Source organism: Culex pipiens, unplaced genomic scaffold (assembly GCF_016801865.2).
Source record: "Culex pipiens pallens isolate TS unplaced genomic scaffold, TS_CPP_V2 Cpp_Un0009, whole genome shotgun sequence".
Lineage (NCBI taxonomy): Eukaryota > Metazoa > Arthropoda > Insecta > Diptera > Culicidae > Culex > Culex pipiens.
Window position 1 is genome coordinate 2,765 of NW_026292826.1, and position 144,179 is coordinate 146,943.

Sequence of the window (144,179 nt, forward strand, 5' to 3'; positions counted from 1 at the left end):
GAAAAATGAAATTTTTAATTTGAGTACCTAGACCCACCTTCACGTATACATATCGATTTGAAGATATTTTGGCGTACTCAAAATTTACGTACATTGCTGCCAAATATAAAAATGTGCTTTAAGTTTAAAAATGCACTTTTAACCCTTTGGACGAGCACTTACGGGAAAACTGACAATTGCATTCGATTGCTGAGAGTTTTGCCTTCCTCACCTCAATGAGAAAAGGCTATAAAATCACTCGAAAAATGAAATTTTTAATTTGAGTACCTAGACCCACCTTCACGTATACATATCGACTCAGAATCAAATTCTGAGCAAATGTCTGTGTGTGTGGTGGGATGTTGATCAAACTTTTTTGCACTGGATTATTTCGGCACTGGCTCAACCAATGTTGACTGTTTTGGTCTCATTCGATCCGTCTTGGGGTTCCATAAGTCGCTATTGAAAGTTATAAAGTTAAGTTAATTACTTCAAAAGTTATGCTAAAAAAACGATTTTAACAAAAGTCCGGAAGATTGTAAAAGGGTGGTTTTCGTAAGGAAACCTGTCATAATAGATATGTTTAGAAAGGTATTTAGAAGACCTTTCTAACGAGTCCTAAACATCGAAGATCTGACAACCCTATCAAAAGTTATTAACACTTAAGTGTTATTTATACACTTTTTTGAGGCCGGATCTCAGATATTTCGATAGAAATGATGATTGGATCCATCATGCGACCCGTCGTTAGTTGGATTATTGTAAGACCTTTCCAATGAGCCTAAAACATCGAATATCTGATAACCCTATCAAAAGTTATGAGCACTTAAGTGTTAACTAAACACTTCTTGAAGCCGGATCTCAGATATTTTAATGACAATTATGTGACCCAACGTTAGATGCGTATTCAAAAGACCTATCCAACGCGTCCAAAAGATTGATCTGACAACCCTATGGATAGTTATGAGTATATGAAGTTTATTAAGAGATCATTTCCAGAGTATTTTTTTTGAAAAGTACCTATAAACTATTGTCTTTCATATGTTTATAGGACCTATTCAGAAAAAACTCTAGATTTGTAGGCTGAAAAAAAAACTTTATTAATGTGAGGAAGGCATCAACCACCTTACGGTGGATTAAGTAACGTTTTTTACATTAAATCCAATTAAAACCTCAGGGTAAATTGAATATATCTTGAGATATCACATTTTTAAGTTGGAAAGCTCTGTATTGCATAGCAAATACCATAAATTTTCAACAGTACATTGCGTGAGAGCATAGTAGGCCTTAAAATTTGAATATTTTGCTTCAATTTCTTAACGGAAGCAAGTGAATGTCCCAACATTGAATTTATGTATGTATGTATTGTATGTATTGTATGTATGTATGTATGTATGTATGTATGTATGTATAAATGTTATTTTTTCGTTTTCTAAAAAGTTGTTGGGCTTGCCAATTCAAGTTACTTTTTCGAAGACACCAAAATTATATCGTGGTCTACGCCTTCTATGACCGAATTTATAGAAAGCATCTGAGCAAACCTTCAAAAATCAGTTTTTTGAACTTGGCAATTCAGGGTTAAGTTTTAGAGAAAAGTGATATCGCGAGCACTTTTAGAGCTCTAAAAAGCGAACTTTTTTTTTGACATGTCAATTTGGACCTAAGGTTCAAATGTTACAGCCATTTTAAGGTAAGCGTTTGTAATGCTGGATCTTCTATTTCAAATGCAACCTAGTGCTTTAAATTTGGCTTGCGCCTTTTCGAGATATTTATGTTTTTAATTTGCATCTTTGTTACCTTCAAATGGCCGTAACATTTGACCCTTAAGTCCAAATTGACATGTCAAAAAAGAAAAATGTTCGTTTTTCAGAGCTCTAAAAGTGCTCCGAAAATCACTTTTCTCTTAAACTTAGCCCTGAATTGCCACGTTAAAAAAAACTGTTTTTTGAAGGTTTGCTGAGATGCTTTCTATAAATTTGGTCATAGGAGGCGTAGATTACAAGATATAATTTTGGTGTCTTCGACAAAATTATTTGAATTGGCAAGCCCAACAACTTACTAGAAGACAAAAAATCCCAAAAATATTCATGTAAAGTTTGATTTTCAAAATCACCCTAATCGTGAACCACCCTAATTTTCAACCAAACCAAAAGTTGCCCCTTTCCATTTGCAACAATTCTTCTGAAGACATCACAGCTCCAAAACTTCACCATTTTTCAGAAAATCCATTTTCCACTTAATTTTGCGATCTGGACCACTGTGCATTGGATTCTACGTAAAAAAAAAAAACATCAAATTTGCTTACCCAAAACTTGACTTTTTTGTTAAGTTTTCTCTTTGGAAAATGCATTTTGATAATAAGGTTTTCCAAATTCCCCCATGCCAAATATGAGCATGTTTGGAAAAAATCGATGTCAAACGCGTGGACACATAGGATGTAATGAACCGCCTGTTATGACAGAGCATCTTTTGTTTAAAAAATTAAGCTAAATCCAAAATAATCTCTTAACTATGCACGTATATTTCGTTTACCTTATGGATCTGCATTAAACTCACAGACTTTTTTTTTCAGCATAAGAATCCGCTCACTTTCGTTACTAAAAAAAACACCAAATTCTCCCTTATTCATCCCGCAGTAAACCGCAATTATCTCCCAAAACTACCTGTGTCCCACCCTCACAATCCCTCGCCACGGGATTTCGAGCCAAAATTTTAAGTCCCGACCGCCCTCATAACCTGGTGTGACAGTGCGAAAAACTCATTTCTTTACGGTCCCACTGAGAGATTTAACCACAATGCCACCTGGAGCAGCCTCCTGAAACTGGCATCAGCTGCCCTCCCCTACTAGGATGGGAGATTTTTCTGGCAAAGCACAAAACTTTACCGACAACTGGGGACCAGCGGCCGTCGCCGTCGGTGAACTTAAATATAAACTTTTTAATTGACAAAAATGTACAAAAGACCTACAACGGTTGGTTGGGAGGGGGACCTTTTTTGCAGAGATTTCTTTGCTTTTTTCTTTCTTTCTCGTCGACGTCGTTTGTTGCCAAGAAATGGCAGAAAATTCATAATATGCTCTGCAGGAGGCAAAACGACACGGCTCGGTTGAGTCGTCAGTTGTCCTGGCCAGAAGTCCCCCAGCTGGGGTCCCCTCCCGAATGCGCTGTTGCTGCTGCTGCAGAAGTTGTCAATTTTTAAAGGAGAGCGGGTAGGGGTTCTCGAACTGCAAAATGAAACTGAGAATTTCAGCAATAGAACCGAAATAAAATGACAGAAAAAAAAGAACCACAGAATAACAGAACAACAGAACAACAGAACAACAGAAAAAACAGAACAACAGAACAACAGAACAACAGAACAACAGAACAACAGAACAACAGAACAACAGAACAACAGAACAACAGAACAACAGAACAACAGAACAACAGAACAACAGAACAACAGAACAACAGAACAACAGAACAACAGAACAACAGAACAACAGAACAACAGAACAACAGAACAACAGAACAACAGAACAACAGAACAACAGAACAACAGAACAACAGAACAACAGAACAACAGAACAACAGAACAACAGAACAACAGAACAACAGAACAACAGAACAACAGAACAACAGAACAACAGAACAACAGAACAACAGAACAACAGAACAACAGAACAACAGAACAACAGAACAACAGAACAACAGAACAACAGAACAACAGAACAACAGAACAACAGAACAACAGAACAACAGAACAACAGAACAACAGAACAACAGAACAACAGAACAACAGAACAACAGAACAACAGAACAACAGAACAACAGAACAACAGAACAACAGAACAACAGAACAACAGAACAACAGAACAACAGAACAACAGAACAACAGAACAACAGGACAGCACAACAACAGATCAACAGAACAGCAGAACTTCTGTCAATGTCTCCTTGTCTTCATGGCTTCTTGTCTTCTTGTCTTCTTGTCTTCTTGTCTTCTTGTCTTCTTGTCTTCATGGCTTCTTGTCTTCTTGTCTTCTTGTCTTCTTGTCTTCTTGTCTTCTTGTCTTCTTGTCTTCTTGTCTTCTTGTCTTCTTGTCTTCTTGTCTTCTTGTCTTCTTGTCTTCTTGTCTTCTTGTCTTCTTGTCTTCTTGTCTTCTTGTCTTCTTGTCTTCTTGTCTTCTTGTCTTCTTGTCTTCTTGTCTTCTTGTCTTCTTGTCTTCTTGTCTTCTTGTCTTCTTGTCTTCTTGTCTTCTTGTCTTCTTGTCTTCTTGTCTTCTTGTCTTCTTGTCTTCTTGTCTTCTTGTCTTCTTGTCTTCTTGTCTTCTTGTCTTCTTGTCTTCTTGTCTTCTTGTCTTCTTGTCTTCTTGTCTTCTTGTCTTCTTGTCTTCTTGTCTTCTTGTCTTCTTGTCTTCTTGTCTTCTTGTCTTCTTGTCTTCTTGTCTTCTTGTCTTCTTGTCTTCTTGTCTTCTTGTCTTCTTGTCTTCTTGTCTTCTTGTCTTCTTGTCTTCTTGTCTTCTTGTCTTCTTGTCTTCTTGTCTTCTTGTCTTCTTGTCTTCTTATCTTCTTGTCTTCTTGTCTTCTTGTCTTCTTGTCTTCTTGTCTTCTTGTCTTCTTGTCTTCTTGTCTTCTTGTCTTCTTGTCTTCTTGTCTTCTTGTCTTCTTGTCTTCTTGTCTTCTTGTCTTCTTGTCTTCTTGTCTTGTTGTCTTGTTGTCTTCTTGTCTTGTTGTCACCTTGTCTTCTTGTCTTCTTGTCTTCTTGTCTTCTTGTCTTCTTGTCTTCTTGTCTTCTTGTCTTCTTGTCTTCTTGTCTTCTTGTCTTCTTGTCTTCTTGTCTTCTTGTCTTCTTGTCTTCTTGTCTTCTTGTCTTCTTGTCTTCTTGTCTTCTTGTCTTCTTGTCTTCTTGTCTTCTTGTCTTCTTGTCTTCTTGTCTTCTTGTCTTCTTGTCTTCTTGTCTTCTTGTCTTCTTGTCTTCTTGTCTTCTTGTCTTCTTGTCTTCTTGTCTTCTTGTCTTCTTGTCTTCTTGTCTTCTTGTCTTCTTGTCTTCTTGTCTTCTTGTATTCTTGTCTTCTTGTCTTTTTGTCTTCTTGTCTTCTTGTCTTCTTGTCTTCTTGTCTTTTTGTCTTCTTGTCTTCTTGTCTTCTTGTCAGCAAGTTTCCCTCTTTATACTCAATTTTGTTCTTCATTTTTTAAGTTTTGTTAGAACCTTTTTCATTTCTCTATCAATTTATTGATGAGCAATAAAACTAACTTTCTTGAGAAACCAATTTTTTTTGCCTCAACAAATAGAAACAAACTTTTCCCAAAACACAAAAGAGAGAACCCCTGCCCATCAGTTCCGACTAGCTCAAACAGTGCCTTCTGCTTTTGAGCTGGTGTCTACCGTAGCGTCAAAGCTCCAACAAAACTTTCTTCTCCATCGTCCCGGTGTGGTACTTTTTTGTACAGGAGTTTTTCTTGTTCATCATCATCATCCGAATCGCTCGGAAAGCTCCGGGATTCGGTCAGCAGCATCCCCCTACTGCGAATTGCGAAAAGTTTTCATTTTGCCCCCCCCCTCACTAACATTCCCTCCCCAACCACCACTTCCGGCCGGAAAGTTGCTTCCACCGGGCAAAAAAGCAGTTTCCCCAAACAACCACTTGAATATTCATGCTTGACCACTTGATGTGTAAGCAGTTGTCGGAACGACTTTCGTTGGGCAGAAAAGTGTGTCAGCAAACAAAACTGACTAGCTCTTCTTGCCTTACCCATCCCTCTGAACCTTGGAATGTCAGTGGAAATTGGTTCTGGCCCTGTAAGTGGGAAAAAACGCAAAGAAAAAAAAAATCCCGGCGTGTAAAACTATCCCCAGGGATTCATTCCGCAAATTGAACATTTATGATGTTGCCTTAGCACCTTCCGGATGCTTCCGGAACAAGGGGAGAGGAATAAATTTGGATGAGATTGAGGAAAGCGAAATTATTATAGGTTGTTTGAAATTACTGTTATCCTGGGCAGACGGTAATAACAAAATTCATGCCATTTCAATAACAAATACTGTTAAAATAACAGAAAAGGTTATGGAATCTTCTTAAATTATCCATTTTTGCATAAGAGCAATTCTCTACCATAACCGGAAATGGATTTTATTTGTATATTTTGATTTGGCTCAAACTTTGTGGGGGCCTTCTTTATGACCAAATAAGCTATTTTGTGTCATTGGTTCACCCATAGAAGTCTCCATACAATTTTGGCTGCTGTCCATACAAAAATGGTACGTAAATATTAAAACAGCTGTAACTTTTGAGAGAATTTTATGATCAACTTGGTGTCTTCTGCAAAGTTGTAGGTATTGTTAAGGACTTTTAAGAAACAAATAGGTACACGGAAAAAAAAATTTTCAGATTTTTTTATCAACTTTTTTTTACTTAAACTCAATTTCCCAAAATAAATATTTTTTGATTTTCGAGATTTTTTTATATGTTTTAGGGGACAAAAAGCCGCAACTTTTGAGCCATAGAGAAACATGGTCAAAAAATCTGCCGCCGAGTTATGAATTTTTGAAAAAATAGTGATTTTTGGAAAAATCGAAGTTTCATGCAAAAACAAGTTTGACATAATTTTTTAATGCAAAATTGAATTTTCAATCGAAAAGTACTGAACAGATTTTTTGATAAAGGGCTCCGTTTTCAAATGTAGCCACCAAAAGTTTGATTTTAGCGAAATATTTGCAGTTTTTCAATTTATAAAAATAGTGACCATGAGTGACCATTTCCAAAAAATATTTTTTTTGAGAATTTCAGAAAATTTGCTATAAAATTGTCTAAGAAACATTGAAGATTGGACCGCTGGTTGCTGAGATACAGCGACTTTAAGAAAAAGAAACACGAAAATTGAAGTTTTCTAAGTCTCACCCAAACAGCCCACCATTTTCTAATGACGATATCTCAGCAATGAATGGTCTGATTTTCAATGTTAATACATGAAACATTCGTGAAATTTTCCGATCTTTTCGAAAATAATATTTTAAAAATTCTTTAATCAAGACTAGCTTTTTAAATGGGCGTAATATTCAATGTTTGGCCCTTTTAAAATGTTAGTCTTGATTTAAAAAATTTCATAATATTTTTTTCAAATAGATCAGAAAATTTCAAGAATGTTTCATGCATTAATATTGAAAATCGGACTCTTAGTTGCTGAGATATCGTCATTAGAAAATGGTGTGTTTTTTTGGTGATACATATTAAGAAAACTTTAATTTTCGTGTTTCTTTTTCTTAAAGTGGCTCTATCTCATTAACTTGCGGTCCAATCTTCAATGTCTCTTAGAGAAATTCAATGTGTTTGTAATACAATCACATTATACCTTTGTTTTAATAGTAATCTCTTTAAAAAAACACGGTTTTCGCTTCAGTAAGTAAAGTATTTTTTTCCCATGACCTATGAAGAGTATCGGGACCGCATTTACAAAGCGGATTCAGTGGTTATTTCTTAACTTAATATTAACCAATTGTAGAAATATCGCTTTGTTTTTTTAGAACAAATACATCAATGACTTTGCCTCTAAAAAACCAAGATAATGATAATGAACCACTTTTCAAGATATTTCATAAAACCATCAACTAAAATTACACCATTCCGTTCTAAGTGCTTCTTTTTGCTCCATCCTATTATCACACCCTCGAACTATTATAGTGAAAAGTTTAGTTTTCCACCCCCCTCAATCCCCCCCTCGCATGCCCTACTTACCCGTGGTACGCCAGCAGTGACACTAGAAAAAATATACACGCCAAAACATCCGCTCGCCCCACGATTCCGGTCACCTGTGGAAGAAAAGTTGAGAGAGAAAAAAATGAGCACATTAGAAAAAAGTGTCACTTGTCGTTGGGAAAAAGCGCTCGATATAATTTGAGCTTCGTCCTGGGAAGCATTTTTTTTTTCTTTCCTCTTCAGATTCTGTCAAGTGGTACAGGAAACCGACCCTCAAGCAGTGCTGAAAAACAATTTTCCCTCCCACCATTCTCTCTCTCTCTCGTTTTTAGCACCAAGCTTCGATTAACGAAAATGGGTAAAAGTTTTGGACGACAACTCCGAGAGCTCATTTGTTGTTTGGGGTAAATTTTTAATGATTGCTTCAAGTGGAGATTCACGTGAGTGTGTGTATTTGGACCTTCCTTTTTTAATCACACCTGCCTGCCCGTAGAAAGAGACGAACGGCTGGAAAATGGGCTGCAGACCAAAAATTGTGTGTTCCGGGTGCCACTTTGTGGTTTGTTTTTCACACCAATTTGGAACAGATGAAGAGCTGTGGCAAAAAAGTTTCAAGTGTAAAAGAAAAGTTTTGTTAGGATTTGTGGAATGTAACCTCAGATATCCTGGTACTAAAATGTCTATGTTTTGAATGCTCTTTTTTGGCACATAGGCTACAATAAGGGTGGGTTCTCTTTCTCCTTAAGGAGAAAAAATAGTCAACATTATTACTAATGAGTCTTAAAGAAAATTTTCTCAGCTTTCCAATGCTTCAAAGAGCGAAATGTTTCATCGAGAAATTTCTTAGATATCTTTTTTTAAGTTTTATTGTTTTAAATTCCTTCATTATTTATTGGAAACTTTTTAATAACAGTTCAGGAAAATTGTCAAATGATGTGTTCTATCTGTCATTTACTCATCAAAATGTGCAAAATAAGACAAGAAACAACATTGTAGAAGGTTGCAAATCGCTAAACATTTTAAAAATTTAATTTTTACTGAGTTTTGAATATGTGGGATTTAATCAGAAAATAAAAGCATAAAATCGTATTAAGATATACTTTAACAAGAATTAATTGATTTTCACCTAATTTGTGAACACAAATATCAGCCTTTTATCCTGATTTAGATTATATAACCGATTTTTTTGCGTAATGGGATGGTTAACGGTATTAAATAAAACATAAGTAAATAGATTTTTATGAATAAATATGATATTTCCTTAAACCTAACATTAACCAGTTGCATGGATAAAAAAACATGTTAAATACTCGAAATTGAAATTGAATGGAAAATTTTAGTAGAAATACTTTTCATAAGTTTTTTGTTTTTAATTCCTTCATATGACAATTTTCCTGAACTGTTATTAAAAAGTTTCCAATAAATGATAAAGGAATTAAAAACAAAAAATAGATATCTCAGAGATTTCTCGGTGGAGCATTTGAAGAGGAGGGGGGCAAAAACAAATATAAATATAGAAATAACAAGCCAAAGCTTCAACATTTGCAAGGAAAAGGTGTTTTAAAAAGCATTTTCCACTAGTACTGTTGTTTTGCAATCATTAGTTCTCAAAAAATTGGAACTGACGAAAACAAAAATTTTGGAAAAAAAAAACATTTTGCGTTAAACATCGAAAATTTTCAAAAATTACTAAGATTTTTAAATTTACTCAAATTTGCTTAAAATGATTCTAAACACAGGGGAATCTATTTAAAATTAAACTCAGCTGATTTCACTTAAATTTCCATTGAAATTTTGAAGTTTTTTGAAAATCCCTGATTTTTCGGGCCAACTTTGAAGGGAGGGGGGGGGGCACGGTGTGTTTCCTAGAACAAACTTAAGAAAAAAAATTCGGCTAGTCTGATATTCGGCACCATGAAAGAAGGGCTCTTTCCCCACATTTTGCGGGGTCCGGCGTTATATTTTGTCGGGGGGTCTAGAGCAACTATTTACTTCTAACTTACGCAAATTTTTCCGAGGATTCCGAATATGACAAAATTGAGACCAAAAAGTGCCACTATGGAAGCCTGCAAGGCAAAAAGTAACCTTGTAAAGAGTTTGTTATAGAAAAATCGAAAAACTATGAGAAAAACTGCGATTGGCCAAAAAGTTAATACCGTAGGCTTATAGTCCATGAAATTCCTTAACTTTTGACCTAAGGGAGTATGGGTGTTGGAGGCTGTTGCAAAAAGATATTAAGGTTTTAAAAAAAATCCATTTTTAAAAGTAATTTGCAAAAGCTTTGAGAAAACGTCAAACCAATCCTGGATGTCTATGGCTCATTTTGAAATGCTTCAAAAGACCTTTCAAATGCATCTGAGAGAGTTGGAATTGATGAAGTTTTATGGAAAGCGAGCAATTTTAAGATTTTTTATGTTTTTTGGACCTCAAACTTCGAAGCCCGTTTAACCGTTTTTTAAAAAAAAACTGCCTCCTAATATAAGCAGAGATATACCCAAATTCGTAAAATAAAAAGTGACTTTCTCCAAAATTTCAGAATTTATTTCCCATTCAAACGATGAACACCGCCTACTTAGTTTTTTTTTATAATTTTAATAAAATAATTTCCATAAATTTCATCAAAATTTTACATAAGTTTTATGTTTCAGCCAAATGTTTTCATCCTTAACAATGTTAGTAGGCGGTGTTCATCGTTTGAATGGGAAATAAATTCTGAAATTTTGGAGAAAGTCACTTTTTATTTTACGAATTTGGGTATATCTGTGCTTATATCAAAATAGATATTTTTTTATGGAAATTATTCAAAAACTGTTCTCTACAATTTGATTGATTCGAAAATGTTTTAAAATGTCATGGTGTAATATGGCAAAAGATTGAAAAAATAATGTTGGGAACCTTTTGGGTAATAAATAGCTTTTAAATGAAATACTCTAAGTTTAGCAATGTTTTAAGCTCGAATTTGTATCCGGGCAATCTGTTGCTGTATTTTCATGACAAATTGTACAAAGAAACGATTCTTATTCGGTCGTTTTGAGGTTCTTAGCTTGGATTTTGGGGTTATTTCAAAGATAGCTAGAAATCTGGTAAATTTGGGTTGGAAACTTTTTATTTGAAGTCAAATATGTAATTTAGAGTCTCTTGAGGCTCATTCATAAGAAATTTGATGAATATGAACATGAACCCATCAATTTCCATCGACTTTTCTGAAAAAAATCCTAAGAAATCGAAAAAAAAAAAATCTTCAAAAAAAAAGTTGCTCTAGACCCCCCGACGAAATATTTCGCCGGACCCCGCAAAATGTCGGGAAAGAGCCCTTTCTTCATGGTGCCAAATATCAGACTTGCCGATTTTTTTTTCTCAATGTTCTCGGAAAAATAGATTTTTTTTTTTATTAAATGGACACTTTTTCTTTTGGTAATTTTTTTGGCTGTAAATTTTTGCTCGGGGAACCTCTTAGATCAAATTTTCCGTTGATAATTTCATTATATTCGTGTTCCTGAGACAATTTCAGAATAGAAACATACATAAAAATCTTAATTTTCATCCATTTTAACCATTAAAAAGATGAAAGTTACTAAAAATTAAGAAACTGCTTTTTTCTAGTATCATCTAGCTCCTTGGAAACGAACTTGATTTTTTTAAATGTTAATCGAAGATTTTTTTTACTTTCATTTTTAAAGGGTTAAAATGGATGAAAATAAACATTTTTATGTATGTTTTTTTAAATTGTAAAATTGTCTCAGGAATACGAATATAATGAAATTATCAACGGAAAATTTGATCCGAGCAAAAATTTACAACCAAAATAATCACTGAAAGAAAAAGTGTCTATTCAATATGTTAAACTGCCTCACCCAAAGCGTTCTCAGTCTCAGATGGTTGTCCCAGATTTCCTCTAAAAGCTGCAGGTCAAACCGAGTTGTTATCTAGATGGAACACTTTTTTATTTGAGTTTAGAAATTATGCTATTTTTTCACTAAAATGCCAATAACTTTTAACCAAATGGGATGCTTCTCTCTGCATTTTGTTGCATTTTTTAAAGCCCTTTTAGGTGCATTTTGAATTTTGAAATTAGTCAAGGTTTGCCCAAGATAAAGCCTTTTAAAAAGAATGACGTTTTTAAACCATAAAACTTTGTGTCCCGATTTGCCCCACTTCCCGTTGGCCTAGAGTGCTCATATTTTGGCCAGATGCTTGTTTTATATGTACAAACAAACCCTGAAAATTTCTGGCAGATTGGTGAGGTGAAAAAGAGGTCCCATACAAAGGGGTATGCCCTGTTCGTGGACTCGCTCTTAAGGAATAGGCGTAGGTGAATTTTGATGGCATGTAAAAAAAGCCGATCTGCCCACCATTGAAAAAACGGCTAATATCCACTTTTGGAAAAAAACGAGATATTAGCACCAGGTGGTAGAGGATGTTCCAACGCATCTTCTGGAACTTGAATTTTACTGAAACAGTGCTTAGACTTGGCTGCCGATGCGAAAAACCAAACGGCTAATATGCCACTATTATGGGAAATTGCCTTGACGGAGATTTCGTCACAAACACTAAAACGCGTTTTTCTCGGAATACTTGATTTGGCATAATAGCCGAATTTTCAATTATGGGCAGCGATGTAGTTTTTATTTGATAAGGACATTATACTCAGTAAAAAAATATCTTTTTGTCCTCTTTCCACTATTTTTCGTCCATTTAACTTTTTTCTTTGACTTAAATTCTCAATATATGTAACAGAATCAAAACTGTAAATATTTTTAAATTTAAAATATTTGATAACTGACAACAACCTTTTAAATTATGTCGAAAATTATTTCTTAAAAAAAGAGCAAAAAAAAATAAGGGAAATGAAATAATCATCAGTTATTCGAATTTTATTTTTTATTTTTGGCAAGCTTTTTCAAATTAAGTTTTAATATTATGTTGAGTCAAATCAACCTTATGATTTAACCCATTTATGTACAATTTATTTTTGAACATTTTTCTTGCTTATAGAATTAAGACAAGATTTTGATATGAAATTATAATATTTCAGTGTCTTGATGTGCATTGTGCGATCTATTTACAATCCTTAATTGCACATGGATAATCGATAGAACTGCGGTCCCAGCGTGGTGTCCAAATTCACACCAAATTGCCCTCTGAAATGGCCAGGGACTTCAATTTGGCTCGATATTTAGTCTGTCAATTGCAGCTATCGATTTCTGAAAGGTCCTACCACCTCCCATGGAGAAGCTAAAAAAATATCCCATGACCAAACCAGGGGCGCAAAGGTTCAGAAGAGCGCTCGATCTTTGTCGACGACGTTATGGCCGGATGTGAGGATCCCCGCCGGTAGAGTTCATGGAACAGACAAGTTGTAAAATTTTAAAACCCCACACGAAACGTGTCACGAATTGGTTGGTGGCGCAAAATTGAACCACCGGGAAAGTTCACTCACAGCTGTGTGATGGAAAATTTCCTTCGCCGAAGAGTTTTCCACGCGCTCGAGGAGGGGCATTATTATTGGGAAAGTAATTTGTCAGTTTGTGCGGTTGATTGAACCACGTGTCTGTAATAAACGGTACGAGGAAGTTACTTTATTTGCGCGGAATGTGGCGATGGAGTGTGAAAATTGAACCACTAATGGAGTGTGACGGACGGAAGCTGACGGATGACGTTTGGAACTCAATTGAATATTTAATGGACTTTTGCACAATTTTGGCTTGATTGTTTGTGGTCTTTTTAAGTTTATCTTGAACTTATCTAAAGTTATTTCGAGCTTGATGATGTTTTTTTTTTCAACTCAATTATCTACTCGCTTCACCTCACTAAAAAAAAGCATCCAAAGCCCCCGAAAGCAAACAACCAACAATTTAAACAGTATTAAAATTCAACAATCCTCTCACAGCATTTGATGAATGGTCGTCATAGCTCATCAAACCCTGGTACAGAGAAGGGGGGACGAAAAGTGGCTCGAACCCATCATCACCGGAAGTAAATAGAAAAAAAAAAAACAAAAAATGAATGAAAAAAAGAAGAAACTGAAAATTTTCACCATTTTCTCTCCGCTGGAAGATGAAATGTAAAGATTGGGAAAGGTGTACCCGGGATGGGGTTCAGTGGACTGGAACACGAAAAAAGATGAAAATTTATTACTGGGCGCTGGCGTGCGGCAGCAGCCGGACTGTTCCGCAGGATGGTTGATGGGATGCTGGAGGGAAGGGAGGAAGGAAGCAGCAGGAAGGAACCAGCCGGAAATAATTTGCATTAAAATTGATGATAGCCAGTCTGGCTGGACTGGAAAGGAGTTTTATTTTTTGTTATCATTCTTAAGCAGGAAAGTTATTGTAACCCTAATTTGGCATTTGAAATCAATGCTGAAAGTACCGAATTTTACAGACAAATTAAAATTTATTTCTCATGAAATGAACGAATGTTATCGTTTTGTTCCACAAACTCGAGTTAATTTCCATGACCATTACCGACCACATTTCGTGAGATTTGGCAATGTTTTTAGCTCAAAAAGCGCCAACAACGATTTATTTGAGTAAACAATATTGCCAAATTTCCATCAATTTCTCTGATATGTTTGCGAAAGTCTTTTGAGAGTATAAATCTCGCAAACTTATAAGAGAAATTGGTGGAAATTTGGTAACTTTCAAAAAATTGTGGTTTAAAGCGTTAAGATCCAAGCATGGGAATCGTTTCTATTTTAGTTATTGATATATTTTATGTCTTGAAAATTGGCAATTGTTTAGTTTGCACTACCTCAGATAGCCGCCAATTTAAATATTTTATGAAGTAACGTGTTGTAAAATGTGTGTTTGATGTCAAATAAGTAATCGAACTAATGATTTAAACACGGCCGATAATTATTATCTTAAATTTAGACTGTAGTATTTAGTTTTATTCTAATAATAAAGATAATCTTGATATGTTTTTGAGGTTTGAAACGAACAATTATGAGCTGTGGGCAATACATATTTAGCAATGGTGTATTTATTTACGAACTGCAAATGTAATTAATATGCAAAATTTGCTGATTTTCAAAACCACACGATTGAGTTTCAAGGGCTAAAACATCTAAAAAATTGGTAAAAATAATCACTTTTCCAAAAAAAAAACCTTAAAATCTGAAACATAGTAAAAAAATGTAAATTTAAAAGCTGTAATTTTGAGAGGTTGAATATTACCTCTTTTATGATGTAATTTTACCTCAATTTAGACTGAAAAAGTGACATTACACCAGAAAAGTGGTAAAATTACACATTTCCAGAGGTAAAATTACACAATTTTTCTGACATAAAAGATGAACCCCTTCCCAGATGTAATATTACCATGATTTTTTTTTCTGAGTATCTTATGAAGAATACAGACTCATTTTGTTTGTCCATTTTTTGTTTCCTTTTTGGAGAACATTGGTACATTTAAAAAATAATCCTGCAAACATAGCGAGCGTTCTTTTTTTACGTAACGCAAAAAAAGATTTTTGGACCTCGTTCCCCCCCCCCCCTCTCCCCTTTGACCAACCCCCCCCCAAACTGCGTTACGTAATAAAAGAACGCTCCCTTACTAAAAACACAAAATTGAAAAATAAAAAAATAGTTTTATATGAAAAAATGACCTCTCCCAGTAATTGCAGATTCGGGAAGTACTTTAAATTTCCTATAAAATTACATGTCTCATAACATTTGACAATTAGGTATCGGAAATGGAAGTGATTTTAAATTATTTTTTAAACTATTTTGTTAATATATCCAGGCTCAACGTTTTTGAGGTTAATCCACTTTAAAAGTGATTTTTGCGCTTATTTTGAATTCTAGAGTTTTTTTTATGCAGAAGTTCCTATCGTGACATAACATTTTTTTTTTTCAAAAGTTCACAAAATGTCCTTTCAATTCATTTGAGAAACATGTACAGTTGGACCTCTGGGTTCTTTGTTTATCATCCAAAAAGCACTCAATTTTCAAATGTCAATTATTGCATCGGCAAATTTTGAATCGACACGATATAAAATTTTGCCCTTTTTTAATGTTAGTCTTGACTTTAATTTTTTAATAATATTTCTATCTGGAAGACATTGAAACTCAGATCAATAGTTGCTGAGATATCAGCATATGAATGTTCAGTACAATTTGAGTGATTTGAGCAATCAAAAAAACTATTTATTTTCTATTTATTTATCAATTTGTACTTGTACCTCATTCTTCTAAAAAACCTTATCACGCTCATAATGGGAGCGTTCTTGTTTAACGTAGTGCATCAAATTGGAATTTTAGACCCCCCCTCGTAACAAAATTACCATCTCAAAATTGATGCTTAATGCTTCCTAAAAAATCGAACCATGGGGTTTCACTTGGAATTTGACAAAAAATCAAATTTTTCTTGGCATTACTGTCAACTTTTGTTAGCTAGTGTTGTTCATGGTCAAAAATTGCCAAAAAAAAACACTAATTCTCTAGTTTTTCGTGCAGTGGTGCCTTTATTTAACATATTTAACAAACATTAATACATTTATTAACTAACAATACATCGTTTACATTTCCTCGGATAAACCAGTTTGGATAGCATTATTTAAGAATAGCAACAACTCTGATGAACGCATTTCAGACAAAATTTCGCAAAAATGTATAAAAATTGTAAGCCATATTCAGCAGCTCCCAGAACCGATCCTGGGTGAACTCGAAAAACCCGAAACAATTCAGCCCCAGCGGCTGCTGTGCAACTTCCAGCACGGTCAAAACTGCCTGGCGCACCGATCGGTAGTCCTGACGGAACTGTTTATCGCACTCCAGTGTCTCTGGCCAATCCAGGTTGTACAGTTCCCAGCCGATGGATTCGTTCTGCAAAGGAGAAGAGTTGGGTGGCACTGGGGTAATCGCGTTTCGGGTCCAACACTTACCGCTTCCGTCATCAGGTTCACCATTCGCGTTAGGGTGGCACATTCGAAGGCAACGTAGAGCACGTGTCCCAGGATTTGCAGCGAATACAGCGTTACCGTTTGCATCTGTGACATGTGGGCGACTCCGCTGGCCAAAATTACCGCGGTTGAGTAGTAGATGATCAAGAAGTTTGCGTTCAGCAAGGGCTTGATTGTGTTTTTCTTCGCCAGGAACTCAATGTGCAGTTTGATGCATTTTCCTAGCTCTTCCTGAACGTACATCCAAAAGTAGTATTTTCTGTTGAAACTTTGGCGCTGAATTGGTCCTGGTTCTGAGTCCATCTTTCGTTGAACTCGCTGCTCGACGGTGGTAAAAATGGCTGCAAATGTCTGTGCAATTACCTTACATTCGGCAGCCAGTCCAGTCAAAACAATGTAGTCAACCAAATAAACAAGGGACATCAATGAGATCACGCCAAAGGTTAAAAAACCTAACAATTTTTCACTAAAGTCTTGCACGTAAGGCATAGTTGACCTTACATCGAACGGTAGCTTCAAATGAGGATGTTGAGCCACACCGACATGAACAACCGTTGCAACCAGGAAATATATCAGCACAATCACTCCAGTCACAATTTTCCGAATGTGGTCAAAAGCTCTGCTGCGAACTCTAAGCGACGGACCAAGATTCCGTCCAAAGCAGCGCCGGTTCACGTAATTTTTAACTTCCTCAAACGATTTGTAGTTCCAACGCAGGAAAAACATGCGTGAAACCGTTACGACGATGGTCATGGTTGCCTCCAGTGTGATCAGCACAACTTCCAGTTGTTCGTGGCGTTTGACGAAGACGATCGCGTTCCAGCAAATCACAACCCCGGGTAGATGGATGAGCCAACGGTACACGTTCCAGCAGCGTCGAAGTGTAATGTTTTGGGAGTTGAGCCGGACGCCGGCCACCGCCATCAGAAAGTCGAGTCCGAAGAAGAGATCCGTTGAGTAGTTCAGCTCCCGCGTGAGGGTGCCACGCAAGGTGACGATCCAAAGTTTGAGGCTTTCCCAGAGCCTAGTTGCCGAATGTAGCCAAGCCATCGTTCCAGAGTGAACTAAAAGCTACGATCGAATTATTGGACATTGAATGCGAAGATTTCACACGGCCTCGGTCAAAACGTCACCAGATTTAATTACAGTCATTAGCTATGAAACTTTGCGAAAAGTTCCGTTGCAGCTTGGTTGTTTCATAAAGGAAAGAGAATTTTCTTTTTGCAATGTCTTAAAAGCGTTTGAAAATTTAATGATTTAATACTTTGACAAAGTAATTATTTTTTGCTTCACCGCTGTACCGGTTATCGATCTGTAATCATACACAGAAAAAAAAAGTTGAATTTTGGAATGTTGAAAATTTGGTAGGTTGAATATTACCTCTTTTTTTGAGTAATATTACATAAAAAATGTGTGAAATGTGAACCTGATGAATATTCATCAAAAACTGATGAAAATTCATCATTTTCTGGGGTAAAATTAATCATTTTTTTAACCACAAAATCTGTCACCATTTCCTGATGAATATTACCATCATTTTTTTTTTCTGTGTAAAGCGATTAATAAGTACTTTGTTAAATTACAAGACCAAGCGTAACACTTTCGAGAAGAAAGAAACATCTTTTTGAAGACGTGTTCCTTACTATGTCGTACAATTTTAAGGATACATCAGGGCAAATCTCTATCAAATCGGAAATGGATTTTATTTGTATTTTCTGATTTGGCTCAAGCTTTGTGGAGCCTTCCGTATGACCAAAGAAGCTATTTTGTGTCATTGGTTCACCCATACAAGCCTCCATACAGTTTTGACAGCTGTCCATTAGGGTGCCCAGAATATGGGACTTTTTCTCAAAACCTCGCTCCACAAGCTGATTATTGGTCCTTGAGTTATTTTAGGACTTTGAGCCAAATATGAGAAAAATCGGTCAACATTTACCCATTGATACTCAAAGGTGAAGTTTGTATGGGAAAAATCGAAAAATGTATGAAAAACTCAAATTTCTTGCGGTTTGGTCTGCACGATGCGCTTCTTTCATCAAAATATTACCAAAAGTGAGATTTTCGATGGAAATTTAATGCTCTACAACTTTGTAGAACACACCAAAGCTGTAAAACTCGACCCTGAAAAGTTATTAGCGATTTAAAAAAGTAATTTTTGTATGAAATTTTTTTTTTCGTCAACTTTAGGCTCGGGTATCAATGGGTTAATCTCAACCAATTTCGCTCAAAATTTACACAGATGTTTAAAATAACCCAAAAACCCGTTTTCCGCTTGTGGAGCAGGGGGTCATTTTTTCTGGGCACCCTACTGTCCATACAAAAATGGTAGGTAATTATTCAAACAGCTGTAACTTTTTAGTGAATTTTCTGATCAATTTGGTGTCTTCAGCAAAGTTGTAGGTATTGTTGAGGACTATTAAGAAAAAAATAGGTTAACGAAAAAAAAAATGCATAGTTTTTTATTTACTTTTTTCACAGAAACTCAATTTCCCAAAATACGTATTTTTTTTTTGATTTTCGAGATTGTTTGATATCACCTCCGTGTAAGCACGAGAGCAAGCAGCAGTCTAGTGCTCAGTGCTCCATCGTTTTTTCGATTTTTTCCACCGTAATTTACCGTGATTACCCGCGAGTTTGCTCCTGCAGCATGCCAAAGGCCGGCCGTGGCCGTGGCAGTTCGAGTGTGGCCTCAAAAAACCCGCGAAGTTCGTCTACCGGCCGTGTGCAAAAAGGTAAACAAACCAACGCCGTGTCGACCGCCATCGCGCAAGGGATTATGAGCGCAGAAGGCATCGACAAAAAGTATCTTCATCCCGGATAAGTTCCGAGATCACCAGTGCGAACCCGTTCAGGTACTTCCGGTGCCACGACCAACACGTCAACATCCGCCAACATTTCCATCAGGAACGAGTTCCAGATGCTGAGCGACGACGAAGAAAACAACAACAACAACACCGACGGTAGCAGCACTACCGACGACGACGACGATGATCGTTGTGCACGGAAAAAAGTGCCGACGCCAAAAACGAACAATTCTCCAAAGGAACGTAGACCACATCCAATTTTTGTTTTGGACACGTTTGTGGACGTAGTTGACGAGTTGCTGAAAGGCCTCCACAGCAAAAAAATGTTGAATTTTGGAATGTTGAAAATTTGGTTGGTTGAATATTACTCATTTTTTGAGTAATATTACTCAAAAAATGTTTAAAAATGTGAACCTGATGAATATTCATCAGAAACTGATGAAAATTCATCATTTTCTAAGGTAAAATTTATCATTTATTTTGCCACAAAATCTGTCACCATTTCCTGATGAATATTACCATCATTTTTTTTTTTCTGTGTCGGATATTGTCTGAAAATCGGTAAGTCGTCAGTGCAAGTCTACACATTTGACAACAAGAACTTCGACCTGGTTGTGGAGAAATTGAAGTGTAAAAACTTCAAGTTCTACACATTCGACCCCGTGCAGAAGACAGGCGTTAAGGTCGTCTTGCAGGGGTACCAAGACCGCCCGATCTCCGACCTCAAGAAGGACCTCTCGGGTGCTGGAATAACGCCGCGTGACATAAAAGTCCTTTCGCGGAAATCAACAGTCACAGGTACACACACACTGTACCTGTTGTACTTCGACCGTGGCACCGCCAAAATTCAAGACCTTTGGCGAACTAAGGCGTTGGACGGTTTTTGGGTAAACTGGCGGTTCTACTCAAAGAACCCGTCGGACGCAGCACAATGCCACCGTTGCCAGAAATTCGGCCACGGCTCGCGGAACTGCAACCTCCAGCCCCGCTGCGTGAAGTGCGGTGAATCACACCTCTCTGAGGCGTGTGCACTGCCGTGCAAAGCGGACTTGGGGGACAAGGCAGAGCAAACCAAGGCGCGCATCAAGTGCGCCAACTGTGGAGGTAACCATACCAGCAACTGCCGTGGATGCAGTGCACGAAAAGATTACCTCGAGGAGCAGGAAAAGAGGAAGAAGAAAGCAGCAGCGTCCCACCCTCCTCAGCGAAGTACGAGCGTAACCGTGCCGGCTGCTGGGCAGCGTACGGTTCCCGCGGACAACCCAGCGTTTCCTCCTGGCTGGGGGCGATCGTTTGCCAGCGTGGTTGCTGCCGGTAGCGGCAATGCGGCCCAGCAAGAAGTCACCGGGGAAGATCTCTTCACCCTGCCAGAGTTCTTTGCCCTTGCGGGGGAGATGATGTCGAGGTTTCGGGCCTGCCGTAACAAGGCGGAGCAATTTCTAGCCCTTGGGGAGTTGATGATCAAGCACATCTACAAAGGATAAAATACTGTGATTTAGTTATAAGCTTTTTCTCTTTCTTTCCCCTTTCCTTTGCAAATTTAGCAAGTATATTTTTTTAAATTTTTCTTGCTCTTGTTAGTGCCTTAGTTATAGACATAATTATTCCAAAATGGATTATGATGCAACACACAGCTGAAAGGAACTCCAAAACTCTTTTATTGATTGCAAAAGAACTGATTGTATCTTGATTATTCACCAATAAAACCGAATTGAATTGAATTGAGATTTTTTGATATGTTTCAAGGGACAAAAATCCGCAACTTTTGAGCCATAGAGAAGTATGATCAAAAAATCTGCCGCCAAGTTATGAATTTTTGAAAAAATAGCGATTTTTGAAAAAAAAAAAATGTATTTTCATACAAAAAAAATAATTGACTTCATTTTTTAATATAAAATTGGATTTGCAACCGAAAAGTACTTAACAGGGTCATAGGAGAGGCCCCCACAAAGTTTGAGCCAAATAAAAAAATACAAAAAATAAAAATGATCGAAATCATCAGAGAATTCTTAGATTTTACGTCAAACCAGCCTATCAAAAGTGCTCCGATTTGGCTGAAATTTGACATGACTCGTATTTCGAATAGAATATCAAACTTGGTAGCGTTAATCGGGGTGACATTGATAGGAATTTATTTTTGGAATATTTTCCAACTGGTTAGGATTTTCTCAAGACTATTATTTTTAAAACATGTACTAGGGTAGGCCACACAAGGTTCATGCACTATTTTGAAGAAAAAGTTTTTTCAATAGTGTTAAAAAAAATTGCGTTGAAAATTCTTATTTTGAATACCGGGGTGACTTTAATAGTCATAGTTTTTCTTGTTAAAATCAGGTTAAAGGTGTTTAAATTTTATTTTTACGTCGAATGTACCATCGCTGAGGTTGCTGATTTTTTTTAACTAAAAAACATCAATGTTTATATTTAGTTAACTAAGATTATAAGCTTTTTAACAAAATACATTTAAATTTTAAATAAATTTGTTAAAAAGTCAGAATTATGCCTGAAATTTGTTAAAAATAGTTTTGTTTATAATAAGTTTGATTAATATTGCATTTTAAACTAAATTCGAAGCCCGAATCAAAAGTTTTCACATTTTGTATGAAATTTGTTCTTCTGAAAATGCCTTCAAATTTGGAAATTTTATTTAATTATGTTTAAAAAATACAACATTTTTATTATTTACCAACTTCATTTACCCTCTCCTAGTGGAAAATTGTCCGAAGAATCCGAAAATGCATTCCGTTTTCCGATTTGAAATCATGTTCATTGAGAATATCATGACACTTTGAGAATATGAAAATAATGTTATTTATAAACGTTTGCTTAATTTTAGTTAACCAACTTTTGAAACTTTTCAAAATTTGATGAAAACTTCTTCTAGAAGTAACTTGAACTATTATCTACCCCGGTCAGTATGATTCCATACAATTCCGAGCGTATTTTATTTGTACTCTTCATTTTGCGGAAAAATCAAAGTCACCCCGTTTCACGGTACCATAATTTTTCGTGAGTTAGGACTACTATTTCAATTAAATAAAAAAGATAAAAAACTAAATATTATTTACAAATATTATTGGCCTCCTGTTTAAAAAATACAGAGAGAGGGGGAAGACGAACACGAAATTAAAATTTACATTTGGCTAATTACTTAATAATTATACCAAGGACTTTAATGAAGTATTTCAAGGACTTTACTTAAGTATTTACTTTAAGTATTTCTTTTATTAACATTAACATAAAACCAACATGTTTTTTATGTAAAAAAATACAAAAAGAAAAAAAAATATAGCAAAATAAATAAAAATGAAAATTTATTTTAATTCAATATTTTCAATCCAATTGATCAAATCTGTGATGTTTTATGAGCATACAACTGAAACATTGCTCTGGGAAAATTTGTCACTTTAAAGTGAATTAATTCCTTTGAATTTTACACCATCTTTCCTTCCTGGTTCTTCTCATTTTCTCTTCCACAGTCCAAAATCCCCTTCGAGGGAGGAGATTTTCCGGTTCTGCTGATGAAAATAGGAAAAAAATGGGCACAAACCAGGAAATGAAAAAAGGAAAGATTCAGACCGAGAGTGCTCGCTCGCCAATTACCATCCAGTTGATTTAATCGACAGGAACCGGTTCTGGGGTTGATTTATGGGATTTTACCTCCCTCCCTTCATTCCTCCCACGTTTGAGTTGGCCACTAATGCCTCGGGGGATGAAGCTTTTGCCGGTCCAGAGAGGGCTCCTCACGCTTTGCCTCCCTCATCAAGGGACAATTAATGGCTGGGAAAATGTGAAAATTGTGTGCTTGCCGAGCTTGCGCCCGCTGAAAGTGTCATCCAAATTTATTTCAATCATGAGATAATTTTGAGTAATGACACACGCTTTCTCTCTTAGTGGAAAACAGATTTGGCATTTATTTTCGAAAGCATAGTGCACAACTAATAATTTGTCGATAGTGCATTTCCTCATTGCATCGTTTGACGAATTGTATTGAAAATCGCGCGGGAATTCCTCTCCTGCGCAATTAAGGCCAAACAGTACGCCGACATCGGAGTGCTTTCCCCGGAAAAGCAGTCAAAAAGCTAATTTCTGTTCAGCAAACCTCCCCGAGTGGCAAGTCCCGAAAAGCAAAGTCCATGTTTGAATTAAATATTAAAATACTCGGGAAAAGCTCGCCCCCCTCCGGAAAAGCACGGTCTCGGAAAACGCTTTTCCATGTTCTGGCCAAGTGTGCAGCAGCAGCAGTAGAATCAATTTTCGACCTAGTTGATGCAGGTTTTGTGGTGCTGCAAATTCTATTGAATTACCCCCCTGCCGCTCCAAACCAGCAGCTCCAAATTTGGCCAGTTTGGACCTCGCCCGGCAAAATGACTCTCCGGGACTGCTGCTTTGGGGTGGCCACCGCAGTCTTTATTTGTCGGTGGCCAAGCTTAATGACGTGGCCATTCGTTGTTCACCCCCTTTGGGAGTGGCCAGCCGAATGAGAAGCAGCAGAAACCAGAACGACGACACTTGTGAATTCTTGGAAATTCCCGCAGGGTGAAATTTGAAAGGGTGCAATTTTTTGACATTTAACGTTTTTAGGTTAAAAAAATGCAAAAATTTCAAAAATTGCTAAAAATTTCAAGAAAACTTGGGTAATTCTATACCAACTCACACGAATTTGGGAAAAGTTGCCCCGACCCCTCTTCGATTTGCGTGAAACTTTGTCCTAAGGGGTAACTTTCGTCCCTATCACGAATCCAAGGTCCGTTTTTTGATATCTCGAGACGGGGGGCGGTACGACCCCTCCCATTTTTGAACATGCGAAAAAAGAGGTGTTTTTCAATAATTTGCAGCCTGAAGCGGTGATGAGATAGAAATTTGGTGTCAAAGAGACTTTAATGTAAAATTAGACGCCCGATTTGATGGTGTCCTCAGAATTCCGAAAAAACGTATTTTTCATCGAAAAAATACTAAAAAAGTTTTAAAAATTTTCCCATTTTCCGTTACCCGACTGTAAAAATTTTTGGAACATGTAATTTTAAGGGAACCTTAATGTTCTTTTCTAATCTACAAAAAAAAATCATTTTAAAATTTCGTGTTTTTTCTAACTTTGCAGAGTTATTTTTTAAAGTGTGATAATAATCTACAAAATTGTAGAGCAGACAATTACAAAAATTTAGATATATAAACATAAGGGGTTCACTTATAATCATCATGAGTTATCGCGATTTTTACGAAAAAAAGTTTTGAAAAAGTTACTTTTTAACTTTTTGCTTTGTTTCCTCGTCCGTGTCTGTCGCGGGTGACGATGAACGGCCATGATCGACGGCGACCAACTTTTTCAAAACTTATTTTCGTAAAATTTATTTTTGAAAAGGATCAATAAACAAAATTTTCATTTTTGTTTCATAACTATAGATTTTGCACGAAAGAATTGTAGTGTAGAATTCAAATTTAAGTGATTAAAAGTCCAATAAAAATAAGGATTTTTTTTCCACGCAACTATTTTGTTAAGAGTCCCAATCATAACATACAACTGTGCTGAAAACATATAATCGATAAGAATTTCGCTTCTCTACATACAGATTTTTGAATATTTACATACCCATTTTTTGAGGAAAAATGCTTGGGCAAAATGTCCTCTTTTGACAAAGTTTTATTCGAAAAATAAATAGGGTAATTCTCCGCCAACTCACACAGCAGTTGCCCCGACCCCTCTTCGATTTGCGTGAAACTTTGTCCTAAGGGGTAACTTTTGTCCCTGATCACGAATCCGAGGTCCGTTTTTTGATATCTCGTGACGGAGGGGCGGTACGACCCCTTCCATTTTTGAACATGCGAAAAAAGAGGTGTTTTTCAATAATTTGCAGTCTAAAACGGTGATGAGATAGAAATTTGGTGTCAAAGGGACGTTTATGTAAAATTAGACGCCCGATTTGATGGCGTACTCAGAATTTCGAAAAAACGTATTTTTCATCGAAAAAAACACTAAAAAAGTTTTAAAAATTCTCCCATTTTCCGTTACTCGACTGTAAAAAAATTTGGAACATGTCATTTGATGGGAAATTTAATGTTCTTTTTGAATCTACATTGACCCAGAAGGGTCATTTTTTCATTTAGAACAAAATTTTTCATTTTAAAATTTCGTGTTTTTTCTAACTTTGTAGGGTTATTTTTTAGAGTGTAATAATGTTCTACAAAGTTGTAGAGCAGACAATTACAAAAATTTTGATATATAGACATAAGGGGTTTGCTAATAAACATCACGAGTTATCGCGATATTACGAAAAAAAGTTTTGAAAAAGTTGGTCGTCATCGATCATGGCCGTTCATGGTCACCCGCGACAGACACGGACGACGAAACAAAGAGAAACGCAAAAATTAACTTTTTCAAAACTTTTTTTCGTAAAATCGCAATAACTCGTGATGTTTATAAGCAAACCCCTTATGTCTATATATCAAAATTTTTATAATTGTCTGCTCTACAACTTTGTAGAACATTGTTACACTCTAAAAAACAACCCTGCAAAGTTAGAAAAAACACGAAATTTTAAAATGAAAAATTTTGTTCTAAATGAAAAAATGACCCTTCTGGGTCAATGTAGATTCGAAAAGTACATTAAATTTCCCATTAAATGACATGTTCCAAAATTTTTTACAGTAAAGTAACGGAAAATGGGAGAATTTTTAAAACTTTTTTTGTGTTTTTTTCGATGAAAAATATGTTTTTTCGGAATTCTGAGTACGCCATCAAATTGGGCGTCTAATTTTACATAAAAGTCCCTTTGACACCAAATTTCTATCTCATCACCGTTCAGGCTGCAAATTATTGAAAAACACCTCTTTTTTCGCATGTTCAAAAATGGAAGGGGTCGTACCGCCCCTCCGTCACGAGATATCAAAAAACGGACCTCGGATTCGTGATCAGGGACAAAAGTTACCCCTTAGGACAAAGTTTCACGCAAATCGAAGAGGGGTCGGGGCAACTTTTCCCGATTTCGTGTAAGTTGGTAGAGAATTACCCAATACAAAATTTAAATCTCCAAAAATACTTAAAATTTTAGACCATAACTCAACTACCATATTTCCTTTGAACCAAACCAATATGTTTTGAAATTATTTTGGAATTTAATTTAAGTTTTGCTGAAAATTACAATATGTATTATAAATAATAGACCAATGAGTTTTTTCACGACCGTTCAAGGTCGTTGCAAAAATTGTTAAAAATTATCTTGCCATGGCTTTAACATTTTCATGAAAAATGCTTTGCTTAATGCATTATTAGTCATCAGTACAGATGTTTTCAGTTTCCAAAAAATATGTTTTGACGAAAAAGTTTTTTTTTTGTTTTTGCGAAAAAAAGACCATTTTAATCATGCTCAAAGTGATTAACAACGCAAAAAATGCATTCAAAATAATTATTAGTTATTTGCACGTCTAATTTTTAAGATACTTTTAAAGTTTTTTTTTTATTTGAAAAGTATTTGCATTGGCCTAAGAGTGTTATGATATTATGATGAATTTATTTTTATTATTCAAATAAATTAATGAAATCAAGTACTATGTGTGCCTATTTTTTTAAGATTAATGAAATGTTTCTGAGAAACTTCTAAATTCCAATACCAAAATAATGATTTGGAAAAACAACCGAGCAACATTTTTGCTCCCATCAACCAAGCGAATTGAGACTACAGTATGAAAAGAGACAGCAGCTTCAAATTTGGGAATCCATCTACTAATGTTGTTGTTGGCCTCAATTTTATTCCCAAAACAAAAACAATAATTAAAAATGCGTTAATGGCGCACTTTTTGTAAAAAAAAAAGGAAAAGAGATCTAAAGTAAATTTTAATAGAGTTGAATTTTTTGAGTAATGGCTTAAATTTTTGATTAATATAAAAATAGAGTTTTTACAAGTTCATTCCAGAAATTAAATTGATTTGTGTTTTGACCTGTTATCGTCATTTTGAAAGTAGTATTTCTAAATTGAGTGCAAAATTTCAAAAATGCTTCATAATTTGAAATTTAAAATAAAAAACACCGGGATATTTTTTTCAAAAAAGGTATCTTGAAGCTCTAACGTGGTGAGAATACGCCAGGAGAACTCTGTAAATGTCCGTATGTGACGAATTTCTATATGACCAAGTGGACTCGAGGGTTAGGGTTCGAGAATTGTAGTGCCCACTATGTGACAAGAGCAAGACATGGTGTTGCTTCAAACGCAATTTGAATTAAGAATATATTTTTTCTAAATTTGAAATTTTTACTCAAATTTTATACAACAATTACGAAATTGTATTGCTTATTGCGAGATAAAATCAGGTTTCTCCTTCGCTGTGAGTGACAGAAGATTATTGCCGCCTAACTACCGCAGTGTAAAAATCAGCAAGTTGAACTGAAATTTGCGTTAATTTGGCTGTCAACTTGGTTTGTTTTGAAAATTTTCCAAAAAGTCAGTTGGAAACTCAAGGCAACCTTTGACAACAGCCAAAAATTTGTTCTGCGGTTGTCATGCGGCTGTCATGCGACCATTATCTTGCGGTCTTATCACCGCGCGAGAACTCTAATTATTGACGCCCGCAGTAATATATAAATTATCTTCTATATATATAAAAAATTTCGACGGTTTTGTTCGAACGCGAATCAATTCAATACGGAGCGTCGGATCGAGGTGCTCTTTGTTGCGTTGGGTTCGTATAAGTCCAAGGAAGGTTCTTACGCCAAAAGTTACAACTTTGACCACTCTGGAATCGATTCCGGAAAATCTGCAGATTGTATGGGAAAAGTTACGTAAAATCCAAATTTGATCACAGGAGGCTGAATAAGCAAAACACCCAAAAAACGTCAACAAACGAAAAGAGCAGAACGAAGTTTGTAGGGAAAGGCTTGTCTATATATACAGCAATTCCACTTGAAAAGAGCCTAAACCCAAAAAAAAGTTCTCCGATCGGGCTCAAATTTTTTCTGGGGGTTCCTTGGCCAAAATAATTAGACCCGTATCTTTTTGTTTGGCCATTAGGGTGACCTACATCGTGCTAGGGTGGTTCGAAAAATGGCAATTTTCGTCATTTTTCGCAAAAAACACTTTTTTCGAAAAATCATATCTCCGCGCCATTTCATCCGATTTTAGCTGTCTTAGACGCAAAGGAAAGGTGATAAGTTTGGCTATTTGAGAAAAATAGTAAGAAGTTCCAAAAATCTAGCTTAACTATTGAAAAAGTCGTATGAAAACTTAAAATGGCGTTTTGACCGTGTCTGGACCAAAGAGCCTATGTCTGAAAATATTTTTATCGGATTCCTCGGAAAATTTCACGTAACATATCAATAAATTGGCGATGTCGAACCGTACGTTTTCAAGATATGATTTTTTGAAAATAAAAACTGAGTTTTTCGACGCGCCACGCGCAAAAACGGGAAAATGAGGAAATCGGCAAAAAATTAACTTTTTTCACTAAAACTGCGATAACTTTAAAATTTCAGCGATGACCTATAGATGTTATGGTACCAAAAGTTGCGTTTTTTAATTACGAAAATTTTGATACCCAGACATGTATAGGTCATCGCTGAAATTTTTAAGTTATCGAAGTTTTAGTGAAAAAAGCTGATTTTTTGCCGATTTCGTCATTTTCCCGTTTTTGCGCGTGGCGCGTCGAAAAACTCAGTTTTTATTTTCAAAAAATCATATCTTGAAAACGTACGATTCGACATCGCCAATTTTTTGATATGTTACGTGAAATTTTCCGAGGAATCCGATAAAAATATTTTCAGACATAGGCTCTTCGGTCCAGACACGGTCAAAACGCCATTTTAAGTTTTCATACGACTTTTTCAATAGTTAAGCTAGATTTTTGGAACTTCTTACTATTTTTCTCAAATAGCCAAACTTATCACCTTTCCTTTGCGTCTAAGACAGCTAAAATCGGATGAAATGGCGCGGAGATATGATTTTTCGAAAAAAGTGTTTTTTGCGAAAAATGACGAAAATTGCCATTTTTCGAACAACCCTAGCACGATGTAGGTCACCCTAATGGCCAAACAAAAAAATACGGGTCTAATTATTTTGGCCAAGGAACCCCCAGAAAAAATTTGAGCCCGATCTTTTTTTTTTGGTTTAGGCTCTTTTCAAATGGAATTGCTGTATATATATATAAAATTTCGATGGTTTTGTTCGAACGCGAATCAGTTCAATCCCGAGCATGGGTAAATAACAAGGGAAATGCGTAATAATACCTTTCTCTGGTATTAATACCAAATTTTGGTATTCCTGGACCCTTTAAAAATTTTCTTAAGGATTATGCAAGAGCAAAATGTGGTATCATACCAATTTAAGGTATTGTTTTGATATTGCAAAATTGCAGAATTTGCCAATGATCGAACACCACATTTTGGTATTCTTTTGGTATTACAGTATTTTATCAAATTCCTCTGAAACTATGGGAAAATTTTGACCAATTTTGGCAAAATAATTAATTTTACGCCAAAATTATGTCTCAAAGCGAATGCTTTCATTGAAAACCGGAAATTTAAAACTTGATTTTAAACATTTTTGATATACCCCCTACAGAAATGACTTGAAATTGTGGAAAATTTTCTAAGTCAGGATGGCACATTTTGGTATTATTTTGGTATAAAAGTGTTTTATCAAATTCCTCTACAACTATGGGAAAATTTTGACCAATTTTGACAAAATAATTAATTTTGCGCTAAAATGATGTCTCAAAACGAATGCCTTCATTGAAAACCGGAAATTTTAAACTTGATTTTAAACATTTTTGATAAACCCCTTACAGAAATGACTTGAAATTGTGGAAAATTTTCTAAGTCAGGATGCCACATTTTGGTATTATTTTGGTATTGAAAGGTTTCATCAATTTTCTCTGAAACTATGGGATTTTTTTTTAATTTTGACGAGATAATTAATTTTACGCTAAAATGACTTGGAACCCAAAAAAAAGATGATTTAAAACATTTGTGTGATATACCCACCAATATTTTTTTCAAAAACGTTGAAATTTATCTAAGTCGGGAGAACCAAATATTTTGAAAAACGAGTTAATCGACAGATTATTGAATTTTGGTGAATTTCAATTCAGTTTCATTTTAATAATAATTATTTTTCAATCTTGTTATTTTTCAGAAGCTTCAAGAACTTCAAGCACAGGCCGTTCATCAATGACAAATGCACTCGGTGTGGTGAAGAATATCACTAAGAGCAACATGGAATCATCAGGTGAGTAGATTTGGCTGTTGCATATGGACCATTTCTGTTTTTTTACTAACTGCAACTGTTGCACTAAAAATGGTATGAAAATACCAAATTTTGATATTATTTGTGCAAATACCAGCGACCATAATGTGCCCTTGGTTGCCCAGTAATAGATGGTAAAATACCATGAAATCATACCAAAATCATGTATGTGGAAGACCACAGAAATACCAAAATATGATTTTTCAAGGGCGCGGGAATACCTAAAAATAAAACCATGGTAATACCAAGTTTTGGTATTCAAGCAATGTTCAAAAATCCAGAAGACCTCAACTTGGTATTGAAATGGTTTTATTTTGAGGTATTATTTTACCCTTTACATGGTTTGGTATTGTTGTGCCCTTCCACATACAAGACTTTGGTATGATTTCATGGTATTTTACCATCTATTACTGGGCAACCAAGAGCACATTTTGGTCGCTGTTATTTGCCCAAGTAATACCAAAATTTGGTATTCCCGTGTTATTTACCCCTGCTCGGGATACGGAGCCTCGGATCGAGGTGCTCTTTGTTGCGTTGGGTTCGTATAAGCCCAAGGAAGGTTCTTATGCCAAAAAGTTACAACTTTGGCCACTCTGGAACCGATTCCGGAAAATCTGCAGATTGTATGGGAAAAGCTGCGTAAAATCAAATTTTGATCACAGGAGGCTGAATTAGTAAACAAGCAAGAAACGTCAGGAAACAAAAAAAAGGCAGGACGAAGTTTGTCGGGTAAGGCTTGTAATTAATAAATAATATTTAAGAAGATACACCCCAATAACAGCACACTTACCGCTTCGGTGTGGATCGGGTGGACGGCGAACAGGACGCCGGCAAACACGGCAAAGTTCTTCCGCAGGCCGGCGATCGTCGAGCAGACGCGGGTGAAGAGGACGCAGGCGGCCGCGTGTAGGACCACGTTGGTCGCGTGAAACCAGAGCGAGCGAAGGCCAAATGTTATGTAGTTTAGTCTGGAATTGAGAAATGGAATGAGAGAGAGGGGAATTTTAGTCAATTATGTCATGTGAATAAGGTTTAACAGGGAAACACAATTTTATTGCTTTAATATAAAATGTTGATATTTCTTTAAATTCGGTTGGCCAGAGTCAATAATCTTTTGTAACATTGGAATTTCAGTATTTTAGTTTTTAAGTTGAACTTAAAATTGTTTTCCTTCTATAAGGCAGCTGCATTTTTTTAGGATTATGTCGTTTGACTGTTGACGAAGAAATTGGAAGAGAGAGCACTAAATTTCACAAAAAGTTCACGTGTTAACACTGGAAATCGAACCAGCAGTCTTCGAGATATCACGAGTTGAAAAATGAGGGCTTTTGATATGACACTGAGAAGAAGTTACTTTTCAAAAATTTTAACTCTGAGAGGCTGTATCTCACAACTATCGGACTGCGATCAACAAAGACGGAAAGAGAAAATTGTAGGATTTTTATAATTATTTTTGCAAGAGTTCTTCTCCTTTATAAAATGTTATTAAAGCCGTTGCAATTATTTTTAAAGTTTATGTCGCCTTCCCCTTCAAAATCAGCACAAAAAATCAGGGTACAATTTTTATTTCAAAAAACTTCACAATTTTAATGAAAATAGGAGTCTAATCGACTGAAAACAACTTCAAATGCACTTTCTTGCGTTTAAAATCATATTACGCATGTGTGGGAGCAATTGAAAAACGAAGTTGACTTTATAACTGTCGGCCACCATTCCCCAGCAGACGGAAATAACTTAGGGATAACATTTTTTGATATTTGAAAATACTAGGCCAATAACATTTTATGTTATTTATATCAAGATTTGTTATTCGTCGTTATGAATTTTTTGTTATTGGATTGTTATTGTAATAACAGACTAATAACATTTTTAGTTATTCTTCGAACAAATCTTTGTTATTATTTTTTGTTATTTTAACAACTAATCCGATCATATCAATAACGGTTGGAGTTGTTCTTCCATAACAAAAAATGTTATTCGAATGTTGTTTTGGCTTTCAAACAATATCATACCAATAACAAATTTTGTTATGATAACATAAACTGTTATTAAACCCTTATGCAAAAATGGATTTTCAAGAAGATTCCATAACACTTTCTGTTATTTTAACAGTATTTGTTATTGAAATGGCATGAATTTCGTTATTACCGTCTGCCCGGGTTGCTAGTACCAACCACTAGTGTCTTCCTTTTTATCTACAAGGACTTCGCCGCCCTGGGCTCCTAAGTGTATGAAAGTATGGCACGGAGCGACGGCGCCAAATACCCATATTTACACAAAGAATTTTAGAGCGCCCGCCGCGGGATTCGAACCAGCGACCTCTGGATTGTGAATCCAGTGTGCGGTCCGATTGATCCACACGGGCGGGAAGACAATATACCAATCTATAAATCTATAATCAAGATTTTTTGAATTATAAAAAAAAAACAAAAAAGGGGATTGTCATTGTTACATTCTATCAACAATTGAATTTGAGTTATGTTTTCTTTTTCTTGCAACAAATTTTAACTGAAATTAAACAAAACTTAGGGACTGCTTAAAGAAATTCCAAAGCTGAATCGAACCAATTTCCAATTAACTACATCGAAATTTTTGATTTTTATTTTTTCGTATCTTAATTTTTTTTAATAAAGCTGTTTTATAAAAAAATAAATGATGCATTATTTGTTATTAAAAAAAATGAATTATTTTGATTTTTTTTTGCTATCTTTAATGAATATATTCAAATATTCAAATACATCAAACTAAAATTAATGAAATAAAATCGTTCCCATTTTTTGCAAAACCATTAAAATTCTGCTTAAAAAATAGAATGAAATATTGAAAATTTAACGTACATAAAATTTCAACTAACTCCTTAATATCAAAACCAACTTAAATGATATTGAAAAACTTTCAATATAGAGCTGAGATACACAGTTAAAAAAAATGTTAATGTTACATGTGTAGGTGTTAGACTGGCTCGTCGTTATATATGGAAAAAATAAAAAACAGGCAAATCAAACCAGAACAAAGTTTTTTTTTAATGCCTTTTGGTTGAGGCCCAACAACCTCCTAATATTTGGGAGCGATTACACATTTTTTCTGACATTAAAGATGTATCCCTACTAGGATAGCTCGAGAGGGTCGATTTTTCAGAACATGTTTTTTCGGTTGCTTTTAGGCCCCTAAACAACTCCCCGAAATTTGGGAGCGATTGGTTGCGTCCACACTTTGCGCATTGCATTTCAATTTTGTATGGGAATTAGTATGGGAAAACCATCTTTTTTACATTTCGATTTTTATCATTTTTATTTTTCACTAAAGTTTTCAAACCAACACAATAGTGTTGAAATTGAGAAAATTCTCTAAAACTTTCCTCAAGAAAGAATTGTGCTATCTTGCTCCTGTCAAAAGATACAGCGTCCTTAAAACTGGTCTAAAACATGTTTTTGGCTCGGAAATCACGTTTTAGACCAGTTTTGAGCTCGCTGTATCTTTGGACAGGAGCAAGATAGCACCAAGGGTTTCCAGAAGCGTTTATTACTTGCCAGTCTGCCAATTAATTACTTAAATTACTTGTCCAAAATGGTTAATTACACAAATTACTTAGTTACTTTTCACTACGATAAAAAACATTTAATTTAAATTCAAGTATTCATTTCTACGGTTCTAAACTAAATTATTTATAAATAGCTCATTCGATAGCTCTTTCAAAAATTATGCTGCTTACTTTTTTTTTGTACCAATCTGGATATTGTGAATTTCGCGTATAATGTTTATTGAAAAAATCAAACGACAAGAAGCCCCCCCTTTAGAGGGCGCTGAAACTTTGAGTGATGTTTACATGATATCCTATTGGTTTGAAATTTGGAATTTATTTCATTATAAAATTGACATTAGTATTTAATTATTCTATTTTTCGGTAAAAAAATAAGTAGCTCAATTGATATATGGAGTTTTTTTTAATATGTCCTATAAACATATAAAACACAATAGCTTAGAGGACCTTTAAAAAAACTCTGGATATGAACAAGAATAATTGTTTCATGGCCAATATAACCTGTTCATTATCTGATTCGAAATTGCATTATGTTTCACGTTTCAATCAACCAAACCCTTATCAATCAATTGCAAAACAAGATTATTTAAGTTGACTTACGTTTTTTGAAGTCATGTTTGTCATGAAAGCAAAAAAAAAAAATACTGTACTGTTTTACTTCAATATATGAATTTTAATGATATTTTCAGCTTCCAAAGTCGAATGCCATTAAAATATAGAAGTTGTTTGAAAAAAGGCCCCCTGATTATTCGAGCCAAACATAAACTTTGACAAATATTTGCAGCGGCTCTTCTTGAAAATTGTGAAATTCATCAAAATAACGTTAAGTTTTAAAACGTTTTTCAAACATTGGTTTGACATTACTTTGCATGTTTTTTTTTCTCAAGCAAATTAAAAAAAAATCTGTTACTGAAAATACGGATGATGTGGAACGTGACATTTACATTGGATTTAATTTCTGCATCTGAATATTAGTCGATTTTAATTTCACTGAGTTTGATTTTTAGCTTAGCTCTTAATAGAGAGATATTATAGGACTGTCAATTTCTGCAGATCGTCGCCATCGTGCTAACTTGTCGTACGTGCATTTAGGGCCAAATTGAGTTAAGAACGCCATTTTGTGCAGCTCACAATGCCTCACCTTTTGACCTTCACAGATCCCCAAAATTCGATTTCAATCCTGAGATATTCAACAAAAACCGAAAAAACTCCGTGCATTTTTGTCACTTTACATATGAAAGTAGTTTCAATCTTGTCGTGCTATCTTGTCACTCCATGAAAATTGATGTAAGTGCGACAAAAGGCCAAAAGGATTTCAGGCCAGGAAAGTCAGGATGCGTTTGTCGCACGTACAAGCTAGACTACCGTAAACATTTGTAATTATAACTCGGGACTCTAGCAACCAACTTCAACCAAACTTTGGGACAATGCACAGAATGGTCAGCCAAACAAAACGTGTTTGTTATTGTTTACATTGCGTGCTCTCGTTTTTGTATATTCAAGGTCAAACATTAAAACGCGTTTTTCTCGGAACGTCAAAATGGCGGGTGCGACAAGATAGCACGACGACGTCGAGATGATGAAAAAAAAAAGAAAAAAACATATTTTTATTTTTATTGATTTTGCCTTCCTCACTGAGGTAAGGCAATAATCCTGCTCTAAAAATGAACTTTGTATAAAAACGTCGTAGACCCACCTTCATGTATACATATCGACTCAGAATCGAAAACTGAACAAATGTCTGTGTGTATGTGTGTGTGTATGTGTGTGTATGTGTGTGTATGTGTGTGTGTGTATGTGTGTGTGTATGTATGTATGTGACCAACAAACTAGCTCATGTTTCTCGGCACTGGCTGAACCGATTTGGCCCAAACCTGTTGCATTCGACTTGGTTTAGGGTCCCATAGATCGAGTTTTATACAGACTGAAGATTCGATAAGTAGTTCAAAAGTTATGTATAAAAATGACATAAATTCGGATCTCACTTAAATGTATGTAAACTATGTCCGCATCCACCATTCGACCCATCGTTGGTTAGGTTATCAAAAGACCTTTCCAACGAGTTCATAACATTGAAGATCTGGCAGTCCTGTCTCGAGATATGTGCACTTAAGTGATATTGATGTACTTTTTTGAAGCCGGATCTCACTTAAATGTATGTAAACTATGTCCGGATCCACCATTCGACCCATCGTTGGTTAGGTTATCAAAAGACCTTTCCAACGAGTCCATAACATTGAAGATCTGGCAACCCTGTCTCGAGATATTGCCACTTAAGTGATATTGATGTTATTTTTGGAAACCGGATCTCACTTAATTGTATGTAAACCACGTCCGGATCCACCATCCGACCCATCGTTGGTTAGGTTATCAAAAGACATTTCCAACGAGTCCAAAACATTGAATATCTGGCAACCCTGCCTGAAATATGGCCAATTAAGTGATATTTATGTACTTTTTTAATCCGGATCTAAAAAATAGATGAAATTTGTGTACAGCCATTGTTGGTAATGAGTGAGGAAGGCTCCAACCACATAGGTGGATTAAGTTAGTTTTTTCAATGATAATTAAGTACATTTTGGTTTTAAATATTTGATCCACATAAACTTCAAATAATTTTGACTGCCTATTAGAAGGAAAAGCATAAAAAAATTAATCAATTCTAATGTAGTTCTTGCAAAAAAAAAAACATATTTTTATAATTGCTTAATAAAAAATAATAGATTTCGGATTCACAAAACATTTTTCACTGGGTAATAAATATATCATGGCCTTTTGTTGTTAATCAGCTTCGATAAACAACATGATAAAAATAAATTTTAGGAGAATTTTAGGAGAGAACTATGGTGAATAAGGCCTTCTACATACAGAATCAGTTTTTTTAATCTTTGTGTTTTGTTCTTATTTGAAATTAATAAAAAACTGTTATAATAGATTATATATAAAAAGTAAATAGTTTCGTTGAAAAAGTACAATTTAAAAAAATCAATTACTTTAAATACTCAAAAATTACTTTAATTACCAATTAATTACTTGAAATTACTCTGAATTACTAAGTCATTAAAGAGTTACTAATTAATTAAAGAATTACCTAATTACCAGCTAAAAATCAAAGTAATTATTAATAACTTGCCAGTCGGAGGCCTTGCTGGAAACCCTTGGATAGCACAATGCGCAAAGTGTGGACGCAACCAAAAAAGCAAAGCAATCCACTTTAACGACCCCGGGTCTTTTGTGGGCTCTGTTGCAAGTTTCTGCTCATTTCTAGGCGTCCGAAGGTTATGTGTGGTGAGTCACTCAAAACCTCTTTAACGCTGGACGCAACCAATCGCTCCCAAATTTCGGGGAGTTGTTTAGGGGCCTAAAAGCAACCGAAAAAAACATGTTCCGAAAAATCGACCAACTCGAGCCATCCTAGTAGGGGTACATCTTTAATGTCAGAAAAAATGGTGTAATGTCACTTTTCTAGTCTAAATCGAGGAAAAATTACATCAATAAAATAGGTAATATTCAACATTCCAAAACTACACCTTCCAAATTTACATTTTTTTGCTGTGTAATTTACCAACATTTTCCCAAAAAAAAATGGAATTTGACGTAATGTACCTTTAACCCTCTTCAACCCAACCCCGCCTTTAGACGATCCAAAAGAATGCAGTACTATGCCTGTACGCGTTTTTTTAGAATTAAAATGATAATTGTGCAATTCTAAAGAAGAAAATGTGAAAAATAAGCTAAAAATGGAATAAGTGACTTTAAAAACATGAAAAATTAGATAGGCAAAATGTAATGATGGTGGTAGAATAGGCCAAATACTACCAAAAACAAAGATAAACTAAACATGATAAATGCAAATTATAATAAAACAAGAAAATCATAAAATAAGAGAAGTTAAGTTTTAAGTAGAATAAAAGTTGCTCAAAATGACCTCCTGAACTCGGGAAAAATAAAAATATTCGAAAAAAATATTTGGGTAGTAGAGGGTTAATTGCCAATTGTTTTGACCCAATATCACATCTTGGAGGGGGTGACATTGGGTCAAATAAAATTAAATTATTCTCAAATACAAAGATAAGTTCAAAACAAGTCATTCAAGAGAGTTACTTGTTCAAGGAAGTCGTATTGACATGCTACAATGTTGGAAGTGGAGATTTTCTAAATATTTACGTTTCGAGCAGTTTCATAAAATTTAATAAAAGATCAATCTTTTGAATGGTAATTTTTGGCCAAAAGAACAAGATTATTGTTATCGAAGTTTTCTTAAGATTTTCCTTATACAATACTTTAAACTGAGTTGAGATTCATTTAGAAAATCACTTTTACCCAATCTCATCCCCATTAATGGCAATCAATTATTTTAAATATATTTGTTTTATTCAGAAATTTCATTTAGATAAAAATATTTCAGTAAATTTTATGTGTATGATTATTCGCAACTATCGAAGTTCACACAACCATTTGTTAAAAACCAACAAAATTAACGGAACTTTATCATCAATATTCAACTCTCAACCAAAATTAACCCAACAGGAACTCGCGTCTGCCCTTTGCCACTCTGTACGCTTGCGTGCGTGTGTGCGTAACTGCGTGGCCGCCCCGACATTATCGAATAATAATGATGTTAATGCTCAAAACATAAATTTTCGTTTATTTTCCGCTCAGTTTATCAATAACCCATTTTTCGGCTGTCGGTCCCGGCCAGGGGCCGCGCACCGCGGTGTGGAAACTGACCAAAACCACCACACTTTTTCACACTTACTCTCACAAAAACTCACAAAATGGAGCGGAAAGGGGATTTTGGTGGGGGAGGGCAGTGAACTCAACACACTTTTCGCGGGCTGGTCGCGTGACCCTTTTTGTCTGTGGTTGTGCCAGTGCGTGCTTGCAGTGCAATGTGTTTGTGCAGATGATGATGGTGTGGCGTTTAATGAAAGCACGCGGAAAATGAATAACGCCCTAGTGCTTAACCCGGGCATGGTCTTCGGGTCTATAGGACCCAGTAGCACTATAAAAGTAATTGTAACTTTTGACCAAAAACACCTCGAGATCTGAAATTTTGTGACTTTGTGTATCTTACTAAGACACACATTCTGGCCAAAAATGAACTTCCGGTGGCCACCGGAAGTGCCCACCAAAAAAAAACTGACACCAATGGTATTCCGGGTCTATAGGACCCAGAAATGATTTCAGCTGCCAAAATTCGAGATTGTAACCGATTTTGGATGTCTTGACCGCAAATGAAAGGCTAGGATGTCTACTTTCTGAATCCGACTGGCAGAACCGGTTTTGGACACCGTGGCCACCGGGAACCTGCTATAACCGAAAAAAGTCCTTTTTGAGGCCCCTACTTTGGGGACCTGTATCTCCGAAACGATTGCACATAACAGGTTGCTTCCGGTTGCATTCGACAGATAATAACCTGAATTTTAAGCCCCAGAAAAAAAAATTTGTCAATAGTGGCCACCGGTTCCGGTAACCCGGAACTTCCGGAAAACTTGATTTTTGCAGTTTTTGACATAAAACCGTCACACAGACCAGTATTTTGAAACGGATTATTTTGCAAATCATTGCAGAAGGATACTACATACTACCCCTGACTATTTGGTATCGGTTCTGGCCAACTCTGGCCAATCCGGAACCGGTTCCAGGGTACCACTAAAACGGTTCCAATAATTGTCACGCTAGAAACCCGTCATGTTGCATATCAAACTTCATGAAATTGCATGTTATGACCATCTGAGGTCATGCCAATGTCCTCTGACCCATCCTGGTCACTCCGGAACCGGTTACCGGTGGCCACCGGGGGACACTATCGGAATATGCAATGAACCCTATCATCCGACGTATCAAACTTCATGAAATTGCATGTTATGACCATCTGAGGTCATGCCGATGTCCCCTGACCCAACCTGGTCACTCTGGAACCGGTTACCGGTGGCCACTGAGGGACACTATCGGAATATGCAATGAACCCTATCATCCGACGTATCAAACTTCATGAAATTGAAAGTTATGACCATCTGAGGTCATGCCGGTGTCCCCTGACCCATCCTGGTCACTCCGGAACCGGTTACCGGTGGCCACTGAGGGACACTATCGTAATATGCAATGAACCCTATCATCCGACGTATCAAACTTCATGAAATTGAAAGTTATGACCATCTGTGGTCATGCCGATGTCCTCTGACCCAACCTGGTCACTCCGGAACCGGTTACCGGTGGCCACTGAGGGACACTATCGGAATATGCAATGAAACCTATCATCCGACGTATCAAACTTCATGAAATTGAAAGTTATGACCATCTGTGGTTATGCCGATGTCCTCTAACCCAACCTGGTCACTCCGGAACCGGTTACCGGTGGCCACCGGGGGACACTATCGGAATATGCAATGAACCCTATCATCCGACATATCAAACTTCATGAAATTGAAAGTTATGACCATCTGTGGTTATGCCGATGTCCTCTGATCCAACCTGGTCACTCCAGAACCAGTTACCGGTGGCCACTGAGGGACACTATCGGAATATGCAATGAACCCTATCATCCGACATATCAAACTTCATGAAATTGAAAGTTATGACCATCTGAGGTCATGCCAATGTCCTCTGACCCATCCTGGTCCTTCCGGAACCGGTTACCGGTGGCCACCGGGGGACACTATCGGAATATGCAATGAACCCTATCATCCGACGTATCAAACTTCATGAAATTGAAAGTTATGACCATCTGAGGTCATGCCGATGTCCCCTGACCCAACCTGGTCACTCCGGAACCGGTTACCGGTGGCCACTGAGGGACACTATCGGAATATGCAATGAACCCTATCATCCGACGTATCAAACTTCATGAAATTGAAAGTTATGACCATCTGTGGTTATGCCGATGTCCTCTGACCCAACCTGGTCACTCCGGAACCTGTTACCGGTGGCCACTGGGGGACACTATCGGAATATGCATAAACCCTATCATCCGACGTATCAAACTTCATGAAATTGAAAGTTATGACCATCTGAGGTCATGCCGATGTCCTCTGAACCATCCTGGTCACTCCAGAACCGGTTACCGGTGGCCACTGGGGGACACTATCGGAATATGCATAAACCCTATCATCCGACGTATCAAACTTCATGAAATTGAAAGTTATGACCATCTGAGGTCATGCCGATGTCCTCTGACCCAACCTGGTCACTCCGGAACCAGTTACCGGTGGCCACTGAGGGACACTATCGGAATATGCAATGAACCCTATCATCCGACGTATCAAACTTCATGAAATTGAAAGTTATGACCATCTGAGGTCATGCCGATGTCCTCTGACCCAACCTGGTCACTCCGGAACCAGTTACCGGTGGCCACTGAGGGACACTATCGGAATATGCAATGAACCCTATCATCCGACATATCAAACCTCATGAAATTGAAAGTTATGACCATCTGAGGTCATGCCGATGTCCTCTGACCCATCCTGGTCACTCCGGAACCGGTTACCGGTGGCCACTGGAGGACACTATCACACTATCACACTATGTCTATAATTTCTAAAATATCAAAATCAAAGGTTAGATGAAAGAGTTTCTGCACCCAAATCTCGGCAACACTCGGTTTGAGAGAAAGACGGCCTCATGAAGATTGATATGTCGGACGATAGGGTTTCTATTCAAGTTTGATATTTCGGATGATAGGGTTTCTAGCATATTCCACAAATGTCCCCAAGTGGCCATCGGAAATTGATTCCGAAGTGACCAGATAAGTTCAAAGAACGTTAGCATGACCTCAGATGGTCATGACTTTCAATTTCATGAAGTTTGATACGTCGGATGATAGGGTTTACTACATACTCAGAGAGTGTAACCAAGTTGCCAACGGTAACCGATTCTGGAGTGACCAGATAAGTTCAAAGGACGTTAGCATGACCTCAGATGGTAAGAATGTTCAATTTCATGAAGTTTGATACGTCGGATGATAGGGTTCATTGCTTATTTCGATAGTGTCCCTCAGTGGCCACTGGTAACCGGTTCCGGAGTGACCAGGTTGGGTCAGAGGACATCGGCATGACCTCAGATGGTCATAACTTTCAATTTCATGAAGTTTGATACGTCGGATGATAGGGTTCATTGCATATTCCGATAGTGTCCCCAAGTGGCCACCGGTAACTGGTTCCGAAGTGACCAGGTTGGGTCAGAGGACATCGACATGACCTCAGATGGTCATAACTTTCAATTTCATGAAGTTTGATATGTCGGATGATAGGGTTCATTGCATATTCCGATAGTGTCCCTCAGTGGCCACCGGTAACTGGTTCCGGAGTGACCAGGTTGGGTCAGAGGACATCGGCATAACCACAGATGGTCATAACTTTCAATTTCATGAAGTTTGATACGTCGGATGATAGGGTTCATTGCATATTTCGATAGTGTCCCTCAGTGGCCACCGGTAACCGGTTCCGGAGTGACCAGGTTGGGTCAGAGGACATCGGCATAGCCTCAGATGGTCATAACTTTCAATTTCATGAGGTTTGATATGTCGGATGATAGGGTTCATTGCATATTCCGATAGTGTCCCTCAGTGGCCACCGGTAACCGGTTCTGGAGTGACCAGGATGGGTCAGAGGACATCGGCATTACCTCAGATGGTCATAACTTTCAATTTCATGAAGTTTGATACGTCGGATGATAGGGTTCATTGCATATTCCGATAGTGTCCTCCAGTGGCCACCGGTAACCGGTTCCGGAGTGACCAGGATGGGTCAGAGGACATCGACATGATCTCAGATGGTCATAACTTTCAATTTCATGAAGTTTGATACGTCGGATGATAGGGTTCATTGCATATTCCGATAGTGTCCCCCAGTGGCCACCGGTAACCGGTTCCGGAGTGACCAGGATGGGTCAGAGGACATCGGCGTGACCTCAGATGGTCATAACTTTCAATTTCATGAAGTTTGATACGTCGGATGATAGGGTTCATTGCATATTCCGATAGTGTCCCCCGGTGGCCACCGGTAACCGGTTCCGGAGTGACCAGGATGGGTCAAAGGACATCGGCATGACCTCAGATGGTCATAACATGCAAATTCATGAAGTTTGATATGCAACATGACGGGTTTCCGATAGTGTCCCCCGGTGGCCACCGGTAACCGGTTCCGGAGTGACCAGGATGGGTCAGAGGACATTGGCATGACCTCAGATGGTCATAACATGCAAATTCATGAAGTTTGATATGCAACATGACGGGTTTCTAGCGTGACAATTATTGGAACCGTTTTAGTGGTACCCTGGAACCGGTTCCGGATTGGCCAGAGTTGGCCAGAACCGATACCAAATAGTCAGGGGTAGTATGTAGTATCATTCTGCAATGATTTGCAAAATAATCCGTTTCAAAATACTGGTCTGTGTGACGGTTTTATGTCAAAAACTGCAAAAATCAAGTTTTCCGGAAGTTCCGGGTTACCGGAACCGGTGGCCACTATGGACCAATTATTTTTTCTGGGGCTTAAAATTCAGGTTATTATCTGTCGAATGCAACCGGAAGCAACCTGCTATGTGCAATCGTTTCGGAGATACAGGTCCCCAAAGTAGGGGCCTCAAAAAGGACTTTTTTCGGTTATAGCAGGTTCCCGGTGGCCACGGTGTCCAAAACCGGTTCTGCCAGTCGGATTCAGAAAGTAGACATCCTAGCCTTTCATTTGCGGTCAAGACATCCAAAATCGGTTACAATCTCGAATTTTGGCAGCTGAAAACATTTCTGGGTCCTATAGACCCGGAATACCATTCGTGTATGTAGAAAACGAAGACCATGGCCAGGTTAAAGGCCCCTTCTTGCTTTGGTGACAAAGGACTTTATCGCATGCGGGCTGAGCGCTGCACTTTTTGGGAAAGTGACTGACCCGTCGGTGAGGGTGAAACGGTGAAAGTGGTGGACAGCCTGCATTCAACAAGGCAGGTCAGCCATAAAACGCCATAAAACTGTCACTGCAACCGGCCACATTAAAGGGCGCATTCCGATAGCCGTCTTGCCGTGGTTCACGGTGGGTCTTTGACAGAAAAAAAACTGTTAAAAATAAAATTGAGCAAAAGCAAAAATTAAACAAACAAAAAAAAAATCGAGTCAAATGAGCAAGGAACAATCAACCATCAACTTCAAACTCATAATTTAGTAAGAGTCAAAAAAGCCCCGTTCTACACCACGGTCACCGCCACGCCGTGGAGCGACTGAATGAACAATGATGCGGTGACACAGAAATGCAAATTTTCGCCCCGAAACCGACCGACCGACGACCAGATGTTGCCACCTCGACCTAACAAACTCCGGTCGACCACCACCGCCACCCGGGACCAGAGGAGAATGGTGGTGGGTCCATGTCCGCGTTCAACCGTTTGCCCCTGGGTGCGGACGTTGGACGGGTGGCGCTGGTATCCAACCAACTGCGAATGCCTGTCAAAGTTGTAGCTATCTCTGGGTTCGTAGTACGTTTTTTTTTTGGTTTTTGAACCGGCTCGGAGAGCATTGGTGGAGGGTAGTTGAGGAATATTTAGTGAAAAAATATGCTTTTTGAATTTTACAATCAGTGTCGATGATTTTGTGGCAATTAATATCAATGAGACATAGTGAAAAACAAGCTTGATAAAGAAAGATGAGAAATATGTTTGATATTTTTAAATTTATTTATTTTAATTTGTTTTTAATAACTTAAGTTTTAATTTTCTCCAAACTGATCAATGCTGTGCAACTGATACCTACTGAAAATTAAAAAAAAAACTTTTTCATCAAACAGTAAAAAAAGTATTATTTTTTAAAGAAACTCTTCATAACCCCTCATAAAAATTCTGAATATAAATTAAATAAAATCATTGAATGAACATTTGAACATGAAATATTCGTTTCAAAAACAAGTCCATTTTATTTTTATAAAGAAATGAGAAAGAATTTTAAGAGCCTTTTTTAATCAATTTATTGTAAATCTATAACGAGGGTGCCCAACCTTTTGATCCTTCGGGCCAGATCCGGTTTTTTTTAAGCAGTAACGGACTGGAACTAATGTTCGATAACATTAAATAAGCAATCAATTCTTTTCATAAAATTATTTTTATTTATCTTTTAAACAAATAATTCAAATTGTGTTACAAAAAATAGCAAAATTATTTAATTTATCTTTTAAAATAAATTAAAACATAAACTAGTATTGCAAACAAAGTTCAGGTATCTTCATTTTATGGAAATAAAAACTAAGATAACATTCAAACAGTATTTATCAGATTTTTTTAATGTTAAGTATTGTAATGTGATTATTTTTGTAGATTGCAATTTCATTAACTTAAAAAATATTAAAATTTCATTGGTCGTTGCAAGTTTTTTTAAGTATAATTTCCTCAACACAACAATAACCAATAACCAACAACCTCAAGTTAATTCAAATATTTTACAAAATATTTTCAAATGAAAATGAAAACTAACAAAACATTAAAAAAAATAAACAACTAAATATTATCAAAGCAAAGTTGTTATATAGCAAAACAATATTTTTCCTACTCGCTTCTTTATCAAACAAATCAATTTTTATCAATTTCCTCATGAAAGAATATCTTCAGCTTGAAGAAAACACAGTAAAAACTGTAAAAAAAATCAATTTAGCACATTTTTTGACAACATTCCTTGTTTTTTATTTGTTTATTTCTCAATTTTACGAAATTGTATTTTTTCTTGCACCATTTTTCAGTTTACAAATTTTTTTTTTTTTTCAGTTTAAGGCCGTTGCAAATATTTTTTGATGTTTATGTCCCTCGACTCTGACCAAAGTCGTGGGGGGAGGGCAAAAAAATAAAAAAGTATGAAAATTGAAATTACGAGCCATGGTTTCAACATATAAATGAAAAAGTGTTTTAAAATGCATTATACACAGACCCAATTTGAAGGGGGGAGGGGGGGGGGGCGACATAAACTTTGAAAAATATTTGCAAAGGCCTAACTGATTTTGAAAATATAAATATAAAAATGAAAAATATTAAATTCAACCATTTAAAATGTTAGAACTTGAAACAGAAAATTTGAAAAAAATTAACAAAATATCATCAAAATAATTACGTTGAATTTACAACGTTTTATTGCAAAAGCAGAAAAAAAACAACCCAATTTTTAAAATCAAATTTTTGTTATGATGTGTGAAAATTGATCTCAAACTTTTTTTTTAAATTTACACACTGAATTTTTATATTTAATATTTCATGAATTGCTTTATGGACCGGTCATAGAACTACTTTGGCCTTATCAATAATAACAAACAATAGCAACAACAAAAAAATTTACTAAAAGAACGCAATGATTTTTTTTTTAAATTTAAAATCATGTTTACCTTAAAAAAGTTCCTATTTTTTCACACATTGCCTTTTAACCTATAAAAAGTAACTAATTTCTTCACACTTTAAGATTAATGGTTTTATTCGCTTCACGAACTGTGAATTTCGGTATTTAGGCAAGTACAAATTTTATTTAAAGTTTTTGTCCAACCTAATCATAACTGAACGTATTTTATTATACGATTCGCAAAATTGAGTGAAAAATATAAAAAGTTTCTGTAAAACAATAGCAGCAACACAAAAACATTTAGCAAAAAATCATGAACAACTAAAGTTCTCATAATGTTTGTTTTTGACACATTTTTTTTTTATCTTCAAAGCTAAAGAAACTATCGATATGATTTTTGATTCAACCCAGAAATGTTGTTTTTGAGGAGCGGCCGTGGCTGAAATGCTTTTTTCGAAAACTATTTTTTTTTACAATTGAACTATAATTTATAAAGGAAAAGCACTCGCCAAAAAATATGTTTGAAATGCTGAATAAAATTGTCATCCTTTTTCTCACTTTGTTGATCGGATCCTCTTGGAAATTAAATTTTATGAAAAATGGATTTTTTTTGAATAATGTAACCTAAAAATTCATGAACATTTAGAATGATACACTTCATAAAAAAATGAGTAATTTTAGATCGCAAATCTGAACATGATCTTTATTTCATATCTTCAGTACTAGATTTTACACCATCTTTTACTCCAGCGCAAAACAAGCTTACAAAGTCCCCTAAAAATCTTTAAAAAACTGAAATTTAAAACAATATTTATTTTGGGGAAAAAATCGTCATAATCAAAACCAATTATTTTGCCGAACACACCAAATCGATCAAAAAATCCCTTCTCAAGAGTTTTGAATATATTACACATTATGTATGACCAGCCCGCAAAATTGTTTGGAGCCTTGGGTGAAACAATTTGGCAGAAATACTTGAAATATTTGGGAATTTGCCTTCTTTTGTCAAAGGGAATAGAGTCTATTCAATAGACAAATGGATAAATTTCAGTGGAATAAAAAAAATTAAAATAAAATATTTTTTTTTGCGATATTCCAATTGTCATTCAAATTTCAAAAGGGCACACAAGTTTTGTAAACAAAAGAGTGTATCCATTTCACTAAAATGACAGTTTTCATAAGGTGTAAGAGGAATACCCTCTTAGTATAAAGCTTAAGCGCTCTTAGAAAATGTTAAGCGATTTTTAACCATTTTTATCCTTGAACTACATTTTTATAATGAGCTTTGATTTTCGTTAATAAAAAAAATTGTTGTTGGTTGTGTTATTAACTCTTATAGAACTTTTGATGTTCTTCTAATATTTATGATTTTCTTTTTATTTTATCGCACCTACGCCCATGCTCGCGCCATGTTTTCCTCATTTCAGCTACAAGTTTGCATTAAAAGTTGATGCGTCCATCCAAAAACCCCGGTTCAGCCCAGTTTTCGCACTCGTGGTGCGTTACGTCGACATTTTTCCGGTATCAGATGTTCCGGCCCACCCCTCGATGGTTGTTGGAAGCTTTTGTAAGCGCCAAACATCCGGTGCGCCTGGCGGACAGCGAAAAAAAAGCTTAATTCCACCCCAAAAAGGGCCACGATGCAACATGGACAGGACACAACCGAACAGAAGCACGACAGTGATAGTTTTCTGCTGATATCACGATGATTTACGGTGGCAACAGAAAGCTGTGAAAATTCACAGCTAACTTTCTGAACTGAACTGCGCTCACACGGGTCCCCCACAGACCGTTATTATGAAAAAAAAATTTCCACCCAAACCAATGATTGGACATGGTTCCTGGGACCATTCTGCACCTCTGGGCCGAGTTTCAAAATATTTGCCGGCAGAAATTTCGAATACGGTCAGTTTTAGTGTTTTCAGTAGAAATTAAGGAGAAACCACATGTGAAATGCGTAGGAAATGATCAAAATTTCAATGTTTCAACACCAAAACATTACTAGTCATGGTTTTAAATTGTATTAACATGTAGCAGAATGATATAAAAACGATTTACAGCTCTGACTTAGCCGGATTAAGCCTAAGTCATGTAACTTAAGTACATTATTTACAAGTTTATACCTTAATATTTAAAAACACTCCTGCATCAGAGAATTTCAAGTCAAGTAAAACTAAATTCCACAAAAATAACTTAAAATGGGGTGACTTTGAGCCAAGGGGTGACATTGTACCAAATTTTACGATTTTATAATAGCCAGATAGCTTAACAACAAGCTCGATAAGCTTGAATTGCAAAGTATAATCGTTGCAAATATTGTTCGTAGATTATGTTGTCCTCTGCCATAAAAAGTTCAATAAGTACGCAACACTAAAAAATAGATAAAGCTTTAGTTTCATAAGCCTTACAGTTTGACCCCGACAAGAGTTTTAGGACACAAGTCACATTGAAAACTTACATCGCCTGTACATATATCATACATCAAAAAACACGCTTTCGATATGTGCACCATAATTGACCGAAAATTGGGTAATGGTTAATTGAATTTTACGTTTTCTATGATGTAAAATTGAGTTTCAATGTACACACGATGATTTTGGCAAGCTACGTCGAAAGAATCATAATTTTACATCAAATTTTTGATTACATGATTTCAATTTGCGTTAAAATCATGATTACGATAAATGTAAAATTCATATTTTTTTAGTGTGTACTTGACTATACCGGGTTCGGTGGTAGAGTGTTAAACGTGGTTGCCTCTAACCCAGTTAGGCTGGTAATGTTGTAGAACGATCATTTTGATTTGATTTGATATTTAACTGTACTATTTTCATGTTTTCATAAGATATGCCAAGCTTGTTAAAAGATGGATTGTGTTTTCACATTGGGCAGAAGTAGGATTTTTTTTTGTTGATTACATTATTAGTGAACGTTCTTGATTATCAGCAATATGTTCTATTGAATTCTAACTATGAGTGTTTCAACATTAATTTAATCAATTATAAAATGTTATTTTATGACAATAACTGCAATATTTGAAAATAATTGGTTGGTTTGAAATATTAATCCTGTGGGAAGTTGTATCATTAAACATTTGCTAAGTATAGTCATTACACATGACAACAAAAATATATGAGCTAAATGATAGCTGGAGTACTCTCCGGATTTCATTCGTAAGGTTGAAATTTGTAAGCGATTTAAAACAAAAAAGAACAATTTTATTCTAATTGCAATGTCACAACCCGAGCAGGGGTAAATAACACGGGAATACCAAATTTTGGTATTACTTGGGCAAATAACAGCGACCAAAATGTGCCCTTGGTTGCCCAGTAATAGATGGTAAAATACCATGAAATCATACCAAAAGCTTGTATGTGGAAGGGCACAACAATACCAAACCATGTTATTCCAAAGGTAAAATAATACCACAAAATAAAATCATTTCAATACCAAGTTGAGGTCTTCTGGATTTTTGAACATTGCTTGAATACCAAAACTTGGTATTGTCATGGTTTTAATTTTAGGTATTCCCGCGCCCTTGGAAAATCATATTTTGGTATTCCTGTGGTCTTCCACAAACATGATTTTGGTATGATTTCATGGTATTTTACCATCTATTACTGGGCAACCAAGATCACATTTTGGTCGCTGGTATTTGCACAAGTAATACCAAAATTTGCTATTTTCATACCATTTTTAGTGCAGCAGTTGCAGTTAGTGAAAAAAACGTAAATGATCCTTATGCAACACCCAAATCTACTCACCTGATGATTCCATGTTGTTTTTAGTGATATTCTTCACCACACCGAATGCATTTGTCATTGATGAACGGCTGTACTTGAAGTTCTTGAAGCTTCTGAAAAATAACAAGATTGAAAAATAAGTATTATTAAAATGAAACTGGATTGAAATTCACCAAAATTCAATAATCTGTTGATTGACTCGTTTTTCAAAGTATTTGGTTATCCCAACTTAGAGAAATTTCAACGTTTTTGAAAAAAATATTAGTGGGTATATCTCAAAAAAAAATTTAAATCAGCTATAACATTTTTGGGTTTCAAGTCATTTTAGCGCAAAATTAATTATCTCGCCAAAAATTAAAAAAAAATCCATAGTTTAAGAGAAAATTGATGGAACCTTTCAATACCAAAATAATACCAAAATGTGGCATCCTGACTTAGAAAATTTTCCACAATTTCAAGTCATTTCTGTAGGGGGTATATCAAAAATGTTTAAAATCAAGTTTGAAATTTCCGGTTTTCAATGAAAGCATTCGCTTTGAGACATCATTTTAGAGCAAAATTAATTATTTTGTCAAAATTGGTCAAAATTTTCCCATAGTTTCAGAGGAAATTGATATAACACCTTAATACCAAAATAATACCAAAATGTGCCATCCTGACTTAGAACATTTTCCACAATTTCAAGTCATTTCTGTAGGGGGTATATCAAAAATGTTTAAAATCAAGTTTGAAATTTCCGGTTTTCAATGAAAGCATTCGCTTTGAGACCTCGTTTTAGCGCAAAATTAATTATTTTGTCAAAATTGGTCAAAATTTTCCCATAGTTTCAGAGGAATTTGATAAAACACTTTAATACCGTCATCAGGGGTGACATTGGGTCTGGGGGGTGAAATTGGGTCATACAAAAATGCTTAAATTTGTATGACCCAATCTCACCCCCCAGACCCAATGTCACCCCTGATGACGGTACCAAAATAATACCAAAATGTGCCATCCTGACTTAGAAAATTTTCCACAATTTTAAGTCATTTCTGTAGGAGGTATATCAAAAATGTTTAAAATCAAGTTTGAAATTTACGGTTTTCAATGAAAGCATTCGCTTTGAGACATCATTTTAGCGCAAAATTAATTATTTTGTCAAAATTGGTCAAAATTTTACCATAGTTTCAGAGGAATTTGATAAAATACTGTAATACCAAAATAATACCAAAATGTGGTGTTCGACCATTGACAAATTCGGCAATTTTGCAATATCAAAACAATACCTTAAATTGGTATGATACCACATTTTGCTCTTGCATAATCCTTAAGACAAATTTTTAAGGGTCCAGGAATATCAAAATTTGGTATTGATACCAGAGAAAGGTATTATTACGCATTTCCCTTGTTATTTACCCATGCTCGGGAAACTTGCCACGACACAAAATTTGTTTCCCTAATATTTTGATTGTTTTATTTGATTTCAGTAGGAATTGATTCAGCACTGAAAAATGTGAGCATAATTTTCAAATTTGGAGGATTCCAGGAGATTTCAAATTTATTTTAATTAATTCAATTTTAAATCAACACGCTTTATTCAAACAGAATAAGCAGATTTTAATAGCAATATCATCAAATTGCTTTGGGGGAACATAAATAAACCAAATTAATCCGTCTACAAATAAATAAATTAACATAAAATTCAAGCTTATGAAAGAAATCTTTATGAGTTTATTGGTACAATGTCACCCCTTGGATCAAAGTCACCCCATTTTAAGTTATTTTTGTGCAATTTAGTTTTACTTCACTTAAAATTCTCTGATGCAGGAGTGTTTTTAAATATTAAGGTATAAACTTGTAAATAATGTACTTAAGTCACTTGACTTAGGCTTAATCCGGCTAAGTCAGAGCTGTAAATCGTTTTTATATCATTCTGCTACATGTTAATACAATTTAAAACCATGACTAGTAATGTTTTGGTGTTGAAACATTGAAATTTTGATCATTTCCTACGCATTTCACATGTGGTTTCTCCTTAATTTCTACTGAAAACACTAAAACTGACCGTATTCGAAATTTCTGCCGGCAAATATTTTGAAACTCGGCCCAGAGGTGCAGAATGGTCCCAGGAACCATGTCCAATCATTGGTTTGGGTGGAAATTTTTTTTTCATAATAACGGTCTCTGGGGGACCCGTGCGCTCAGATAAAAGCGCATAATAAATTGTGGCCCTCGTTTCAAAGTCAGGGAGTTTTGCCTGGTGCAGTCACCGTGATGAACGCTGACAAGGGTAATGCAGTATGAGCAACTGATATGTTAAAGTCAAAATGAAGGGATTTTAAAATTCCCAGGAACTTCTAAGGTTTCAAATCGTCAGTTAACCTGATGAACCAGTTAATCATGAAAGAATTAAACCTTCTCCTGCTAACAAAAAGCCAAATCCAATATCGGTCATGCTCCGTTGAATATCCAATCAACCCCACCGCTGGGTCTCATTTACACCCCCTCCCACCTTTGGGCTAATCTCTCCATCGAGCAACCGTGTGGGAATTCCACCAGCTGTGAGAGCTCATTGAAATTCCTAGCGGAGCAAAACTGGCCGACCTCCGTCCGGAAATCCGAAATGCGACAGAACCAAGAGTCTGCAAAGAGACTCCGAGTTGGATCCAGCAGCACATTCCAGGAGGTTCAGCACACTGCCATCCATAATGCAGGCAGCAAATCGAGAAAACCAAATTACTTCCCCTGAATATTTGAGCAACTATAAAAGGGGGGTGGAGGGCGATGAATGTGAATGTGTGTGTGTGCGCGCTCTCTAGCCTGGAAGTACACTTCCGGTGGCCAGGAACCACCAGGAAAGTGGCATGCTGGGAAAAAGTTTCCTTTTGACAAATTACCAGTAATGAATAATTGATTTAAGAACAACGTACAAACGAAGCTGGAGTTTTCCAACCCATGCCGACCCTCGGTTCTGTGAACCGGTTCCCATTTTGGGTGGTACATTTTCTGCTTTTTTGGGAAATGCTCTTAGAGCATGAAAGTGACGGCTGTGTTTCGAATGTTGGATTTCCCAGGATGGGTAACTGGATTGAAGAATTTCCAGTACATGCAAAATAATGGGAATTAAAATTTAGTTGCTTGGGGAGCAGAATGGTCAGCCATGATGGAGGATTTTTTTCGAAATATATAGAGCACTTCTCTGAGATATCAGTCATTCGATTTTTTTTTGTATTTTTTAATCCGGCTGAAACTTTTTTTGGTTCCTTTGGTATGCCCAAAGAAGCCATTTTGCATCATTAGTTTGTCCATAAAATTTTCCATATAAATTTGGCACTATCCATACAAAAATGATATATGAAAATCCAAAAATCTCCATCTTTTTAAGTAATTTTTTGATCGATTTGGTGTTTTCGGCAAAGTTGTAGGTATGGATAAGGACTGCACTGAAAAAAATGATACCCGTTAAAATCATTTCTGGTCATTTTTAATTTCACTTTTTGTCACTAAAACCTGATTTGCAAAAAACACCTTTTTTATTTTTTTTATTTTCTGATATGAGCAGTTCTCTAGGATTTCGGTCATTCGATTTTTTTTGTATTTTTTAATCCGACTGAAACTTTTTTGGTGGCTTCGGTATGCCCAAAGAAGCCATTTTGCATCATTAGTTTGTCCATATAATTTTCCATACAAATTTGGCAGCTGTCCATACAAAAATGATATGTGAAAATTCAAAAATCTGTATCTTTTGAAGGAATTTTTTGATCGATTTGGTGTCTTCGGCAAAGTTGTAGGTATGGATATGGACTACACTGGAAAAAAATGATACACGGTAAAAAAAAATTGGTGATTTTTTTATTAATTTTTTTATCACTAAAACTTGATTTGCAAAAAAACACTATTTTTATTTTTTTTTATTTTTTGATATGTTTTAGAGGACATAAAATGCCAACTTTTCAGAAATTTTCAGGTTGTGCAAAAAATCTTTGAACGAGTTATGAATTTTTTAATCAATACTGATTTTTTCAAAAAATCGAAAATTGGTCGCAAAAATTTTTCAACTTCATTTTTCGATGTAAAATCAAATTTGCAATCGAAAAGTACTTTAGTAAAATTTTGATAAAGTGCACCGTTTTCAAGATAAATCCATATTTAGGTGACTTTTTTGAAAATAGTCGCAGTTTTTATTTTTTTAAATTAGTGCACATATTTGCACACTTTTGGAAAAAATATTTTTGAAAAGCTGAGAAAATTCTCTATATTTTGCTTCTTCGGACTTTGTTGATACGATCTTTAGTTGCTGAGATATTGCAATGCAAAGGTTTAAAAACAGGAAAATTGATGTTTTTTAAGTCTCACCCAAACAGCCCACCATTTTTCAATGTCGATATCTCAGCAACTAATGGTCCGATTTTCAATGTTAATATATGAAACATTTGTAAAATTTTCCGATCTTTTCGAAACAAATATTTTCAAAAATTTTAATTCAAGACTAACATTTTACATGGGCGTAATATTGAATGTTTGGCCCTTTTGAAATGTTAGTCTTGATTTGAAATTTTTGAAAATATTGTTTTCGAAAAGATCGGAAAATTTCACGAATGTTTCATATATTAACATTGAAAATCGGACCATTAGTTGCTGAGATATCGACATTAGAAAATGGTGGGTTGTTTGGGTGAGACTTAGAAAACATCAATTTTCCTGTTTTTAAACCTTTGCATTGCAATATCTCAGCAACTAAAGGTCGTATCAACAAAGTCCGAAGAAGCAAAATATAGAGAATTTTCTCAGCTTTTCAAAAATATTTTTTCCAAAAGTGTGCAAACATGTGCACTAATTTAAAAAAATGAAAAACTGCGACTATTTTCAAAAAAGTAACCTAAAAATGGATTTAACTTGAAAACGGTGCACTTTATCAAAATTTTACTAAAGTACTTTTCGATTGCAAATTTGATTTTACATCGAAAAATGAAGTTGAAAAATTTTTGCGACCAATATTTCGATTTTTTGAAAAAATCAGTATTGATTAAAAAATTCATAACTCGCTCAAAGATTTTTTGCACAACCTGAAAATTTCTGAAAAGTTGGCATTTTATGTCCTCTAAAACATATCAAAAAATAAAAAAAATTAAAAATAGTGTTTTTTTGCAAATCAAGTTTTAGTGATAAAAAGTTAAATAAAAAAAATCACCAAATTTTTTTTACCGTGTATCATTTTTTTCCAGTGTAGTCCATATCCATACCTACAACTTTGCCGAAGACACCAAATCGATCAAAAAATTCCTTCAAAAGATACAGATTTTTGAATTTTCACAAATCATTTTTGTATGGACAGCTGCCAAATTTGTATGGAAAATTATATGGACAAACTAATGATGCAAAATGGCTTCTTTGGGCATACTGAAGCCACCAAAAAAGTTTCAGTCGGATTAAAAAATACAAAAATTAAAATTGAAAAAAAAAGACCGATTTCGTAGAGAATTGCTCATATGTTTTAGGGGATATTGAATGCAAACTTTTCAGAAATTTCTCGAATGTGCAAAAATTCTTTTTCTGAGTTATGAGTTTTTTGAATCAATACTGATTTTTTATTAACTTCGAAATTTTGGTCGCAAAAATTTTTCAACTTCATTTTTGGATGTAAAATTGTAGTGTAATGAAGTTTTGATAAAGTGCACCGTTTTCAAGTTATAGCAATTTTTAGGTAACTTTTTTTGAAAATAGTCGCAGTTACTCATTTTTTTAAATAAGTGCATATGTTTGCTCACTTTAAAAAAAAAATATTTTTGAAAAGCTGAGCTCTATGTTTTTCTTATTTGAACTTTGTTGATACGACCCTTAGTTGATAAGATATTGCCATGCAAAGATTTAAAAACAGGAAAATTGATGTTTTCTAAGTCTCACCCAAACAACCCACCATTTTCTAATGTCGATATCTCAGCAAATAATGGTCGGATTTTCAATGTTTAAATATGAAACATTCGTGAAATTCGATCTTTTCGAAAATTATATTTTATTTCATTTTTAAATCAAGAACTTTTGAAATGTTAAAAGGGCGAAACATTCAATACTATCTTCTTCACAAAAATCAATTTCCCAAAATCCGTATTATTTTTTAATTTTCGATTTTTTTAATATGTTTCAAGAGACAAAAAAAAAATGCAACTATTGAGCTCGGAGAAAAATTTTGCCTCCGAGATTTTTTGAAAAAATGTGATTTTGAGAAAAAAATGAATTTTTTTTCTTAAGTTTTTAATGTAGAATCTAAGCGTGTCTTTCGATAAACGATTCTATAGAAATGAATTTTTCACCATAAAAATTTAACACATTATTTGAAAAATAATTGCACAATTTACCCGACGCCGTACCGTACCTTCTTCTGATCAACGGTGATATAGGAAGGGCTTTAAAAATCACAAAACAATTAATGTAATCTTAATTAAAGCACAAAAAAAAACACCAATCACTGAAAAAATTACACTCGAAACACGAATAATCCTGCTGTCCTACGCGCTGTCAATCAGGTGTGTATTATCTTCAAACGATAGGTTTTTGTCCACAGATTAAGATGCACTATAAATATTGGACCAAAACTGTTTTTGGACTCTCCCAGGCGGATTTATGTCGAAAAAATCGCATTTTTTCGAAACTTTTTTCATAAATGCTCATTTATTTTAGGGAAGCCTATTTTTCCCAGTAAAACCAATGCATGCAGCTTGTAGAAAATTTCATGGTGAAAATTTTTCCCTCTGAGAAAATTCAATTTCAACACTCCAGAGCCGAGATATTTGAATTTTAGTGAGAAAAAAGTGCCAATTTGCCAAAATTTCTCAGAATTTATAAGCAAGGCCTACTAATTACACGATGTTGCAAGCATGTGTCGCAAAGGTCAGGGTATGCTTTCTTAAAGTAATTTTGGCCGATTAATCCGAATCTGAAATCAAATATCGTGTAAGCAGTGATGTCTTAGAGCTATACCCTTCTGGAATATTATTTGTGTGTTTAAATCGCTGCAATTTAAATTGCTTGCAAGTTCGGTCATACTTTTCTCGGTTTGCGTATCACTTTGATTGATATTTCACTCACAGAGCTGTTTAATGTTTTTTACGTTTTTTATCATTTAAGAACTGAGCACATTGATTTCCTCGACTTCATGTTTTTTTGGGACACGCTACTGGACACAAAATATGTTCATAATGCACTGGGTTTACGAAAGCAGCATTACTTATTACTGGTTTTCTAGATGTCCCAATCTGAGTTCTTTTTTTTGCTTAGAAAAATAAAAATTGAAGCGCTTATCTTGGTCACGACGGATGACCCCTATGATGGCATAATATTTACAGTTAATTTAGATAACAGAATGAAACCAATGCAAAATTTATATCATTTAAAAAAAATAAAAACGAGTAGTTAGAATTTTTTTTTGCCTGAAATACAAGTTTTCACGAGAAAAAAAAACTTGTACTATCCATTGTAAAACATAGAATTTATAGTTTAAAGCTTATTGATGAATTTACAATTGAAAAGGGCATTTGAAGACTTTTTACACATTAAGACTTTTAACATTATTTTGACAGATCGGAAAAGGACGAAAAGCCCTGAGTAAAAAGTTTTTTTTATATAAATTCATTAAAATTTAAAAAAAATAGCAGTATCTTTTCGTTCCGAATTCTATCCTCGACTAGATACATAAATAATATACCCTCAGTAAAGAAAACTTTGGCCCTGTGAAGTGAAATTGCGTCACAGTAACTATTTCGACGGCTCTGTGCTCTCTTGTTCTTAGCTTGCTGATTTTGCTATGTAGGTAGCATAACCCGAGCATGGGTAAACAACAAGGGAAATGCGTAATAATACCTTTCTCTGGTATCAATACCAAATTTTGGTATTCCTGAACCCTTTAAAATTTGTCTTAAGGATTATGCAAGAGCAAAATGTGGTATCATACCAATTTAAGGTATTGTTTTGATATTGCAAAATTGCAGAATTTGTCAATGGTCGAACACCACATTTTGATATTCTTTTGGTATTACAGTATTTTATCAAATTCCTCTGAAACTATGGGAAAATTTTGACCAATTTTGACAAAATAATTAATTTTGCGCTGAAATGATGTCTCAAAGCGAATGCTTTCATTGAAAACCGGAAATTTCAAACTTGATTTTAAATATTTTTGATATACCCCCTAAAGAAGAAATTCCTCTGAAACCATGGGAATTTTTTATAAATTTTGACAAGATAATTAATTTCACACTAAAATGACTTGAAACCCAAAAATGTTAAAGATTTTAATTTTTTTTTTATATACCCACTAAGATTTTTTTTAAATCTTTGAAATTTCTCTAAGTCGGGATAACCCAATACTTTGAAAAACGAGTCAATTGACAGATTATTGAAATTTAGTGAATTTCAATCCAGTTTCATTTCAATAACACTTATTTTTCAATCTTGTTATTTTTCAGAAGCTTCAAGAACTTCAAGCGCAAGCTGTTCATCAATGACAAATGCATTCAATGTGGTGAACAATATCACTAAGGACAACATGGAATCATCAGGTGAGTAGATTTGGCTGTTGCATATGGTTCATTTTCGTTTTTTCATTAACTGCAACTGCTGCACTAAAAATGGTATGAAAATACCAAATTATGGTATTACTTGTGCAAATACCAGCGACCAAATTGTGCTCTTGGTTGCCCAGTAATAGATGGAAAAATACCATGAAATCAAACCAAAATCATGTTTGTGGAAGACCACAGGAATACCAAAATATGATTTTCCAAGGGCGCGGGAATACCTAAAATTAAAACCATGACAATACCAAGTTTTGGTATTCAAGCAATGTTCAAAAATCCAGAAGACCTCAACTTGGTATTGAAATGATTTTATTTTGTGGTATTATTTTACCTTTGGAATAACATGGTTTGGTATTGTTGTGCCCTTCCACATACAAGCTTTTGGTATGATTTCATGGTATTTTACCATCTATTACTGGGCAACCAAGGGCACATTTTGGTCTCTGTTATTTGCCCAAGTAATACCAAATTTTGGTATTCCCGTGTTATTTACCCCTGCTCGGGTAAGTGAGCACAGAGGCATCGATTTCCGGCTACTTGTTTTGTTAGTTTGCTTGTAAATAAGCTATTTTTTTTTTTCAAAAACTTTACTTCCAACTATAAAATATGTTTATTTAACTCCCCCTAACAAATTGTCTTTGTTGATAAATGAGTTTGACCATGTTTTTATATGAAGCCATCGTTTTAGTTTTATTTTGCCTAAAGTCACCCACGTTTGAACTGTTATTGTTTTCTGGAAATGGTGAAGGTTAATTAGTGTGTTGTCCCATAGTTCCTCACTAAAGGTACCTTAAATGTTACGCTACCGTAATTTCTCGTTTAAACAATCACTCCTCATCACTTGCCAATTTACGCCCCCTCAAACATCACTGTGCTGCAGTAAAGTTTCTAATCGAATCAATCCTCCGTCTTCTCATTTGAACTACGCAACAATGCTACTAATTTACAGTCCACATTTGGCTGTTGAGCTCAGCCTGATACCAGCGTAGAGCAGTACCCGAACCAGTACTATTACGTACAAGCTATGCCGTAGATTTAAATCAATCACAGCCACAGATTACAAACGATCAGATTTGTTTTCGCATGTGCCATCTCGATTTTCCCAATGCCACCACGATATTCCCGCGAGAGCAACTCGCAACCCATTAAAACCCTCCCACCCTTAACAACCCTCTCCCCCCCCCCCCACCAAGGCAATAGGATTTTGTGGCCGAGATAACTACCCACCACCCACACGCACACACACACCCTCATAAATCGTTTGTTTGCGGCACTATCGCGGCGCGTATCAGCGGTTGCTTTGCCACTGTTTCTGTCGAACAACAATACCAGCAACAACAAACAACATTCAATTGGGAAATGGTTGTTGGAGATTACTACAACTATAGGGTGGTCGACGGCGGCGTGCGCATAAAGGAAAATTCATCGCGTGCTAACATAAATCTGGCAAACAATTAAATTGGCAATAAAATCTAAGCGAGTGCGAAAGGAGCGAGAGGCTTCAGCGGAGTTTGTTGGAAGCCCCGGTTTCAGGGAAGGATGGAAAGTGCCAGTATCGATGGCACTGGCGGTGGTATCCTTTTCGATGGAAAAAGGACACGGTGGAAAATTTATTAAGTTTTTTTAAATATCAAATTAAAACTATTTTTGAGCTGGCCTCGACGGTTTCAAGCATCCAAAATTCATTTAGTAGCAAAAGATAGGTATTTGAAATGTGATTTTGCTTTTTAGATGGTTTCAACATTTTACAAAACTATTCAAACGTTGTTTCAGAAATTAAGTCATTGAAAGTTTGTTCAATACTACGCTCTTTTAAAATGTAAGTCTTGATTCCAAAATAAAAATAATCATAACGATCAGAAAATTTCGCCCTTTTATAAATGTTAGTTCTTTATCCAAAATTTCAAAAAATATCGAAGCGATCCAAAAATTTCACAAGTGCTCAATTTTTCTACATTGAAAATTGGACTGTTTAGGTGAGACTTTGAAAACTACACTTTTTCTGTATGATTTTCTTTAATCTGCTATATCTCAGCAACCAGAGATCCAATCTTCAATGTTTGTTGTCTTCAATGTTTGTTGGACAAGTTTATAGGACATTTTCTGTGGCAAGATGGACCAACTATGGTCTTAGCCGTCAGTGCTCTGACATAGCAAAGGAAAAAAATGACATTTTCTGAACTTTTGGAAAAAAAACATAATCATCCAAACCAAACATAATAAATCCAAAAACATCAAATTTTTTGTGCAAAACAAAAAAATAAATTAATCAATTAAGTGGCCATATCTCGAAAACGGCGATTTTTATCAAAATTTCTTAACAAACATTGCAAATGAAATTTACAGTCAAAAACCAAATTTTGTGCGATTTGTATTATTTCCAAAAAAAAAAACATTTCATGGCTCATCGGCATTTGTTTTTCTCTAAGGCTCAAAAGCTTGTGTTTTGAGACATTATTTTTTTGTTTGATAAAAACTAAATTAAAAATTGGAAAATAAATCCTCGTGCCTTTTTTTTTGCTGAATTGTCTTCATCAAAAGCTATATTTTTGCCAAATATACCAAATCGATCAGAAAATTCTTACTAAAATAGCTGTCAAAATTACATGGAGACTTGTATGGGTAAACCAATGTCACAGAATAGATTTTTTGGTCACAGAAAATAAAATTGCTCAAAATAGGCTGATTTCTTAAAGAATTGCTCACATATTTACTTTGGGCATTAGGGTGGTATTTCGAAAATTCAAAAAATTGCATCTTTTTTCAATAAATTATACTCTCTGTTTTGACCAACGTAAGCTCTCTTGGACGCGAATTAAAGGTTTATAAACTGGACTTTGAAGGGAAAAAAATATAAGGCTACAAAATGCCAAAAATACCCAATCGCCCATATCTGAAAATATGTTTATCAGATTCCACGGAAATATTTCACATAAGGACAGGTTTTAAGTCTTCGACATATTTTTAACATTAAAATTCCAACTAATAACCTTTCATTTGCGTGCAATGGAGCATATCGGTTAGAATGGCGTGGAGTTATAGTTATTTATAAAAAGTTTATTTTTATTTTCATTATTTAAATTGATTGGATGTACCATAATTTGGCTACGATCACCCTAATAGACAAATGAAAAAAGTGTGTAATTATTCTTGGCTCTAGGAAAATCCTGATTAGTTTTAAGCCTTTATTTTTCAAAAATGGAATTGCTTCATGTTTCAGCAATCTATCAATCAAATTAACGATGCACATCAACCAAAGCCTTTTTGCATCATGGTTTTTGTTACAGAAATTTTAGTATCTTCAAAGCTACGGGAATTAACCAGTTGTATTTCGTCCGCTAAAGTACTGTGAGTAATTTTCAACAAATTTTACAATTGTTGGATCCGTCAGTTTGAAAATTTTGGAATAAGAAGACTACAATTTCGCAAATAAAGCAAATCTTGTCAAAGATAATCAGTTACTTTGAAAAATCGCAAATTTCTTGAAATCAAAAAAGCAGGTGGCAAAATAATTGATTAAGTCTTAGTCTAAAGTATCCCTGAGACCAACTTGTACAAAGGATTTTTAAGCGGTTCGATTACGGTTGAACTTTTCAGCAGAAAAGCCATACTTATCAACATTGAACATTGAAAAAATGGTGAATTGACTAAATACATGGACATTTGACTCACAATCCCATTTAAAGGGTGTTTTTCGGAATTGCAAAATATGTTGAATGAAACTCGTTTAAAAACATGATTTTTTCAGCACTCGTCGTATTTATAACTCAGTGAACCTCGTTGGCTAAATGTATTGCCCGTGCTGGAAAAATCTGCTTTTTGCATAAACTACTATTTAATAAATTGAATAGAAGGCCGTTTCGTCATTTTGAGCTACAGAAAAAGTGAATAGTTCCACAACGCATAATAAAGAATTTTTGCTGTTGCATAACAGTAAACATCACAGCAAAAAATCCGATGATAAAATAGCATTCCAAAGCATGCACATCACCTTCGTCAAAATAAACACTTAATATTACACACTGCATGTAAAATTTTCGCAAACACAAAAAAAAAGTTGCAACCGACGGGATTCAAACCAAGCACCAGCAGTAAGGACTGGCGCCTTAGCCCAATCGGCGATAAACGCATATATGAGCTTGACATTTCGGTCAAGCAGGCTTCCCATACTGATGGGCTACATGTTTCAGGGTGTAAAATCACATAAAATTGCATAAAATAATGCAATATTTATTTTACACCCAGGCCTTTTACACGCAGCTGGATTACAACTTTTTTAGCTGTGATGCTTTAAATATTTTGTGGTAATATATCCATTTAGCTATGTTGGGTAATAATGTTTTGAATTGATTGAAAAAAAAATCAAATGTTAAAATTGAAGAAAAAATATTTGAATTTTCTTCATTATTTTTAAAAGACTTGCAGATCTCTCAAACACAATATCTACTAGAAACCTGTTAAAAATGCGAACAAAATTATTCAAGTGCAACTTTTATTGATTCAATAAGCCTTTCAAATTCCAAGCTAACAATTCCGTAGAAAGGCTTACACAAATCCATTGACTCCAACCATACGAATACGGCAGGGCCTGCGGATCCTAACCAAACAACGCGCACACAAGACAAAAGTCAGCAATGCGCGATACACCCCAACACATGTAAATACGCACGTGTGTTTGTGTTGTGCGAGGCGCGCGTTTGTAAATAAATAATGGCCCTTCTCGAGAGAGAGAGAGAGAAAGCGAGGCCTCTTCCATTTTTGCTGCAAAATTCCGCGATCATGTCGTCACTAACCGAGGCCTCGAGGAAGTGTTGTAGTGTGTGAGCAGTTCTCATCGAAGCGTCCTTTCGTCGTAAGCGTGTATGTGCGTGTGCACTTAAGCCTTCAGCAACAACCACCAACATTATTCGAGTTGTCGACGTTCAACAGCTCGAAGCGGTCCAAAAATGAGCTAAATGTACCTATTTTCGACCTAAACGAAACATTTTGACTTAAAATAGAATCCGTTTAGGATGAAAATAGGACCATTTCCTCTCTCAACCCTATCGTGGCCTTCGTTACAATCATCGAACACTCAACACTGCTCAACGTGGCAACCAATCTCAGTCAGTTGCTCCTTACGCACAGTGTGAGTGGTTGTGTGCTTTGTACATGAAATTCAGCCTAGCGTGGCTAAAACCACTGCCACAATAGCAGGCTATAATAATTAAATTTTATTCGACTAAGCCTGTACTCCACAAAACGAACGTGTAATAATTTTGCCCAACCGGCAGCACTTGCGACCGACGGAACAACGGGGGACCGTGGGAAACTGCTAGTGAGTTCGGTCTTGTTGCTTCGTGTCCTTTGGTTGGACCGTTAGTTGGGTAGTTTGCAGATAGATGGCAGTTGGTCGGCGCTTGATTTACAGGCCATTTGTGGGCAAGTTAATTTTGCAGGTCAGATGCATTTTGAATAATTTTGAATCATATCGAAACATTTTGAATCATTTTGAATAATTTTGAATCATTTTGAATCACTTTGAATCACTTTGAATCACTTTGAATCACTTTGAATCATTTTGAATCATTTTGAATCACTTTGAATCGTTTTGAATCACTTTGAATCATTTTGAATTATTTTAAATAATTTTGAACCATTTTGAATCATTTTGATAAAGAAGTTTAATTCCAAGAAGACTTTTGAATCAATTTTATTTAAAAAAAAACTACTTTTTAAAAAAGTCGAAATGCAGAAAGCTGAAAAATCATTAATTTGCAAAAGCCCCTCTCATCCTCATTGACACGTGATGAGGAAACGCTTTTTGATTGAAGATGATAATTCATTAAATTTTATTACCATACCGTTCAGTCCGTGGCGCTGCAAATGAGTGAAAATGTGGAAAATGGAAAACGAAAAGCCCCTCGTCACACTGCCGAGCAGAAGGTTGGTGGAAAATGGGAAAATCTCATCATCGCACGCTAGAAGCAGCAGCAGCAGGAGGCATCTCTTCGCTCGGGTAGGTTTCCGCTTCCGGGAAGGATGGCGCGTAACAGATCTTGCTTAATGGAGGACCATACTCATTACCGGTGTATCGTTGTTCGGCTGTGATGTTTGCATGTGCGTGTGTGTGTGTGTGTGTGTAAAGATTAAATTTATCGGACGATAGATGACGAGGATGGACGATGTAGGCTGGTTTGAGGTGAGATGATCTGCGCAATTAAGTAACACGAGCTAAATTTGATGACTTTTAATTATTAGAGGAATTCTCTTGTAAGAGTTTTCGAGGTGCAACTTTTTTAAAAATTGAGTGAAAATTTAACTTTGGTTTCAATTTCAATTTGTAAGAGTGCCACAACCTTGAAAACTTTTAGAAATTTAACTTTTTTTTAGCAATAAATAAAAATAAATAAGAAAAACGTTATTTTTTACTTTTTTTCGTAAAATTGCGATAATTTGTGATGTTTATAAGCAAACCCCTTATAATTATATATCATATTTTTTATATTTGTCTGCTCTACAACTTTGTAGAACATTATTAAACTCTAAAAATTACCCTGCAAAGTTAAAAAAAACATGACATTTTAAAATGAAAATTTTTGTTCTAAATGAAAAATTACCCTTCTGGGTCAATGAAGATTCGAAAAGTACATAAAATTTCCCTTACAGTCCATTTACAGTCAAGTAACGGAAAATGGCAGAGTTTTTAAAACTTTTTTAGTGTTTTTCTCGATGAAAAACTACGTTTTTTTCGGAATTCTGAGTACGCCATCAAATCGAGCGTCTAATTTTACATAAAAGTTCCTTTGACACCAAATTTCTATTTCATCACCGTTTAAGGCTGCAAATTATTGAAAAACACCTCTTTTTTTGCATGCTCAAAAATGAAAGGGGTCGTACCGCCCCTCCGTCACGAGATATCAAAAAACTTTTTCCAAATTCGTGTGAGTTGGTAGAGAATTACCCCTATTCTTTATTTCCTAGTTTAGGAAATCCTTTCCTTTATGGGTTACTGAGAATTGGCTCATTAAAGATAGAAATTTATATGATTTATTAAACCGAAATGTTTGAATAACTTTGGATCAAGGTTCAAATATTATAGATTCTCGCAAATTTAATTTTTTTTTGTTTGATTGCAGCTTTAAAAAGCTATGGAATTTTTAGCATATTTTATATATCCAGCAGTTTATAAAAAAAATATTTTTTGAGATTTCTTTCTCCAGACGTCTTTAAATAAATCTAAGAAAAAAAATGATGAGGAATTTTTGGATATTCTTTCATACATCAAACAAGCCTTTCCCTACAAACTTCGTTCTGCCTTTTTTCGATTGTTGACGTTTTTTGCTCTTTAGCTTATTCAGCCTCCTGTGATCAACATTTGATTATACGTAACTTTTCCCATACAATCGGCAAATTTTCTGGAATCGGTTCCAGAGTGGCCAAAGTTGTAATTTTTTGGCGTAAGAACCTTCCTTGGGCTTACACGAACCTAACGCAACAAAGAGCAGCTCGATCCGACGCTCCGTATTGAACTGATTCGCGTTCGAACAAAACCATCGAAATTTTTTATCTATCTATCTATAGATTAAAAAGATTAAAATTTCTGTATTTTTTTTTTCGCTTCCATTAAGCCTCTGAGAAGATATTTGATAAATATATGTACTATGCCTTTTTTAGTTTTTTAAATGCAGAATATTTGTAAACATATTTAAATCACTATTTTATTCAATGTAAAAATGAACCTTAAGTGAAAATATATGTTATTTTAAATAAAACATATTTTGAAATTTTAAAATGTAGCCAGTCTTTTTTCATTTTAAAATGTCAAAAAACTCAAATAGTAGCTCTTTATTTGAAAATTACGAAAGAATTTTTATTGTAAAGATCAGAAAATTCCACAAAATATTCAGTTTTAAACATTAAAAATTTAATATATAGTTTCCGAAATGAAAAAAAAAGCTTTCATAAAAAATAAAAACTTTGTTTTTACTAACTCAGTAACCAGCATGTCATTCACTTAAAATGCCCATAACTAGAAAACGGGGCACTTTACCAAAAAGGTGTAAAGTAGTTTTCAATTGCATCTTCAATTTTGCATCTGCACCTTCCTAAACTCAGCGCAAAAAATGCAACTCTAGTCCCCAAAAAAATATAAAAAAAAAACTAAACTTGAAATAAACGATCTATTGAATTTCAATTTTTTGTTCTGAAAAGTTAAGTAAAAAATCTATTTTTTTCGGTGTTTTTTTAATGTCCTGAACCTAACAAAAAACCCGATTCAATCCCACCTGGGGTGAGAAAGAGCCTTTCTTACTAAAGAATATAACAATGGTAGAACTTCTTTCAATTAATAACATCGACTTTGTTTATTTATAACGTCAGCTCAAAGGAAAGTCTTATGATAAAAGCAATGTAATATGATGATATTATGAGTTTTATGAATGATATGATTTCCAAAAGAAATAAAAAACGCAATTTTCACCAAAAGAATATTTTTAATCGTACAATATGTTTGTACGTTTCTAAACAAACAAGCGATTATGACAAACGCGATCATAGCAAGCTTCCCAACAACGCACACCGCGGTTTTGGTTTTCTAGTTTCGGTACGAGCCCTTTTGTGTGACTGTGTTGGTGTTTTGGTTCATCGTACCAGCGCACCAAGACAAGGTACAAGTGAACCGCGTGTGACGTACGGTGCAGGGAAGCTAGCCATTCAGCTTCTACGAGAGTGACAGAGTCAGAGATAGCTATTTTAACAATCGCACCACTACACACTCAATCGCGAGAACCTTAGGAAGAAAGCCATTGGAGTCGCCAGCATTGAACACTTTGAAAACGATATAAACGATGAAAAGCTTAGAAAGCTCCTATTGGAATCCAATGAACCCTGTTAAATAAACATACGAAATCACGAAAAAATTAAGTCTACATTTAGGCGATTTTAGGAGCGCACGGGACACAAATTGATTGTAGCCGGATGAATGTCCTATGTCACAAAGGTTTTTGCATAAACATTGGACAGTTATGCAAAAACGGACAGGGCAAAAGAAACCGAAAAGCTTCGATATCTTACATGTTGCAGGAAACATCGGTAGACAAGCTACTACAAAACGAGTATAAGTCGAGCCACAAAATCAATGCGCCAGCATTCTCGCGCCAGTATTCGAAGCTCAACTTGACAACTTGTCGACTTGGCGACGAAGCGTCGAAAAGAAATTTCGAATAAAATCAGAAATGAAAAATGTTGGCGAAGGTCACCAGGTGGGCTTTTACCTTTTTTTAGGGATTTTTTTTCTTATGGTAGGTCAATCAAACGGCTCTAACTCCAGAACCATATTATGAATCTGGATGAAAATTTGGGAGGTTGTTGGGCTCGAAAAATGCAATTTTTGAGATAAATAAAAGATATGAAAATGAAAAAAATTGACCATATTTTTATTTGAAAACTGTGTATTTTGTTGAAAAGTCTGGCCGCATCCGAAAACAGATGGATACTTCGAAATTTGCGCGGCAACTCGCCCAGGTTCAGCACACTAGCTTTCGAAGAATCGAAATCGGATATATGGGAGCTGAGAACGGCGCGACACAAAATTTTGCAAAATTTTACCACATACGAACATCACTTGACCTCCACGGAATTTATTTTCTCAAAATTCGAGGGTTGGAGATAGACGAGTTCTGTCAAAGTGAATCGATAGAGCGTCGAAAATCGATGCAGTGTGATTTTTTGACGATTTTTCCGATTAAAATTCATGCTGAATCGACATATTTACGAAGATGGAAATGACGTCCTGCCTTAAAGTAAAACCTATACCTTTCTTTAGTAAGAAAGGCAAAACTTTGCTAAAGACACAAAATCAGTCAGGTTTTTCTCTCATGATAAAGATTTTGCTAAGGAATATGCCTATTTTGTATGACAAGCTCGAAAAAAAATTAAGGTGCCTTGTATGGAAAAACAAAGGATGCAAAAAAACTTCTTTCAACATTAGAAAGGCATGGATAAAATCTTATCAAATAACACGAAATCGTAAAGAACAATTAATACAAAATCAAAACTGTGTCAAATTTTTTTATCTTTAAATCTAAATTTATCACCTTTTTTATCTTGAAAAACCTTTAATTGGTTTAAAAAAAACTGGTTTTAAAATAAAAAGTAAAATAAACGATTTTTAGATCAAATCTGATGCCATATAAAAAATATGGGATTTTCTAACACATTTTTTGCCAAATCGAAGCACTTTTATTCAACTTTCGGGACCCGAAAGACTCATAGTTAAAAAATCCTTAATAAATACAAAAAAGTTGGTTGTGTCGATCATGGCCGTTCATCGTCGCCCGCGACAGACACGAACGACGAAACAAAGAGAAACGCAAAAAGTACTTTTTCGAAACTGTTTTTTTTTTTCCTAAAATCGCGATAACTCGTGATGGTTACAAGCAAAACCATTATGTTTATAAATCTAAATTATTGTAATTGTCTGCTCTACAACTTTGTAGAACATCATTCAACTCTTTAAAATAACCCTGCCAAGTCAGAAAAAACACGAAATTTTAAAATTACAATTTTTGCTCTAAATGAAAAAAAAAATATTTTTTTGAGTTATTGTAAATTTAAAAAAAAAAAAACATAAAATTACATGTCTCATGAATTTTTCCAGTTGAGTAACGGGAATTGACAGAGCTTTTAAGACGTTTTTAGTGTTTTTTTTTATAAATGAAAAATACGTTTTTTTCGGAATTTAGAGTATGCCATCAAATCGGACGCAAAAGTCCCTTTGACACCAAATTTCTATCTCATCACCGTTTCAGGCTGGAAATTATTGAAAAACATGTCTTATTTTGCATGTTCAAAAATGGAAGGAGTCTTACCGCCCCTCCGTCACGAGATATCAAAAAACGAACCTCAGATTCGTGATCAGAGACAAAAGTTACCCATTAGGACACAGTTTCACTAAAATCGAAGAGGAGTCGGGGCAGCTGCTGTGTGAGTTGGCGAGAATTACTCAGTTAGGTTTTCTTCATGAAAATATTAGGTGATGATAAAATAAGCAAAAAGAGAATGACAAAAAAAAATAATTGAAAAAACACACACACACATTTAATTGAATATCCAAATACTCAATTTACTTCTCTCAAAAGATTCCTAACTAAGTTCCACAGTCCTCCGAAAAAATACCCCGTTATCACCAAAACACGACTTTCCTAACTCTACGCGCAAACTTCCGGAGCCACGATAACACGAAAGTAATTGCCCGGTTCTCCCCTTCACTCCCAAGGGTTGGGTTTTATCGCGGGACACACTGCGCTGGGAATTTAGTCATTTGGTCGTCGCTGGCGGAGAAAGGATCCTTCCCCTAGCCCCTTCACATCCTGCTCGAAAATTTAGTGTTAATTACCGGCGAAAAAGTAAAAGTCATTATCATTAGCATTCACACAACTTTTGCTGCAAAAACGAGCAGGAGTGGGAGTGGGAGTTTCACCGTTGACGCACTTGGCCACAATGTTGAGGTCTTTTCGCGTGACCCTAATTATAGCCTGGCAAAAGGGGACCGCAATCGAACGTATTGGCAGCTTTGTGTCCTCTGACTAAAATGTATTCATTTGCCAGAGGCAACACGAGAAACAAGATGCTACCTTGGTGAGAGGTTGTGGGGAGGGGGTGGAGGGGATAAAAGGATGTCGTTAGAACTCGGTCCTGTGATGGAGGGACTTTGAGTTGGTAATAACAAGCACGCGATGGTGCCCGATGATGACAGGGCGATACGATGGATGATTCTATCATTTTGAGGGTACTCTTGAGAAGGGGGATCAGATCCGTTTTGGACATCCGAGATTTATTTCTTAGAGGATTATGTTCTTTTTTACCGTGGTCTAAAATAATGTTAAAATAACTTAATTTATGCAGGTTGTCTGTATATACTTCTGCTTCAACAATATTTTTCAGCAATCCTCCCCAGTCTCAAATTTCAAATCCTTTCCCAAGGATCCGGTCCAATCCAATCATTCTTCTCAATCAGCGGAAAAGCTCACCCACTCGGACTTCCTCCAAGTGGCCAAGTTTCGCAAAAGCATCTTAGATTTCAACCGACTTGCTCAAATCTTCAACAACAACAAAAAAGACAATCGGAAAAGAGCAGCAGCAGCCACTGCCAAGTGTGTTTGTGAAGCGCTCCAAACTCGGTACTCATTATTCATCCGGCAGCCAATAGGAGGCTAGGGAGTTGAACCAACAGCAGCGCAGAGAGAAACCGTCAAGTTTGATTGCGCTGCGGTGGCATTTTCCGAGTGCGGGAAGGAAAGTGCTTATCCGGAATGGTTTTTTGAGGGTTGAACTTTGAAGGAAAGCCAATAGAAACTAACTAAAATGTATAACAAATCTTTTTAGAATGCTGAGATGCATAAATATTGTTATGTTTTTAAGAAATACCGTGATCCAGATCGCATTGGTATTTTTAGAATAGTTGTTTGTGGCAAATGGAAAGGGTTTTTTTTTTGTTAATGAGATTGACTTTCCAGGAATATACAGTGGACTCCCTCGTTGTCGATATTGAAAGGACCTATCAAATTATAGAATGAAAAATCAAAGCTATCTATTTGAAGGGACTGAAAAATTTATTGACAGCTGGAGTTATATTGATAACGAGAAGATCGACAGCCAGAGAGCCCACTGTACTTGGGATTTTTTGCCTTCTAGAAAGTTGTTGGGCTTGCCAATCCAAACAACATTGTCGAAGATACCAATATTTTATCTCGCAATCTACGCCTTCTACGAAAAAATTAAGAGAAAGCATCTGAGCACACCTTCAAAAATCAGTTTTTGGAACGTAGCCATACAGGGTTCAGTTTAAGAAAAAATATGAAATCTGAATTTTGAAGATTTGCTGTTTGGTGTCTTCAACAAAATTACTTGGATTGACAAGCCCAACAACTTTCCAGAAGACAAATAAAATCCCAAAAAAGTCTTGAAAAGTTAGATTTTCAAAATCACCCTAATCGTGAACCACCCTAATTTTTCCCTATTTTCCAGAATGAACCATTTCTCAGAGATATTTTTGTTGTTTTACCAAACAAAAAAAGAAGGTAACTATGGTTTACTATGGAATTAATAGAAAATCACCCATTTTTGTGATTATATTAGAAGGTTTGAAAATTTGGAAACTTGAGATTTAACTGCAAAGTTATCAAAAAAAAAAGTTTGCAATGAATTTCATACTTCAAAATAAAATAATATTTTTTTAACAAAACAACAACAATACAAATTTCAAAAGAAATGATTCAGAATATAGTAAAAATAAAAAAAAGTTCAAATCAAAAGAGATTAAGTTTCGTATAAAAATATTTGCTATAAATTTCCTCCTGGTAACGGTGAAAAAAATAACCCATTTTCAAAAAATCGTATTTCTGAAGCCTGAAATGATTTATCCAAAGTCTATTCAAAAATCTGGCATTCCAGCAATACTTTTTTATTCCAATTTATAAAAAATAATTGGCATGAAAAACTCAGCAACATCATTATTTTTTTTTAATTTATCTGAAACATGGAAACAAATACTTCAAAATTTGAATATTTTTATGTTCATGTTTGGGTCAAACTGAAGTGAAATTACATTTTCGGATAGCATTGTCATAGGGGAATCATACCCTTTTTCAGCCTATTTCTATTATCGGCCTATCAGCACTTTGATCATGAATTACAGCTTTCATAAAGTGTTTTTGACTGTTCCAAAGTAATAAACAGCTCAAATAAAAGTGAGCAAGCAACTCTCCATTGTTGATACATCTCAAAATGTTGATTTAATAGCGGAAAACGGTAAAAGTGATGAGAATTGGTCGAACGGCTTAGAGTGGTTAAAATGGGTATATTTCCCCTATAAAACAAATAAAATAAGTTTCTAAATTATTAGTTTCAAGTGATTTCAAGACTTAAAAAAACACAGTCATGTTAGTAGAACAAATGTCTTAGTTTATGTAGAAAATAAGAATGACTGATAAAAAATAATCTCAAAGTTTTAACTTTAGAATAACCAGTCCATTTGAAAAAGTCAATAAAATTTGCATACTTTTGATCTGAATTATTTCTGTATTGCAGTGATTGTCAAAATCATCCGGCTTTTTGAAAATCAATTTTCTAATAATTTTTTAAAAGCACCATCGATTTTTTTTAACAAAATCTTCTTAAAAATATATTTTGATAAAATAAATTGAACAAAAATAAAATTTCAAAAATTAAACTCGGTTTGGTATCTTCTAGAAAGTTGAAGGATATGATGAGGGTGATTCAAAAAATGTGACTTTATTCTAAAAGAATTAAATCATAAACCTTTTTTTTTACAAAATGTGAAATTCTAAAAAAAAATATATTTTTTATTTGTTTTACTAAAGTTATAATTGAAATAAACAGGCAAATTTTGGGCCACAGACAAGTAGGAAGGTCGACTTTTCTTCACACAGTTATGATATTTTGAAATAAATAAATTGAAAATGTACCTGTAAAACAATCTAAACTTATTTTAAAAGTCAAATTAAATTTGCAATCGAAAATTATTTCACATTATTTCAAATTAAGGTCATTCGAGAGCTCATTTCAAGTACACCATAATCTTGATTTACACAATGAAATGGGGGTGTTTAAATCAAGAATCGTTTAAAAAAAGAATGTCCATGTTGAGAAAATGACTTAAGTTAAGAATCTTTGGGATTTCGTAATTTGTCGGAGAATTTTCATAATGTATCAATTGTATTTTGTTAAGTTATGTTATTAAAACATTTAAGCATGGTTTTGGAACATCTGGGATGTTCTAGTCTATCCGAAACTTCCGGGAAATTTGTGCAATATGCTTACCAAAGAAACAAGTAGAAACTTCAAGATTTCAACAAGGGATCCTACCCAGACTGCTTCAGTGAGTGTGGTAGGTTGCAGTGCATTGTTGTAACAACTTATTTGGATGATCTGGGACTTCCAATAACTGCTTGGAATCAATACTTCTAGTCTAGTTACATTTTTTTTTTACTTTGAGAATTGGACAAATATCAGCATTCCAAAGAATTGAGATTAAGAAAATTGTTTTTGTTTTTTTAAGTGTTTTCCAATTTGTCTTAATTTTCCATAGACTATAGCTCGACGACTATTTCTCTGATTTCAATTGTTAAAAAATTGAAGTTTGATTAACGGTGCACATCAACCAGAGCTTTTGCACCCAGGTTTTTGTTACAGACATTTTAGTATCTTTAAAAGTACGGGTACTATCGAAATATTTTTTTATTCCTCCCCTAAAGTACTGTCCACAAAGTAATTTACAACAAAGTTTGACTATTTTTACAATCATATCGCTGCCGGATTGGGACCGTAAGTTTGATAATTTTGGAATAAGAAGACAACAACTACCTTCGTTGCTGTGCACCCTTAATTCGATTACAAATATTTATAAAAATGTAAAAACTATACCTAACAATTCTATAGGGTTAAATATACAAATTTCAGCAATTTTTTTTTCTTTTTTGATTCCTTATGCAAAAAAACTGATTTTTTTGAGTTTCCAGCCAATTTTCCTCAAAGAATCAACTCCCTTAACCCACTTCCCCGTTTGACAAGTATTTCCACTCCAGGCTTGGGCGACCGCAAACCCGATCAAGTCGAAGACGTCATCGGTGTCGGAAATCCCCTCCCCGGACGGAAATGAGAATGAATACATTCGCCTTGTTTGCGGCTCATCTGCAGTGATGCCAACTTGAGGATAAACTTTTTTTCTCTCTCTCTCTCTGTCTCCGAAATGGAAATGTCAACTTTGGTTTCGCAAATACGGTCGGTCAGCCAAGATGTTGTTTGCTCTTGGAAGAAATAGAGAAAAGTTTAGTGCAGTTCAGGAGAAAAAGGGAGAAATTCAATAATCTTGCTGTGGATGGAACTTTTCCACAACGAATCGAAAATAGCTCTCCATGATGTGAGAAGGCATCGAAATAGTTTTTTCACTTTCCTGATGGCTTGGTAAACTTGAGGGAGACAGCACTGTTTGGAGTGTCCGATGAAGTCTTGACCTTTGGACTTGGTGTGATTTCGAGTTGACAATGCATTTAAAATGATGTCAACTGCTTTTTATGATTAGATTTTAATTTCAAATATTCAAGTCGAATAACCCAATTTTCAGCATTGACAAACAGCTCATCATCGTGAAACATTGCGTGTCTACCGTCAACCAAAACTCAATTCCCTCTATTAAATTAAACATGACATTGCATTTCACGGAATGGATTCAAACTGCACCCGTAACAACATTTCGGTATCTTTTGCCTCGACAAACTAGTATGGCATGTCTCACGATTGAACTTGTTCCGGAAATATGGCGACCCAGCATGAGATGATTGGCTGTTCCGTGTCCCTCGATTTAGTGAAATAAAAATAAGGACACTAAATTGCAATCTTTATGGCTCGGGCAAAACGGGGACGCCAGTTTGGTGCAGGTTACTGGCAAAATAAGACTGAGCACTGTGAGAGAGAGTTTACTTTTTCTGTCCAAAATATGAAACACAACTCGACATTTTTGAAGCTAATGTCAGAAACGCTTTAGTTTCGTCAAGTTATGATATTGATTAGCTTAATTCTTCTTTTTTTTGCGAAATGAATTCGAAAAAAATATTACAAAAATACGCATACTACCCACAGTTTTGCAAAAATCCCTAATAATGATCCCCCAGCAAAGTATTAGAACAAAATGAAGGCACCTTTCCCGGTTCTCGTCACCCCCAAGAACAAACCCGTTACCCAACTCCATGCGAAACGTGCCTCCGTGGAAGTTTCGTGTCCCGCAGGACACCCATCCACCCACCCGTTACCCACTGTTTGTTCACGCTTCCGTGACAACCAGTAATGAAGAACATGACCTGAACACAAATGAATTTAATTTTCCAAACAAGACGGTTTTTTCGGGGCGCTCTGCATTTGCCCAATTTGCTACCTTTGCTCCTCTGGACTGTTCGGCTATCATCATCATTTCTTGGGGAGGGGATTTGGGAGGAGGTCGCTTCTTGATGGGTTACCGTTCTTAATTTTAAGTTTCACTTCTAATCTTGTTTTGGCGCCTAATGGTGGTGATTCTATCCGCTGACAGCGAGAAATTAAATTTAAAACTTTGGCGTGGAATGATTCTTGCGAGAAAAGAGCTTTTAAATATTTGCAGAGAAGAATATAAAACTTCGAAGAGAAAATCCTTTCTCAGGATCATCATCTCAACAATATACTAGGCCTTGTAGCCGAGTCAACAGACAGGACAGGACAGAATTTATGTCATCCGTCTTGTCGTGTGATATACCTTGGCTTTTTTTCCCCGGTGGGAAATTGTACAACCGCATCGAAGAAAGAGTCACAATTTTGTAGCGCACTTTTTTTCCTCCGAGTCCCCTGACGTTCCAAGAAGGAGACGGGGGATTGGATCTGGGATGGAACCACATCACTCCCGTTCGATATAAATTCACATAAATTTCATTCCTGACGGCTGCTGTTAGTTATGCCAGAGAATATGCCTAACATGAGCTGCACCCTGCAGGGGTTCCTATCTTGTTTTGTATATTCTTATAAGAATCTATGACATTTCCCCGAAACCCACATTCCCGAAAAGATATTTCCCCGAATGCCACATCTCCGAAAAGACACTTTCCCGAAATGTCATATACCCGAAAATCATTTCCCCGAACAATCCATTTTCCCGAATGGCCACATCCCCGAATGGCGATTTCCCCTAAAAACCATTTTCCCGAATAGTCACTTCCCCTAATTTTCCACATCCCCGAAAATCATTTTCCCGAATGACCATATCCCCGAACGGCCATTTCCCCGAACGCCACTTCCTCGAACCCGGTCAAGCGGGTATGCCCGTTGCCCAGAACCGCGCGCGCGGTTCTGGACAACGGGCATACCCGCCTGACCGGGTTTGGGGAAGTGGCGATCAATAAAGTATCATGTCCACAATTGAACGTTCAAAAAATTCCGAGTTTTTTTTTTTACGAGCGTTTTATTCCAGCTTCACTTAAATTTTGAATATTTTCCAGGTCTGTAGAGTTAAAGGATTCGAATTCCGGATTCTGAGATTTAGTTACTCCAACTGCCTTTCAAAAAGAACTGACTCCGCCGAATCCAACAAAAGCTCCGACTATGACAAATGATGTAGAGAAGGAGAACATCTTGAGCCGAGTACATATTTCTAATGAACAAATCTAAATAGCTGCGTGATGCTACGTACGTCGATTTTGGGCCAAATTGAACTAAGAAAGCCATTTTGTGCAGCTCACAATGCCTCATCTTTTGACCTACATAGATACCCAAAATTCGATTTCAATTCTGAGATATTCAATAAAAACCTAAAAATATCGTCTCGTGCTAACTTGACACACTCTGAAAATTGCTGTAAGTGCGACAACAGGCCAAAGAGGTTTCAGATCAGAATGCGTTTGACACACGTACATGCCCGACTACCGTGAACGTTCGTAATTATAACTCGGGATCTCAGCAACCAAATTCAAACAAATTTCAGGAAAATGCACAGAATGGTCAACCAAATAAAATGTGTTTGTTATTGTTTACATAGCGTGCTCTATTTTTCGTTTATTCAAGGTCAAACACTAACACGCGTGATTCTCGAAACGTCAAAAAGCGACAAACGACAATATAGCACGACAGCGTCGATTTGATACATTGATCATTTCGCTTTTATTTGCATTTAGTTGAAAATCAAAATACAGTCCAGACTTGGTTATCCAAAGGTCTTGTCAAAAGTTCACTTCGGGTAATAACCCCTAAACTACTTTAAAGTGATTTAGTAATTTTAAACCCAAAATGGCGGTGATGAAATATTTAAAAAAAAAATGCATTTTGTAATTCAATAGTCAACTATTTAGATTTGACTAAAAAGTTAAACTAAATCTAGAACAAACTGATTCCTGCGCTTTGAGTCGTCGCTTAAAAATATCGTTGCTGTGCAATCCTTACCACGTGGATACCGTTTTGGAAAATTGTGCTTTGTGAAAATTGCCCATACAAAAAAAAATCTTTTTTATTGAACGAGGATGATCTCAAAACCCCGCTTTCTTGAAGTTTCCGCGTGGTTAATGAATAGCCTTCTACGGTTATTTGTTTTTTTTTTCATATTTAAACACACCTAGGAAAGTTTAATATTACGGTCATACTTTTGTAAAAATATCCATAAAAAAACAATTTAGTTTATATCTAAGTTAATATCATTCGGGAAAATTGAACTTTCGGGGAAATATCCATTCGGGTATGTGTAAATTCGGGAAAACGACAGTTTGGTAAAATGGCCATTCAGGTAAATGACATTCGGGGATATGGAATTTTCGGGAAAATGATTTTCGGGGATGTGGAAATTTCGGGAAAATGATTTTCGGGGAAATGGCACTTTCGGGGAAATGATTTTCGGGAATGTGGAATTTTCGGGAAAATGATTTTCGGGGATATGGGATTCGGGAATGTGGGATTCGGGAATAAGGGATAAAACCTCTTATTAATGAAAATTTTTGAAGGGAGCATCTTTAGGAAACATTGTTTCGGAGAATTTGTTTCAAAAACAAATCTTGTCATTAAAGCAACTGCCTCAAATTGAGATACGTTTTAAATCAAAAGCGACCTCTCCAAAAATTATTCTTATTAGGCCGTTGCTTATATTTTTTATAATTTATGTCCCTCGACTCTGACCAAAGTCAAAGGGGCAACAAAATAAAAAAGTAAAAAAGACTTACAAGCCACTGTTTCAACATTTGAATATTAAAGTGTTTTAAAATGCATTATACACCTGTTCAGTGGTTTGCAATCATAAGTTAAAAAAATAAGATTTTGTGGAGCTATGGGGCCATCCATCAATCACATGGACACTTTTTTTTTGAAGTCTGAGGGAGTTTAAATATTGAAAAAAACATGCAAAATGAATCGGTAAAATTTAATTGAAGTACAATTACCTCTTCTTAATTTTTTTCTTATAATTTGTTTCACTTTCAAATCTGCAAAGCAACTTAAAAAGATTCTGGAGATTTTTTTTTATTTTGAAGGTATTTAATTGAAGTTTGCTATTTTATAAACTTAAAAAAATCCAGAATTGTATAAAGGCCCAATAATTTCTTTTTTCTCAGATTTTGCCTTTTGGGTGATATTAAACAGCCTTGATTCAAGAGCATTCAAAAAGACCCAAAAAACAAGAAAAAAATAAGAAAATTTGGTTTATTAAGCCTTTTTTTTAAAAAAAAACCAGAAATGTTTAAAAATATATCTGAAGGATTTATTCAAAGGTCCTATAAACAAAATTTAATTTTTATGCTTTTTGAGTGTTTTTGAATACCCCTGATTCAAGGCGGTTCTAAAACACCCAAAAACAAAAAAAAATGAAAATTTTGTTTGTATGACCTTTTCATAAAAAAAAACTCTAGATAAATGTTCGTATGACCATTTCATAAAAAAAACTCTAGATTAATGTTTGTAGAACCTTTCCATAAAAAAAACTCTAGATAAATCTTTTTTTCCCATACCTTTTGATAGAATTTACCAAAATTCGTTTTTCAAGAAACAAAATGTTCATTTTGACAAGCTCTAGCATTGTGTAGAAGAGCTAAAAAAATTACAAAATGATACATTGTTTGTAAAAGAAGAAACAAGTTTTAGCTGAAATATTTCAGGAATAAATTTTATTAATTTGGTTGATTCTTGAAATATTTCAGTAAAAACTTGTTTCTTCTTTTATAACCACTCGATCATTTTTTACATTTTTAAGTTCTTCTAGACAGTTGTAGAGCTTTTCAAAATGAACATTTTTGTTCTTGAAAAACGAATGTTGGTCAATTCTTCCAAAAGTTATGGGCAAAAAACGATTTAAAAATACTCATTTTCAAATTGAGATCAAATGAGTTAAACAAAAAGACCTCCGAGATATTTTCAGCAAATGTACTCTAGAATGTGTTCTTTCAGATGTTTCCAAGAGCGAGGTCAAACTCCACTCTTGTGTTTTGATAAGTTCTACAAATATCTAGAAGACACCAACTCGCTACGACATAAGCCTGAGTTGATAAATTAAAAAAAAAACATTTTTGTGAACACTTTAACATAAATCATTAAAAGGCTCTTAAAACTTTCCGTTTGAAGATAGAGCTTTGTGCTCTACAGAAAAGCTGCTCAGAATTACAACAACTTTTCTGAAGACACCGAAGCACACTGAACCACCCTAAAATGTGGACCACCCTTATGTCCACAATACCAAAAGATGCCCCTATTTACCCTGATCACTTGTCCCGAACAAACCGAAGCTATAAATCCTAACGCCACGCTAGATTTCGGTTTAGGACTACTGTGCAATGTCAACTCGCTCGGTCATTTAAGAATCGGCCTATTGATGGGTTCGGACCTTTGCAAGTCCAGCGTTTTGAGTTTGGCTGTTTGAACTTCTGCCTTTTCTAATTTAAGCTTTTGACACAATTCCACTATTTCGTAAGTCATAAAACATATGTCCACTTCGTCATGATCCAAATTTATTTAAAATATTTCAAAAATATCAGCAATGAATTCCAATTATGCTTTACTCAAAATAAAACATTTTCAAATATCATGTAAATTAAAATAAGATTGAAATTATTCTAACGGTTTATGAGATCTTTTCCACGTTTCGAATCAAGATTCAGTTGATGTTTTTTTCTTTAGCAATTTAATAGGTTCAAGTGAAATTTGCAATAAGTTAAAGGCAATTCTTGTAATGTGTTAACTTTCTAAATTCAAGTTTCTGTAAAAAAAATGTATGGCAAAATAAAAGGAAATAAAGATACAACCACAATTTCATAAAATGTCAGGAGATATTTTTAAATTTTTCAGCTTGAAAGGAAAAACAAACTTTTTTTTTCAAGTCCAACTTTTGAAACTCTGAAGCAGAAAGTATCACTAAGTGCTTAATACATTATTACAAATATGCTATATGTATTGCGTCTTTTTCCAATCTGTGAGCATGAGCATAAGCATGAGAGACCATATTGCGTCTTTTTCCAATCGGTGGTCTTCAAATTTTAAATGTTCGAGAAATCCTCAAGGTGCTCTATGTGATAAAAACAGAAAAAAAACTTGTTACGATTAACAGTCTGAGTTGGTTTATAATCGATTGTAGTAGTTTTTCAAATAGGAAAGTTACATTGTCAGCAATAATTCATTTTTGCCCTTTGATTTTCTAGGGTAATTTAAAATATGTTGGGGAACAACACTAGAGAAAAAAGTTGCATTGGCCATATAAAAAAAATGAATAAATGAAGCAAGTAAAAGCTTTAGACCCCCTGAATAACTGCACCCAAACCGGCCACACACAACCGTCTTCAATCTTCGTTTGACAGCAGCAGCGGTGTCAGTGTCGGGGCAAGACGAGTGAGTAAAAAGTGAGCACACACACACACACACACACACACACACACACATTGCTCGGAAAAGGATGCCGCTTTTCTTGAAAATGTCCTAAACGAGGAAAGGTGGATAAGGAGTGGAAAACACATTTTCTCCAAACGGTCACTTCGGCGATAAAGCAAGTGGGGAAATTCCTGGAAAAGTTGCCAGCCTGGACAGAGATCGATGTGAATTTTTCATGTGACTTTTTACCCAGAATGAAGGTGCAGCGCTGGAAGCGTGAAAGGGATACTGAAAGATGGAGATGGATGAAGCTCCCGGGTTTTTTTTTCCGGAGAGCAGTGGCCAGTTGAGCGGCTTAAGCAGGCAATAAAGCAACAATAGACTGGCCTGAATAGGGAGGTTTGGTTTGAGTACATGTTTCGCAAGGACGATAAGATAATTTAGAGTAAATTTAGAGGAATCGAGTGGCAGAAAAAATGTATTTTTCTGAAGTGGATAAGCAATCAATTTATTTCAGGGCGAAAAAATGCATTTCTCTTCAAAAGTTGAAAGCAGCGATGGAATAATCATCATCAAAAGAAAATCATTGGACGTTCATCAAGAGAAAAAATCCAAAGGGATCATGGCTCCCCTCTCTCGCGCACGAAAGATCGGTAAAAGGAATCTAAAAAAAATCATAATCTTGATTATTCGGCGGATCATCTTTTTCACTACTACACTTGTAAGTGTAACGTCACACGTCGAAAAATGACCTGTCACATTTTGTAGATGGGCAATGTGTGTAAACAAAGTGAAATAGATATTTTTAAGTGGTACTGGCAAGGAAATTCACAAAAAATCATCAGCAGATTGATTTTTTTGGAGAAGTTTGGAAGCGATTTTCTTTTTCGTGATTTGCCTCCTCTCTCTTTCGCGTGTGAAGAAAGTTCGCTGGCGAAAATGATTTTTTTGCGATTATTCCATCCCTGGTTGAAAGCAAAGTAATTTAAATATTTTTAGATATTTTTCGGCTAAGGTTAACCCAAAAAAAAGGTTTGTCCTCTGTGCCGGACTTTATAAAGTGAGGGGATTTATAATTAAATGAAGCAGGGTATAATTTATTATGATTTAATTACGAATACCATTTTTCGTGGGTCTGCTGCCGAGGCACAAACGTGAAATAATTAACAAAACAAACTAGGGTTGCTCAAAAAAACCTTTTCTCACACAATAAATTGCACTTAAATCGCTCAGCACTTGTCACTTTGAAAGGCACGTGTTTGCATCGAAAGCCCTAGAATTTGCAGCAATTATTTATAATGAGACTCATAGTTAAGGTGCAACACCACACGTCGCTGGGCGTGTCCGTGTGCTCATTTCCGGGGCCTTCTGGCCTCGGGAAAAGCGTTGAAAAAAAAGGAAAAGCGTCTGGCGTGAACGGAAGTAGAAATGAAAACTGGGAAAGGGGCATGGAAATGGCAGCAAAAGTTGACGCGTTGAGAGAAGCGTTTGATGAAAGGTTGCAGAAAAAATTAAATTATGCTCAGTCTGGGTATTTTTATGAGTTTTGTTTACCGTAAATTTGTTAAATGAGAGTAGAGTAAATCGTTATTTTTCTAACAAATTAAATAATTGAAGAGTACTAGACTTTTATAAAAATCAACAGTAAAATCTTTCAAGCATTTTGTAGAAAAGATCATTAGAATGACAACATATTTACAGCACACTTAACGTCAAGCATTAAAGCATATTGCCAGCTTCCCACGGAATGACACCCACACAAAAAATAACCCAAACGACCCAACCCAATATTAGCACTGCACAATCGATATCCAATTTCCACCCCAAACCACCCAAGAATTGTTTCATTTGCATGGTCACTTCCCATTCCTTTCCCAACCACCCCAAGTCAAGTCAGAGCAGTACGTAAAACGGACTTTTTTTCTTTCTTTTTAAGCTGAAAGATACATATTTGATGTGCTGTCGGTTGTTATGTTCCACTCAGCAAGCAAATATCTCGCTGCGCTTGTCCTGCTCGCCATAACCTAAACCACCCGGAAGATGAATCCATCATCGAAAGGGGGGTAGTTATGGAAATCTATGGGAAAAAAAGCGAGTCACCAACGGCAAAAGCTCCCAGTAGACGTGTGGTGGAAGTTTCTCTGGCTCAGCAGATTGTTTTGGGTTATCGGTGAAGGGGAGTGCAAGGATTTGTTACGTGTAGGTGGGCTGATTTTGGAACAAGCGAATAAGGAAAATAAAATTAATCGAAGCTTTTCAAAATTGGAAACTGTAAAAATAATTCAGTTTAAGAATCTATCAAATGTTTCAAAGAGAAACTTCATCACAATTTTTGTTAAGGGTAAAGTACCCAAAATTCACCTCAGTAAAATTCACTCGACATTAAAAAATGGTTGCATTTTTCGGTTAAATAAATGTTAGTTGGAGCCTATAAGGGTGGATGCATCTATTTTGGGTCAACCATGTAGAGTGCACTTTTAATTTTTATTATGGCTAAAGCTCAAAGATTATAACTTTGCCTCCTTACAAAGGTAAGGCTTTAATCATGCTCCAAAAAAAGAAATTTTCAAAAACAGCTCATATACCGATATTCATTTATACCTTAGGATGTAGCAATACGGGTCAATTTTGCGGTTATTCAAGGGCATGATTTCCATGGTGTACTAAGCCCGAATCCCAAATATGAGCTTTATGGATGCGACAGGATCTGGCGCTTTGACCTTGAAGTTTTGATACAATTTACCCCTTAAAATAGATACGTTTTGGTTTTTGCCAGTTTTGAGCTCAATTTACGATTTTTGGATTTTTCAAAAACCAAGTTTGTGTTCCAGGGAACAACTTTGCTGAGGAGTGTGAAAAGAATCGTCAAATATTAGGAATGAATTTATAACACCGCCGCAGAAAACTTTAACTTTTTCTTCATTCTCTTCTGGTGAAATGGGCGTTATATTGAATGTTTGGCACTTTTGAAATGCCGGTCTCGATTTATTTTTTTTAAATATTTTTTTCGAACCGATCATTCAATTTCACCAATGTTTCATTTTTCAACATTGAAAATTGGACCATTAGTTGCTGAGATATTGGCATTGGAAAATATGGTTAAATTGGCAATAATAATAATTATTATTGGAACTTATCGGAGAAAATATTTTCAGGGATGAAAATTTTTGACACGATTTCAAAAAACGAAAATCGGGAATTTTCCGGCAAAAATAAAACTTTCTGTGGCTATATTATGTAAACGGTGCACTTTAAAAAAAAATCTGTGAAGTACTAATATATTGATATTGAAATTGATTTTACATTTAAAACTTAAGTTAAAAAAATCGACCAAAAGTTCTATTGAAAAAAAAATGTATAATTATACAGCAATTCCTCACGAAAACAGCATGGTTCGAAAAAAAAAAGTTCTCCGATCGGGCTCAAAATTGTTCTGGGGGATCCTTGGCCGAAATAATTAGACCCGTTTTTTTTTTGTTTGGCCATTAGGGTGACCTCGACGTGTAAGGGTGGTTCGAAAAATGGCAATATTCGTCGATTTTCGCAAAAACCACTTTTTTCAAAAAATCATATCTCCGCGCCATTTCATCCGATTTTAGCTGTCCTAGACTCAAAAGAAAGGTGATTAGTTTGGCTATTTGGGAAAAATAGTAAACAGTTTCAAAAATCTAGCTAAACATTTGAAAAGGTTGAATGAAAACATAGAATGCTGTTTTGAAGGTCTCGGGACCAAAGAGCTTATGTCTGAAAATATTTTTATCGGATTCCTCGGAAAATTTCACATAACATAACCAAAAAATGTGAAGTTATGTTTTCTATACTCTAAGATACGATTTTTTGAGAATAAAAACTGGGTTTTTCGACGCGCCACGCGCAAAAATGGGAAAATGACGAAACCGGGAAAAAATCGACTCTTTTCACTAAAACAGGGATAACTTTAAAATTTCAGCAATGACCTATACATGTTAGGGTACCAAAATTTTTGTAATTAAAAGACGCATTTTTTGGTACCATAAGGAAGCCAAGGATCCCCCAGAAAAAATTTGAGCTCGATCGGAGAACTTTTTTTTCGAATCATGCTGTTTTCGTGGGAAATTGCTGTATAATCATAATTTGGCAGGACAAATAGGACATAAAAATAAAAAAACAAATAGGACATAAAAATCCTAAAACATAACAAAAACTTTCAAAAATAAAAAAATGGAGTTTGGGAAATTGATTTTGTGTGAAAATGGTAATTTAAAAATCACGTCTATTATTTTTTTCTGAATAGTTCTCATCAATACCTATTACTTTGCTGAAGATATCAAATCGATCAGATATTTTTTTCAATTGTTACAGATTTTCGAATATTTACGTAGCATTTTTTTGAATGGGTGAACCAATGACACAAAATTGCTTCTTAAGTCATAGGGATGGACTCCAACATTTTTTAACCAAATCAAAAAATATTAATAAAATCCATTTCCGGTGTTGATAGAGTATTGCTCTGCTAGACAAAAAAGATTATAAAAAATCCGCATTCTATTTTTAACCTGTTCAAGGTGAGGTTATCACTAGAACTTTCAAATGAAATTTCATAACCTTATCTCCAAAAATATTAATATTTGTACAGTAGTCAAGCTGTAGGTTGGGCTATAAAAAAGACCTTTCAAACGAGAAACAAGCATAATTGATCTGGAATCTCCAAAAATATGCAAATTTGTGATGTTTGTACAAATGTACATGCTGGATCTCATAAATGCTTATGGAATTAAAGGCTGAAACATATATATGACCTATTATAGGTTAGGTTGTCTTTCCAATGAGCCTTATCAAGGATCAGGCAACTCTATCTTGAAAAATATGCAAATTTGTGCATTTTACAGCAAAATGATTCCAAGTCTTAAAAATATGGTACGTAATTACAGTCTGGAACTCAAATTTGACCTCTCACCATTACGAGTCATAAAAAAAAACAATGTTCTTACAACTTTATCTCTAGAAAAATTCAAATTAGCCAATACAGACAATACAAAAAGGATCCAAATATGTAAGTAGAATTAATATATTAAAACCAAATTTGCTTCACTTTTTGTGAAGCTTTATAGACGATGATCATGCCTATTTATTATAAATAGGCAATTAAAATTGTTAAAAAATGACTCCTCTTATTTATTTTATTTTATTTTGTTTGCAGTAATACAAAGGGTCCAAATATGTAAGCCCGAGACTTTAGTGTTCTCAATCTGCAGTGAAGACCACGAATGGTAACATTCTTTGCTATTTATAAGGATTGGAACCTGAAACCTGGATTATTTTATTTAAAATATTGTATTTTTTTTTATAATTTATCAAAAATACCAATTCACGCATCGTAATGAATTTTTCGCTTAAATTTTGATATTATTTAGATATGGAAACTAAATTGATTAAATGTTAAATAAATTTAAATTTTTTAATAGAGATTTATAAAACCAATGAAAGGAATTGCAAAAGGTTTTTTCATCGGATGCATAACTGATTTAAAAAAAAACATATAAATTTCTATTGTATTTAGAAAACTAAGCATTTGAAGCAAATGTAAAAAAAATATAATAACTATAGCAATATTCCATGTAATAAAAAAAAATATTCATTATCAAATTATAAAGATTTTCATCAGGACATCACTACAAAATGTAGCTATATTTTGGAATATCGTAAAAGACCTGCCAATTTTTTAAATATCAATGAGATCAAAAATTTAAATTTATACTTTTCAATCAGATACAGAAAATTGTTTCATCTTGATTTCACTTACCTTAAAATCACACATTCATTTCACCACAAACATTGAAAAAGCAAGAAATAAAGGCAAAACCATACACACCAATTCTCATTTTTCCTCATCCTTCTGCTGTCAACAGAACTGTATGGATATCAAGTCATATGCAGAAGATTCACTTTCCCACAAACACACGTGCCGTACACACACACACGCTCACACTCCTAACAATGGCTGTTCTGATTTTGATATATGCTTGATGGATTTATGGTAAATATTTCATCTTCTGTTCTCGATTCATAACTCACACAAGCGAGCGAGCGCCAAGAGACTAAAGCTGGAGACACTTTTGTGGCCGGAATTGCTTTCGTCGAATCGCATCTCACACACACACACAGACAGAGACGTTTTCACACAAACAGTTGACTATTTGTTAGCTTTTATGAGCAAAATCTGCCATTGTGGGGAGGGAGAGAGGATGACAAAAATAATGGCAATAGCAAATGAACGGCAAATATTTGCAGCACACGACGAGGGCGAAGACGAATCTGGGGCAATCCCAAATGGAACCGGGACTTTCAATGAATTACGCACACACATGGCTTGCATATTTGGGTACAGTTTCCGGTTGTTCTGCCCGGAAGTCGTCATGGAAATTGATGAGAAACATCTGGCTTGTGTTTCTTGATTGGGAAAAAGTGGTTTTGTGGTTATGGAGCCTGTTGAGAGGAGGTGATTTGTGTTTTGTTTGCAACTATTAGAAATGAAAATCATTGAGGTAACATGAAAAAGAAAAAAAGTTGAGAAAGAAACATAAAATGAAAAAATAAGAAAGTAAATAACATTAGAAGAAAAAACAAAAACAAAAAAAACGAGGAACAAGGAACAAGGAACAAGGAACAAGGAACAAGGAACAAGGAACAAGGAACAAGGAACAAGGAACAAGGAACAAGGAACAAGGAACAAGGAACAAGGAACAAGGAACAAGGAACAATTATGGAATAACGAACATGGAATAAAGACCAATTAACTCGTATAAAATCCTCGTAAACCCAACCATAGCTCATGGTATCACGAGGCCACGTGCCCCCCCGACTTCCAGTGCAGGCCCAAATTGAATTCCCGCCCACGATCTTATCGCATGGCAGCCGTCGTTGGCAAACAACGACAAACAACGGGTTTCCTTCCTTAACGTGGGCTCCACGTGGCGGCCACCACATCAAACGACGACCTTGGCGGTAAACTATTGCCCAGGGTCCAAGAACAAAAACGCCGGCGTAAATGACACGGTTTCCTTTTCGTTAAGGGAGCCCCTGATTTATGGGTTAAAAGAAAGGGGGAAGAAGAAGGTGGCCCCGAGGGTTGAAATCACCAAACAAAAGACGAACGAACTCTGAATGAGAAAATTTGCAAAAATGAGTTGGCAGCAGCAGACGGGGACGGTGATGAGTTTCCCCAGCGGAAAAACTAAAAGGACAAACGACTGACGGGTTGTTGCATGGAGGGAAAGGGGCCTCCAACTTTTTTGATCTACCACAGAGGCGAGTCACTTGATGGTCTAAGGGTGGTCTGGATTTGGGGTTTTGAACCTTTTGAACTTGAATTTTCCATTTTTAGTTTCGTCGACAAAAAGATATGTTAAAAGTGAACATAATTCAAGATTATTCATTTTAAATATTTTATATATTTTATGCACCTAAGTCAATTTTGTGCGGATTTGGAAAATATAAACCCATTTATAACCGAGGCTGAAGGCTGTTTAAAATCACTAGTTCAGTTCATTTTATTAAAAAATTCATTGAACTCGAACGCATTGACAACAAAGAATAGAAATACTATTTATGTAAACATCTCATGTTTTAAATTTTAAATTTTGAGCTCTCAAAATATCCAAGTGTAAATATGAGATAGTTTTCATGGCAACAAAATTTGTAACTAACAATATTTTCAAATTAAATGCATCATCCTTAATTTCACATTTAATGGTAATTACAGTTACCTTTTTCAATTGCAAATTTTATGTCTATTGTAAAAAAAAAGATTATTTTCAGTTTTTCAATTCAATATAAGGGTTGCTGCGTTTTTCAAAAAAGTTTGATTTCGGGATGTAATATTAAATTACAGGCAAAAAATAAAAAAAAAATACCCTGGAGGCTGGAATACACAAAAACATATAGTTTTGAAGACTTTTTCCGTTGAAAATCAATGTTTGGATTTGATCAAGTTTTTAGACATGCCCAAGATTCCAAGCTGTCCCATTGTTCAGATTTTGATTTTTGTTCATCAAACATTTGAAAAACTTTTTAAATTAAATTTAAAATGAATCGAGCATGATTTTGAATAATTTCAAGAGTTATAAATGAAAATAAACTAAGATTTGTTTTAGTTGAAATTAAAAATAATTTTATGAAATTTTAGTACATTTTAATATAACTTTCGTTAGCTTAAGTTTGAAGTAAGCAGCCTTTAAAAAAAATGAATGGAAAGTAACTTTCGATGAAAAATTACAACACCATGATAATGATTTTCAAAGAGTATACAATAAGAATCAATCTGGTTGTAAAGGATAGATTGCATCTAAACCAAAAGTGTCTCAATGATGGCTACCCTTATTCAAAAAATTTGTTGAGTAATCGAAAAAACTTTTTATTTTCATGTTTTTATCGAACAAGAAGTTTAATTCAAAAACAAGAAATTTAATTTCCATTAGAATCAAATCAAAACTTATATAATCTTATAGAACCTAATCTTATATAATATTATCTAGTCGAATCTAATCTTATGTAATCTAATTTAATTTAATCTGATAATCTAATCTAATCTTGTCTTATCTTATCTTATATAATCTTATCTAATCTTATCTTATCTTAATAAATCTTATCTAATCTTATCTAATCTTATCTAATCTTATCTTTTCTTATCTAATCTTATCTTATCTAATCTTATCTAATCTTATCTAATCTTATCTAATCTTATCTAATCTTATCTAATCTTATCTAATCTTATCTAATCTTATCTAATCTTATCTAATCTTATCTAATCTTATCTAATCTTATCTAATCTTATCTAATCTTATCTAATCTTATCTAATCTTATCTAGTCTCATCTAATCTAATCTTATCTCATCTAAGCTTGCCTTATTATATCTAATCTAATATTATCTTGTCTTATTTAGTCTAATCGAATTTAACCCAAACTTGTTCAATCAATTAAATTTTTAACAAATTCATCGTAATCAAAATATGACTAGTGTGCTCGGAAAGTGACATAAGAAAAATAATAATAAAAAATATGATTGAAATCAGGCTTCACAGTTTCTAAACAACTTTAATAAACTTTAAATCGTGCTTATATGAAGAGAAAAAAAATCATATAATTTCAAGTGCAAAATAATAATTATTAAAACATCAATGGGGTAATTCTCTGCTAACTCACACGAAATCGGGAAAAGTTGCCGGAAATTTCGATTTGCGTGAAACGCGATCTTACGAAAAAAAGTTTTTAAAAGTTACTTTTTGCGTGTCTTATTGTTTCGTCGTCCGTGTCTGTCGCTGGAACGACGACCAACATTTTCAAAACTTTTTTTTTCGTAAAATCGCGATAACTCATGATCTTTATAAGCAAACCCCTTATAGTTATGTATCAAAATTTTTGTAATTGTCTGCCCTACAATTTTGTAGAACATTGTTACACTCTAAAAAATTACCCTGCAAAGTTAGAAAAAACAAGAAATTTTAAAATGAAAAATTTTGTACTTAATGACAAAATAACCCTTCAATGAAGATTCGAAAAGTACAATAAATTTCCCTTAAAATGACATGTTCCAAAAAAAATTTACAGTTGAGTAACGGAAAATGGCGGATTTTTTAATCTTTTTTAGTTTTTTTTCGATGATAAACACTTTTTTTTCAAAATTTTGAGTACGCATCAAATTGGGCGTCCAATTTTACATAAAAGTCTCTTTGGCACCAAATTTCTATCTCATCACCGTTTTAGGCTGCAAATTCTTGAAAACACCTCTTTTTTTGCATGTTCAAAAATGGAAGGGGTCGTACCGCCCCTCCGTCAAGACATATCAAAAAATAGACCTCGGATTCGTGATCAGGGACAAAAGTTACCCCTTAGGACAAATTTTCACGCAAATCGAAGAGGGGTCGGTGCAACTGCTGTGTGAGTTGGCGGAAAATTAACCTTTTTCGAAAAGAAAAACAAGTAGCAAATATAATCTATTGGATGTGCATGAAATGTTGCTGTCTATTTTCAATCATTTTAGAATAATCGAAAAAAATATTTATACAAATCCCAAAATGTCCCTAAGAAGATAATCTTCACAACAATACTTTTCAATAGATATTTTTCAAGAGATCAATAATTGTAGAGTTACTTCAATTATTAGTTATCAGAATTTGATTTTCTTTTCAAGTTTTTTTTCGCCGCTTCTTAACCTCGATCAAATTAGAGTTACATGTATGCCTTCAACTTTTGTATTGAGTTCTTTGATTCTCTTGAATCTTTTGATACCGCATCAAGGGTGACATTGGGTCTGGGGGATGAGATTGGGTTTTTACAAATTTCAGCATTTTTGTATGACATAATCTCACCCCGCAGACCCAATGTCACCCCTGATGACGGTATTTGAATAAGCTCTCAACAAATTCATCGTGAAATATCACAAACAACTGAACCACCCTAACTGCACCAAAACAACCACGCTGGTGGTCACAATCCGAGGGGAGGGGGGGGGTCTGCACCAAGTCGAATGAAAGCTAGTTTATGTGTTTGCTCCACACTCTCTGTACCACCACCAGCACCACCCTGTGTGTATGTGTGTGCCAAAATGAAGTTCTAGTTCAAGAACTCCATGGTGGTGGCGGGCAAAAATCCCATTTCTAGACAAATGGAAATAGGCTAGTCCTTCAAAGGAATGGCCACCGGAGGTGGCGGTAGGATTAGAGGAAAATAGTTCACGAGCAGAACGCCGCCTTTTGGCGCGCCAGCTTTTTCGAGCCCTCGTTTGTGTTTCTGTGTGTGCAAGGTGCGGTTGTATGTGTGAGTCCCTTTTCATTTACTTTAATAATTTTTGCTAGGACCTAGAAATTTTACGCAACACGATGGCAGAAAATTGGGAAATTTCGCGAATCTGACCATCCCTAACGACCACCCAGGTTCCGCAATTTCCCGTTCGTTTTGGCGGCTCAATTTTATATATGGGCACTGGCCCGGCGCGCGATGTTCTCTTGCGCCGCGGGCTAATGTTTCCGCATAATTTATAAATATTCATGAAAAGCTTTCAGCATGTCACACCGGCGCACTTTGCTTTTTCAAGGGGATGTGCTGCTCCCAGGAGCAATGGGTGGAGAGGTGTGTTCGCAAACACAGACCACAGTTGTAGCCTGGCGGTGTTTTGTCGGGCAAAATACATACAGCGACTCTGAAGTGAAAACGGACCAGCATGTTTCGGGGTATTTTTGGTGGGGAGTTGAGCCGCTGGCATGTAAAGCAATAAGAGTTCACAAACTGAAATCTTTATACATTTGTGTAGGAATAAAAATTGCAAGTTGAAATAGTTTGACAAAAGAAAAAAAAAACATTTCCAAATTCTGATATCATTTTTATGTCGTTTGAATCTTTTTAATTTTCAATGTAATTTTCAATTGATTTAATTATTCGTTCAATAGCTTAATCCCCCTAATTCTTGAAATTTCCAGGAATCTAAAAACTTAATTCAATTAACAAAAGCAATTGTTGAAATTTACTAAAACCAAGTACACCAACGAGCTGAGCAACTTTTGTGAAAATTTCTGTTTATTTTCACTTTTACTTAAAGTTATTCTATTCCTTTTACAAGCATTAAAAAAAAAATCCCAAATGTATTCTAATCAGACGAGAATGCATTGGCCAATGGGCCACGCCCATTTTTCTATTTTCAGCTTAGTTCTTTTATCATGTTGGGTCTGCTTAGTGCTGCCAAAATTGATGAAATTTTAAGCGAACACTCACGAAAAGTAGCATTTATAGAGAAAAATTCCTGGCATCACTGGCTCACTCCAACAGGCACTGCTGGTGGTATTGGTGGCTACCCTTTGTTCTTTATTTGCCTTCGCTTCTCGCTCGGTTTTCTTCATCCTTCGATTGGAATGGGTCGTCAAAAGTCAAACTTCAAAAGACTTGGCGGGTTTTTTTTATGGCGCTTGCTAATTATTTACATGTTTCGGGTTTATTTACAAGTGAGTGACTAACTAATGTTCAATAGAACATGTTGCCGGTAGTTGGAAGCAATTTTATATCTTAAGGGCTTTGAAAACGTTAGTGCAAGTGAAAAGATATTGAAGGCAACTGAGCAATTCTCTACGAAATCGGTCTTTTTTCTCCAATTTTAATTTTTGTATTTTTAATCCGGCTGAAACTTTTTTGGTGGCTTTGGTATGCCCAAAGAAGCAAACGTGCATCATTAGTTTGTCCATATAATTTTCCATACAAATTTGGCAGCTGTCCATACAAAAATGATGAATGAAAATTCAAAAATCTGTATCTTTGAAGGAATTTTTTGATCGATTTGGTGTCTTCGGCAAAGTTGTAGGTATGGATACGGACTACACTGAAAAAAAAAATGATACACGGTAAAAATTTTTTTGGTGATTTTAATTTCACTTTTTGTCACTAAAACTTGATTTGCAAAAAAACACTATTTTTATTTTTTTTATTTTTTGATATGTTTTAGAGGACATCAAATGCCAACTTTTCAGAAATTCCCAGGTTGTGCAATAAATCTTTGACCAAGTTATGAATTTTTGAATCAATACCGATTTTTTTTTCAAAAAATCGAAATATTGGTCGCAAAAATTTTTCAACTTCATTTTTCGATGTAAAATTAAATTTGCAATCAAAAAGTTATGTAGTGAAATTTTGATAAAGTGCATCGTTTTAAATTTAAATCCATTTTAAGGTGACTTTTCTGAAAATAGTCGCAGTTTTTCATTTTTTTAAATTTGTGCACAAATTTGCCCAATTTTGAAAAAAATATTTTTGAAAAGCTGAGAAAATTCTCAATATTTCACGTTTTTGAACTTTATTGATACGACCCTAAGTTGCAGAGATATGGCCATGCAAAGGTTTTAAAACAGGAAAATTGATGTTTTCTAAGTCTCACCCAAACAACCCACCATTTTCTATTGTCGATATCTCAGCAACTAATGGTCCGATTTTCTATGCTAAAAAATAAAACATTCGTAAAATTTTCCGATCCTTGCGAAAAAAATATTTTTAAAATTTTTAAACAAACAAACATTTAATATTACGACCTTTTAAAATGTTAGTCTTGGTTTAAAAATTTTAAAAAATATTTTTTTCGAAGAGATCGGAAAATTTTACGAATGTTTCATATTTTAACATTGAAAATCGGACCATTAGTTGCTGAGATATCGACATTAGAAAATTGTGGGTTGTTTAGGTGAGACTTAGAAAACATCAATTTTCCTTTGCATGGCCATTAGAGCTGGGACTTCGAATGTATCCGGATATCCGGATATCCGTACGGATATCCAAAATCCGGAGCTCCGGATAGACGGATAATTATCCGATATCCGTAGGTATCCGGATATTTTTTCTCAAACCCATTAGAAAAGTTGAAGCGACCCCTCTATGATTTCCAGAAACATTAATCTATGGGGTAATTTTGGACTTTGATCACGAGTCCGAGGTCCATTTTTCGATATTTCATGACGGAGGGGCGGTGCAAGCTAGTAACTTTGTAGAAAATTGATTTTTTTTCTGAATTTTGAGCACACCATCAAATCGGGCGTGTAATGTTACACAAAAGTCCATTTAACACCAAATGTTGTATCATCCTCACGGCTTTGAACTACAATTCATTAAAACGTGTCTTAGTAAATATTCAGAATAATTAAAAATCCAAGGGATCGTATCGCCCCACCGTCACGAGATATCGAAAAAAGTAGAGTTAAGATTTTTTTTAAATATATGTTTTTTTGCGTAGCTTTCGAAATTTGCAATTTTTTAGACCACCCTTGCATGATACAAGTCATTATAATGGCAAAAAAAAACAGATTTAATTATTTTGGCCAAGGAACCCCCGGAATATTTTTTAGCCCGATTGGGGAACTTGTTTTTCGATTTATACTCTTTTCTAATGGAATTGCTTTATGTTGAAATAGGACACGTTTTTACAAACAATTATCAGAATAATTGAACAGTTAACTAATGTAGCATTTAACGTGATTTATGAAGCTATCACAAGTAAAATAATCCATTTGTTTCAAATCTCATAAATTTTGATTGTTTAGGGTGGCCTCCCTGTCCCCTCTCCTTTCTGAACTATTCTGCTCCAAACACCATCGAACGAAGTTGACTTTATAGCTGTCGGCCACCACGGCACGGAGTGACGGCGCCGGATACCCATATTTACTCAAAGAATTTTAGAGCGCCCGCCGCGGGATTCGAACCTGCAACTTCTGGATTGTGAGTCCAGTGCGCGGTCCGATTGACCACACGGGCGGGAACACCATCACTTGTACCAAAAAGTGGGGAAAATTATGCTTGTTTCTTGTTGCCTTACATGGGAAAATATCCGGATATCCGTAAATTTCGGATAATATCCGTTTTTTCGGAGCTCCGCATAGTATCCGGATAATTATCCGGATTTGGATATCCGGATATCCGGAGTCCGAAAATATCCGATCCTAAGTCCCAGCTCTAATGGCCATATCTAAGCAACTAAGGGTCGTATCAACAAAGTTCAAAAACGCATAATATAGAGAATTTTCTCAGCTTTTCAAAAATATTTGTTTCAAAAGTGGGCAAACATGTGCACTTATTCAAAAAAAAAATGAAAAACTGCGACTAAAGTACTTTTTGATTGAAAATTTGATTTTACATCGAAAAATGAAGTTGAAAATTTTTTGCGACCAATATTTCGATTTTTTGAAAAAATAGTATTGAATCAAAAATTTATAACTCGGTCAAAGATTTTTTGCACAACCTGGAAATTTCTGAAAAGTTGGCATTTAATGTCCTCTAAAACATATCAAAAAACGAAAAAAAAAAGTGTTTTTTGCCAATCAAGTTTTAGTGACAAACAGTTAAATAAAAAATCACCAAAAAAATTTTACCGTGTATGATTTTTTCCTGTGTAGTCCGTATTCATACCTACAACTTTGCCGAAGACACCAAATCGATCAAAAAATTCCTTCAAAAGATACAGATTTTTGAATTTTCATACATCATTTTTGTATGGACAGCTGCCGAATTTGTATGGAAAATTATATGGGCAAACTAATGATGCAAAATGGCTTCTTTGGACATATCGAAGGCACCAAAAAAGTTTCAGCCGGATTAAAAAATACAAAAAAAAGTCGAGTGACCAAAATCTCAAAGAATTGCTCAGCTATAAATATTAGTGAAACAAAATCAAGTACAAAAAATGAGATATTTCAATACAAATTTTCATGTCACTTAAAAATTAAATTCGCAAAATGTGGATGCAATCAATCGGTGATAAAATTCAAAATGATATAAATAAGGTTTGTCATACTAATTCCCATACTAAATTGAAGTACACTCAACAAAAACAAAGTGAGCAACAAAAAAAACCTTGTTTGTTTTGAAAAATCGACCATCTCGAGCTATCCTATTAGTACTATGAAACAGAGTTTGTGGAAGCCTAATAAATTGGGTAAATTCATTGAAGGAAAAATGTTACATAATAACTTTCTAAATAGTTAAAAGTTGATTAAGCTAGACTGTATGAGTTCAGTAAGCATCTCTCAAATGTAAATAATACTATTATTCCTATAATTCCATTCTTAAAAATCTTAAAAATCTTTAAAAAACGAAGTTGACTTTATAGCTGTCGGCCACCATTGTTAGTACCAAACACTTGTGTCTTCCTTTTTATCTACAAGGACTTCGCCGCCCTGGGATCCTAAGTGATGAAAGTATGGCACGGAGCGACGGCGCCGAATACCCATATTTAAACAAAGAATTTTAGAGCGCCCGCCGCGGGATTCGAAACGGCGACCTCTGGATTGTGAGTCCAGTGCGCGGTCCGATTGATCCACACGGGCGGGACAACATCTCTAAACTATGTTGAAATGCTTCACAGCTCCTTTTTCCTTATATTTAAACATGGCCCTAATTTATAAATCAAGTTTTAGTCAAAGTTGCCTGATTACCTGGAATTGAGAAGAATTCCAGACTGAGAACAAGAACAGAACACATTTATATGATTTTTAAACCCAAATTCCTCCCCACCGAAAAAGCTCCAGACGCGAGCGTAAACATGCGGGCTGAAGAGACAGCATTTCCCTGCGTAAATACTCACTTCCCATATATGTTGAAAGGGTGCAGGACGAAAAATGTGTGCCCTGTTTGTCGACGCTGAGTAAATGCCATTGCTGTGGTGAGTCGAGCATGGGCACAAAGATCGTTGTGGTTTTTCCAGAACAAATGTGTGTGTGTGGAGTTTTTCCGCGGAAAATTTCAGCACTGGCGTTGGTTGTACAGTTTAAAAGTTTTAAGCTGCTGGTACTGATGGGATCGCACATGCGAAATTTCTCCCCTCTTGAAAAAAGCGTCCTGCTTGTTTGCTTGCTTGGGTGTGTGTGATGTTGTTGTTTTTACGCATCGAGGCATAAACAATTCTGCGGTTTCTCCGGGAAGAGAGAACGTTTTTCTCCGAAAGTGTGTTTAGCTGTTGTGCTGGGAAAGTGGGTATTTTATGTTGAATGATGTTTTGAGTTTTTACTCTGTGTAGAATGACTGCTTTTTATTCTCATTTATTATTTATTCAAGTTCAACGAACACATTTTCAGAACTCAGAATTTATCCACCGAGAACTAACTGCAAATAATCTTTTCGACGCCCAAAAGCAAGATAATCTGGCAACAACACGTCATTATCAGCTTTTCATTTCCATCAATGCTGAAATCCATCCCCATTTATCACTGCGGCTGCCCCCGTAATTACCCGTAAACTTTTCCGAAACCCGGCTCATCTCGATAATTTGCCACACAGTTTCGCATCGACAGATGAATGGGGCCCCTCTGTCCGATCCAGGTCATCCGGATCAGTTCCCATCATTTGTAATTGTCCTCCGATCAACACCAATTGAGGGCTTCAACTCCTCCTCTCTCTCTTCACTTGAACCCTCCTCAACTCTGGTGAACAGAACATCAGGGAGCGGTTGCAATTAAATCGATGCAGACAAAGGTTGCAATAATCATCCCATGTCAAGTGAGTGAGGCATGTATTCAGTAAATACCCTCATCGTCGAGCTATGAGGAGAAATTGTATCGAGTTTTCTTCCGCCAGGAAAACTCACCCCCTTCTCCGCTCTGCCCCACTCAACCCATCAATCTTTTTTTTATTATGCTCTGAAATCGGTACGATTTATACAGAAATAACATTGATTGGAGATATTTATCATTTTCTATGGCAACGATCTCGGCGTGGTCTCCCCCAACCATTGGTGCCATCATCGTTCATCCCTACTAGGATATAGCAACGAGGCTCTCCCTCTCTAGTGTCCTGGAATGCCAGCAGAGCCTAGAAGGTTGAACTTTGAAGCGGAACACCACAATGTTACAACGAGGCGGCTGGGAAAGAGAGGGGAGGCTTTGGGTGAAAAATGAGGTAGGAGGAAGATTCAAACGTTCTGGTTGAGGTGATGCCGAGAGTTTGAGGGGGAACGAGGTGGAAAAAAAAAAGATCAACACTTGACACAAATAATGGCGAGGTTTCAAGTGTGGGTGATGGATGGGACCGGAGGTTTGTAATTCCAAATTTACGTACAACGGAAAGGGTGTCTAATTTTTTTGGAAACCATGAAAAATTTAAGAATCTGACCATTAAAGCAGCTCCAAAAGAATTCGAATATTTTGAAAATGAATTTAAATGATATAAAAGTAGAAATTTATGTTACAATTGAAGTTGTTAATCGATAAAATGATCGTCGTTATTATTATTGTCTAACGATAACGTTAATAGTTTTCTTTTAAGTTATTTCGATAATTCTATCGGCGATAATCTTATCGCCGATATTTTTTTTTTTTTTCTTCACAACTTATTTTTATTAGGTCCTTTTAGGTGCTACGACCAGGTTATGACCGAGGATCAAAAGTACAACAAATAATAAATAATAAAAAAAAAAACGTAACTGAATCAGATGATCATTTTCTCGTGCCATGTGTCAGCAAGTGTGCGATCACGTCAATCTGTTCCTCGGGTGTCTTGCACTGCCTCAAGCGAACTCTGTATTCTCGGTAAATGGCCCACAGCTCCGACTCGCTGTATAGCATCCGTTCACCTTGTTGCTCCTTCGGGGTTGCACCGGCGTCGGCGCCAGTATTTCCTTGACTTCTTCCTGCGGGACGAGGATGTTTCTCTTCCGGTACCGCTCCAGGTAGCGGAGGAAAATCCGCCGCGGTAAACACGGCTCCTGCAGGAGTCTGTTTGTCCTTCTTCCATGCTGGCGGCTTCGGCTTGGACGCCTGCTGCCTCGACTGGATGAACTGCGCACGTTTGGGACAGCTGCGGTCCAGACCCTCGTGGGATCCAGAACAGTTGACACACTTCTTGGCTTGCGTTTCTTCTGCTTTGCACTTTTCCGTGCTGTGGGCACCCCCACAGCTGCTGCACCTTGGCTTGAGATGGCAGTTACTGGTTCCGTGACCGAACTGCAAGCAGTTCTTGCACTGGGTCACGTGCGGTTCTTTGTTCCGGTAGGCCACCCACCGGACGACGACTGGTCCCACTTTCTTTACCTTGCTACTCAACTCCTTCAGACTGGTGTGCCCCTTGGGGAAGAGCACGATGAAAGGCGTCTCATCGATGGCGGGAAGCTGCTGCTTCCGCCTGATGGCGTGTACTGCCAAGACGTCCAGCTGATGTTCCGTCTTGAGCAGCTCCTTGATGTAATCCGGTTCCACGTTCGGGAGACCTCGCATTACTACCCGGTGCGGTCTCGCACTGCGCTTTCCGTGCGTGTAGAACTGCACCTTGTTCTTCGTCAGGTGGGCTTGCACCGTGTCGAAGTCGTCGCTCGAGAAGCACGTAATTTTTGTGCCGTACCGCGTCAGTTTGTGGTCCGGCTGGACATCACACGACGACATCACCTTCGCCAGGCGGGCGAAGCTCATTTCTTTCACCACCAGCGGCGGCTGCTTCTTCTCCCCGGCCGACTTGCCGGTTGCTGGTACCACGGGGATGGTTTTTTCTGCTGCTGGGTTCGCATTGTTGTTGTTGTTGCTCTCCTCCGCTAGCGGGCTGAACTTGTTGTTGCTGAGCAGTTTCTCCACATCGCCGTCGTTGCCGCCATCGCCGACGTTGATCTCCTCCTTAGCCTTCCTGCGGCGAACCTTGACCACGGGACGAAATTCGCCCCCGTCCTCTCCTCCTCCTTCGGAGTCTTCCACCTCCATGCCCGTCGCCGCCTGCGTCTTGGGTTGAAACCCGTCCGGTTTCTCCCACACACTTTTCCTCAAGGCCGCGTTCCAGTAGAACGTCCTTCCATTCTCAGCCCTGTGCTCCGTCCACTCACTCTCCACCGTCGCGGCCGCCGCCATGGCCGTCGGCGAAAGTTAACAAAACACCGTCAAAAACGCGCTAAGCTAGCTCGAAAGACGACCAAACCCAACGAAAGTTGAACAGGGAGTGTTATCGCCGATATTGAACGATAACTCATTTTTAAAATCTTTATGAAATCTACCTAATTCAACCATAAATTTTCAATGTTTTCACAAAGAATATATTTTTGAAATTTAATAAGGCCGTCGCAAATATTTTTCAAAGTATATTCGGTGCGAAAAATCAAGGGGCAAAAATTTTTGTTTTCTTCAAATACAAAATTTTAATGGAAATAAAAGTCTTAATGACTGAAAACAATATGAAATGAAATTAGCATGTCTGGATTCGATCAAAAATATTTTCAATAAGTGTGAAATTCCGTTGTACAGTACCGCAATAAGTTTTTTATTGTCAGCAAAATCACGAAATACCGTATTTGAAAAATAAAAATTCAGATTTTTTATTATTCAATCGAAGCGAAATTTTCTATGCTTTGTAACCTTATTAAAGTTATTTTTTTTTTGAAATACTAAAATTATCGCAAAATACCGTATTCTTTCGAAAATACAATAATTTAACAAATTTGCAATATGGGTATCAAACAGAGCGAAATTTTGTATGTTTTTTTTCACTTTATTAGGATTGTTTGGAAAACACTTAAATTTTCACGAAATACCGTGTTTTTTTTCGAAAATACTTAAATTTTCTAAATTTTATTATCGAAGCGAAATTTTGTAAGCTTTGTCACCGTATTAAAGTTTTTTTTTCGAAAATGCTAAAACTATCGCAAAATACCGTATTCTTTCGAAACACACAAAATTTTCTAAACTTTCAATATGGGTATCAAACCGAGCGAAATTTTTTATGCTTTTTCACTTTATTAGAATTGTTTGGAATGTACTTAAATTTTCACGAAATACTGTGTTTTTTGAAAAAAACTTTTCAAAAAATGTGCAATGTGGGTATCAAACGAAGCTTTTTTTTATTTTATTTGAGTTGTTTGGAAAATTTATAAATTTCCACAAAATACCGTTTTTTTGAAAACACTCAAATTTTCAAAATGAGTGGCAATCGAAGCAAAATTTGGATTCTTTTTCTCTTTATCAATTTTTTTTTGAAAATACAAAAAATTTCACAAAATATCGCATTTTTTTCGAAAATACTCAAATTTTCAAATAAGTATTTTCGAAAAAATACGGTATTTGTACTGAAGAGGAAAATCGTATAAAATTTCGCTTCGTTTGATACTCATATTTCATATTATGGAAATTTGCTTGTTTTTTTTTAAAGAGATACGGTATTTTGTGAACAATTTTTTTGTGTATATACTTTCAAACCAAGCTTAAATTAAAGTTAATGTTGAAATTAAAGTTGAAATTGAAATGATAATTGAAGTTGAAATTAAATTTGAAATTGTGGTTGAAATTGAAGCTGAAGTTGAAATTGAGGTTCAAATTCAAGTTGAAGTTGAATTTGAAATTTAATTTGAAATCGAACTTGAAATTGAAGTTGAAATTCCAGTTGAAATTTTAATTGGGATTAAAGTTGAAATTGAAGTTGAATTGCAAGTTGAAATTGAAATTGAAGTTGAAATTGAAGTTGAAAATGAAATTGAAATTGAAGCTGAAATTGGAGTTTAAGTTGAAGTTGAAATTGAAGTTGAAATTGAAGTTGAAATTGAAGTTGAAATTGAAGTTGAAATTGAAGTTGAAATTGAAATCAAAGTTAAAATTGAAGCTGAAATTGGAGTTTTAATTGAAGTTGAAATTGAAGTTGAAATTGAAGTTGAAATTGAAGTTGAAATTGAAGTTGAAATTGAAGTTGAAATTGAAGTTGAAATTGAAGTTGAAATTGAAGTTGAAATCAAAGTTAAAATTGAAGCTGAAATTGGAGTTTTAATTGAAGTTGAAATTGAAGTTGAAATTGTAGTTGAAATTGAAGTTGAAATTGAAGATGAAATTGAAGTTGAAATTTTAGTTGAAATTAAAAATTGAAATTGAAGTTTAAATTGAAATTGAAATTAATGTTGAAATAGAAGTCGAAATTGAAGTTCAAATTAAAATTGTAACTGAAGCTGAAATTGAAGTTGAAATTTTAGTTGAAATTTAAGTTGAAATTCAAGTTGAGATTGATGTTGAAATTGAAGTTGAAATTTAAAGTTAAAAATTGAAATTGTAACAGAAGCTGAAATTCAAGCTGAAGTTGAAATTAAAATTGAAGTTGAATTGAAGTTGAAAGATGGAACTGAATTGAAAAGAAAGAAAAAGAAGAAGCCAGTATCCACCTTGAGCATACTTCCTGTAAACCATTCTGCTGGTGGAATGGAAGGGGCTATAAGGCAAGCTGCTCCTCACAATGTAATCTTTGTGTGATGAAATGTTTGACACTTTTTGAAAATAAAACACCACGCGATAAGTCACATCGAGTGCACGTCTGAGCGAAGATCAAAGAGTTTAACATTTATCTAAATGTTGTAAACTCTTTGTCTCCTTTCCTTTTTTGCCCTTTATCTACGAAACACGAGTACATAGCTGGCTGGGAACGGCAGGCAATTCATGATAAAACCAGATGGGACCTTCCCCAGCACATGTGGAGAAATTGGTTTTTCCTACACACTAACCGAATGGTTGCCTACTTTCTGGGGGTGGGGGAGGGTGGAGGAAAACTCCAGCATAATACATTTACGTCCGGGCGACAGCTGCTGATCAATCTCTCGGAGCCTTTGATGAGGTTTTTCCCACAGTAAGGGCAAACCACAGCCATGATGAGGGTGACTTGAGAAGGGGGAAAAACGAAATTGCTCAGCATGGAAAGGACAATTATGGGGAGTTATGTTGGCAGGGTGTGTTAATTAAGAGACGGAGAATGTGGCCGTCGTTGATTGGAACATATTTTCAGGCATCGAGATTTGGGAAGATGGAAATAACAAGTCAATAGAGTAGAAGCTTTGATGTTTCCGAAATAATGTTATCAGAATTGTCTGAGATTTATGCCTTTGTTTGGTTTTGATAGTCTTTAAATTTCACATTCTTTATTTTTTAATAAGTGAGCACAAGTTAAATACCTTTCTGTTGAAGTGTTGGGTTACAAATTTTAATTTTCAACTTGACAATTGTTTGATAACAATTGTTGAATTATTAACTTACAACTTCTTTTATCGTCTTATATAAATCCAATAAAACGGATAAGATTATAGGACGGATACTCAATTTCAAATGCATAATAATAATTACAGTTTCCCTCTCAAAAACAATTTCTTTCTATTAACCCAATTCGCTGTCCCTCCTACTCATTACATAAAATTACACCCTAGCCCCACAACTACTACAACCCATAACAACTTTCACTACTCACCGAAACGTCAGCGTCGTCAGCGGCCGGTACGATTTATGGCTGCCGACGTCCGCCATCGGCGTGCCCCAGAAATCGTTCCGGAAGACCTGCCCCACCGAACTCAACCCGAGCACGTCCTTGTTCATTGTGATGGCCGGGATGTCGTCGTGCACAAAGTCCCCCTGCAGCCCGTTAAGGTAGCACCCGATGGCCACCAGGCCCACGAAGAAGTACACCCGCCAGTCCACGGGGTCATCCACGTGGCCGCCGTCACATTTCCCACCCGCCTTGCGAAGACACGGACTCGGACTGCCGCGACTCCCACAGGGGCTGGAGTCCTGACTTCCGGTCGAGTGACCGCCATTTTTGTTAAAATTGCACTTTTCGGTCTCCGGAGGTTGATGATGACTGTGATGGTGCTGGTGGTGGTGAACAGGGCCACACCAGCCGGACACGTGGCCATTCCCGCGAAGGTTGTTGTTCAGGGCGTCCTCCAGCAGGGAGTGTTTTTCCGAGGCACTCGTCGATGAGTAGCATGAGGTGGATGAGCATGACGACGATGATGACGAGGAAGAGGAAGTTGACGGTGTATAGTTGGAACATCCGTTGGTGGTGGCCAACGTCGGTGGATGATCCCAGCGTGTCCGCACCGTCGTCGGTGGGTACACGATCGTAACTCTTCGTTTCATTTTTCTTTTTTGCACTTGTTTGAGCACTTGTGAAATTAACACTTTTTGCCAACTTTCAGCAAAATTTGCGAAAATTTTCGCTCATTTTTCACCGTTGTGGGACCACAGCAGCAGTGCGCTAGGTGCTATAATCTAACTTTCTTGCACACAATTTACACTGGATTTTGAGGCAACACGCCATCGTAGGGGTTTTTGCTGATGTGAAATAGTTCTCTGGAAACAAAGAAAAGAAATTCTGAGTTTAAATCATGATTTGCATCAATATTTTTTTTTATTTAAAGAACAAAAAACAAAAAACAAAACACAAAAAAAAAACAAAAAACAAAAAACAAAAAAACAAAAAACAAAAAACAAAAAACAAAAAACAAAAAACAAAAAACAAAAAACAAAAAACAAAAAACAAAAAACAAAAAACAAAAAACAAAAAACAAAAAACAAAAAACAAAAAACAAAAAACAAAAAACAAAAAACAAAAAACAAAAAACAAAAAACATAAAACAAAAAACAAAAAACAAAAAACAAAAAACAAAAAACAAAAAACAAAAAACAAAAAACAAAAAACAAAAAACAAAAAACAAAAAACAAAAAACAAAAAACAAAAAACAAAAAACAAAAAAAAAAGGAAAAAGGACAAAGGACAAAGGACAAAGGACAAAGGACAAAGGACAAAGGACAAAGGACAAAGGACAAAGGACAAAGGACAAAGGACAAAGGACAAAGGACAAAGGACAAAGGACAAAGGACAAAGGACAAAGGACAAAGGACAAAGGACAAAGGACAAAGGACAAAGGACAAAGGACAAAGGACAAAGGACAAAGGACAAAGGACAAAGGACAAAGGACAAAGGACAAAGGACAAAGGACAAAGGACAAAGGACAAAGGACAAAGGACAGGTGAATGAATTTGTCTTAATTTTATCAATCAGTAAAATGATTTTTTGTTATAATGCATTTTTTTTAATTGCAAAGCGCACCGCAAAGATAATACACCATTTTATGTTTACAAAATTGACAAAAATATAACCATAGAAAATTGAGAAAAATGTAACCAATGTTTTCATTTACCGATTTTCCAGCGACCTGCTCATCAGACACACCCTAAATTAACAACCGAGAACATCCCGTGGGCGAGGTCACCATCATCAACAGCAACAAAAAAAAGGACGAGCAACCCGGAGCACAAAAATAATTTATTATTAATTTCTTCGGTTGCACTTTTCTTGCCCTACGACGTCGTCGTTTTCATTTCGCTGCATTCCACCCACACACAGACCGGGAAATTGCTGGGATAAAATTTCGCTTAAAAAGCAACACTCGCAGAGCTCGCTTTTTCCTCCAGGGAGACCAAAATACACACAGCACACGAAACCCAACCCAACCTGGAAGCAACTATCCTTCCCGGGGAGGGATTCTGTACGTGCCCAGGGTTTACCTTACTTTCACCTACAACACAACTTTTCTTCCTTTACTTTCCCGCACAACTTTTCCCTCTCACGATGATGAATCAAAAGGCATGAATCAGGAAAGTTTCTTCCGCTTTTTGCTCGTGTTTTTTCTGTTGACAATCTTGATGAAGATCGGGCAAATCCCTTAAGGTTGGCGACACACGACTTCAAAGGACACCACTAGTTTCGGTATCGTATCGTTTTACTGATTTTGCTGATGATGCTCGGGCTGTGGCTCTTGGGATGGGATTTGCATCAAATTGTGATTGTTGCAGTTTGTCTTCGATGCAAGATTCTTTGATGGAAATGTTGAGCCTTTCCGGTGTGATTGCTTTAGGTGCTTCGGACGGCTGACGGAGGTGGTCTGGGGATTGAAAGATAAGAAAGAAATGCAAGATCAGAGGATGCTTTTTTAAGAAGGAAAAAAACAGAAGGAGTGTTTTTGTTAAGTGTTCGTTGAAAGTTGATTGTATGCTAGAATAAACGATTGATTTCAGTCGAAGTGTTTGCAGAAGAAACATTATCGTACACTTGAAGTTTTCTTGTAAACAAAATTTAATTTAATTTGATCTAAGGTGTCCCAATTGATTAAATCGTCGCTGTTGTGCTAACTTGTCGCACGTGCATTTTGGGCCATATTGAGTTAAAAATCTCACTTTGTGCAGTTCTCGATGCCTCACCTTTTGACCTTCACAGATCCCCAAAATTCGATTTCAATCTTGAGAAATACAATAAAAACCGAACAAAACTCTGTGCATTGTTGTCGCTTCCCGAGCATGGGTAAATAACAAGGGAAATGCGTAATAATACCTTTCTCTGGTATCAATACCAAATTTTGGTATTCCTGGACCCTTTAAAAATTTTCTTAAGGATTATGCAAGAGCAAAATGTGGTATAATACCAATTTAAGGTATTGTTTTGATATTGCAAAATTGCAGCATTTGTCAATGGTCGAACACCACATTTTGGTATTCTTTTGGTATTACAGTATTTTATCAAATTCCTCTGAAACTATGGGAAAATTTTGACCAATTTTGACAAAATAATTAATTTTGCGCTAAAATTATGTATCAAAGCAAATGCCTTCATTGAAAACCGGAAATTATAAACTTGATTTTAAGCATTTTTGATATACCCCCTAAAGAAATTACTTGAAATTCTGAAAAATTTTCTAAGTCATGATGGCACATTTTGGTATTATTTTGGTATTAAAGTGTTTCATCAAATTCCTCTGAAACTATGGGAAAATTTTGACCAATTTTGACAAAATAATTAATTTTGCGCTAAAATGATGTATCAAAGCAAATGCTTTAATTGAAAACCGGAAATTTCAAACTTGATTTTAAACATTTTTGATATACCCCCTACAGAAATGACTTGAAATTGTGGAAAATTTTCTAAGTCATGATCGCACATTTTGGTATTATTTTGGTATTAAAGTGTTTTATCAAATTCCTCTGAAACTATGGGAAAATTTTGACCAATTTCGACAAAATAATTAATTTTGCGCTAAAATGATGTCTCAAAGCGAATGCTTTCATTGAAAACCGGAAATTTCAAACTTGATTTCAATTATTTTTGATATACCCCCTAAAGAAATAACTTGAAACTGTGGAAAATTTTCTAAGTCAGGATGCCACATTTTGGTATTATTTTGGTATTGAAAGGTTTCATCAAATTCCTCTGAAACTATGGGATTTTTTTTATGAATTTTAATGAGATAATTAATTTTGCGCTAAAATGACTTGAAACCCAAAAATGTTAAAGCTGATTTTCATTTTTTTTTATATACCCACTAAGATTTTTTTTAAAACGTTGAAATTTCTCTAAGTTGGGATAACCAAATACTTTGAAAAACGAGTTAATCGACAGATTATTGAATTTTGGTGAATTTCAATCCAGTTTCATTTTAATAATACTTATTTTTCAATGTTTTTATTTTCAGAAGCTTCAAGAACTTCAAGCACAGGCCGCATCAATGACAAATGCATTCGGTGTGGTGAAGAATATCACTAAGAACAACATGGAATCATCAGGTGAGTAGATTTGGCTGTTGCATATGGATCATTTCCGTTTTTTCACTAACTGCAACTGCTGCACTAAAAATGGTAAGAAAATACCAAATTTTGGTATTACTTGTGCAAATACCAACGACCAAAATGTGCTCTTGGTTGCCCAGTAATAGATGGTAAAATACCATGAAATCATATCAAAATCTTGTATGTGGAAGATCACAGGAATACCAAAATATGACTTTCCAAGGGCGCGGGAATACCTAAAATTAAAACCATGGCAATATCAAGTTTTGGTATTCAAGCAATGTTCAAAAATCCAGAAGATCTCAAGTTGGTATTGAAATGATTTTATTTTGTGGTATTATTTTACCTTTGGAATAACATGGTTTGGTATTGTTGTGCCCTTCCACATACAAGATTTCGGTATGATTTCATGGTATTTTACCATCTATTACTGGGCAACCAAGAGCACATTTTGGTCGCTGTTATTTGCCCAAGTAATACCAAAATTTGGTATTCCCGTGTTATTTACCCCTGCTCGGGTTGTCATATTAAAGAAGTTTCAATGTTGTCTTGCTAACTTGACACACCTTGAAAATTTATGTAAGTGCGACAACTGGCCAAAGGAACGCGTTTGACACACTTACATTCTTGACTTCCGTAAACAATTGGACAGTGCTCAAAACGGTCAATCAAACAAAACTTGTTGGTTATTGTTTACATTGCGTGCTCTTGTTTTAGTTTTTTCAAGGTCAAACATTAAACGCACGATAGCGGCGAATTAGGAAATAAACATGACACATATTTTCGATATAGTTGACATTCGATTGCTTTTCTTCGATGAAAATTTATATTTTTTCGAGCAGCAAAAAAATATTTAAATTTTTTGGCCAATAAGGTGTCAAATTTATGAATTTTAAACCTTATCTTGTTTTTTTCTGTACAAACTCACAAAATGCTTTTCACATGAAATTTTTTGCAAAGTTATTCAAATTATTTTGAAATAAAAAAAAATCTTGATATTCAAGTGAATCCTTATTGGTATTGGATAAAAAAAATATTAACGTTGTACAATGTCTTTAACGAGCAATTACCGCTCAAATCAGAATTTTTTCTGGTGCTTTTGAACCCGACCCTCTCCGATTAAAATGAAACTTTTCAGAAATGTTATTCTAGGCCAAAAAGAGGTAATATTCAACAAACCAAATTTTTAACATTCCAAAATTATTTTTATTTGCTGTGTTTATAAGGCTGGTACAAATATTTTTAAAAGTTTTTGTCACCCCCCCCCCCCTTCAAAATTGGCCCGAAAAATCAGGGGGCAAAAAAAAAATTTTACAATAAACTTCAAAATTTCAATGAAAATTCAAGTGCAACCAGCTGAAATCAAATTAAAATACATTCTCCTGCGTTTAAAATCATTTTTAGTATGTTTGGGTTTATTAAAAAATCTTAAGATTTTTTGAAAATTTTCGATGCAAAATCTTTTTTTTTTCGATACAATTTTTGTTTTTGTCAGATCTTAGATTTTTTGAAAACTAATGATTGCAAAAGAACTGAACTAGTGTAAAATGCATTTTAAAACACTTTTTTCATTTAAATGTGAAGACTATGGCTTGTTATTTAAATTTTTATATTTTTTTTATTTTTTTGCCCCCCCCCCTTGAAATCGGCCAGGGCCGAGGGACAAAAACTTTTTTAAATATTTGCATCGGCCTAAGCCATTTTTGTGTATATGGGTCCAACTGAACTCAAAAATAAAATTTGAGAAGGGCGTAAGTTATTTAATTATTTTTGTATTGTATAATTTGAAAATTACTATATCTCGGAGCCGTTGCACCGTATCAAAAAGTGGTCAAAAACAAACTTGTAGGAAATTGGACGGGATTTCTGAAAAAAAATACTGAAAGATTTTTAAGTTTAAAAGTTAATTTTTAAGGTGATGTCACGATTTTTTTTCGTTCAAAATTATTGAGGACAGTGGTTAATATGGAAACTTTTAAGTAAAATTGTCAGGGAATAAATTTCCACTATCGGTTTTTGAAAATTTTGATGTTTAGAGCACTTTTGAAAAAAATATTATAAGTAAATGATTTTTGTAGTTTTTAAGGAGAGACATACCATCCTGCATTTTTCGTGAGTCTTTTTGTAACATCTCAGGCTATTTCCTCAAAAAATTGAACGAAAAAAATCGTGACGTCACCTTAAAATTTATCTTTAAAACTTAAAAATATAAAAATCTCTTAGAAGTGACGTGTACTTTTATTTCAGTGTATTTTTTTCAGAAATCCGGTTCAATTTCCTACAAGTTTGTCTTTGACCACTTTATCGATGCAACGGCCCTTCTTAAATGTTTGAGATGCCTGAAAAGTTTAATTGAAATCTTGTTTTATGTTTAGTATTTCAATTTGCATTTGACCGATTCTTAGCGAAGCTACACCAAAATGTCACATTTTTCAATTTTCAATGTGATTTTTAATATGAAAAAAAAACATTTTTATTATGATTCAATAAATGCAATGTGCTTTAAATGCGTTTTCTTACCTTAAAAGCCAAGAATATTGAGCAAATGTGGTCTGCAAGCCATTGAACGGGAGAAGAGTTTTTTTTTCATAAATCTGCTCCTTTCGTTGTCCCGTCACGAAAAGAAATGGCTGGCAAAAACTCAAATTTCAACCAATTCTTTCAGTTCAAGGAGCAAAAGATTCGTTGTTTAATTTGTGATAATGTGTAGAAGAGCAAAAGTTTTTTTTTAATCAAACTGGCAAAACTGTATCGATTTATTGTTGTGTGCCTTTTAAAAGTCCAGTTTAACGATGTTGTCCCGTCACGCTACATTTTTATTTCAGGGGAAGCACTGGTACTATATGGTTTATTCTGCATAAAATTTCTTTGTAGAAAAATCAATTAACTTTCCTAATATGTAATAACATTGGGGGGTTTCTTCTTTTATTTTGCCACTACAGCCAAAACGCTGAAAAAAACTTGGGATTTTTTTGAAAAGAAGCCGAAGAATCGGTCATTTATCTTTAAAAGTTTATGTTTTAAACTATGTTTGTTTTTGGTATTATTTGGCCTATTCTGTCACATTCTCACATTACATTTTGCCTTTCAAATTTTTTCATGTTTTTTTCAGTTTTCACATTTTTTGCTATGGAATGGCACCATTATCATGTAAATTGTAAAAAAGGCATTCATTTAAATTGAAACAAAAATAAAAAAGGTAAACAATAGATTACAATCCAAGTACCGTAAACCGGGGTGACTTTGATAGGATTTCGATTTGTTTTTAGGATATTTTCCAACAGGTAAGGTTTTTCTCAAGATTATTATTTTTAAAACATGTACTGGGGTAGACCACACAAAGTCCATGCACTATTTTGGAAAAAAACTTTTTTCAATAATTTTTAGAAAAATAGTTACGTTAAAAATTCTTAGTTTTAATTCCGGGGTGACTTTGATAGTCATAGTTTTTCGTGTTAAATTATATTTAAGATGTTCAAACTTTGTTTGTACGCTAAATGTACAAAGGAGCTGATATAGTTTTTAAGAAAAAAAATCAATGTTGATATTTAGTTAACTAAGTGTATAAGCTTTTTAGCAAAATACTTATAAATTTTAGGTAAAATTGTTAAAAAGTCGGAATTTTGCCTGAAATTTGTTAAAACTAGTTTTGTTTGTAAAATTATCGATTTATATAGTATTTTATACTGAATTCGAGGCACGAATCACAAGTTTTCACATTTTACATGAAATTTGTTCAACTGAAATTGCCTTTTAATTTGGAGATTTTTTTTAAATTGTGTTTCAAAAACACAGATTATTTATTATTTACAAACTTTTTTAACCTTCTCCTAGTGGAAAATTGTCCAAAGAATCCGAAAATGCATTCCGTTTTCCGATTAAAAATCATGTTCATTGAGAAAATCAAGACACTTTGAGAAGTTTAAAATAATGACTTTCATCAACATTTTCTTAACTATAGTTAAATAACTTTTTAAACTTGTCAAAATTTTATGAAAAGTTCTTCTTGAGGTACTTTGAACACTTCTCTACCACGGTCAGTATGTTTCTAAACCATTCCTTACGTATTTTAATTGTACTCTTCATTTTGCGGAAAAATCACAAACCTATCAAAGTCACCCCGGCTATCAAAGTCACCCCGTTTTACGGTATTCAACATTTTAATGAAAAGATATTGAAAATGCTTTTTTCACCAGTCCAGTTGATTTGCAATCCTTAATTTTTAAAACATCGAAGTATCAGCTTTTATTCTGACCAAATAAAATTAAGATTTAAACTTCATAAAATAACTGAAACGGCTTCATTTCATAATGCATATTAAATTCATCTCAAGCAGTTGCCATATCGAAGTTGATTATGTTGATTACAATATAATATAATATTATAATCTGTTGAAAAAAAAACCTTGGAAAACAAACACAGTTAGTACATATTTTGAGATCGTGAACAGAATGAGTGACAGAAAAAGTTTTGCAATCAATTGTTATTGAAATATAAATTCAGCTATATAAGCTTTTAATCTAATCATTTAAGAAAGAAACATTTTTAAATTGAGTACCGTAAAACCAGGTGACTTTGATAGCCGGGGTGACTTTGATAGGTTTGCAATTTTTCAGCAAAATGAAGACCCGAGCAGACGGAAAAATCTTTGGAATAACATTTTTCGATATTTGAAAATAATAGGCCAATATCATTTTATTTTATTTATAACAAGATTTGTTATTCAACGTTATGATTTTTTTGTTATTGGAACCCGGGCAGAAAGTTGCATCTTTGAAAAATCTACCCATGTTCGTAAAAACACGAACAAGTCAAGTTCACCCCAGGGTATGGTTAAGAGATAACCGAACATGGCCACGAACATAAATTGTTCGAGGCGTATCTGCGAAAAATCTTGTTGAGTTTATTTGACCAACAATGCCACATCAAGTTGAGTTTATAGTAGCAAACAACTGAAATCTTCCAAAAATCATATCATGTTCATAAAGTAGATTTTGATCCCAAAAATAATTTTATTGCTTTTTAATGCACCCCGCCACAATTCAGACCCCCCCCCCCCCCCTTCTTCCTCTTCACAAATATGAGTAATATTGCAGGAATATACGCACTTACATCAAAACAAGATTTTTCAAAGTTGAAAAATTATTTTACTTTAAAAACTCATTAAAAAATTGTGGAGAAAGCGTTGAATCGCCAAAATGTCACAATAATTTTCCAAATCACGAAAAATCCAAAGTCTCTATATTCCATTTTTTTTAAATTAAAAATAAAAGTTTATGAAAATATTCCTAAAATTGCATAAGTCCAAAAATCCACAGTAAAATTTCAAAAAGCCTGGTAATGTTTCTTATCAAAATAATTTTTCAAAATGTTGAAAAATTTTCAACTGGCTGAGAGCAAAAATTTCGCAAAGTCCTGAAAATCTAATAAATTCTACCAAAAATCTTGTCGTGATACGGATCCCGTAAATTTTCTAAGTGCCGGAACGATTTTTGTAGGGGGTATATCAATAATTATTAAAAACCAACTTTCGAATTTCAAAATTTCAATGAAAACGTTTTGTTAGGGACATTATTTTAGGAACAAACTGATGTTTTTGTAAAAATCGGACGAAAATTTCCTGTAATTTCGACGATTTTTCCGAAATTTTGGTTCAAAGCAAAAATAAACATCAACATAATTTATCATGTTTCTAAACTCCCAAAAATTTTCTAAGTCCCAATTTTTTTTCAGTTTCCTGTTCTCGAAAAATTTTAAGTGTTGAAAATATTTTTTTGCAATTCCGTCGTGAAACTACTTACTTATCCTGTCATTCTCGAACGACGAAAAAGCCTACTTTTCTGTATCAGAAATAACAGAATCAAATAGCAACACTTTTCAAAATAAATGCTGAAAAGTTCTACTTTTCAGCACTGAAATGGGTGCTGAAAAGTTGAACTTTTAAGCACTTGTTTCGAAAAGTAACACTTTTCAACATTTTTTTTGATTTAAACGATTTATTGAAAAAATACATGAAAATTTGATTTAAAATTTCACTCCATGGGTGTTTTTGGAATTGCAAAAAATGTTGTATGGAACTCGTTGCAAAACTTGATTTTTTCAGCACTCTTCGTATTTATCCAACTCGGTGAACCTCGTTGGATAAATGTACGACTCGTGCTGAAAAAATCCTCTTTTTACAACTTGTTGCATAAACTACTATACTGGTCGAAAGCCAAAATTTTGCTAAGTCCAAAAAATCAAATAAATTCTACCAAAAATCTTGTCGTGATACGGATCCCGTAAATTTTATAAGTGCCGGAACGATTTTTCTAGGGGGTATATCAATAATTATTAAAAACCGACTTTCGAATTTCAAAATTTCAATGAAGACGTTTTGTTAGGGACATTATTTTAGGAACAAAGGAACTTTTCAGCACTTGTTTCGAAAAGTAACACTTTTCAACATTTTTTTGATTTAAACGATTTATTGACAAATACATGCAAATTTGACTTAACTTTTCACTCAAAGGGTGTTTTTCGGAATTACAAAAAATGTTGTATGGAACTCGTTGCAAAACTTGATTTTTCAGCACTCTTCGTATTTATCCAACTCGGTTAACCTCGTTGGATAAATGTACGACTCGTGCTGAAAAAATCCTCTTTATGCAACTTGTTGCATAAACTACTATTTCGAAATTTTTGCTAATTCCAAAAAAACTACCACTAACACCTCAATATCAACTGTAGATAATGCAGTATGATCATGGAATATACTTTCCATGATACGCAGTCGGTTCTAAAAGTCGTCATAACTCGAGGAGTTTACAGCAAGATGCGAATAAACAAGCCAAGATAGTTCGAAGTTATATCCACCAACTCACTTTCCGCCCGGGAATGTTATTGCAATAACAGACTTATAACATTTTAAGTTATTCTTCGAACAAATCTTTGTTATTATTTTTTGTTATTTTAACAACTAATCCGATCATCTCAATAACAATTGGAGTTATTCTTCCATAACAAAAAATGTTATTCCCAAGATGTTCTGGCTTTCAATCAATATCAGACCAATAACAAATGTTGTTATAATAACATAAACTGTTATTGAACTCTTATGCAAAAATGGATTTAACAAGAAAATTCCATAACACTTTTTGTTATTTTAACATCATTTGTTATTGAAATGGCATGAATTTTGTTATTACCGTCTGCCCGGGGAGTACAATTAAAATACGTAAGGAATGGTTTAGAATCATACTGACCGTGGTAGAGAAGCGTTCAAAGTACCTCAAAAGAACTTTTCATGAAATTTTGAAAAGTTTAAAAAGTTAGTTATTTATAGTTAAGAAAATGTTGATGAAAGTCATTATTTTAAACTTCTCAAAGTGTCATGATTTTCTCAATGAACATGATTTTGAATCGGAAAACGGAATGCATTTTTGGATTCTTTGGATAATTTTCCACTAGGAGAAGGTTAAATAAGTTTGTAAATAATAAATAATTTGTGTTTTTGAAACACAATTAAAAAAATCTCTAAATTTATAGGCAATTTCAGTTGAACAATTTTCATGTAAAATGTGAAAACTTGTGATTCGTGCTCGAAGCATTTCAGTATAAAATGCAATATAAATCGATAATTATATAAACAAAACTAGTTTGAACAAATTTCAGATAAAATTCCGACTTTTCAACAAATTTACCTAAAGTTTATTTGTTATTTGTTAAAAAGCTTATAAACTTAGTTAACTAAACATAAACATTGATTTTTTTTTTCTTAAAAACTATATCAGCTACTATAGTGATGGTACATTTAGCGTACAAATAAAGTTTGAACATCTTAAATATGATTTTAATAAGAAAAACTATGACTATCAAAGGCACCCCGGAATTAAAACTAAGAATTTTTTACGTAACTATTTTCCTAACCATTATTGAAAAAACTTTTTTTCCTAAATATTGCATGGACTTTGTGTGGTCTACCCCTGTACATGTTTTAAAAATTATAATCTTGAGAAAAACCTTACCTGTTGGAAAATATACTAAAAACAAATTGAAATCCTATCAAAGTCACCCCGGTTTACGGTAGGTGTGCTAGTACAAATGTTATTTAAAGTTGTTGTTACTCGGCTCTGGACGAGGTCGAGTGGGGGTAAATAACTTCAACCTGAAGCTAAAAAGCAAGCTTTTCCCTGAAGCCTCCATTTAAAAGTATTTTCCCGAGCAGATGGAAATGACGTGGGGATAAGATTTTTTGATGTTTGAAAATACTTGGCCAATAACATTTTATATTATTTATAACAAGATTTGTTATTCGCCGTTATGATTTTTTAGTTTTTGGATTGTTATTGTAATCCCGGGCAGACGGTAATAACAAAATTCATGCCATTTCAATAACAAATACTGTTAAAATAACAAAAAGTGTTATGGAATTTTCTTGCAAAATCCATTTTTGCATAAGAGTTGAATAACAGTTAATGTTATCATAACAAAATTTGTTATTGGTCTGATATTGGTTGATAGCCAAAACAACTTGGGAATAACATTTTTCGTTATGGAAGAATAACTCCAATTGTTATTAGGATGATCGGATTAGTTGTTAAAATAACAAAAAATAATAACAAAGATTTGTTCGAAGAATAACTAAAAATGTTATTAGTCTGTTATTACAATAAATTCCAATAACAAAAAAATCATACGTCGAATAACGAATCTTGTTATAAATAACATAATATGTTATTGGCCTAGTATTTTAAAAAAACAAAAAATGTTATTCCCAAGTTATTTCCGTCTGCTCGGGATAATAGACTTATAAAATTTTTAGTTTGTTATTTTAACAACTAATCCGATCATACCAATCATACCGATCATACAGTGGCGGTATTCTTCCATAACAAAAAATGTTATTCCCAAGTTGTTTTGGCTTTTAACCAATATCAGACCAATAACAAATTTTGTTATGATAACATAACACGTTTTTAAACTATTATGCAAAAATGGATTTCTCATGAAGATTCCATAACACTTCTTGTTATTTTAACAGAATTTGTTATTGAATTGGCATGAATTTTATTATCACCGTCTGCCCGGTTTTCAGAAATGCAAAAAAAAACAAATATTTAAGCAACTCGATACAAAAGCTTTTTTATCAGTAAATATCGAAAACTCATCATTTTGCAACTAGTTGCATTAACTGCTTTTGGCATTTATATTTTACTAATCATTTCATGCAAAATTACATTGTGTTTAAAAAAATAATTTTAATCCAGGTTGAAATGGCTATTTTCTATCATGACTTTTTTCACTTCATTTTCTAAAATTTTCATGTCATGTACAAAAGTGCTTTAGACAATTTGTAAACATAGATTTTTCGATTCCTGCCACAAAAGGCCGACTTTTCTTGGAATGGAAAACCCAACGTCCACTAATTGCCCATTTTGTAAATTTTGCACTCCTCTGCTGATACACGTTCAATTTGTGCTGCGTTTTACTCATTTCCCCTAAAATTACCTGTAATCCTTTACCGGAACTGGTGGTCCAAGCCCACCACAAAGGACTAACAAACCAAAGCGAGGCCTATTCCCAGAGGGCGGGACCCTCTAATGAAAAGGTACACTCCTCCACCCACCTGAGGGGGGAAGTGGGCAAAGCTCAACTGTTCACCGGTGTTCGCCCGGTGGTCTGCAATCATCTGCGAGGTGGGGTAGGACAAAAAAAGGTAAAGCACAATAATGGCGCTACCTCAGCAGAAAGCTCACGAAACTTCGATGAGATGCCGCTCGTCGGTAACAAGCGGTTTCATTAGGCACTCAATTAGTCGTTATCGTTATTGCGTATCATGGCAGTCGTAATCAAAATCCAATTAACAAACACGTTAACGATTTCGCCGGAATCCCACAGGGGGGAGAGTTGGACTCGTGTTCCAGGTTGGGAGAGGTGGTGGCGGGGGATGCTTTGTTCTGGAGGGAAAATGGTTTGCCCGTCGTCCCGCGAGAAAAGGGGCCACTTAAAAGTGGACCAGGCTCGTTTGCTCTATTCAGAAGTGATGCACGATCTGTAATTTGTCAAGATCTTTTGTGACGGTGTTCAACGTGGGCTCGCTGGAAGCTGGGTTTCATGAAATTTCTTTGAGCTTTCAAGTTCTACGAATTAGGCTTTTTTCATTGTGAATATTTTTTTTCTGGTAACATTCTTTTAAAGCCTTTTCGAAACATTTTTTTTTTGCTGAAAAGTGCCCCCTTAAATTCCGTCCAGTACTCAGAACACGCCTCATTGCGACTCAACAAACAGTTGGCGGTTTGACCGGTCGTTTCCAACCCCAAGAGTGGTTGCCCCTCCAGTCCAAAACTGCCCTTCACAGAAGCCGGAAAATCAGTTCGCCCCACCCACCAACCAAAACCAGCCAGCCAACTTGACCTTCAGAGCGCCTGCAGGTATGCTGCCAACCAGACATCAACTTAACATCCCACCCACCCACTCTGACACACACTGACAAACACAAAGAGAGTAGAGATTATTTTCACTTTCGCTCTCATCACAAAATGCCATTGTGTTGGTCGTGCTGCCGCAGCCGTTGGGCGGGAAAACTTTTCTGGACAATTTCCGTGCGGTTTTTCCTGACAGTTGTCCGTGAGGCACAGTCACACAGACACACACAGAGGTGGAAAGAGGGGGGATGGGTCAATCGACGTTTTGCTCTTCATGTCAGAAAGAATGGTCAACTTGCGGAAGATAATGGCGTTGATAAGTTGAAGGGTTTCGGCTTTTTTTGTGGAGTGGAGGGTAGAGTTTTTCCGAGGAAAACTTGGGAGGAAAAAGCCTGTCGGAAATGATTTTTGCGGCAAGAGTGGTTTTTATTCAATTTGCAGGAAAGAAGAGTGCCAAAAGAGGTACCTGTTGGGAGGTGTTTTATTATGTTGAAAGTTGTTGCAGTTGTTTGAAAAGGTTTTCCAACTTACCTTTAACTCTAATGGAAAAATGTCTATCAAAAAAGAATTATAATTATGATCTTTAAGTTAATTGAGGTAGAACAGACCTGAAATTTTTATGCGGAAAAGTTATTGGCGATTTAAAAAAAGACATTTACATAATTTTTTTTTTCCTTTCAATAAGGCCGTTGCAAATATTTTTCAAAGTTTATGTCGCCCCCCCTTCAAAATCGGTCCGAAAAATTAGGGGGCAGAAACATTTTTTTTTTTTCAAAAAAACTTCAAAATTTTAAAGGAAATAGAAGTCTAGCCAACTGAAAGCCATTAGAAATGCATTTTCCTGCGTTTAAAACCATATTTAGCATGTCTGTGATCGATCAAAAATATTTTTAATTTTTGTGAAATTCCAATGTACAGCACCGCAAAAAGTTTTATTTTTGACGAAAAAAATGATTTTTTTTTCAATACTTGGATATTTTGAAACTAATTGAGACTAATTGAACAATAGTTAAAAATCGATCCTCACATTTTTCAACCATTCAAAATTTAACTTTTTTAGTCTGCACATTAAAAAATAATAATTGGGAAGACGATTTAAATTTTCCTGTTTTTAGATTCAATTTAAACTCTAAAAGGAATTGTGATGTAAAATAACTTTTTTCTTTTCTGTAGAATTACACTTTTTTTGGCATCACATAATTTCAGCTCATTGCGGCGCAAAAGAAAAAAAAACGGAGACTTACTTTTAAAGAAAAAAAAAAATGTTTGAAAACTTAAGCCAAACATTTCCCATAGGTCGTATAAATCATTGTTTGGACAAAGAAAACCTTTGTCTGTAAATATTTAACAACGATTTTTGATAAATGCCATCATAATTGTAAATGCCATCATTATTGTTACTTACAAAACTATATTTTTACGCATCACAAAATGATTTTATGTAAAATGTTGAAAACTCACAGTGAAACATTTTGCTTGTTAATATGGGATTGCTGAATAATTCAAACTATTCATTGCTTTAAGGCCGAGACAATTTCAAAATGAGCTTTAGTTCAATGAGTTCCAATTTAATTTCATACAATTGATTAAGCAAAAAAAAATATTTTAAAGAAGTAATGATTTGAAGATTCTTAAATTGTGAAATAATTCCATGTCATTTTTTGTAAGTTCTTTTGACTCACTCAAAAAACAATTTCCAGCCATGTTTGCCTACACAGTAAAAAAAAATAATGTAAATTTGGAAGCTGTAATTTTGGAAGGTTGAATATTACCTCTTTTATGATGTAATTTTACCTCAATTTAGACTGAAAAAGTGGCATTACACCAGAAAAGTGGTAAAATTACACAATTCCAGAGGTAAAATTACACATTTTTTCTGACATAAAAGATGTACCCCTTCCCAGATGTAATATAACCATGATTTTTTTTTCTGTGAAGTTGTCACTATTTTAATTATTTCAATGAAAAAATAAGTTTTTGACAAAAACTTTTAGGATTAGTAAATTAAAGATATGTTTTGCAATTTTTTGCATTTCAATATAGGGAAATGACAGCTGACTGTAGATTTATTTTTCGACATTGAATCAATTCTTATATTTTTTTTTAAATTTTAAAAGGTGAGACAAAATACACAAATTAAAATAAACCGTCAGTGGAGGTGACATTGAGTCTCAAATCCTGTCATTTTGGCAGCTGCCTAAAGTTGAGGTAAAAAATAAACGATTTGATATAATTGCTCGAAAAGAAGCCAATGTTTGGAAATTTCTATTTCGAACATCAGAGCATGTCAATACGATTGAAACACCGTTGGATGACATGTTTTGAACTTTTATTTGTATTTGAGCATCAGTTTAGTTTCATTTGACCTAATATCACCTCCTCTAAACATTGAGATTGGGTCAATTTTCAAACGATTGGCATTTCAGGTACACCCAAAGGAAAAATATGTCTCAAAATCTGCAACATTGGTTTTGCTGTAGAAAATGTCACATTTTAAAACATTTTTTGCAGCAAGCCCGCAGATCATTTTTGCCCGCGTGTAAAAATTTCAGCGATCTGCAGTTCTCACCAACACATTTAATGCTGGCCCGTCCCCGAGAAGAGAAGCATACGTTGGTGCTCTTTCACTCACATTTCATCAAGCGTCCATGGCGCGGTGGTAGCGTGTCGGATCAATAACCAAGAAGTTGGTGGTTCAATCCTCGTTCTGCTAAGTGTTTTTTTTTTGTGAAATACAACCAAAAAGCCGTCGATATTGTCGATAATTGTCGGTAACGGGCAACAATGTCATACTCCTATATCGCAAAAAATGCATGAGGACAGATTTCATGCAGATTCGGATATACTTTCATGCCGCCATGCATCACAATCATGCGACTGCCAGTTGGGTGTATAGTTCATTCAAATGTGTGTAAACTATATAAGAACAGTTCTACGTTTAAGGATGTTCGTTGATATTGAATTGTTTCCGAGGGATATTTCGTTTTTTGACCCATAGCTACCCCTACTGACGGAACATACCTCTGTTTAAAAGCTTTGCTACATTTTTGAGCCTTTTCTGATTTTTTTGAGAAAAAATATTTGCGTTGGTCTATAATAAACGGTTGGATTTAGGCTGATACAAATTTTATTAAAAGTTTTCCGTCTTCCCCCTCTCTACAAAGCCTGTCTGAAAAAAATCAGGGAGGAAAACAACATTTTTATCAAAAAACTTGTTAATGTCAATGAAAATTTGAGTGCAATTAGCTGAAATCAATTGAAATGCTGTTTCTTGCGTTTAGAATCTTTTTAGCATGTTCGGGTTAATTCAAACATCTTTTGAATTTTTGAATACTTTTGATGTACAGTAACGCAAAAAGTTTTTTTCAAAGTTTTGTCAAGCGTTTTATAGAACACATTTTTGAAATGCCAATATTAAATGTTTCAGGTTATTTGATTCCTTAAGGTATTTTTGAAATTTCTTTAGAAAATTGTCCTGATTTCAAGCATTCACTGAGATTTCACAAACAAGCAATTATGATAACTTGAAACTAGATGCCAGTTCTTATACAACTTCTGTTCAACATAAACCAATTTTTGAACTAGACAGATTGTTTGCTATCATCCTATTGATGGTTTACAATGCACAGAACCTTTGTAAGTTACTGTAATTTCCATTAACATGCATTTCAAAATTCGAGTTGCGGTTTGTTTGTTTACTTTTCTCCTTAGTTAACCTAAATCAAGAGATATTTGTGTTGCAGACGAAAAATAGGACGATAGCAAGCAATCTGTTAAATAAACATATGTATTTTGGTTTGATAAAAACTCGAGTTGCTGTTGCTGTTGCTGAGGTTGTAGGGGCAGCTGCTATGTGAGTTGGCAGAAAACGACGCATATTTAAACTTTTAGAGAAATCTTAGCAAATATGTCGTTCAACCCTAAAGTTTGCATGGAATTTCCCAAATTTATAAAGCATCTGATCTAAGATTGTCGTTTCCTTCCAAGATGCCCAATTAGCCTTTCAAAAGAAAACGACCACTTTTTTAAAGCCTTCTACCCCGCATTCATCAGCTTTAGCTCCCTTTTCCCTATTCAACCAGCAGCCATTTCGCCCTTTCAAGCCCATTCAGGGCCCAGTATTGTCTGCTCGCTCCCATTCAGTACACGTCCTTATAGGAGGACGATATTTTTCAGAACATTAAACACACTGCAGACATTCGGGGACAGGCTAGCTGTCTTGGCTTGAGTTGCTGGCACAAAACCTCGAATCGAGTCCCATTTTAATAAATACCGAAGCTCCTCTTTCTCTCTTTTATGTCGCTTGAAGCCTTGGCCGCCGTCGTCCTTTTCAAGTATATGAGCTTTGGCCAAATTTATACGTCTGGAAAATTGGTTACCGAAAATGGGCGGAAATAAAGAGGGACATTACGAGGGAGAAGGTCAAGATCTAACGGGGTTTTGCTATTCTTTCTTAGGGTAGGAGAATGGGCGTAACAGCTGTTTCCTTTTTCCGAAAGGAGTTTTGTTTGCTATTTCATTGAAATTCATTGTTTGTAATTTTAAGAGACTTCAGAAAGAAAAAAACTTAAATTGAAGTACAAAATATTGATCGATTGCTCAACGAACAAATTTCGTTAATTTCAAACTTTCCACAATGTTTCTCTACTTCTAAAACAACCTTGAAAATCCAACCCAACTCAACAACATTCAACTTCATCACAGCATCTGACACACAGATACAGCGCGGTGAAGCAGACACATCAGAACCTGACCTAGTTCCAGGTCCCGTACACGTTCGAGATTGATGCATCGAGTTTTCTCGAGTTTTCCACAACATCAACATCATGTGCTCACCAAGCGACAAGGGCACACCATTCATGGCGTTCTGTGAACATGTTATGAATGGTGACGGCAGTGATGCTGAAGTTTGGTAGTAGTTTTTGTCTGTCATCGTTAGTCAATTGAAAGAAAAAGTTGTGAAACGTTTAATGTTTCATTTTCCCATTAATTGTAACAACTTTTGCTTCAAAAATAATACCAGCATTGGAACTTATCTTTATTATAAAATTTTACAAATCAATTCAATAGAAACACAGAATAGCACCCTGCTCTGTTTGTGCACAATGCAAAACCGTCCGACCGAGGAGGATTTTTCCACTCGAAAGTTGTTGTTGTTTTCGTTCGCAGTGACTGTGACTCTCTCTCTCGGTGTCTGTGATTTTGACATCACGCACGAGGTATGCAGCTGAACACGTTCCAAAAGTCACACCACCACCACCGTTTGCAATGGATGCGGATTTTCAGGGTGGCACGAGAAAATTTTGGGGTGCAAACTACATTGACCTTTTTTATTTTAATTAAAATTATAAAAATTTGAACTTGAAATCTGATGAGAATTGAAAAAAGTAGTGCAGATCGCAAAAATAAGTGGAAAATTGATTTTCCTAAAAATGGTGCCGTTTTTAAGCTTTGGTGTCCTCAGAAAAGTTTCTGCAAATGGGCCAGAGGCGACTTTTGGCTTGGTTGAAAATGAGGTTCACCAATAGGGTGCTATTGAAATTCCATATGAGCAACCATATAAGCTTATCTTCAAAAATCAGTTTTTTGAACGTAGTAATTCGGGGTGATGTTGAAAAGAAAAAAAATACATGGAAACCCAAAATATGACCAAAAATAAAAATTTTAATATTTAGCTCAATTTTGAAGGCAGACTAAGATGCAGCGGGCGAAAATGCATGGAAAAAAACATATGGTCTGACAATTTTCCAATTCCGTTTGGGTGGTCTCACACATTTTTTCCTTGAAAATTCTACTTTTTCAAATGAACAAAAAAAAAAGTTGAGTTTAGAAAAAATACCCCTCAGGCTTTTTTTGAGTTTGTAGAGTTAGATCCGCCTTTCGATCGAATGCAGCCTGGCACTTAAAATTTGGCATAGTAAGTTTAACTTTAACTAAATATGGCATGAGAGCTGTAACTTTGAACTCTTAAGACAAAATTGGCTTTAAAAATTAAAATGTTTGTTTTTTGAGCTCTAAAGGTGGCTCAGAAGCTTTCTCTAAATTTGGTCGTAGAAGTCGTAGATTGCAAGCTAAACTTGTTGTGTTTTCGACGAAGTTACTTGGAATGGCAAGCCCAAAAACTTTCTAGAAGTCAGAAAAAATCTAAAAAATATTCCTTAGTAGTTAGATTTTCAAAATCACCCTAATGGTGAACCACACTAGTTTGCCTCTTCCTATTTGAAACACTTCTGAAGATACCAAAGCTCCAGATTAGCACAGTTCTTCGCAAAATCAATTTTCGACCTAATTTTGCGGTCTTGACCACTGTGTATTGGTTTTAAAATGTTAAGAAAATGTAAACATCTGCTTGAATTTTGGGAATTTCCCGGAAATTAATAGATATCCCAGGAAACGAGATTATTTTTCGGTAAAAATATAGGAAATTGTGCGAAGTCCAGTTTAGTTGGAAAACTTCTCAGTAAAATAGTTTACAGAGACAAGACATCGAATAAAGCCGAGAAATAAAAAAAAATTAAAGATCCTTTATTCAAGCCTTATCACTAGGGTAAGTTAACTTTCAAGATTTCACTTAAAATCATTATTTTAAAATTATCAATTTTCAAATAATTTATAAAACATGGTTTAAGTGTATATTTGATTAGTTTTCAATTAAAAAACGTAGTATTTACTTTTTGAACTATTGAAATATTTGTGCTAAAAATATAAATTTTCATTGAAATAATCTGTACAACCGATTTGTGTATTCAACAGTTTTATTTTTGCTAAAATACAGCATTTTCTATTAAATTTTGCATTTTAAAGCTTTACCCAATTTTGAAATTTGATATTTCCAAAATGAATAATGCATTAATGGATACTTTTTTCCTCAATAAAAATATGATTATTCACGGTAAAAATTTAAATTTTCATTTGGACAATACAATATTTTTTCAAAATACTTTGAAATGTTTAGTAAAAATCCAGAATTGATTTGCAAAACAACCTATTTGTCATGGGGTTCCTATGCAGATAGGACCTTTTGAAAATTTAATCTAGAAATACAAGTGCAATCAACTAAAACAAATGCATTTTCCTTAATTTATTGTACTTCTAGCAAGATTGAGCTTTTAGCATGATTAGGTTAATTTCTGTTCGGCAAGGGGCCATTATTCCAGGTAAAATATGTTTTTGAATATGCCATTTCATTTTAAAGGTAGCATTTTAAATGATAATTTAATTACTTGAGCTTTACGATATTATTATAATCTTACAAATCAACCCTACTTAAAATTTGGGTTTCATTCTTGGTCCAGTAAAAATCTCACAAGATTTCATTTGACGGGGACCACAAGAAACTTTCAGCTAGAAAAACAATTAGCTTTGTTGAATAATGAATAGTATATATTTAAGAGTAAACAGATCTTTCCGGTTGTTTAACGTAAGAATGCAAAGTTATTTTAGCATTTTCACGTTCTGTGAAATTCTCTTGAAATAATGTGTTTTCAGATAATGGTCCCCATGAAAATAGTATTTTTTAAGCGTAAAAAATCACTAAACCTACTTATAACCCGATTTATTTTAGTTATTTGAAATTATTTATTTTGTGTGCTTTCAAGATACCATAAACACGATATTTTTGTCGAGCTTCTTTTTTTCGAAAGGGCCAAATATTCAATATAACACCCTTTTAAAATGTTAGTCTTGGTTTAAAAATTTTGAAAATATTTTTTCGAAGAGATCGGAAAATTTTATGAATGTTTCATATTTTAACATTGTAAATTGGACCATTTGTTGCTAAGATATCGACGTTAGAAAATGGTGGGAGATTTGGATGAGACTTGGAAAACATCAATTTTCATGATTTTAAACCTTTGCATGGCAATATCTCAGCAACTGAGGGTCGTATCAACAAAGTTCAAAAAAGCAAAATATAGAGAATTTTCTCAGCTTTTCAAAAATATTTTTTTCAAATGTGGACATTCATGTGCAAGAATTTAAAAAAATGAAAAACTGCGACCATTTTCAAAATAGTGCGACCAGTATTTCGATTTTTTGATAAAATCAGTATTGATTAAAAAAATCATAACTCGGTCGAAGAGCACAACCTGGAAATTTCTGAAAAGTTGGTATTTGATGTCCTTTAAAACATATCAAAAAATGAAAAAAAATAAAAATAGTGTTTTTTTGCAAATCAAGTTTAAGTGACAAAAAGTTAAATAAAAAATCACCAAAATTTAACCAAACTTTACTGAAGACACCAAATCGATCAAAAAATTCCTTCAAAAGATACAGATTTTTGAATTTTCATACATCATTTTTGTATGGACAGCTGCCAAATTTGTATGGAAAATTATATGGATAAACTAATGATGCAAAATGGCTTCTTTGTGCATATCGAAGGCACCAAAAAATGTTCAGTCGGATTAAAAAATACAAAAAAAAAATCGAATGACCGAAATCTGAGAGAACTGCTCAATATGTACTGATAATATACACAGAAAAAAAATCATTGTAATATTACACGGTGTATTTTTTCGAGACCTCAAAGATAAAAAATTCGGTATGTCTGATATTTGGCACCGTGAAAGAAGGGCTCTTTCCCGACATTTTGCGGGGTACACCGAAATATTTCGTCGGGGGGTCTAGTGCAACTTTTTTTCTTGAAGATTTTTTTTCGATTTTATGGGATATTTGTTCAAAAAAGTCACAGAAAATCGGTGCATTCATGTTGATATCACTAAAACTTCTAATGAATATACCTTGGGGACACTAACCGACTATATTTGACCAATATTTGACCTCCAATAAATAAAATCGAACCAAATTTACCAGATTTCTAGCTTGCTTTGAAATTACCTCAATATCCAAGCTGGAAACCCCGATACGACGGAAAGTACATCGTTTCTTTGTACAATTTCCCATTAAATAACAGCAACACATTGCCCGGATACGAATTTGAGCATTAAACAATGCAAAACATAGATTATTTATTTAATAAGCTGTTTATTACCCACTAGGTTCCGAATTTTTTTTTCAATCCTCTGCCACATAACACCATTACATTTTAAAACATTTAAGAATCAATCACATTGTAAAAAACAGTTTTCTGAACAAGCTCCATGAAAAAGTATCAGTTTTGGTTCAATATAAGCAGAGATATGCCCAATTTCCTGAAATAAATAGTGCCTTTCTCCAAAATTTCTTAATTTAATTACCATTCACACGATGAGCACTGCCTACTGAGTTTTGTAATGAATGCTATAGAATAATTTTCATGAATTTCGTCAAAACTTGTTATAATTTTTATGTTTTAATAACATATTATCATCATAAAAAATATCTTAGTAGGCAGTGCTCATCGTGTGAATGGTAATTAAATTAAGAAATTTTGGAGAAAGGCACTATTTATTTCAGGAAATTGGGCATATCTCTGCTTATATTGAACCAAAACTGATACTTTTTCATGGAACTTGTTCAGAAAACTGTTTTCTACAATGTGATTGATTCTAAAATGTTTTAAAATGTAATGGTGTTATGTGGCAGAGGATTGAAAAAATAATTTTCGAGACCTATTAGGTAATAAACAGCTTATTAAATAAATAATCTATGTTTTGCATTGTTTAATGCTCAAATTTGTATCCGGGCAATGTGTTGCTGTTATTTCATGACAAATTGTACAAAGAAAAGATAAACTTTCGGTCGTATCGGAGTTTCCAGCTTGGATTTTGGGGTAATTTCAAAGAAAGCTTGAAATCTGGTAAATTTGGTTCGATTTTTTTTTTATTGGAGGTCAAATATTGGTCAAATATAGTTGGTTAGAGTCCCCAAGGCATATTCATAAGAAGTTTTAGTGATATCAACATGAATGCACCGATTTTCTGTGACTTTTTTGAACAAATATCCCATAAAATCGAAAAAAAATCTTCAAAAAAAAAAGTTGCACTAGACCCCCCGACGAAATATTTCGGTATACCCCGCAAAATGTCGGGAAAGAGCCCTTCTTTCACGGTGCCAAATATCAGACATACCGAATTTTTTATCATTTGGTTGTTCTAAAAAACACACCGTGATTACATCTGGGAAGGGGTACATCTTTTATGTCAGAAAAAAGGTGTAATTTTACCTCTGGAAATGTGTAATTTTACCACTTTTCTGGTGTAATGTCACTTTTTTAGTCTAAATTGAGGTAAAATTTCATCATAGAAGAGGTAATATTCAACCTTCCAAAATTACAGCTTCCAAATTTACATTATTTTTTTCTGTGTACGGGGTTATATTTAGAAAAAACTTTAAATAATTTATTAGCTAGGGCAAGTTCATCTACATCAACCATTATAGAAAAAATGTTGTAACCATAATGAAAATGTCTTATTTCCACAAAGTATACGTATTTCAAAGATTAAAAATGATAATAATAAGAATGTGTGTTTGGTTGCTCTTTTATTCAATCAATTTTATATTTTAGAGCATATTTCCATTTCAGATAGAATTCTAGAGTTTTATTTGAAAATGCCCTTTCAAACATAGGATATCCCGTAGCTTGATGGACCTTATTATTAAAGCTCTGGAAAAGATGATCTTTTATGATTGTGATTGTGGCTGTCCATTAAAATCTGTTTTTACTGGAACATTCAACATAATTGGTAGCTGAATACATTTCTCATCATAAATTTGTTTAAAAAAAAGTTTAATGATAGAAAATGATACACCTGACAATCTTTCTGTTATATTATATAATTTATTTGAGCTATATAATTTTCAAATATATGTCACCTACCCTTCGAATCACCCTATTTCGACAATCGACACTGCAAACAACAACAACACCTCGCCGTGTAGTTTCCCTTGTTCCATTTTTCGATGCCACCACCGCATTCGAGTACGCTCCCCAAATACGTGCAACACCATACCGCGGGACACGGCACGGAAAATTTGCTGGGAAAACCAAAGATTCGGGGGAACTGGGACACTAAAAATACACACAAACATCATTGCTCGCTCAGCCCGAGAGATCGATCTGTGTGAGCAGCGCCGATTTGCTGGCATTTCTGGTAGGTAGTTGTGGTGGTGCATCTCGGACATTTTCCAACTGAAGATTTTTCCTGCGCTCGTAAAACAACATTCTTCGCAGAGCATCATTAATTATGGCCGGCCCAGTATCGATTGCAATCTCACGTTGCAAAAGTGAATCATAAAGCGATTAAAGATGTTTGAAAAGAGGAAAACGGAAAATCTTCCCTCTGGACACTTCGAGAATGGTAACAGCTCGTTAGAAGATTACGAGGAGGCATATTTCATTCAACCCCGGCCGGCCATTAAAGCTCGATGTTGTTCTCTGATTTCGAATCACATCTGCTGATGTGTTGCGTTTTCTGTAGACGATGAATCACTGTTCGTGGCTGGCATGGCGTATGCAATTCATCGAGTCGTGTAACAACGTTTTCAATGGTCGAAGCGAAGAAAATTCCTCAGACGAGAGCCTACGCACCAGCATTGCTGTGTGAAAAGCCAGAGGAAAAATCGTTGACCATTGAAGATGTCATATTAAAAAAAGTTGTAATTCTAAAAAAGATCTATCCAATTCTGAAAATTAATACCTCTGAATATTATAAAAATTGGTCAGGCAAATTTGCTAGACATCACACATTACAAAAAAAAAAACAATTTAGTCCCATTTACTTTGTTACGTCCCTTTTAACTGTAATGCTATACTGTGGACACATTTTCAACTTGGTGTTGGTAAAATCATTTTGAAAATTTCACCTGAGTCAAACCTCTTGCCGGTGCTCTGTTTGTGGGGGGAGAGTTTTATATTGCGTATGCGGAATCTGGTGCCAACTTGCGTGGTCGCCGGCTTCGAGGAAGATGATTTCTAGATTAAATTTTCAAAACAACCTATCCCTCATGGGTTTCCTATGCAGATAGGACCTTTTGAAAATTTAATCTAGATTTCATTGAACATTGAGTGCAAATGATGTGAGTTGGTATGAAATCAAATATGTAATAGCAAAAATCTATTTTATAGGCACTTGTAAAACAACATTTTACGCTCAAGAAAGGTGATTTAAAAAGGTATTTTTAGGCCTCATACTAAATTAATTTAAGTTTTTCATAATATTTCAATGCTATTTTTTTAATGATTGGTATTTCACTAATCCAAGAAAAAATGTTTCAAACACTTTTTAAAAATCGACAAAAAGATTTGTTAATTCTATTCTCAGTATAAACATTTGCAAAAAATAATTTTGTCAAATTTCCGTAAAAACAAACTCAACAAAGCATCGCATTTTTTTTAAATTTATAGGCATTGAAAAAAATTAACTACTCTAAAATGTAGTGAAAATCTACAAATTGGATGGAGTAAGGAGCGAGTGCTTAACATGCAAAATATACGAGAATTTCCCCTACTCACTACTCAGTATTCACTGGTTTCAATATTTTTACAACCAAAACATAATTAACAGACACAAATATCATATTTTTTTCAATTTTGGGAAGACTGGGACAAAATATAAAAAAAATCCCAGGATTCGAGAATTCCCGGTTTTTTTTTTAAATCATGGGAATTTCGTCCCGAAAATCCCGGGTTGGACGCACTATCCATATTTTTTCAGTTTTCTAACTTTATTTGAAATAACTCAAAATCCATCATAAAAGAAGCTTATAAAGTAAATAAAATTCGATATTCAGATTTTTAATTCAATTTTATGAAAAAAAAAATGTTAATCATGCGAATAGTTTCGAAATTATCGTGAGTTCAACTAGGAAGTGACAATAATATAAACTGAGATATTGCACTTAAAAAAATGAAGAGTCATTTTCGGTTGCAAACTTGATTATTCATCTTAAAATCAGTTTTAAAATTTGTTTGGCACATGGTTTGGCAAACAAATCTCTGAAAACAGGGATTTGAAAAAAAAAATCGGTACCAGATTTTGCTCTATTCTTAATTCCAGCAAAAAAAAAAAATCTTGTTTAATCCCTTAACGGGTTACATACATGTAAATCGTCAAAAATGTCAGAGATTGGTATGAGCACACAATTCAACTTTTTTTTAAATCTTTTTGCAGGGTATTAAAATGTACATTTTTATCTATTAACAAAATAATTATAAAGATATTTGAATGTACTATTGCTGAGATAAAGCTATTTTAAGTTAGCAGTTTCAAAAAACGGGTGTCACGATACCTCAACACTGCTTTGACCAAATAGGCTCAAAATTTTGGTGAAGTGTTGAGGTTAAACTGGTCCTGTGTGCCAATTTTCAATAACTTAATTTTAAAAAAGATAAACATATTTTTGTGTTTTTCATATAAAAAATCGTCAGTTTTTGATTTTTGTATTTTTAAAAAATCTTAAATTCAAAATCGGTCTTCGTCATGCACACGGAATTTGTCTTGGGAGTTTTCACCTCAAATTTTTTGCCAATTTGGTCCATCCCATCTCCAAATATCGTGGCACCCGTAAATCAACTCGACAATTAGAGAAAAAAGTTCACAAAGTTTGACAGTTTGCTTTGCGCATAGCAAAGTTGTGAACTTAAATCGTCTCTTAGTTCAGTTACGAAATATCTTCATGAAACTTTCAGGAGTGATTGAAAATCATCTTTTTAGTGAATTTTCTGTAATATGATTTTTTTTTTAATTTTCTACATGTATGTTACCCCTTAAACCATAAAAAATTAAAATAAAATGTATTTTTGGAAATCAAGTTCTGAAATAATTTATAAACTGGATTTTTTACGTTTACCGTAAACCGGGGTGCAATTGATAGGATTTCAATTTGTTTATGGAATATTTTCCAGCTGGTCAGGTTAGTCTCAAGAACAAACAAAACAAACAGGTCCATGCTATATTTTTGGGATAAGGTTTTTTCAACAGCGTTTAAAAAAAATATTGCGTTGAGAATTCTTATTTAGAATTCCGGGGTGACTATGAATAGTTTTTTTTTAGTTTTAATCATATAAAAGTGTTAAAATTTTATGTTTATGTTTACGTCAAATGTCAAATCAATGTTTTAATAAAAAGTACCTAGTTTATAAGCTTTTTAACAAAAAATTAAGAAATAAAGTTAATTTGGTTAAAAACTCAGAATTCTGAAAAATTCTTTAAAACCTGTTTGTTTTCAAAAATATCGATTTTTATTTAAAACTTAATTCGAAGCACAAATCAAAAGATTCCACATTTTTTTGTTATTTGTTCTACTAAATTCAAGATTTTTTCGAATTGTGATTCAGAAATACATAAAATTTATTATTTACAATCTAATTGCATCTTCTCCCAGAGAAAAAAAATGTAAAAACATTCCTAAAATACCTTCCGTTTTCCGATTCAACCATATTGTTAATGAGGAAATCAAAACACTTTGAGAATATTAAAATATTCCTTTTCATCATTTTTTTTTAAATTATAGTTAGGCCGTTGCAAATGTTTTTTAAAGTTTATGTCGCCCCCCCCCCCCTTCATATTTGGTCTGAAAAATCAGGGGGCAAAAAAAATATTTTTCCAAAAGACTTCAAAATTTTTTAGAAAATAGAAGTCTAATCAACTGAAAACAATCTAAAATGCATTTTTTTTGCATTGATAATCATATTTAGCATGCATTTTTAAACAAGCCCAATTGGTTAAAAATGCTTAGAAATTTTATGAAATTCCAGTGCACAGCACAGCAAAAAAATTATTTTTCGCAAAAAATAAAATTTTCGTCAATGCTTAGATATTTTGGAAACTAATGATGGCAAAACAACTGGACAGGTGTATAAAGCATTTTAAAACACTTTTTTCATTAAAATGTTGAAACCATGGCTCGTAATTTCAATTTTTATATTTTTTTTTATTTCTTTGCCCCCCCCCCCCCCCTCGACTTTGGTCATAGACGAGGGACATAAACTTTGAAAAATATTTGCAACGGCCTTAACTTAATATTTCAATAAGAAATTCTCATAAATTTTGGAAGGCCTCAAAATTTTATTTGAATTCCTTCTTGAAATATATTGAATACTTCTCTACCACGGGCAGCACAGTTCAGTTTCGTACGCATTCAATTTTTAATCTCTATTTTGTGGAAAAATCTCAAACCTTTTAAAGTCCCCGATTTACGGTGCCAATTTTTTTTGCATATCATATATATATCACATATACTTTGCCGAAGAAACCAAATCAATCGGAGCATCCCTTCTCATGATACAATTTTGTGAATATTTACAAGCTCATCGCAAAATTCTGTAGATCCTTGTATGGACTAATAATGCAAAATTGCTTGTTTTGACATGAATAAAGTTTCATCCGAATAAGATAATAAAAAAAATCAGGTAAAGAATTCTTGTAAAAATTGCTCTTTGTTTTAATATAAATATTTTCAACTTAAATTCCTTTTTTTAAATTCAATTTAAATTTCATTTGTGTATTTTTAAATAGATATTATTATTCAAAATAAGCTTAAATTTTCACCCACAGTCCCACGCCCTAAGTCACCATCTGAGAAATTACAAACTGGGCACAAACTTAGCAAGAAAAACACTGCCGCCACCGGTCCAACTCAACTACGCTAGCCGGCTGACGACAGCCACCGACTCAACAAACAAGAGCACAAGAAGAGTGTGCGCGCCGCCGAGTGATCACAGTCCGCAATGCCGGCAAGAACATGCGAAATCCTACAAGTCTCGCGACCAGTCGACGCATCCACTCTGGTACCGAAAGGTGTCCAAAAATAGAGTCCTCCACAGAGCGTGATCGCGCGTTCGCGGGAAAATTTATTGAGGCATATTTCTCAACAACCACAGTGTCTCTCTTAGATTGCGCTCTCTCTCTCTCGTGAAATTCGTCACGCACGATCTCGTGACATGGTTGTAGCTGAGCACTGGAAATGCCGGCACGAATCTACCTCGTTGCAATGGGGTTTGGCCCTGATCACGATCGCTCACCGCGATCGCGAATCTCAAATTTTGTGAATTTCACGAAAATGTCTTAGTCCGTAGGTGTCTGCCGTTCGAGTTGGATCGTTGCGTGAATTTTCCCAACCTCAGAGAAAGATATTTTGAAATTTTTGCCTTTGGGTGTGTTGGTGCGAGAGAAAAGAAAAGAATTTCAGGAAGGAATTTGCGCGTGTGTACTGCTCACGCCGGTGTTGGTGCGAGACTTCGAGAGCGTCGTGAAGAAGGAAAAATTTTCACGTTGCCGCAGAGCGGCAGTGAATTTCGTGCGGAAAAGGCATTTCTGGGAATCGATCGCGCGGGAGTGAAGTTTTCTGGCAAAAGTGAGCAAAATGTCGGACCTCGAGGAAATCGGTGACATGAGCAATTTCGATGCCTGGCTGGAGAAGGACTTCCTGAGCAAGATTAGCCGGCTGGAGACGGAGTGCGAGGACGCGCGGGAAAAGATCAAAACGCTGGACAAGGATCTGCGCAAGAAGACGATCGAGTGTGACATTTTGAGGGCGAAGGTGGGTAAGCTGGAGACGGTTCCGTCGAACAATGCGGCGTCCAACGAGAAGATCGAGAACCTGGAGAAGGAGCTGAAGCGGAAGACGATGGAGCTGGACATTTTGCGGTCGAAGTTGTCGAACTCCGAGACTAAAACAGAGGGATCGAACGATCTGGTGGAGCGGGTGAAGCAGCTGGAGAAGGAGCTGAAGAAGCGAATCATCGAGAACGGTATTCTGCGCGGAAAGCTTACGGACATTGAGACGGAACCGCCCACACCGGAAGCGCAGGAAAAGCTCGACGAGCTGGTGCGGGGTCTGCAGCGAACCGAGAGTGTGGTGATGAAGGAGAAGATCAAGGAGTTGGAGGGAGACCACGAGGTTTCGGAGCGAACGGGCGAACTCGAGCGGGAGCTCAAGAAGAAGAGCATCGAGAGTGACATCCTGCGGTCGAAGCTGAAGCAGTTTGAGAACTCTCCCGGTTCGAACACGGACTCGAACGATCGGATTAGGGAGTTGGAGAAGCAGGTGCGGAAGTACCAGATTGAGGCTGATATCCTGAGGGGCAAGGTCACCTCGATGGAGAGCGACGCAGCCAATCGGGATGAGGATGAGTCAAACGATAAAATCGAGGAGCTGGAGAAGGGACTGCAGCGAAGCACCACCGAAGGAAACATGCTACGGGCCAAGATGAGGATGTTTGAGACTGACGCTACGGCTGCCCACGATTCGAGCAGCGAGAAGATCGAGGAGCTGAAACGTGGACTGAAGAAAAGCACAACCGAGAGCCACATCTTGCGCTCGAAGCTGTCCGAGATGGAGAACAAGCAGACCGCAAGCGGTGCCAGCTCGTACAAAATCGAAAACCTCGAGCAGGAGCTCAAGAAGAAGGTCATCGAGAATGACATTCTGCGATCGAAGGTCGAACAGCTGGAGCGAGTTCCGCTGGCGGACAGCCCCGCAAACGCCAAGGTCGAAGAGCTCCAGAAAGAGGTGCGCAAGCTGAAGATCGAGAATGACATACTGCGATCGAAGCTGAACACAGCGGAAGAGGAACCGAGCGATTCGCAGGAATCCACCGATCGCATCTCCGAGCTGGAGAACTCGCTCAAGAAGCGCTCCATCGAGACTGACATTCTGCGGGCCAAGGTCGTCCAGCTGGAGTGCGAACTATCCCCAAGCAAAAACTTCAACGAGCGCATCGAAGACCTCGAAAGCGAGATGAAGAAGAAGCTGCTCGAGAACGACATCCTCAAGTCCAAAGTCTCCCAGCTGGAAAGCGAGGTACTCAAGCACCAGTTCGAAGGAAACAAGAAGGGTGAAACCCAAGAAATTAAGAAGCTCAAAGAAAAGCACGAGGAGGTGCTCACCAAGGCGAAGGAACTGCTCTTCGAGCGCACCAAAACCGTCAAAACGCAAGAGATGCAAATCAAAGCGCTCCAGAACCAGATCGAAAACATCAAGGAGGTCGTCACCATCACCAAGGACATGCTGAACATCCGGAACATGGAGCACGAGCAGCTGCAGACGCGCTTCGAGAACATCGACACCCGGATGCAAGCGGAGCGGGAACAGCAAACGCTGCTGGAGAAAAAGCTGGCGGCCTCGCTCAAAGCGTACAACGATCTGAAGGACGAGTACACGAAGCAGGTGGAACTGTTCAAGGTTAGTTCGGCTGTCAGCCAGAAGCTGCATGCGTGTCGTTTTGTCTGAAGACCCCCAACCGTGCGCGTTTGTTCACGACACATCCGGAAATGACCCAAAATGACCGAGAATGGACGCAACTACTGACGTGAGGGGGATGACACTCGCTTGTTTATCTTTTTATTTGACTTTTACACACGATTGAAAATGGGCGCAAAATTGGCGGGGAAGGTTCATGGCTTGCTTCAAGCTTGCTCGCTCTGTGAAGAGCAGTTTCGGTCAATTGAAGAGGGGTGGAGTGAAAGTATGTGTGTGGTGATCTTCGAAATAATGACACGGTGATGGTGACCGCGTTAAAAAGTACTTCCGGGAAAATGGATCGAATTGGATGTGAACGTGGGAGGTGTGTTTTTTTTTCGTGGAGGTGTTGAGGCGTGTTTTTTTTTGTATTTTTGATGGTTGCAATTATTTTTAATGGAGGTTGCATCGAATGGGAAAACGAACCTGTTTATGCGCATGGGTTGAAAAACATTTCAAATTGCTCACCTGAAAAGAGAAAAAAGAAAATAGACTGTTAAAAAATGAATCTCGTTTATGTTGATCATTTTGAACATGACGTTATTGTTTTATTCTTGTCTTGATTATACGGATTTTTGGATTATTTAAATATGTTGAATGAGATCGATTTTTATTTTGTAATTTTGTCCAGACTCCAGTTTCGATTATCCGAAGTTCGATTATCCGAAGGTTTGTATAGGACTTCGGATAATCGAATCACGAACATAAAAAATTGTTTTCGTATTTTTTTGTTTTCTTGTTTTTAACATAACATTTGAGGTTTACGACCCCATTTTAGTCAAATTTAAGTTTATAAATGCCTATTAAAAATAAAATGCATTTTTTTAATATTGCATCACGGCCATTTTGGCCGCCATCTTGGATTTAAAAATTCAAAATCATTTTAGCGTAGTTCAGAAGTCATGCTAAAGCTTGACAATCAAAAATTAGAAAACGAAAAAAAAATATTTTTTTTCATGATTCGATTATCCGAAGTGATTTTTTCCAAGGCCTTAGTATAATCGAGTCTGGACTGTAAAGCTAATACATATTTATTTTCAAAGGTTTTCTTTTCCCTGCTCTTCAAAATTATATTAGAAAATCAGGGACCAAAAACATTTTCAATTTTTTTATTTCAAAAGCTGCAAACAATCAATTATTAAGAAATATGTTCTAACGTTTATTTGAGTATTTTAAATAAAAAATGCACAGATATTAGATATTTAACAAAATTTATTATTTCAACACCGATCAAAAAAATTAGTTCCACTCTTTTAAAAAATCTATTAAATTTATTAACATTTTGACAGCATTTAGTTTTGAAAATTCGACATTAAATTTTAAATAAATTTTGAGAAAACAAAACACTTTACAATGTAAAACTAATCATTTAATAAATTCTTGGATGTTTTTAAAGAATTTTATATATGGACTTATTTTTAATAATTTTGATCATTATATTTGAGTGTTTTTGGTTCTGTGAAAATACATTTTCATTTATTCAAAATAGTGTAAATACAATATTAATTTTGCTATTCCTTGTTCAATCAACAACCATTCCATTGAGACATTTTGAGACAAAACAAACAAAATATTTTTTCAGGCGACCCCAAATATGCTGAATATAATAAACGCAGGAAAATCTATTTCAAATGATGTTAGATTTGAAGGTGCACTATTGCATTATTTTTCCATTTCTTTTTTTCAAAACATATTTTAGTCTTTGTTAAACGATTTACGATTAAAAGTAAGCAGTCTTTACCAAATTTTATGATACTTTCGAAAAAATATTTTAAATTTGTTGGAATCAACACTAACATTTCAAAAGAGCGAGAAATGTTAGTCTCAATTTCAAAATTTTCAAAAAAAAAAAAAATCTTTAGGGTATCCTAAAATTTCACAAATTTTGGAAGAGACTTAAAAAATTAAAATTTTCTTGTTTCTTTTCTTCTATGCACCCCTAAGGCAATTGCATTCAAAATTTTCTGATCTTTTCGAAAAAAAAATATTTTTTGGGATTTCAGGATTGGAAAATTAAAGACACTATTTAAAAAAAATGCTACATCTTGAAAACGGTACTTTTATAAAAAAAATCTGTTGAGAACATTTCGACAGTAAATTTGATTTTACATTAAAAACTGAAGTCAAACATTTTTTTGACTAAAATTTCTTTTTTTTTCAAAAAAAAAAACATTTAAAAAAATTATAACTCGGCGGCAACATTTTTGTCCAAACTTCTTTATGGCTCAAAGGTTGCGGTTTTTGTCTCCTTAAACATATAAAAAAAAATTAAAGCATACGGATTTTTGGTTAATTATGTTTTTGTGATGAAAAGTTAACTTAAAAATCTATAAAACAAGCTTTTCTGTGAATAATTCTCATCAATACCTTTAACTTTTCTGAAGAAACCAAATCGATCAGAAAATTCCTTCAAAAATTACAGATTTTCGAATATTTACGTACCATTATTGAATTGACAGCTGTCTATATTGTATTGAAACTTATATAGGTGATCAAATGACACAAAATGGGTTCTTTCATGAACATGGAATGTCATGAACGTTTGTTCACGATTTTGAGTACTAATTTTTCTCTGTGTAGTTAAAAAATGAACAATAATATCAATAAGTAATGGATCAATTGAAGTAATCAAGTTAATTTGCATAATTTTTATACTGAATTTCAGACTACCAAAGTCATCCCAAATTTTAAAGTCTCAATTTACATATACAATTACAAGGTTTAGTGATTTTTCACGCTTGAAAATTGCAAATTTCACGGGGACCTCAATTTCGAAACACAAAATTTCACGCAAATTTCGCGGAACGTGAAAAAGTTAAACAAACTTTCAAAATCTTATGTTTAAATTACAAAAACTACTTTTTATGCTTTATTATATATTATTCTTCAATAAAATACAAAATATTCACTAAATTTGAACGTAACAAAAAAAATCCTCCTAATTTTCAGAAAGTTTCAACCTGGTTTATGGATGAGCTCTATATATTTTTTGAAACAAAATGTAGGGCATACGTATTCTCAATTACTGAACTGCTTAACTGCTTAAAAGTTTTCGCTTATTTGCTTCTGTTTTATCATTTAACATGTTATTAAATTTCATATCAAAGCAAGATTTCACAATCTTGTTCAGCCAATACGAGTAAAATAATTTGAATTTTCTGCGACATTTAGCACATATTTTTTTTATTAAGTTTTCATCTCACTTATTAAAAACTAAATTAAAAACCATTGGCAAAAATAATGTAATTTGTAACGAAGTCGAAATTTTTAAGAACAGAAAACATTAAAACAAAGTATTTTTAACTTTCACGGGAATCATCCACTCAAATAAGCAAATATCGTTAAAATTAAACAGGACTCAGAAAAAAATCTGAAATGTTTTAAAAGTTCTAAAGACATACTCTTCATTTTATTTTTTTAATTTTATTTTTATTTTATTTTTTTTTCTGTTTCAAATAAAATAGGAGGTAAAATTTTTATTGCAGTGAATGAAGATATTACTAAATTTAGTTAATTTCTAAAAGAAACTGAAAAAACTGAACAATTCTTCAAATGCTTTTCAATTGAAATCTAATAAATTTACTTTATTAGCCTTTATGGACGACATATTTATTATGTTGTTATTTAACTAAATGATGAGAGTTAATTGATAAATTTCACGATTGTTCCACACAAACATAAAATTCCACGGGATTTCGCGGAAAAAGCCAAATTTCGCGGATTTCACGCTGTCCGCGAAATCGTGAAATTTCACTAACCCTAACAATTACAATATAAGTATTTTAAAAGAATTAATTGATTTGTTTTCATTTCCATGTGCTATGTGAAGAATCAAATTCGATGCATTTCAAAGCACCAAACCAATATAATTTTTTGAGAAAAGCGCAAGATAAAAACTGCACCCGAAAACACACCACACACCAAACATTCCATGAAGGACTATCCCCTTCGAATGCCACATCCAGCTTTTACTACAAACTACTACCTCCGCACAACGGTTCAATTGATTTTCCGGTGATGTTTTCTTGCTCCCTTTGCCCATCGTTTCGCACTATATATAAAACACGTTCAGCAGGTCAGGATTCAATCCACTTCTACTGCTGAGTTGCCGGGAAAAAAAAACTTTGTGTTTCAAAATTAGATCCCCCGATTCCCGTTGCTTCTTGCTTCACACGGGAGGAGGAGTTCGAGCGCTGCTGCAACTTGTTTCTTCATTTCTACACCACTTTTAATCATTGGAGTAGCAACTCACTCGCCCACCGACTGCTTCGTACTTAAAAATAGGTCAATCCCGTTTTCCACTGTTTCTTCTCTCTTATTTTGTCTTATTGTTCCAATGCTTTTCCTTTGCCCGCCCGGTTTTTTCCCGTCGCTTTTGTTTCGTGCCGTTCTTTTCTTCTTCGTTGTTCTTACTTTTTTATACTCTTATTATTTAAGCATCTTTTTTACTCTCATTTGTTACTGAAAAAAAAAACTATAACACTCTATCGCTTTATATCTCTTTTTTTTTTCTTTTTCATTCTCTGTTTCGCTCTTTCACAGACGGTGCAACTAGCTGGCTCGAAACAAAAGAAATAGGTGGTAGACTCCTGCTCCTCCTTCCCCTTCCAGGAGAGGAAAGTTGGGCCAAGAGTTTTCCTCTCACCCCCCACCCCACGTTGTATTCTACAAGCACTAAAACTGATGCACATTTTCTCTAAATTCACGCACACTAACACAGAGAAGACCCAGCTTACGAAATATACGTTATGTAGTTGGACGGAACAGGACCGGGAAGATGACGAGAAGAAGACACATTCTGACTTTTCCAACCATTTCCATCCTCTTTTCTTCTCCGCTCCTCACCACTTCAAAAAAAAAAAAAAAAAGTCGCACAAATCGTTGTGTTTATTTATCTCCCCCCCCCCCCCCCCCCTCGCAAACCACCTAATAATCACACGTGTAACCATAACCCAACTCGTTTTTCTTGGAGTGAGCTGAAAACTGCCGGTGTTGATTAGAAACTAGACAGTGAGGTAATGATCATCAACTTTAATGTTTGTGTTTTGTGTGTGTTACTGTTTCAATCTCTGGAATTTTCTGTTTCCTTTCTTCCCTAACATTTTCCTCCCCGGTAACCTAATTAGTAGGATGCGTGATTGTGTGTGTGTGCTTTGTTTACATTTTGATCTCAAATCACGAGCGTCGAGGCATGTCATACATTCTCGCAGCTGGGATGGAGGGAGGGAATTAGTACAGTATTGTGACCAATAAAAATAGAATGAAGATTTTTCAATCAGCAATTTTCATTTTTTTCTCGGTAACCAAAAAACATCAAAAATAAATTCATTTTTTTATATTATATATATTGATATGATGAATTTTTATAATACTTAAAGTCATATTATTATCTATAGTTGAGTAGTTCTCTAGTTTTTTGCAAATTTTATCGTGATTTTCAATTTGTATTTTTTGGATTTGAATGAAATTTTGTCCATACATTACCTATGCCTAAAAAGGAATTTTGTATCTATAGTTATTCCGTACAAGTCTCCATACAATTTTGGGGACTGGCCATTCAAAATTTCTGTAATTTATGAAATGTTGTAACTAGAGTACGGATTTTCTGATTGATTTGATGTGTCTAGCAAAAACATTTCGAAAAAATTGGTACACGCTATTTACAAAATTCCGGAAATTTAATTTATCCATTTTGGCCGTTGCAAATATTTTTCAAAGTTTATGTCGCTCCCCCTACAAAATCATCCAAATAAATCAGGAGGCATTTTTTTTCAAAAACTAAAAAAATGTAATGGAAATAGACGCTGAAAACAATTTAAAATGTATTTTCCTGCAATGAAAATTATTTTAAGCATATTTGAGATTGTTTATAAATATTTGAATTAATTTGAAAAATCCAATGTACAGTACAGCAAAAAGTTTTTATTCGCGAAAAAAAAAATATTTTGAAAATGAATGATTACAATTCAACTGGGCAGGTGTATTTGCATAAAAAAAAAATTCATTCAAATGTTGAAAACATGGCTTGTAATATTTTTTTTTATATTTTTTTTTTCTTGCCCTCCTCCCTCAGCCTCAGTCAGAGTCGAGGGACATAAACTTCAAAAAATGTTGGTTAAATTGAAAAAAAAAAAAATTAGATTTTTTTTATACGCTTTAGGAAACTATATATATATATATAAATATATATATATATATATATATATATATATATATATATATATATATATATATACAGCAATTCCCCACGAAAACAGCATGATTCGAAAAAAAAGTTCTCCGATCGGGCTCAAAATTTTTTTGGGGGATCCTTGGCCGAAATAATTAGACCCGTATTTTTTTGTTTGGCCATTACGGTGACCTACGCCGTGTTAGGGTGGTCCCAAATAGCCAAGCTGAAATTTTGAAGTTATCGCAGTTTTAGTGAAAAAAAAGCCGATTTTTCCCAGTTTTCGTCATTTTCCAATTTTTGCGCGTGGCGCGTCGAAAAACACAGTTTTTATTTTCAAAAAATCGTATCTCAGAGTATCGAAAACATAACTTCACCATTTTTTGATATGTTATGTGAAATTTTCCGAGGAATCCGATAAAAATATTTTCAGACATAGGCTCTTTGGTCCCGAGACCTTCAAAACAGCATTTTAAGTTTTCATATGACCTTTTCAAATGTTAAGCTAGATTTTCGAAACTTCTTACTATTTTTCCCAAATAGCCAAACAAATCACCTTTCTTTTGCGTCTAGGACAGCTAAAATCGGATGAAATGGCGCGGAGATATAATTTTTTGAAAAAAGTGGTTTTTGCGAAAAATGACGAAAATTGCCATTTTTCGGACCACCCTAACACGGCGTAGGTCACCCTAATGACCAAACAAAAAAATACGGGTCTAATTATTTCGGCCAAGGAACCCCCAGAAAAATGTTGAGCCCGATCGGAGAACTTTTTTTTCGAATCATGCTGTTTTCGTGGGGAATTGCTGTATATACATCTTTTGAACCATAGTGCATAATCAGCAAATTCTTATTCCAGAGTTCCGCTCTTAAAAAAAAGGTTTTTGAAAAAAATTCCAAAAGTAGGTACCGTAAACTGGGGTGACATTAATAGCCCGGGGTGACTTTGATAGGTTTTTCAAATGCCCGTCAAATTAATAGCGAAACATTTTTTGAGTATTTTGAGTATGTAAGCATTAAGGGATAGCCTATTATCGAACATATATGCAAAAATGTGACTGTTACATTGGATGTATCAAAATTAGCGGCCAAATCAAATTTCTATCAATGTCACCCCGGGCTATCAAAGTCACCCCAGTTTACGGTAGGTCAAAACATGTCAAGCTAATAATTTTAAAAACTAAATAAAATTTGCATTCAAGAAGTACTTAACCGATTTCTTTTATAAATTTCTCCGTTTTAGAAATACAGTCACTTTTAAGTTATAGTTTTTGGAAATTGTAATATTTTTTTCCAAAGACATCATGAAGAAAAGCCACACCTAAAAAATGTTTTTTGAGGTGCTGAGAAAATTTCCTAATTTTTTTTATCTGAGACTTCAAAAATCGAACAACTAGTCTCTGAGATGCACCTACACAATAAATTCGAATCGATAAAAATTAGTATTTCTAAGTGTCACCTAATAAGCTGGTATTTTTAACTGACGATATCTCGATTTGGTTTGATTTTAATGTTTAAATAATGAAACTTTTGTAAAATAAATAGACCTTTTAAATAAAAATTAC

The 144,179-nt window shown here is 35.0% G+C and overlaps 2 protein-coding genes across 2 annotated transcripts; one reads left to right on the forward strand and one right to left on the reverse strand.

Moving 5' to 3' along the window:
- Positions 1-7,683: 7,683 nt before the first annotated feature.
- On the reverse strand, positions 7,684-104,625 carry LOC128093719 (protein O-mannosyl-transferase TMTC1-like). Its single transcript, XM_052711413.1, has 3 exons — positions 103,766-104,625; positions 31,382-31,559; positions 7,684-7,767 (listed from the first exon to the last, which is right to left on the reverse strand). The coding sequence occupies exons 1-3, from the start codon at positions 104,431-104,433 to the stop codon at positions 7,690-7,692; spliced, it is 924 nt and encodes a 307-aa protein (XP_052567373.1). The 5' UTR covers positions 104,434-104,625; the 3' UTR covers positions 7,684-7,689.
- A 29,790-nt stretch (positions 104,626-134,415) lies between these two features.
- On the forward strand, positions 134,416-141,287 carry LOC120424576 (interaptin-like). The gene is made up of 2 exons (XM_039588742.2): positions 134,416-136,388; positions 140,988-141,287. The coding sequence occupies exons 1-2, from the start codon at positions 134,568-134,570 to the stop codon at positions 141,021-141,023; spliced, it is 1,857 nt and encodes a 618-aa protein (XP_039444676.1). The 5' UTR covers positions 134,416-134,567; the 3' UTR covers positions 141,024-141,287.
- Positions 141,288-144,179: the final 2,892 nt, after the last annotated feature.

Coding starts and splice junctions, on each gene's coding strand:
- LOC128093719 (XM_052711413.1), bottom strand. CDS start 104,433: ATGAAACGAAGAGTTACGATCGTGTACCCACCGACGACGGTGCGGACA. Junction 31,560..103,765: donor CTGACGACGCTGACGTTTCG/GTGAGTAGTGAA, acceptor TCTCAATTCCAG/ACTAAACTACATAACATTTG. Junction 7,768..31,381: donor ACCCGATCCACACCGAAGCG/GTAAGTGTGCTG, acceptor TTTCTTCCACAG/GTGACCGGAATCGTGGGGCG.
- LOC120424576 (XM_039588742.2), top strand. CDS start 134,568: ATGTCGGACCTCGAGGAAATCGGTGACATGAGCAATTTCGATGCCTGG. Junction 136,389..140,987: donor AGCAGGTGGAACTGTTCAAG/GTTAGTTCGGCT, acceptor GCTCTTTCACAG/ACGGTGCAACTAGCTGGCTC.